The sequence below is a fragment of the Bos mutus genome, unplaced genomic scaffold (assembly GCF_027580195.1).
Source record: "Bos mutus isolate GX-2022 unplaced genomic scaffold, NWIPB_WYAK_1.1 CTG250, whole genome shotgun sequence".
Taxonomy (NCBI): domain Eukaryota; kingdom Metazoa; phylum Chordata; class Mammalia; order Artiodactyla; family Bovidae; genus Bos; species Bos mutus.
Genome location: NW_027219755.1, coordinates 1 through 105,484, shown reverse-complemented (window position 1 = coordinate 105,484; position 105,484 = coordinate 1). Strand labels below are relative to the sequence as shown.

The window sequence follows — 105,484 nt, the reverse complement described above, 5'->3', positions numbered from 1 at the left end:
CTCCTAAGGCAACACATTTCTAAGTCCACTTCTTCATTTGAAACAAATCATATCACTACTGGAGACACAATTTAAAAAAACAAGTGTGTTTATTCTATGGAGGAAGTAGCCCCCTTAGAACCCTCAGTGGGGCTGAAATGAATGCCAAACAACCTGTAGATCCACTAGAGTTCTGATCATTCTGATTAACAAATAAGTTTTATCACTAGAGCAAATTGATAAGTAAAATCATTTTACTAATTCAAAGTCTGGAGATAAACACAGGGTGACAAAGAGGCTGGGAAATCTATTAATACTGTCTGCCCAAGGGTTTCTCATAATATGAGCACAACGAATTTGGATGTTAATATCAGGTTGTAATCCCTATGTTTTAAAAACTCTGCTTGACAAGTATTGAAAATAAGGAGTAGGAAATGGAGAAAGTGTAGCACTATGTAGCCATTAAAAGGAATGAGACAACTATATGCATTGATATAATCTGAGATATAATATTAGCTGAAAAAAAAAAAAGAAAGAACAGCTATCATCTGTGCTTAAAAACAGGAAGACCACATTTTCACAAGTTCTTCCTGATGCACAGAAGAGTCAACAAGACAGTCAAAAGTGGTGCTGGGGCTCCATCTAGGGAGGAGCTGTGTGATGACAGGAGTGGAGGGTGATTTACTTTCTGTTCATAAATCCTTAAAAAGTATTTTTTAAAGATTTTAAATTTTGTAGCAGTATATGTATCATTTGTTTTCAAACTTATTATTAAAAATACCTTTTAATTACTTACACCAGCAGTCCCCAACCTTTTTGGCACCAGGAACCCAGTTGCATGGAAGACAAGCTGTCCACAGACAGGACGGGGTGGGAGGGGAGTTGGGGGAGGTGTAATACGAGTGATTACACTCAGGTGTAATATGAATGATGGGGAGCGGCAGATGAAGCTTTGCTCACTCCCCCACCACTCACTTCCTGTTGTGTGGCCCAGTTCCCAACAGCCCATGGAGCGGTACAAGTCTGTGGTCCAGTGGTTGGGGATCCCTGATTTAGAGTCTCTGAAGCTACTTAGAAGAACTATGGGTATATTTGTTTTATTGTTGGGAGCCAAGGCTTCTGACTACAGCTTTTACAGAGCCTAGAGCCTTCCCCTCTTTTTTTAATTTTAATTTTTTTAAACTGAAGGATAATCGCTTTATAGAACAGTGTTGGTTTCTTCCAAACACCAACATGAACCAGCCTTAGGTATACATATGTTCCCTCCCCATTCCACCTCTCTATAGATTGTTACAGAGCCCAGATTTGAGTTTCCTGAATCATACAGCAAATTCCCATTGGCTGTTTTACATATGGTAACGTAAGTTTCCATGTTACTGTCTCCATACATCCCACCCTCTCCTTCCTCCCCCCATCCCACCAGGACCATAAGTGTTCTCTGTGTCTATGTCTCCATTGCTGCCCTGCAAATAATTTCATCAGTACCATCTTTCTAGACTCCATATATACACGTTAGTATGTGATACTTGTTTTTCTCGTTCTGACTGACTTCACTCTGTATAATAGGCTCGAGGTTTATCCACCTCATTAGAACTGACTCAAATACATTCCTTTTTATGGCTGAGTAATATTCCACTGTGTATATGTGCCACACTTCTTTATCCATTCATCTGTCGATGGACATCTAGGTTGCTTCCATGTTCTAGCTATTGTAAATGGTGCTGCTACAACATTGGAGTACATGTTTGTTTTTCAATTTTGGTTTCCTCAGGGTATATGCCTAGGAGTGAGATTGCTGTGTCATATGGTTGTTTTATTCCTAATTTTTAAAGGAATCTCCATACTGTATTCCACAGTGGCTGTATCAACTTACATTCCCACCAATAGTGAAAGAGGGTTCCCTTTTCTCAACACCCTCTCCAGCGTTTAGTGTTTGTAGACTTTTTGATAATGGCCATTCTGACTGGTGTGAGGTGATATCTCACTGTGGTTTTGATTTGCATTTCTCTAATAATGAGCAATGTTGAGCATCTTTTCATGTGTTTGTTAGCCATCTGTATGTCTTCTTTGGATAAATGTATGCTTATGTCTTTTCCCCACTTTTTGATTGGGTTGTTTGTTTTTCTGGAACTGACTTGCATGGAAGTGTGGTAATGTTAGCATCTCAGTTGTGTCCGACTCTTTGTGACCCAATGGGCTGTAGCTCACCAGGCTCCTCTGTCTATGGGAATCTCCAGGCAAGAATACTGAAGTGGGTTGCCATTTCCTACTCCAGAAGATCTTCCTGAACCAGGGATTGAACCTGGGTCTTGCACATTGCAGGGTTCTCCCTCATTGCAGGCAGATTCTTTACCATCTGAGTCACTAGGGAAGCCTTGCATGGGCAGCTTGTATATTTTGGAAATTAACCCTTTGTCAGTTGTTTAATTTGCTATTATTTTCTCCCATTCTGCAGGTTGGAAAAATGATCCCACTTTTATACTGTAAAACATTCTAAAGTCTCAAAGCATTTAAGCATCTGCTCTCTCATCTGATCCCTGTAATGAGTGTAAAGAAACTGGCCGACCTGTAATCCCTGCTCTACACACAGGTAAGGACCTGAAGCAGAGAGGCCTCAGGGGACACAAGGCCACATGGATGCTAAATGCCTCCTCCATTGATTTAAACTGGTCCAGGCGCCTAGAACTAGGATATTGGGATTTTGTAACTTCTGGGCTGTATTAAGTGATTTCATAAATAGATTAATAACACCTTTGTTACACACCAGGAGCAAAGAAACTTCAAAAAACTTCAAGCAGGTCTGCTTCATCACAGAACAGAATAAATGACAGGCATTTTTTCTTTGAGTTGAATTGTGTCCCCTCCAATTTTACATGTTGAAGTCCTAAACCTGCTAGTACATCAGAATGTGACTGCATTTGGAGACAGGCTCTTTAAAGAGGCAAAAAGTTAAAATGAAGTCAAACAGATGGGTCCTAATCTAATAGACTGGAGTTCTTACAAGAAAAGAAGATCAGGACATAGGTACAGAGGGAAGGCCATGTGATGACACAGAGGGAAGATGGCATCTCCAAGCCAAGGAGGGAGACCTCAGAGGAAACCAACCCTACTGACACCTTGACCTCAGACATCCATTCTCCAGGGCTGTGAGAAAATAAATTTCTGTTGTTTAAGTCATCTACTCTGTGGTACTTTGTATGGCAGTCCTAGCAAACTAATGCCCCTTCCGCTTTGTGTATCTGAAAGGTAATTTCTCTGCTATTTCATAGATCATCTAAAAGGGTCAATCAGACAGTGAATCAGTGATTCACTTGAACTATGTATTTTAAAAAATGTGACTTGGAAGCACCTTTTCTCAGCTGTTGAGTTTTCTTTTCAAATGAATGAATTCTTTTCTATTAGAGTGAAAATTTTGTTGACTTAGGCTAATGCTCCTGGTGTTATAGCTCTGAACAATGCATGGGTATCTGATGCTTGCACGTCCAAAAACCTGATAATCTGACAGCTTACCTAAGAGGATGCAGAGTATGCAGAAATAATGTCAAGAAGATGTTCAACTGGGATGAGGATCAAGAAATGCTTTTTTTTGTTCTGTAGAGGTGACCTGACCCAGTGGCAGGACTCCAACTCAAGAGTGAGGTTCTGCTACTCTGTGAACTTGCATGATGGCCCCATCTTGGCTACCACGTGAAAGAAGCAGTGTTCTCAGAATTGATACAGAACACAGTACCTAGGGTGGCCCTCAGCCTCCCCTAGCAATTGCCCCTCTGCTCCCTGGACCAGCTCTGTGACCTTAGGTGAGCCGTGGACACACCCTCCCCAACCGTGACATGGATAAAAATGGACCATCATGAGATTATGTGAAATCATACATGTGAGAGCAATGTAAAATAAATTGAGAAAAACTACACAAATGTAACTTACCCTGAATATTGTTAGAGTAGGTGCAGGATTACTAGACCAGGAAGCACAAGATTTCTAATTCTATGACCCATGTCTGTTTTTATATGTATGTTATACTTGATTTAAAACATTTACTGAAAGAAAAGATTTCTAATTCTGTATCTGCTGCAAACTAACTTCACACCAATTATATACATAGGGCCACCTTCCTTCTAAGGGGCCTCAGTTTCATCACCTGTAAAATGAGGTTGTTGAAACCTATCTTATGTTATCCGGACCTATCAGAAGTTCTATGATCTACTTCTCATTACTCAATGTCTTGATAATATATAATGATAACACAGTGTTTAAATGAAGACTTTGACACAGATGGACACACCTCTTTCTGATGTGAAATGCCTAAGGTGGAAAGACCAAAAGGGTTTGGGAGATTCCTGGTTGTTTTGTGATTTTGTCACCCAGAAAATGACAAATGCTTATCGAGTCTTCAATGACTGGCAGGCACTCAAATTAATGAAAGTGCTCTGTGAATTTCAGGCACTAAAAAAATATAAAGGGTGATATATATGGCTCAGATGGTAAAGAATTTGTCCTCAATGTGGGAGACTGGAGTTCGATCCCTGGGTTGGGAAGATCCCCTTGAGAAGGGAATGGCAACCCAGCCAGTATTCTTGCTTGCAAAATTCCATGGACAGAGGAGACTGGCAAGCTACAGACAATGGTGTTGCAGAGTCAAACGTGACTTGACGACTAACACACACACTCTATATTTGCATACAATATAAGCACTTTGGAAATGTTCAGAACAGACTTCCTTGTCCCTAAACCTAAGTACAAACTCTAATTCTACCACCTCTTCAACCAGCTCTGCAACCCAGGAAGTCTCCTACACTATGAGCAGTGGAAGGTACTGCTCTGCGTTTCCTCATTTCTAAGGAGGGCTGAGATGAGACAGTGATGAACTAAGGCCACATTTTAGATAAATGCTTTATATAGTAGTACTTAAGATACTGGGACATGTTTTCTTTAAGACATTTAAAATATTACACTAGTAATCTTATTCTGCTTACAAGTGAAAATCTGGGAAATGCACAAAAGTATGAGAATAGAAAATATACCCATAATTTAATACTAAGAGATAAATTTTCTATGGAGAAGCCTCACCACAGGCAGCTAGAAGCCTCATCCCACCCCAAACCCTGCATGTCAAGGGTCAAGAACACCAGACCTTCCTTCCCTCCATCTTCCCATCAACCCTATTCCCACTCCCACCTTCTTCCAGAAAAACTTACAGATGGCTGAATGACAATGGCTAAGTATCCTAACCTAGACCTCAGTTACCATCTCACCTTTGTTTGGAAGATGTCACATGACCTGAATGTTACCCATCAAGCCCGTTCCTCATACCATGCACCGTGCTTAGTGCTTCGCACACCTCATCTCTGAAAAAGTACTTTGTAAACTTTCAAGCATCATTCAGACTACAGTGTGAAGGTATTGTGAGTTCTTGATTTGTCCTGATTACAATTTCATCTTCTAGAAGGTAGAGGAAGAAGTTTTCCTTACAGATTAGAAAACAGAAGAGACCTACACCTTTCCCTGGAAGATCTTCCTAGAATCAAAATATTTCAAAAATTGTCCCCTGAACTCTCAAATTTCCTGGATATTCCTTGACAGAACTTGCATCACAAATACGCTGAGCACCAGTCAGAATGAATGTAAAGGGTCTGCAAACTGAGAGTGTTCTGTGCTCTATGAGAATCTGAACCCAGAGCCCAGAAATGTGGAAGTCCAATCTGAAATCTCTGTCACAAGATCTATATGATACTGGATGCTTGGGGCTGGTGCACTGAGACGACCCAGAGGGATGGTATGGGGAGGGAGGAGGGAGGAGGGTTCCAGATGGGGAACACATGTATGCCTGTGGCGGATTCATTTCGATATATGGCAGAACCAATACAATATTGTAAAGTTTAAAAAAAAATAAAATTAAAAAAAAATGAAATCTCTGTTGCAGGCACAGGTGTGTGCACATAGAAGGGTGCACACATCCTGACCCCACCCCCACCACTGCTGCAGATCTTCAGCAGACCTGCTCTTAACCCACCTTGTGTTGTTAAGACCCACTCATGAAGCTTAGTCTCTGGAGGTTTATAAGGCCACAGAGTGCTTGTTATCAGACCCCTGATAGAGATCTTGTGAAGAGTGAACCTGGAGACAAACTTTAATGACAACTCCCTGTCCTATTTTGCCCTTTCAGTGAGGACAGCTACTTCCTCCTTGCCCAGATGTTGCACCATTTTATAAAACAGACTGTTTCTATTCTGCAGCAAATCATTTGGCTGACCAGTTTCTTTCCGTCTCCCTGAATCCAAAACCTGTAAACAGCAAAAAGAAACCCATTAGTACATAATGTCTCCCAGTAACATATTATAACTCAGACAATATTTCAAAAAGTGGCAGCATAGGGAAACAGAGAAAATCTATTTGGGTGGTAGGGCTGGCTGATGTTTTAATAGTTCAACTAATTTGTTTTACTAGGCAGACAAAGGCCTAAGCTAACCTTTTAATATTATAATGTTATAGGAAAGAAAGAAAATATGACTACTAGTACTCTATAGCATCTTATTTTATGTTCAGGGCATTTGGGGTTGTTATCATTAGCACTTTTAACACTCAGACTCTGAGCTTTGAGGCAATTTGTACAGATTCACAGAGTTGGCAAATATCTTCATTCAAGAAAATCAAATTCCATTTATCTAAAAAGTAGGTTGGTGTCATACGAACCAGAAAGCAGTGCCCTGACAACAAATTAATGGTCGATTTGAGAATCTGAGCAATATTTGGGGAAAAAAGCAAAGGCTTCCAGGATTTCTTAAGGATCCTGGATTATGCCAGCTTCTAAGAGGAACAGAATCCTTGTCCAAGGGATTGAGATGCTTCTTGAAGCTGGATGTGGTTGTAGTTTATTCTTCTGAGAGAGAAAGCCTGGCAAAAGGAGCTGGTACATAAGCAGCTTTTGCAAAACTGCTCTGCACAGAAGAAATCTCTAGAAATCCAGTTTTCTCTTTGGATAAGACTAAAGAAGCAAGTAAGAAATTGAGCTCCAAATTCCAGTGATCATGGGTTACAGAGCACATGGGGCCAGCCCAACCTGAACTGCCTAGGATCTGAATCTGTTTCCATAAATTATCTTTCTTTCCTTGTTTCTCTTTCTTTCTTCAGCTGCTTTCCTTTCACCCCTGTTATTGCTCATTAATAAGTCTGCTAAATGCAAACTGAAAGGGAGAGGAAGGGGTCCTTCACTCTGCCTTTCTACTTATTAGTGACTTTGGTTAATGGTTCTGGATGGGGAAAAAGTGTCTGAAACAATTGGCCCAAGTGATATAATTATAAAACTGTTCTGATGTTCAGTAGTATTTAATTCATTTAGGTCATATTTGAAATAAATGCATATTAAGAGAATATACTGGATGAGCTTCCCTGGTGGCTCAGTGATAAAAGAATCTGCCTACTAATGCAGGAGTCTTGTGTTCCATCCCTGGTTCAGAAAGCTCGCACATGCCACAGAGCAACTAAGCCCATGTGCCATAACTACAGAGCCTGTGGTCTAGAGCCCAGGAGCCTCAGCTATTGAGCCTACATGCCTAGAACCCATGCTCCACAACAAGAGAGCCCATGCAATGAGAAGTCTGCACACGGCAATGAAGAGTAGCCCCTACTTGCTGCAACTAGAGAAAAGTCTGTGTAGCAAGGAAGACCCAGCACAGCCTAAAATAAACAAATAAATAAAAGTTGATGTATGGCAAAACCAATACAATATTGTAAAGTAATTAATCTCCAATTAAAATAAATAAATTTATATTTTTTAAAAAAGTTTTTTTTTTTAATTTTTAAACAGAATGCAGGAACTCTAAACAACATACAGGTTGTTTTTCAACATATAAGTACTACAATAAATTTAATCCTTTCCATTTAATTGGAAACATTTATTAGTCTCATAAATGCCATTTTCCTGTTAATCATTTGTTTACTACTGTGAATCACTGCTAAGGGTAGCCTTCTCAAAAGAGTCTGAGAATAATCGAATCTGTTTCATCCACTTAATGGGCTTCCAAGGTAACTCAGTGGATAAAGAATCTGCCTGCAATGAAGGAGACACAAGAGACACAGGTTCGATCCCTGGGTTGGGAAGATCCCCTGGAGAAGGGCATAGCAACCTATTCCAGTATTCTTGCCTGGAAAATCATATGGACAGGGGAGTCTGGTGGACTACAGTCCATAGGATCATAAAAAGTCAGACATGACTGAGCAACTTTCACTTTCACATCTGCATAATAATTTAAATGTTCAGTGAAAGTTGCTCAGTCATGTCCAATTCTTTATGACCCCATGGGACTGTAGTCCACCAGGCTCCTCTGTCCATGGTAAGAATACTGGAGTGGGTAGCCATCCCCTTCTCCAGGGGATCTTCCTGACCCAGGGATTAAACTCAAGTCTCCTGCATTGCAGGTGGAATCTTTACCCTCTGAGCCACCAGGGAAGCCCTGTAACTTGGCATGTCAATTTAGATGTCTCACATGTGCAATTCTACTTAAGCATAGCATAACAGAACGTAACTACCACTCCTGATGTTGAAGAAGAAAAACTGCAGTTTTAAAACACTGGTCTCCACACATCTACGTCAATTAATCTATGAAACAGTACACAAGAATTGGAGAAAAGACAGTTTCTATGGTAAATAGTACTGGGAAAGCTGAACACCTGAAGATATATGAAATTAGACACTCCCTCACATCATGCACAAAAATAAACTCAAAATGGCTTCAAGATCTAATATAAGGCTGGGAACTACAAAACTAAATGAAAATACAGGCAAAAGACTCTTTGATATAAATCATAGCAATATTTTTTTTTAGATTAGTCTCCCAAAGCAAAAGAAATAAAAGCAAAAACAAATGGAACCTAATCAAACTTAAAAGCCAAGGCTCACGTAGGGGCTACAAGAGCTGAGATGGGACACAGACTGAAAAAAGGCCAGAAATAGAATTTTACCAACTTAGCCTTTACATTTACTGGTTTGGTCAAAAAATCTAGATATTTCAGAACAAATAAACATAAAGCAAATCCAAATTCTCATTATGTACAGAAAAATAGGTATAATTTTGGATTTTTAACATCCCTTATAAGAAAAAGCTCCTACAATCTCCCGTTAGGTCCCCAACTCCTTGTAACCCGAGATAAACTATTGACTAAACCACATATTCAAGTTGGTATGATAACAATCCCCAAATCCTAGGATCTCTCCAGGAACCCCAACCCTGAACTGCTTATCAAGCTCTAGTACGTTAAGTAAAAATACATTATGTTGGATGAGTAAGTTAGTTACATAAGCTCAATGAAGATGTGTTTATGAAGCCTGTTTATGTGCAGATATTCCAGACAGCTGTCCTAGACATAAAAATGAAATGGATGCACTGCAAGATAATTTGATCCATTTTCACTGGCAGGATGTCATCAGAGATAAAGAATGCAGGGAGAGGTGGGTGAGTGCACCAAGAGGTGGTGGTGCCCAGGAGAGGATGGAGGAGAAGCCTGGTAAGAAAGATGCTGGGAAATGATGACAACAATGGAGAGAGATCCCGCTGCACAACAAGCAGAGTTGGGAGGGGGAGATCTGAGTGTCAGATTTGTCTCTGGCTGCCAGGTGATGACACGGGATAGCTGTCCAACCCTGAAAGGTGGGTCCTCATCGGTAAAATGGGTACCTGTGATTTTCTCAGTGACTGGACAATGTGGCGACTATTAACTCAAAATCCTGTCTTGGGTCTTGAAATAGTAAATCATTCTTCTCACTGGGGAGGGATGAAGGCTGGGTCAGGGTGACCTCCACAGCCACGTTCCCAAAGCTGCTGCCTTTGCACACAAGCGCGCCCCCTCCATAAAGTATTTCTTCTCCCCAACTGTACTTCCTACCTCAGTGTTAGTTATCTTTCCTCTGAAAACTTGAGTGAAATCTCTTGCAGTGTTTTTGAAGGAGCTTTTCTCTTCTCAAATGTTCTAATTGCAATATATAGGTTTATGAAAGAAAAGTACCATTAAGGTGAAAAATAGAATTTAAGTAAAACTCTAGTTAGGTTGAGCTGTTTTATGCTTTTCAGGCGGGTGTGTTACAACCATTTCTGATTTTCACTTCTGTGGGAAAAATTCTAAGTAGAGGTTTGAGATGAGGAAGAAACAAAAAATATAAAACCATAAGATGGACTATAAACAGAAGAGGTGGGATCTGAGTTTCTCAGCTCTGCTTTTGGTTCTTCATCATTCATTTCCAGAGAATTCTCTGAGGACAGTGAAAGTGTTGACCACAGATAACACTGTTGGAGCAAGTGCAGATTGTCACATGCTTCCTTTGTTCACACCAACAGGAGAATCTGGGTGATATGAAGGCAGCAGTGTGCAGAGACTGGAGGGAAGAGCTGGGCTGTTGGCTGCAGAGAAAGCAGGTCACGAGCACCCAGATACTCTGAAAAACTACAGGAAGAACCCTCTAGTGTAGAGAGAGTGGTGAGTCTTAGGATAAAGAGCATTTCTAATTTGTCTGTCTTGCTCCACTGTTTTGTGGCAACAGGGAAAGTAAGGAAGATTATATTAGCTGTCATTATGACTCCATCATGTTTAATAAACTTAATACTGAGAGAACTTTGTGAAATCGAATTCTAAGCCTGACACATGAATGGTGCTTAATGAACTAAAGCAGGGAAAACCCCTTTGGAGAGACAACACATAAACAAAGCTATTAATTAGGTTACAATTGTTTCCCAACAAGCCCTTTCTCTGATTTACTTACAGTGAACAAAACCATATCCATCTAATAATTTCAAGATTTTTGATAAAAGTGACAATTTGGAAAATATATAGATGTCTAAGTTTGAGATTAATCATGCTCTATCCCTATGATGAAATTTTACTCAGCTTTAAGAACTGAGCTGTGGAAAATTAATAAAAGACATGGGGAATTTTAAGAATACAAAAAAATTCTGGTAATGAAATATTCTGTCTTGCAGAATAAAATAAATTATTAAAATGGCTCTAATGTTATCCAAATAATTATAGCACTATATAACTGCCACTTTCTGGTGGTGGGTATTTTGTAACCTTCCCTTTATGAGATTTTCTTCTGTTTTCCTATTTTTATCTTGCACATTTATTGCTTTTTTATAACAAAAAAATATTTTTATGGATTAGATTCAATTAAAATAGAATTAAAAAAACATATTCATCTATCTTTCTGCAGAAGTATTCATGTGCAATAAAATGTAATTATTACACCTTATCACTTGCAATGATAGGACTTTATGGTGACAACCCTGTTGGTTATGCCCTTCATCAGCACCTGTCACTTCCCCAGCTACTCCTTAAGGCCGGTCACCTGCCTTCTGGAGCATAGGCTTTGAAACAGATTGACTCATCTTTATGTCCACACTAAAGCTTTCAGAATAGACAGTCACCTGCTTTCCAGAAAGGAAGGAGGTACAGTCATCCCTCTGTGTGGGAATAGTTCCAGAACACTGGAACGAAGTGAATATGGCAGTAAAATGAGTCATATGAATGTTCTGGTTTCCCAGAATGTACAGAAGTTATGTTTGCATGACACTGGCCTATCAAGTGTGCAATAGCATTATGTCTGAGAAAACAATATAGAGACCTTAACCTAAAAACAATGCATTGCTTAAAAAAATACTAACCAACAGATGAGACTTCAGCAAGTCATAGCAGTAACATTGATGTTATAGATCACCAGAGAAACTATAATGATTGTGAAAAAGTTTGACATATAATGAGAATTACCAAAATGTGAGACAGAGAATTGGAATGAGGAAATACTGTTTGAAAAATGGCGCCCATAAACTTGCTCAATGCAGGGTTATGATAAGTTCTCAATTTGCAAAAATGCAGTACCTGGGAAGTACAATAAAAAAGCTATGTCTATTTCTAAAGCAAGAAATACAAATAAGGTTCAAATTGGGAAAGGATGTCAAGGTTGTATATTGTCACTCTTCTTACTTAACATATATGCAGAGTACATCATGCAAAATGTCAGCCTGGATGAAGCTCAAGCTGGAATCAAGATTGCTAGGAGAAATATCAATAACCTCAGATATGTAGATGACACCACCCTTATGGCAGAATCAAAGAGGAACTAAGGAGCCTCTTGATGAAAGTGAAAGAGGAGAGTGAAAAAAGCTGGCTTAAAACTCAGCATTCAAAAGACAAAGATCATGGCATCCAGTGCCATCACTTCATGGCAAATAGATGGGGAAACAATGGAAACAGTGACAGACTACTTTCCTGGGCTCCAAAATCACTGTAGACAGTGACCACAGCCATGAAATTAAAAAGATGCTTCCTCCTTGGAAGAAAAGCTATGACAAACCTAGACAACATATTAAAAAGTTGAGACATTATTTTGCCAACCAAGGTCCGTCTAGTCAAAGCTATATGGTTTTTCCAGTAGTCATGTATGGATGTGAGAGTTTGACCATAAAGAAGGCTGAGCACCAAAGAATTGATGCTTTCAAACTGTGGTAATAAAGAAGACTCTTGAGAGTCCCTTGGACTGAAAGAATATTAAACCGGTAAATCCTAAAGGAAATCAACCCTGAATATCCATTAGAAGGACTGATGCTAAAGCTGAAGCTACAATACTTTAGCTATGTGATGCAAAGAGCTGACTTATTGGAAAATACTCTGATGCTGGGAAAGATTGAAGGCAGGAGGACAAGGGGACAACAGAGGATGAGATGGTTGGACAACATCACAGACTCAACAGACATGAGTTTGAGCAAACTGGGACATAGTGAAGCACAGGGAGGCCTGGTATGCTGAACTCCATGGGGTTATGAACAACCAGACATGACTGAGCGACTGAACAACAACAATTTTCAGGAAAGAGAGGAGAAACTAATAGAAAATTACATTACTGGAGGTTTGTATCAAATTTTACAAGGAAGGATACATTGAAAAATTGAACATAAATGAAAACAACTAAAATGGTAAGAGTCTTACCGATATCTGTTGACAGTCAATGACATTGCTCAACCTGTGTGTGATGGTCAGCACAGTGCAGTGAGCAAATTTCTCACGAATTTTTTTTTGTATTAACTCATCAGTTCTAGAATCAAAGAAATTGATTCAGTTCAGTAAAAACAGGAAAAGCAGACTTTTGACTTAAAAATATCATGATACTTTTAATAATGTTTTTAAAAATCAATGAAATCTCGTTGTATTATGTATAATCTTAATGTATAATCTCGTTCCAAAAAAAACTAAGTATAAAAAGTCTATTTAGAGATTTACTGTTTTTCAAAAATGGAAAATAGTCTTCCCTCAAAATTGCTTGAGATTATAATGAGCTGGATTTAGGAATCTAGTTCTCTCAGGATGCCTCATAACAACATTAACCCTTTATAACATGTCTTGGTTTTTCCTTTGTTTTATGGAATTAATATTATAAAGAAATATCCATGAGGCCAAGAGAACACTTAGAAACATTTCTAAGCATCACTAAATGTTTTCCATTTACCACCTTTATTTTTTTTTAATTTTTTAATTAATTTTATTTTATTTTTAAACTTTACATAATTGTATTAGTTTTGCCAAATATCAAAATGAATCCACCACAGGTATACATGTGTTCCCCATCCTGAACCCTCCTCCCTCGTCCCTCCCCATACCATCCCTCTGGATCATCCCAGTGCACCAGCCCCAAGCATCCAGTATCGTGCATTGAACCTGGACTGGCATCTCGTTTCATACATGATATTTTACATGTTTCAATGCCATTCTCCAAAATCTTCCCACCCTCTCCCTCTCCCACAGAGTCCATAAGACTGTTCTATACATCAGTGTCTCTTTTGCTGTCTCGTATACAGGGTTATCGTTACCATCTTTCTAAATTCCATATATATGCGTTAGTATACTGTATTGGTGTTTTTCCTTCTGGCTTACTTCACTCTGTATAATAGGCTCCAGTTTCATCCACCTCATTAGAACTGATTCAAATGTATTCTTTTTAATGGCTGAGTAATACTCCATTGTGTATATGTACCATAGCTTTCTTATCCATTCATCTGCTGATGGACATCTAGGTTGCTTCCATGTCCTGGCTATTATAAACAGTGCTGCAATGAACATTGGGGTACACGTGTCTCTTTCCCTTCTGGTTACCACCTTTAGAATTCAAGGATTCAGATTCAAGGTTTCTTAGATCTCAGCTCCATACCTTGGATCCACATTTGATGTGGCTTTGTCAATAATCAATATCTGATTTTTCTTGAGAATAGTCCGAGCAAGGCACACCAGTTGTCTCTGTCCAACACTTAAGTTCAATGCAGATTCTGCTAATTCAGTATTCATTTTACCAGAAAGATGTTCAAAGGTGTCTTTAAGTTGCACCTGTAGATACAGAAAGAACAACATTTTCCTAAGTAAACTGTTACTGAAGTAGACAAACCTCTTACACATTAGAATTCTGACGTCCTTATGTATCTTACATGGACTTCTTATGTATCTTACATGTATAGCCAGGTGAAGGGGAGAGCTTTTTCCAAAGAGCATTCACTGAGAAAGATGGTGGAGTCAAGTCAGGACAGAAAGATCTCAATGTCCCCCATCCCTGCCACAGGACAGCCTCCAGAAACTGCACCAAGGGATTAGTTAAGGAAGTTTCTCAAAAAATGAAGCTATTTCTCCCAATGTGGTTTAAACAGAAAAGTTAAAACAATCTTTATGGTTGAGTCAAGCTTCTCAACATTCATTCTGCATAGGAGTTGGTACACTAAAGAAAAACTTCAAAACTTTTACAGTAAGTCTTTTTCTCTGAAGATAAAATCTTACCAGCACATTTGGTTTTAGAAAAGGCAGAGGAACCAGAGATCAAATTGCCAACATCCGCTGGATCATTGAAAAAGCAAGAGAGTTTCAGAAAAACATCTATTTCTGCTTTATTGACTATGCTAAATCCTTTGACTGTGTGGATCACAATAAACTGTGGAAAATTCTGTAGGAGATGGGAATACCAGACCACCTGACCTGCCACTTGAGAAACCTGTATGCAGGCCAGGAAGCAACAGTTAGAACTGGGCATGGAACAACAGACTGGTTCCAAATAGGAAAAGGAGTACGTCAAGGCTGTATATTGTCACCCTGCTTATTTAACTTATATGCAGAGTACATCATGAAAAACGCTGGGCTGGATGAAGCACAAGCTAGAATCAAGATTTCTGGGAGAAAATATCAATAACCTCAAATATGCAGATGACCCCACCCTTATGGCAGAAAGTGAAGAACTAAAGAGCCTCTTGATGAAAGTGAAAGAGGAGAGTGAAAAAGTTGGCTTAAAGCTCAACATTCAGAAAACTAAGATCATGGCATCCAGTCCCATCACTTTATGGAAAATAGGTGGGTAAACAGTGGAAACAGTGACTGACTTTATTTTGGGGGGCTCCAAAATCACTGCAGATGGTGATTGCAGCCAAGAAATTAAAAGATGCTTACTCCTTGGAAGGAAAGTTATGACCAACCTAAACAGCATGTTAAAAAGCAGAGACATTACTTTGCCAACAAAGGTCCGTCTAGTCAAGGCTATGGTTTTTCCAGTAGTCATGTATGGATGTGAGAATTGGACTATAAAGAAAGCTGCGCACTGAAGAATTGATGCTTTTCAACTGTGGTGTTGGAGAAGACTCTTGAGAGTCCCTTGGACTGCAAGGAGATCCAACCAGTTCATCTTAAAGGAGATCAGTCCTGGGTTTTCATTGCAAGGACTGATGTTGAAGCTGAAACTCCAGTACTTGGCCACCTGATGTGAAGAACTGACACATTTGAAAAGACCCTGATGCTGGGAAAGATTGAGGGCAGGAGGAGAAGGGGTTGACAGAGGATGGCATGGTTGGATGGCATCACTGACTCAATGGACATGGGTTTGGGTAGACTCCGGGAGTTGGTGATGGATAGGGAGTCCTGGCGTGCTGTGGTTCATGGGGTGGCAAAGAGTTGGACATGACTGAATGACGGAACTGAACTGAAAATACACAAATTCAAACAATTGCAAACTTCACCTTATACATTAGTAATCCTGGAACCTGCTCTGGTGATGGTTCTTTCCCAAGTTTAATTCTATAAATAGTGGACCAATCAAGTGCATTTTATTCAATATCATAAATGTCTTGCAGTGAATGAAAACTCATGAAAAATAAGACACAACATATTATTTCCCCCAGAAAATGAATATCAGATCAGATCAGTCGCTCAGTCGTGTCCGACTCTTTGCGACCCCATGAACTGCAGCACGCCAGGCCTCCCTGTGCATCACCAACTCCCGGAGTTCACTCAGACTCACGTCCATCGAGTCAGCGATGCCATCCAGCCATCTCATCCTCTGTCGTCCCCTTCTCCTCCTGCCCCCAATCCCTCCCAGCATCAGAGTCTTTTCCAATGAGTCAACTCGTCGCATGAGGTGGCCAAAGTACTGGAGTTTCAGCTTTAGCATCATTTCTTCCAAAGAAATCCCAGGGCTGATCTCCTTCAGAATGGACTGGTTGGATCTCCTTGCAGTCCAAGGGACTCTCAAGAGTCTTCTCCAACACCACAGTTCAAAAGCATCAATACTTCAGCACGCAGCCTTCTTCACAGTCCAACTCTCACATCCATACATGACCACAGGAAAAACCATAGCCTTGACTAGACGAACCTTTGCTGGCAAAGTGATGTCTCTGCTTTTGAATATGCTGTCTAGGTTGGTCATAACTTTCCTTCCAAGGAGTAAGCGTCTTTTAATTTCATGGCTGCAGTCACCATCTGTAGTGATTTTGGAGCCCAGAAAAATAAAGTCTGACACTGTTTCCAAGAATATGGATATAGGTGATGTTTATATTAATCTATCTTCATAAAGTTATACTCCACAAATTATAAAAAACAAACTTTTAACTGCCAAAGATAATCTGAAGCTACATTTGGTGGTAGGGATCAGTTCTGGAGAAGGAAATGGCAACCCACTCCAGTGTTTTTGTCTGGAGAATCCCAGGGGCGGGGGAGCTGGTGGACTGACGTCTATGGGGTCACACAGAGTCGGACACGACTGAAGTGACTTAGCAGCAGCAGCAGGGATCAGTTCAATAAATATTTATTTTGGAAAAGTATTATAGAGAGAGAACCAAACTCAGGCTTTCCTTGAAGTTGAATAACAAAGAAGAAATACACTCCAAATTAAGAGACCAACAGATTGATGAGTGATGGCTGATAAATTATGCAACATTTTACAATGTCAGATAACAGCACACCAAGGATGAGTGAGCAGTGTTTTTAATTTTTCATTTTTCAGGTATCCTAAATGCTGGAGCACATCTATGAATATGAACCTGAATTGTGTTCCAGATGGGAGTCTGATCACATGAAAAGGGAATTCTGAGTTAGGATTAAATATGGTATTTGTAGGTAGTGTTAGCATGAAAAGTACATAAAATCTAAAGAGTAAGCTTTGGATTGTGGTGCAAGTAGTTGGACTTGCTTAAAGCTGACATCCTGACTCACACTTGCTTCTGACTTGGATGACATCTCATCACTAATTTGATTTTATACTTTCCTTCGAGTTTGTCCATATCGGCGCCACAAGGAAAAAGGGTTGTGAGAGGCAATGTTTTTCAGAAAATTAATTTCTGAGATTCTGTCTTCATTTATAAATCAGGGATGGTTATGAGAATATATGAATATGAAGGCCCTCTGTATTGTAATGATAAAATCAAATTATAATTAAGTATTAAAATGGGAAAAAAGGACAATAGAAGCAGAGACAATAATAACTAGAAGCTACAATTAGAGAATCTGAAAACATATCAGATAATAGTATAATATTACTGTTAAATTTATTGATTGACATGACTGTGTTAGGACACATAAGGGAATGTCCTTGTTCTTACAAGGTGTACATTTTTGTATTTAAAGGTGAAATCCAACTTTTAATAAACATTTCTACAACTTACAAACAATTCAGCAAAATATAGATTATATTGATGGAGAAAATATGGGAAGACACTAACAGCTGATGAATCCAGATGAATGTGTATGTGTTCATCACGCTATTCCTTCCATGTTCCTGTGATTTGAACATTTTAAAACAATAAATTGGAGGCTTGGGACTCCCTGAGGGTCCAGTGGTTAAGAATCCACCTGCCAATGCACAGAACATGGGTTTCATCCCTGGTCCAGGATGATCCCATGGCAAGAAGCAAGTGAACCCATGTGCCACAACTACTAAGCCCAACTCTAGAGCCCACAGGCTACAACTCCTGAGCCTGCAGGCCACAGTTCTGAAGCCTGTGTGCTCCAGAGTCCAGGTGTCACAACAGGAGAAGCTATGTCAGTGAGAAGCTGTGCACTGCCATTAAGATTAGCCCCTGTTTGCCACAACTAGAGAAAGCCTAGAAGCAGCAATGAACAACCAGCACAGACAAAGGGGAAAAAAAAAAAAAATGGAGACTTGAAGCCAGACAGCCTGAGCATAAATCCTGCCTGGCTCTGCCAACTGGGCAAGTTTCTAAACTTATTCTACCTTAGCTTCCTAAGCTCTAAGACTATAATATCATAATTGTAAAGATGGGTACCTCCTAACATTGATAGAGTATAAAATGAATCAGTACATGTAGAATTTATGACAGATCAATAGATATTGCCCAATATTAATAATGCTGTCAGCTAGCCTCTCTTCATGTTCTGCTCCATTTTCCTCCTTTGCATGTATTAACACTGAGGCCTTGTTATGTATGCATCGACTTGTTTTCCACCTTCTCCAAGAGAATTTAAGCTCCAAGGGTAGAGATTTTGTCTTTTGATGACTGTGATAGCCCTACAATCTGCTACACTGCATGTCTAACAAGCTCTCAGGAGATATTTGTTGCCTTAATGAAGGCATGAGTGAATCCCATCATGTAACACATCTGTTCCTATAAATTAGAAAATAAATCCACATATATAAATAATTTATACGTAACACTATCTTCTTATTAAGTTTAAGTGTAAAAGGAATATATTATAACAATTAACTGGGTCAAAGATATCACAACCTCACACTTTAAACAGTGGAAAGCACTGAAAAAGTTATGATTTAAGGAAAATGGAGTAAATAATACTATTCAAAACTATACATCTCAGTAGAGAATCCTTCAGACTGTTTTTGAGTTTGGGAAAATAACAGAATATAGCAAAATTGAAAAATAATACACTGAAATTGAAGGCACCCTATTTCTATCACTATAAACATTTCAATGTAACCTACTAATGTACTGAATCTACCAACCAGGCACCAACACCCCGCTCAGGAGATCAACACAGATGTCAGACGGTTTCTATATTAACCTTCTTACTTTTCAAAAAGAAAGGCTGCTGTGGACTGAAGGAGAAAGGGAAATGCAATCTACAGACGGGGAAGAACTTTTACTAGAGCAGGACAGGCAGTAAAGGAAGTAAAGGGAGAGCCCATTCATCTAACACAAGGCCCGGAAGTGAACATGTGATCTGTCTCCACCACAAGGACTGAACCACTGCATCAGTGGTTCCTGATGCAGAGGCTGTTGATGCCCAGGTTTCTGTATCTCGGTTTCCTGTGTAATGAGACACATTTCTGTCCAAACAGAGACACTATCAACATCGAACATTTGACTGCATGATTTCTTCCCCAGTTTTGACAGGACAGACCATATGCTTAACTTCATATCCCAGAATCCCAGCTGTTTTGTTCTCATTTTCTTTTAACAGAAGTGACACATTGGTGATTCATTTTGAGAGTTTTATCTACTGTGCTCTTTTAACCTTTGAGTGATAAGGTGCTTCCTCTTCAGATACATTCATGTTATACTTGCAGCATTATCTTGCTTCTTAGTGCCCCTATCAACACTAATTAACTGATGAATTTTTGTCAGTTTACAGTAAGGTTGCTAGTTTACACTATGTGAAAAATGTAGTCTCAGCATATTTTGAAAAATAACCATGATGAGATGGGCAGCATCCATTGGACTGCCTCCCTTCTGAATGACCATCTCTCCCAAGGAAGGAGGAGGAAACAGAACTAGCGGACTTTAAAAGAGGAAAAATTAGTGGTTCCCTCCTACTCACTCTCAGGCCACCTCTGTGAGTTTGGGTTCACATGTCCAGTTTGGCACCACTTACACACTAATAACGATGGTTTTGAGTTCATATAAAAGTTGACCTCACTGATTTAGTGATCACCTCTTAGAGTGACAAGCTTTCCACGTGGTACAGTGATTATGAATCCTCCTGCCAAATGCAGGAGATGCAAGAGATGTGGGTTCAATTCCTGGTTTGGGAAGATCTTCTGAAGGAGGAAACAGCAACCCACTCCAGTATTTCTTACCTGGAAAACTCCATGGACAGACAAGTCTGGCAGGCTATAGTTCCACAGAGGGTCACAAAAAAGTCAGACATGATCAAGCATGCACATGCACACACACACACACACTTAGAGTGATAAATCACCCCATTATTCTATTTCTTCAGGAATTTTTCTTTATCACATATGTATGCTTTCAATGAAATATTTGGTAGGTTTTCTTTAAAACAGCCATAAAGAAGCAATCCCTAGAGAAAAACAATGATGGGATGATTTCTCTAAGTGATATTAGCAAAGTTAACACAGTAAATTCCATAAGCAATATATGGAAACCACGTACTTCACTTTTGAAATAGACTCACGTCTATTTCTTTCTATAGAAAGCTCCAAATATAGTTTAAATAAAGGTAGATCTTAGTATTATCTACCCCTTCTACCACTTCATTATTTTTAGAATTTAGATAAAAATTGCCTCTCTGTCCATGGAACAATGTGTTCTAAAATTCTAGAGTAATTTTTCTACCTGAGAATCTGTGAAAAAATGTATCAGCTGGGAAACAAATAGAAAAATAATTTACCAGTACTTCCAGTATTTTTCTTAAGATGTCATAATTTCACCATTAAATATGTCCTGTGAATTCAAGATCAATTAGTTCAATTCAGTTCAGTTGCTCAGTCATGTCCTACTCTTTGCGACTCCATGGACTACACAACGCCAGGCTTCCCTGTCCATCACCAACTCCTGGAGCTTACTCAAACTAAAGTCCATCAAGTCAGTGATGACATCCAATCATCTCATCCTCTTCATCCCCTTCTCTTCCTGCCTTCAATCCCTCCCAGCATCAGAGCCTTTTCTAATGAGTCAGTTCTTTGCATCAGGTGGCCAAAGTATTGGAGTTTAAGCTTCAGCATCAGTCCTATCAATGAATATTCAGGACTGATTTCCTTCAGGATGGACTGGTTGGATTTCCTTGCAGTTCAAGGGACTCTCGAGCGTTTTCTCCAACACCACAGTTCAAAAGTATCAATTCTTTGCCACTCAGCTTTCTTTATAGTCCAACTCTCACATGACTACTAGAAAAACCATAGCTTTGACTAGATGGAACTGTGTTGACAAAGTAATGTGATATTTAAAATAATATGCTGTTAAGGTTAGCAAAGTAATATAATATTTAAAGTAATATGCTGTCATAGATTTTTTTCCAAGGAGCTAGTGTCTTTTAATTTCATGACTGCAGTCACCATCTGCAGTGATTTTGGAGCCCCCAAAATAAAGTCTTTCAGTGTTTTCATTGCTTCCCCATCTATTTGCCATGAAGTGATGGGACCAGATGCCATGATCTTCGTTTTTTGAGTGTTGAGTTTTAAGCCAACTTTTTCACTCTCCTGTTTCACTTTCAACTGCAGCTTCTTCAGCATTCTTCAGCAAGATCAGTGAATCATCCTATCTTTTATTATATTTGATAGTTAACTGTTCTCCCCTCTTCTCTTCTAGAATTTCACTCTAGACTCAAAGACTTAAATGAAATCAGAGGTGCACTTCTTTGGGGGCAGGAAAAGGTAAAGCAATTGGCCCGATTTAGGAAAACAAAATCCTAACGTTACTGGAAAGCCAGGTGGGTGTGTAAAGACTCAGTGCTGACATCTTCAGAAACCAGAATTTCTGGCTGGAAATGTATGAGCTCCATCCAAATCAGCCTGCTCACAGTCAAGGCTCATCTACATATTACAGATTTCAGAGCTTGCCTGGAAGGATAACACTAAATGGCAAATACATCAATTCAAAACAACAAGAACAATTACTCAGATTTGTGTAACAACAACAATTTAAAGAACTATGCCACACTTCTCTGAAATGAAGAGAGCAATCGAAAATTTGGTAGTTATTTATGTCAAAGAGTGTTTTTCCTTTGTTTTCTCTAAGAATTTTATTGGGTCTGGTCTTACATTTAGGTCTTTAATCCATTTTGAGTTTATTTTTGTATATGGTATTAGCTGTTGCTGCTGCTACTAAGTTGCTTCAGTTGTGTCCGACTCTGTGCGACCACATAGATGGCATCCCACCAGGCTCCTCTGTCCCTGGAATTCTCCAGGCAAGAATACTGGAACGGGTTGCCATTTCCTTCTCCAATGCATGCATGCATGCTAAGTCGGTTCAGTAGTGTTCGACTCTGTGTGACCCTATGGACAGCAGCCCACCAGACTCCTCTGTCCATGGGATTCCCTAGGCAAGAATACTGGAGTGGGTTACCATTTCCTTCTCCAATGTGGTTTTAGGGAGTATTCTAATTTCATTCTTTTACATGTAGCCATCCAATTTTCCCAGCACCACTTATTGAAGAGATGTCTTTTCTCCATTCTATATTCTTACCTCCTTTGTCATAGATTAGGTGACCATAGGTATGTGAGTTTATCTCTGGGCTTTCTATACTGTTCCATTGATCTATATTGCTGTTCTTTTTTCATGCCAGTACCATACCATCTTGACTACTGTATCTCTGCAGTGAATTTGTCAAAGAGTTCATTTGGGTCTTTCTATAATATCTTATGTAACGAACTTTTTGGCCAACTTAATAATGTAGTCTGAAATTAAGGAACCTAATCCCCAGCTTCATATTTTCTTTCTTAAGATTGCTTTGTGTTTCCATACAAATTGTAAAAATTTTTGCCCTAATTCTATGAAAAATGTCATTGGTAATTTGACAGGGATTGTATTGAATCTGTAGATTCTTTGGGTAGTATAGCCATTTTCACAATATTGATTCTTCAAATCCAAGAATATATCTTCAAACTGTTTATGTCAACTTTGGTTTCCTTTATCAGTAAATTACAGTTTTCTGAGGGCTTATCTTTTGCCTCCTTCAGTTCAGTCCAGTTCAGTCACTCAGTCGTGTCCGACTCTTTGCAACCCTATGAATTGCAGCAGGCCAGGCCTCCCTGTCCATCACTAACTCCCGGAGGTCACTCAAACTCATGTACATCGAGTCAGTGATGCCGTCCAGCCATCTAATCCTCTGTCGTCCCCTTCTCCTCCTGCTCCCAATCCCTCCCAGCATCAGAGTCTTTTCCAATGAGTCAACTCTTCTCATGAGGTGGCCAAAGTACTGGAGTTTCAGCTTCAGCATCAGTCCTTCCAAAGGACACCCAGGACCAATCTCCTTTAGAATGGACTGGTTGGATCTCCTTGCAGTCCAAGGGACTCTCAAGAGTCTTCTTCAACATCACAGTTCAAAACTATCAATTCTTCGGCACTCAGCTTTCTTCACAGTCCAACTCTCACATCCATACATGACCACTGGAAAAACCATAGCCTTGACTAGACGGACCTTTGTTGGCAAAGTAATGTCTCTGCTTTTCAATATGATATCTAGGTTGGTCATAACTTTCCTTCCAAGGAGTAAGTGTCTTTTAATTTCATGGCTGCAGTCACCATCTGCAGTGATTTTGGAGCCCCAAAAAATAAAGTCTGACACTGTTTCCACTGTTTCCCCATCTATTTCCCATGGAGTGATGGGACCGGATGCCATGATCTTCGTTTTCTGAATGTTGAGCTTTAAGCCAACATTTTCACTCTCCTCTTTCACTTTTATCAACAGGCTTTTTAGTTCCTCTTCACTTTCTGCCATAACGGTGGTGTCATCTGCATATCTGAGGTTATTGATAGTTCTGGCAATCTTGATTCCAGCTTGTGCTTCCTCCAGCCCAGCGTTTCTCATGATGTACTCTGCATAGAAGTTAAATAAGCAGGGTGACAATATACAGCCTTGACGTACTCGTTTTCCTATTTGGAACCAGTCTGTTGTTCCATGTCCAGTTCTAACTGTTGCTTCCTGACCTGCATATAGGTTTCTCAAGAGGCAGGTCAGGTGTTCTGGTATTCCCATCTCTTTCAGAATTTTCCACAGTTTATTGTGATCCACACAGTTAAGGCTTTGGCATAGTCTAGAAAGCAGAAGTAGATGTTTTTCTGGAACTCTCTTGCTTTTTACATGATCCAGTGGATGTTGGCAATTTGATCTCTGGTTCCTCTGCCTTTTCTAAAACCAGCTTGAACATCTGGAAGTTCATGGTTCATGTATTGCTGAAGCCTGGCTTGGAGAATTTTGAGCATTACTTTACTAGCATGTGAGATGAGTGCAATTGTGTGGTAGTTTGAGCATTCTTTGGCATTGCCTCCTTAAGTAGGTTTATTTTTATGTATTTTATTCTTTTTGTTGCAATGGTAATGGGGTCGTTTCCTAATTTCTCTTTCTGATATTTCATTGTTAGTGTATAGGAATGTGCATGCTTACTTTTTAGAAACAAAAGACTAAGCTGCTGCTGCTGCTAAGTCGCTTAAGTCGTGTCCAACTCTATGCGACCCCACAGACGGCAGCCCACCAGGCTCCGTCGTCCCTGGGATTCTCCAGGCAAGAACACTGGAGTGGGTTGCCATTTCCTTCTCCAATGCATGAAAGTGAAAAGTGAAAGTGAAGTCGCTCAGTGGTGTCCGACTCTTAGTGACCCCATGGAATGCAGCCTTCCAGGCTCCTCTGTCCATGGGATTTTCCAGGCAAGCGTACCGGAGTGGGGTGCCATTGCCTTCTCCAAAGACTAAGTTAGGTCCTGTGAAAAATTCAAAGACTGTCTATGGTTTACAAGTCTAGAGTTTCTGCCCAAAGTAGAATCAATTTGTAAAACGAGGGCAAATACACAAAATAATTTGCATTAAATATTCAAACCAACAGCAAGATAATAGTCAAAAATGTTTCACACAAGGGTGAGGGAATTCAAAGAAGAGGGGCAAGGGGAAACATGACACAAATGACAGAAAATTCTCCAGAAATGAACCTCTCCGTACAAGAGCTCAGCAAATTCTCCAGGGTTCTGTTACCTGCATTCATGATACGGCATTAAAATGACATAATCACCAATAAGTAATCATTCTCACATTCCAGGGCTTCCCTGGTGCCTCAGACAATAAAGAATCTGCCTGCAATGTGGTAGACTCAGGTTTGATCTCTGGGTTGGGGAGATCTCCTGGAGGACAGAATGGCAACCCACTCCAGTATTCTTGCCTGGAGAAGTCCATGGACAGAGGAACCAGGCAGGCTACAGTCTGTGGGATCACAGAGTCAGACATGACTGTGTGAATCTCTTTTTCTGTCTTCTTCTCATATTTCAACTATAAAATATACTTTTATAGACACTTTGCTATGAAACTTCCTCATTTTATTGGTCTGATCTCATTCACATCTTTCAGTTAATAATGAAAAACTACTATTGTCTCCACTTAGTAGATGTTCCCTAAGATCAAAGGAATAAAATGAACACTGGAGGGTAATTAGGGTAATTACATCACTAGATCACTAGTAGAATTTGATCCCACAGCTTTAATGTTTAATTTAGTGCTCTGCAAAGGACAAGATAATGTGTCTAGTCATTCAAGGTTTTAAGGAAAATGCTAAAATGGAAACATGGCATTATATTGTTTTTCATCATCATCAATTAATAAACATTGTAAGTGTACACATGTTATCAATGTTCTTCTAGGTGGTAAACAAAGTCAGTTAAACTGTTAAGCTCCTCTTAATTACCTGCAATGCTCTAAATGTACATGCATGGATACTGATACTAACAATTAATTATATTTAATATTAATAAATTACCTCTTCTAAGGCATTCCACAGTTCCTCATCTGTATGTTCATTAAAAGGATCCAGATTGTTCCTCATTGTTCCAGTGAATAAAACAGGTTCCTAAATACCCCAAAATACTGAATATTATTAACTTAACCTCTTTTCATTATATCCCAATGGTTACAGATCAGAATTAAAATATAAAATATCAAAATTACTGTAAGTATTAATAATAAAATTGCAAATGTATATTTAGAAAACTATCTATAAAATAATTTTCCATGTACAAAGCATGCTACAAGATATCCTGCAGACTATTGAACATTAACAGAAGAAAAAAGTGTTGAAGAAATTTTTTATATTAAGAAAAAACCTGAAGAATAGAAAAGAGAATTTGATTCTTTAAAATAAAAAAAAAAAAAAGGCTTTCTGGGACCATGGGCTTAAGCACACACACGCAAACTGAGGATATAATTACTGGAGAAACTTTACATCAAGATCTACATAAATTAATTGTCAATCTTAGTGTGACTGGGAAATATCAGTAGCATGATTAGTTGAAGTTTGTGCCTCAAAGCAAAATCATTAAATATTTACACACTGGCACTGAAGAATAAACTAGGCTTTTTTCTCCACTGGTCAGTCTTCTAGGATATGGAATCTCTCCATTTGTGTGAAAGAACATCCTCACACGTGCAAACAGAAGTCACCTCCTGGTGTCTGCAGCAGCTCTGTCCAAGGAGAGATCTCCTTGGATTCTACATCAACCTGATCCCCACATTCTCTCACCTGTGCATCAGGATGACCTGCCTCACAGAGCCTCCTTACTACTAACTGCAAGGTCAGAATGACCTGAAACCCATTATGACTGGGTCATAATAAAATTATTCAAATAACTTTTCCTGTTCAACTTTAGGAGGAGCCACAAGTAAATTACCCTAGAAATGTATGAGTCCTTCCAAGTTTCAGGACTTCCCTGGTGGCTTAGAGGGTAAAGCGTCTGCCTGCAATGCGGGAGACCCAGTTTCGATCCCAGGGTCGGGAAGATCCCCTGGAGAAGGAAATGGAAACCCATTCCAGTATTCTTGCCTGGAGAATCCCATGGACGGATGAGCCTGGTAGGCTACAGTCCACCAGTTCGCAAAGAGTCTGACACGATTGAGCAACTTCACATTCCTTTCCTTTTTACCAAGTTTCAAGAGAGAATCTTGTTCAAAAGCTCCTGCCTGGCCTTGGGGCTAGACTTTCCTCCTCACTTCACAAAAGCCTGAGAAGATGAAGAAGACAGACATTTATTTTTCCTAGTCATGAAGAAGAATGACACTCAGAGAGCCTCCTGTACTTTCTTTCAATATTGTCTCTGTTTTAAGTCTGGTGAGAGACAAATGAATGCAGAAGACTCGGGGTGTGGCCCCCAAAAATGTGTATCCCTAAGCAAAATCCAAAATTAAAAAGAAATTATACAGGAGCTTTATTGCACAAAGTTGATTAAGTGGCCAATATGCCTCCAAAGTGGTGAAATCACTGCTCATACATTTCAAAATGATTACTGAACTGAAAACTCCTGAGACTCAAATTTAAGGTCTCCCTTAAAACTCTTGAATTTATTGCTTGTAGACTTTTGGATCGCAGCCATTCTGACTGGCGGAAATGGTACCTCATAGTGGTTTTGATTTGCATTTCTCTGATAATGAGTCATGTTGAGCATCTTTTCATGTGTTTGTTAGCCATCTGTATGTCTTCTTTGGAGAAATGTCTATTTAGTTCTTTGGCCCATTTTTTGATTGGGTCATTTATTTTTCTGGAATTGAGCTGTAGGTGTTGCTTGTATATTTTTGAGATTAGTTGTTTGTCAGTTGCTTCATTTGCTATTATTTTCTCCCATTCTGAAGGCTGTCTTTTCACCTTGCTTATAGTTTCCTTTGTTGTGCAGAAGCTTTTAAGTTTAATTAGGTCTTATTTGTTTATTTTTGCTTTTATTTCCAATATTCTGGAAGGTGGGTCATAGAGGATCCTGCTGTGATTTATGTTGGAGAGTGTTTTGCCTATGTTCTCCTCTAGGAGTTTTATACTTTCTGGTCTTACGTTTAGATCTTTAATCCATTTTGAGTTTATTTTTGTGTATGGTGTTAGAAAGTGTTCTAGTTTCATTCTTTTGCAAGTGATTGACCAGTTTTCCCAGCACCACTTGTTAAAGAGATTGTCTTTAATCCATTGTATATTTCTTGCCTCCTTTGTCAAATATAAGGTGTCCATAAGTGCATGGATTTATCTCTGGGCTTTCTATTTTGTTCCATTGATCTATATTTCTGTCTTTGTGCCAGTACCATACTGTCTTGATGACTGTGGCTTTGTAGTAGAGCCTGAAGTCAGGCAGGTTGATTCCTCCAGTTCCATTCTTCTTTCTCAAGATGGCTTTGGCTATTCGAGGTTTTTTGTATTTCCATACAAATTGTGAAATTATTTGTTCTAGCTCTGTGAAGAATACCGTTGGTAGCTTGACAAGCAATAAATGCTGGAGAGGGTGTGGAGAAAAGGGAACCCTCTTACACTGTTGGTGGGAATGCAAACTAGTACAGCCACTATGGAGAACAGTGTGGAGATTCCTTAAAAAACTGGAAATAGAACTGCCTTATGATCCAGCAATCCCACTGCTGGGGATACACACTGAGGAAACCAGAAGGGAAAGAGACACATGTACCCCAATGTTCATCACAGCACTGTTCATAATAGCCAGGACATGGAAGCAACCTAGATGTCCATCAGCAGATGAATGGATAAGAAAGCTGTGGTACATATACACAATGGAGTATTACTAAGGCATTAAAAAAATACATTTGAATCAGTTCTAATGAGGTGGATGAAACTGGAGCCTATTATACAGAGTGAAGTAAGCCAGAAGGAAAAACACCAATACAGTATACTAATGCATATATATGGAATTTAGAAAGATGGTAACAATAACCCTGTATACGAGACAGCAAAAGAGACACTGATGTATAGAACAGTCTTTTGACTCTGTGGGAGAGGAAGAGGGTGGGATGATTTGGGAGAATGGCATTGAAATATGTATAATATCATATATGAAATGAGTCGCCAATCCAGGTTCGATGCACAATACTGGATGCTTGGGGCTGGTGCACTGGGATGATCCAGAGGGATGGTATGGGGAGGGAGGAGGGAGGAGGGTTAAGGATGGGGAACTCGTGTATACCTGTGGCGGATTCATTTCGATATATGGCAAAACCAATACAATATTGTAAAGTTAAAAAATAAAATAAAATTAAAAACAAACAAAAAAACAAACAAACTCTTGAATTTAGGACCAAGACCAAACAACCATCTGTGCAATGGTAAGAGTTCCTTGTTAGGGGAACCATCATTCTATTTCAGATTTTCACAAAACCTTTTTTACTCTTTGTAATTATCAACCCTAAGATTGCTACATGCAGGCAATTTTTCATCCTTCAGTTGTTTCCATGAGGTTAAAACAGATGACATGGTCAGGCAAGGGGAGGCTGCTCCCCAATACTCCTCTTTTCTCCATATTCACTTCATTTTCCAGATTCTTTCAGATATGCAGCTGCTTGATGAACATAATCTCAATCAGTGTTCTTTCTGAGAAACATACTTAACTACTTTAGATACTCAGCACTAAGGATGAACATACATCCTTTGTTCATCAACCTACTTTGTACATCAACCTACTTCAGATCCTCAGCACAAAGGATGAACATACATCCTACCTGTTCTGTTCAAGGAAATAATTTAGGAAGAGCTTTCATTTTTGCTCATTCCTGAATTTTGAACACAAATTGAGGAGTACCTTCTTTAAAACACAGTATTCATCTTCAAAAGATCCCCCAGGACTGATGGTCTATGTCCCCACTCCCCTATCTCTGGTTCCTATCCAGGTCCTTGCTGCTATCCCATCTCCCCCAATTCTGATCTGCTCATGCAGGGTCAGCAGGATGGTGGGACGAGCCTGGGAGAGAGGTAGAGAGAGGAAACCAGAAGCTCACTGCTGCTCCAAGGATCACAGAGAGCAGGTAGCTAGGGGAGGTGATGCAAGTTCATTATCTGAGTGGCTCACCTGAAAGGGGCAACTCAAAGAAACAGCACTGGGCTCCCCTTCTGCAGAGTCTGCTCTCAGCTTCCCTAAATTAGGATGTTGAGACACAAACATCACTGCTTCCTATTCATTTCGGGGGAAGAGAGATTTAAGTTTTCTGCACTTAGACAACTTAACTTCATGTAACCAAACCAACAGACTTTCTTCACCTCTGAGCCAGTAAGACATTGTAAAGACAAAGGGCTCTTGACTGGGGAGGGGTAAGAGTTTGAGTATGTTCTTCTGACACTTATTAGCCCAAGACACATAAACAAATAAACCCATTTCAAAACTGATGCTGTCCAAATAAGAGATAGGGCATTAGCAGTAGTAACTTCTGGCTTTGCTCCATACTTACTCACTTTTATTATGGTTTGGGGAATCCTTTTGAGGATTTTTTAACATAAAATGTTATGTTATGTTAAAAAAAAATAGGAAAATATCTGATGAGAACATAATTTAGTTCAATTAACATTTATTGAAAAAAATAAACTTGGAGTCAGACAATTCTCAGTTCTGATTTTACTGCTCATTAGTTATTAGACTCAGGGTAAATTATTGATCTTCCCAAGACTTACTGCAAACTGGGGTTAGCCTTGCAGGGCTGCTCTGAGAATCTGGAATAACAGGGCAGCTCCTGTTGTGATGCTAACGGGGACCAGAAGCCCCCAGCAGGGGGACAGTGAGGGACAGTGTTTGTTAAAATGCAGGTGCAATGAATGGATCAGGAAATCAATTTTGTGCCTCGTGACCATCATTTTGTCATTTATATGAACTAGGATAGAACTGGCATCACAGAAAATATCAGAGCACAGAGCAAGAGTAATATTATTTGTGAAATTTTTGTTCCTCTGTGTGTGTGTATGCACACGGAGGCACATGAATCATGATACAAATCAATTGTACATGGACCACACTCAACAGCCACTTGAAGGCACAAGCAGAGTAATTTGCTGCCCAGGCTCTGGAGTTGGGAATCTCTTTAAATTTAAATCCTGTTAGTATATTTTGGAAATTAATACCTTGTTGGTTGCAACATTTGCAAATATTTTCTTCCTTTCCAGAGGCTGTTTTTCAGTTTTATTTATGGTTTACTTGGTGCTTCAAATCCTTTTAACTAGGTCCCCTTTATTTTTGCTTTTCTTTCCATGACTTTAGGGGACAGATCCAAGAACATATTGCTGTGATTTATGTCAAAGAATATTCTATGTTTTCCTCTAGGATCTTGTCTTACAAATCTTTAGGTCTTTAATTTATTTTGACTTTATTTTTGTCTACATTATTAGAGAGAGTTCTAATTTCATTGTTTTACATATAGTTGCCCAGATTTTCCAGCACTATTTATTGAAGAGACTGTCTTTTATCCATTACATATTCTTACCTCTTTTGTCTTAGATTAACTGACCATAAGTGCATGGGTTTATATCTGGGTTTTTTAACCTGTTCCATTAATCTATGTGCCTGGTTTCTGTGACAGGAATATACTTTTCATTATTGTGTGTCTGTAGTACAGTTAGAAGTCAGAGACTGTGAATCTTCCAGCTGTGTTCTTCTTTCTCAAGATGGTTTTTGCTATTTGAGGTCTTTTCTGTTTCCATATAAATTAAATTTTTTTTCTTTTGTTCTAGTTCTGTGAAAAAATGCCATTGGTAATTTGATAGGGATTGCATTGAATCTGTAAGTTGCCTTGTATAGTTTTGTCATTTTTAACAATATTGATCCTTTCAATCTAAGAACACAGTATATCTTTCCATCTGTTTGTGTTGTCTTCAATTTCTTTCATCAGCATCTTATAGATTAAGGGTCTTTTGCCTTCTTAAGTAGGTTTATTCCTAGTTATTCCTAGCATTGTTTTTATTTTTCCCTTTGACATGATGGCCAACGAGGTTGATTCCCTAATTTCTCTTTCTGAAAGAGAAATCTTTCAGAAAGTAAGGGAAATCTTTCAAAGTAACAGAAATCTCTTACTTTGATTTTAGTCTATATAAATGCAAGACATTTCTGTATATACAACAGCTTATACAGCTCAATACCAAAGACACAAAAAACCCAATCAAAAAATGGACCAAAGATCTAAATAGACATTTCTCCAAAGAAAAATACAGATGGCCGAAAGGCATATGAAAAGATACTCAACATCACTAATTATTAGAGAAATGCAGATCAAAACTACAATGAGGTATGACTTCACACTGGTCAGAATGGCTATCATGAAAAAGTCTGCAAATAATAAATGCTGGCAAGGGTGTGGAGAAAGGGTACTCTCCTACACTGTTGGTGGGAATGTAAACTGGTGCAGCTATTATGGAAAACAATGTGGAGGTTCCTTAAAAGCAGAAAAAGAATTACCATGTGATCCAACAACTCTAATCCTCAGCATATATCTGGAAAAGATAAAAATGCTTATTCAAAATAATACATGCACCTGAGTGTTCACAACAGAACTACCTAACAACAGCCAAGATATGCTCATGGACAGATAAATGGATGAAGAAGATGTGGAGTATACACACACATGCACAAACAATGGAATATTATCAGCCATATAAACGAACCAAACAATGCCACTTGCAGCAACAAGGAAGAACCCAGAGATTGTCAGGCTAAGTGAAATAAGTCAGACAGAGAAAGACAAACATCATATGAGATTACTTATATATGGAGTCTTAAAAAAATGATAGAAATTAACTTATTTACAACCCAGAAATAGACTCACAGACATAGAAAACAAATAATGGGTACCAAAGGAAAAGAGATAGGGAAGGATAAATTAGAAATCTGGTAATAATAGATACACACTACTATATACAAAATAGATAAAAAAGGATCTATTGATAGAACAGGGAACTATTTGTAACATCTTGCAATAACCTATGATAAAAGGATCTGTGTGTGTGTATATACATGCATATATATAATGTATATATAAATATATATATTTATATAAAATTATATATATAAATATATATAACTGAACCTCTTGGCTGTACTACTGAAACACTGTGAATCAACTATTCTTCAATTTAAAAAAATAAACAGACACACACAAAATAAATCCTGGCTCTGTCCCTTACTTGATCAGTGGGATAAGCTCCCAGTGCCTCAATTTTTAAATCTGTCAGGTAAGGATAACAAAAGAATTGCGAGGATTAAGCAGGAAGTGATAGGATAAGTGGCTAAGGCATGTTAATGATTCCACAAACATTAGGAATTATCAATACTCATGTAACTTGCCAGGGATTGTAACAAGCACTAGAAGAACAGACATGAGAAATATAGGCTCTGTCCTCAAGGAAAGGAAGAAAAGAGTTGAGAATGTGAGGCAGACTGAGAAGGTCAGAGGTCTTGGTGTATAAGTAAGTAAATAAGAAAGTACCAGTGTGTACAAGGTGGTGATCAGGAGAGAAGCAGGTGGGAGGACAGCCAGAAATAAAAGTACAAAAAAATGCTAGTCTGTCCTCTTGCTCTTGGTGGAAAACATCAGATACATTTCTGTGTTACACTTTTCCCCAAAATTCCTACTGTATTTTTTGTTTCTTTGCTTTACTATTTATATTTATAAAAATAATTTAGTTTATATTGTAACAATAAATATAAAGAAAATAACCAAGGACTATAAACACATAAGCAGAAATTAAAGAGTAGAGTCACTCCAGAAGGTGCTACTCTTTTTACTTAAGCAGAAATAATACCCAAAGGTCTGTGCCCTGATCCTTAAGAATAACAATAGTTCTTATTGACTGAACTCTCCTAAGAACTAGACACAGGCACAAACATTTTCACACCCAGTTACATCTTCACAGCAAATCTGTGTGACAATGATTCCCAGACCTGGAATAAGGACGCAGCCAGGTGACATCGACAAGGTCCTACAGTCATATGAGACAGAGCAAGAATAAAACTATGGGTCACGTTGACACTCGGTCTACACTTTTAAACTTTCTACCCCTGTCTGCCTTCTGAATTGTTTCCTCGGATCCTTTGCAAGTTCTCTCTAGATTCTCTCAATTTGAACAACCACATAACATGGAATTTACATGGACACAAGTTCAGTTCAGTCACTCAGTCATGTCCAGCTCTTCATGACCCCATGAACCGCAGCACGCCAGACCTCACTGCCCATCACCAACTCCTAGAGTTTACCCAAACACATCTCCATTGAGTCAGTGATGCTATCCAACAATCTCATTCTCTGTTGTCCCCTTCTTCTCCTGCCCTCAATCTTTCCCAGCATCAGGGTCTTTTGAAATGAGTCACCTCTTCACATCAGGTGGCCAAAGTATTGGAGTTTCAGATTCAGCATCAGTCCTTCCAATGAATATCCAGGACTGATCTCCTTTAGGATGGACTGGTTGGATCCCCTTGCAGTCCAAGGGACTCTCAAGAGTCTTCTCCAACACCACAGTTCAAAAGCATCAGTTCTTCAGGACTCAGCTTTCTTTATAGTCCAACTCTCACATCCATATGTGACTGTTGGAAAAACCATAGCTTTGACTAGACAGATTTTTGTCAGCAAAGTAATGTCTCTGCTTTTGAATATGCTGTCTAGGTTGGTCATAACTTTCTTACCAAGGAGTCAGATCAGATCAGATCAGATAAGTCGCTCAGTCGTGTCCGACTATTTGCGACCCCATGAATCGCAGCACGCCAGTCCTCCCTGTCCATCACCAACTCCTGGAGTTGACTCAGACTCACATCCATTGAGTCAGCAATGCTATCCAGCCATCTCATCCTCTGTCGTCCCCTTCTCCTCCTGCCCCCAATCCCTCCCAGCATCAGAGTCTTTTCCAATGAGTCAACTCTTCGCATGAAGTGGCCAAAGTATTGGAATTTCAGCTTCAGCATCATTCCTTCCAAAGAAATCCCAGGGCTGATCTCCTTCAGAATGGACTGGTTGGATCTCTTTGCAGTCCAAGGGACTCTCAAGAGTCTTCTCCAACACCACAGTTCAAAAGCATCAATTCTTCGGCGCTCAGCCTTCTTCACAGTCCAACTCTCATATGCATACATGACCACAGGAAAAACCATAGCCTTGTCTAGACAGTCCTTTATTGGCAAAGTAATGTCTCTGCTTTTTAACATGCTATCTAGGTTGGTCATAATTTTCCTTCCAAGGAGTAAGCGTCTTTTAATTTCATTGCTGCAGTCACCATCTGTAGTGATTTTGGAGCCCAGAAAAATAAAGTCTGTCACTGTTTCCAGTGCTTCCCCATCTATTTGCCATGAAGTGGTGGGACCGGATGCCATGATCTTCGTTTTCTGAATGTTGAGCTTTAAGCCAACTTTTTCACTCTCCACTTTCACTTTCATCAAGAGGCTTTTGAGTTCTTCTTCACTTTCTGCCATAAGGGTGGTATCATCTGCATATCTGAGGTTATTGATATTTCTCCCTGCAATCTTGATTCCAGCTTGTGTTTCTTCCAGTCCAGTGTTTCTCATGATGTACTCTGCATATAAGTTAAATAAACAGGGTGACAATATACTGCCTTGACGAACTCCTTTTCCTATTTGGAACCAGTCTGTTGTTCCATGTCCAGTTCTAACTGTTGCTTCCCTGACCTGCATACAAATTTCTCAAGAGGCAGATCAGGTGGTCTGGTATTCCCATCTCTTTCAGAATTTTCCACAGTTTATTGTGATCCACACAGTCAAAGGCTTTGGCATAGTCAGTACAGCAGAAATAGATGTTTTTCAGGAACTCTCTTGCTTTTTCCATGATCCAGCGGATGTTGGCAATTTGATCTCTGGTTCCTCTGCCTTTTCTAAAACCAGCTTGAACATCAGGAAGTTCATGGTTCACATACTGCTGAAGCCTGGCTTGGAGAATTTTGAGCATTACTTTACTAGCGTGTGAGATGAGTGCAATTGTGTGGTAGTTTGAGCATTCTTTGGCATTGCCTTTCTTTGGGATTGGAATGAAAATTGACCTTTTCCAGTCCTGTGGCCACTGCTGAGTTTTCCAAGTTTGCTGGCATATTGAGTGCAGCACTTTATCAGCATCATCTTTCAGGATTTGGAATAGCTCAACTGGAATTCCATCACCTCCACTAGCTTTGTTCGTAGTGATGGTTTCTAAGGCCCACTTGACTTCACATTCCAGGATGTCTGGCTCTAGGTCAGTGATCACACCATCGTGATTATCTGGGTCGTGAAGATCTTTTTTGTACAGTTCTTCTGTGTATTCTTGCCACCTCTTCTTAATATCTTCTGCTTCTGTTAGGTCCATACCAGTTCTGTCCTTTATCGATCTCATCTGTGCATGAAATGTTCCTTTGACATCTCTGATTTTCTTGAAGAGATCCCTAGTCTTTCCCATTCTGTTGTTTTCCTCTATTTCTTTGCACTGATCACTGAGGAAGGCTTTCTTATCTCTTCTTGCTATTCTCTGGAACTCTGAATTCAGATGCTTATATCTTTCCTTTTCCCCTTTGCTTTTTGCTTCTCTTCTTTACACAGCTATTTGTAAGGCCTCCCCAGACAGCCGTTTTGCTTTTTTGCATTTCTTTTCCATGGGGATGGTCTTGATCCCTGTCTCCTGTACAATGTCACGAACCTCATTCCATAGTTCATCAGGCACTCTATCTACCAGATCTAGACCCTTAAATCTATTTCTCACTTCCACTGTATAATCATAAGGGATTTGATTTAGGTCATACCTGAATGGTCTAGTGGTTTTCCCTACTTTCTTCAATTTAAGTCTGAATTTGGCAATAAGGAGTTCATAGTCTGAGCCACAGTCAGCTCCTGGTCTTGTTTTTGCTGACTGTGTAGAGCTTCTCCATCTTTGGCTGCAAAGAATATAATCAATCTGATTTCAGTGTTGACCATCTGGTGATGTCCATGTATAGAATCTTCTCTTGTGTTGTTGGAAGTGAGTGTTTGTTATGACCAGTACATTTTCTTGGCAAAACTCTATTAGTCTTTGCCCTGCTTCATTGCATATTCCAAGGCCAAATTTGCCTGTTACTCCAGGTGTTTCTTAACTTCGTACTTTTGCATTCCAGTCCCCTATAATGAAAAGGACATCTTTTTTGGGTGTTAGTTCTGAACAGTCTTGTAGGTCTTCATAGAACCGTTCAACTTCAGCTTCTTCAGCATTACTGGTTGGGGCATAGACTTGGATTACTGTGATATTGAATGGTTTGCCTTGGAAACAAACAGAGATCATTCTGTCGTTTTTGAGATTGCACCCAAGTACTGCATTTTGGACTCTCTTGTTGACCATGATGGCCACTCCATTTCTTCTGAGGGATTCCTGCCCGCAGTAATAGATATAATGGTCATCTGAGTTAAATTCACCCATTCCAGTCCATTTCAGTTCGCTGATTCCTAGAATGTCGACATTCACTCTTGCCATTTCTTGTTTGACCACTTCCAATTTGCCTTGATTCATGGACCTGACATTCCAGGTTCCTGTGCAATATTGCTCTTTACAGCATCGGACCTTTCTTCTATCACCAGTCACATCCACAGCTGGGTATTGTTTTTGCTTTGGCTCCATCCCTTCATTCTTTCTGGAATTATTTCTCCACTGATCTCCAGTAGCATATTGGGCACCTACTGACCTGGGGAGTTCCTCTTTCAGTATCCTATCATTTTGCCTTTTCATACTGTTCTCAAGGCAAGAATACTGAAGTGGTTTGCCATTCCCTTCTCCAGTGAACCACATTCTGTCAAATCTGTCCACCATGACCTGCCCGTCTTGGGTTGCCCCAAGGGTATGGCTTAGTTTCATTGAGTTAGATAAGGCTGTGGTCCTAGTGTGATTAGATTGACTAGTTTTCTGTGATTATGGTTTCAGTGTATCTGCCCTCTGATGCCCTCTGGCAACACCTACCGTCTTACTTGGGTTTCTCTTACCTTGGGCATGGGGTATCTCTTCACAGCTGCTCCAGCAAAGCGCAACCATTGCTCCTTAACTTGGACGAGGGGTATCTCCTCACTGCTGCCCTTCCTGACCTTCAATGTGGGATAGCTCCTCTAGGCCCTCCTGCTCCCGTGCAGCCACGGCTCCTTGGACGTGGGGTTGGTCCTCCTGGCCACCGCCCCCGGCCTCGGCCCTGCAGTTGCTCCTCCCTGCCGCCGCCCTTGGCCTTGGGCTTAGGGGCGTGGGGTAAGTGTCTTTTAACTTCATAGCTGAAATCACCATCTGCAGTGATTTTGGAGCCCAGAAAAATAAAGTCTGTCACTGTTTCCACTGTTTCCCCATCTATTTGCCATGAAGTGATGGGACCGGATGCCATGATTTTAGTTTTCTGAATGTTGAGCTTTAAGCCAACTTTTTCACTCTCCACTTTCACTGTCATCAAGAGGCTCTTTAGTTCTTTTCACTTTCTGCCATATGGGTGGTGTCATCTGAATATTTGAGGTTATTGATATTTCTCCCGGCAATCTTGATTCCAGCTTGTGCTTCATCCAGCCCAGGTTTTCTAATGATGTACTCTGCATAGAAGTTAAATAAGCAGGGTGACAATATACAGCCTTGACGTACTCCTTTTCCTATTTGGAACCAGTCTGTTGTTCCACATCCAGTTCTAACTATTGCTTCCTGACCTGCATACAGGTTTCTCAAGAGGCAGATCAGGTGGTCTGGTATTCTCATCTCTTTCAGAATTTTCCACAGTTTATTGTGATCCACACAGTCAAAGGTTTTGGCATAGCCAATAAAGCAGAAATAGATGTTTTTTGGAAGTCTCTTGCTTTTTTGATGATCCAGCGGATGTTGGCAACTTGACCTCTGGTTTCTCTGCCTTTTCTAAATCCAGCTTGACCAACTTGAAGTTCATGGTTCATATACTTTTGAAGCCTGGCTTGGAGAATTTTGAGTATTACTTTACTAGCGTGTGACATGGGTGCAATTGTGCAGTAGTCTGAACATTCTTTGGCATTGCCTTTCTTTGGGAATGGAATGAAAACTGAATGTTTCCAATCCTGTGGCCACTGCTGAGTTTTCCAAATTTGCTGGCATATTGAGTGCAGCACTTTATCAGCATCATCTTTTAGAATTTGAAATAGCTCAACTGGAATTCCATCACCTCCACTAGCTTTGTTCGTAGTGATGCTTCCTAAGGCCCGCTTGACTTCACATTCCAGGATGCCTGGCTCTAGGCGAGTGATCACACCATCATGATTATCTGGGTCGTAAGGATCTTTTTTGTACAGTTCTTCTGTGTATTCTTGCCACCTCTTCTTAATATCTTCTGCTTCTGTTAGGTCCATACCATTTCTGTCCTTTATTGATCCCATCTTTGCATGAAATGTTCCCTTGGTATCTCTAATTTTCTTGAAGAGATCTCTAGTCTTTCCCATTCTGTTGTTTTCCTCTATTTCTTTGCACTGATCACTGAGGGAGGCTTTCTTATCTCTCCTTGCTATTCTTTGGAACTCTGCATTCAAATGGGTATATCTTTCCTTTTCTCCTTTGCTTTTCGCTTCTCTTCTTTTCACAGCTATTTGTAAGACCTCCTCAGACAGCCATTTTGCTTTTTTTCATTTCTTTTCCATGGGGATGTTCTTGATCCCTGTCTCCTGTACAAAGTCATGAACCTCCATCCATAGTTCATCAGGCACTGTGTCTATCAAATCTAGACCCTTAAATCTATTTCTCACTTCCACTGTATAATCGTAAGGGATTTGATTTACATCATATCTAAATGATGTAGTGATTTATCCTACTGTATTCAATTTAAGTCTGAATTTGTCAATAAGCAGTTCATGATCTGAGCCATAGTCAGCTCCTGGTCTTGTTTTTGCTGACTGTATAGAGCTTCTCCAACTTTCGCTGCAAAGAATATAATCAATCTGATTTTGGTGTTGACCATCCGGTGATGTCCATATGTAGAGTCTTCTCTTGTATTGTTGGAAGAAGGTGTTTGCTGTGATCAGTGTGTTCTCTTGGCAGAACTCTATTGTCCTTTGCCCTGCTTCATCCCGTATTCCAAGGCCAAATTTGCCTGTTACTCCAGGTGTTTCTTGACTTCCTACTTTGCATTCCAATCCCCAGTAACATCTTTTTTGGATGTTAGTTCTAAAAGGTCTTGTAGGTCTTGTTAGAACCGTTAAACTTCAGCTTCTTCAGCATTATTGGTTGGGGGATACACTTGGATTACCATGATATTGAATGGCCTGCCTTGGAAACAAACAGAGATCATTCTGTCGTTTTTGAGATTGCATCCAAGTACTGCATTTTGGACTCTTTTGTTGACTACAATGGCTACTCCATTTCTATTAAGAGATTCTTGCCCACAGTAGTAGACATACTGGTCGTCTGAGTCAAATTCACCCATTCCAGTCCATCTTAGTTCACTGATTCCTAGAATGTTGATGTTCACTCTTGTCGTCTCTTGTTTGACCACTTCCAATTTGCCTTGATTCATAGACCTAACATTCCAGGTTTCTATGGAATACTGCTCTTTACAGCATCAGATCTTGATTCTATCACCAGTCACATCCACAACTGGGTGCTGTTTTTGCTTTGGCTCCATCCCTTCATTCTTTCTGGAGTTAGTTCTCCACTGATCTCCAGTAGCATACTGGGCACCTACCGACCTGGGGACTTCATCTTTCAGTGTCCTATCTTTTTACCTTTACATACCATTGATAGGGTTCCCAAGGCAAGAATCATGGATACAAAGCTTAGGACTATTTTGTAAGCATGCTGTCTGGAGTGTGCATATAGAGCATACTCAAAGGAAGGGTGGAAACCAACAGGACAGAACCAAAACATGGTGATGCAAAGGTTTGTTTGGTCTTTGCTCAGATGTGCTTCCAAACATTATTAGCAGAGCCAAGAATAATCTAATGATATTTACTTATAGCGTTATTTTATGTACACAAGCATACAACTTTTTTCCTATTGAGAAGCATTAAAAATAATGTAGGGCATGTGTTTAAGTCCTTGTATCCAAGGACTTTATACACATGCCCTTTATTTCTGTTAACTGATCATCTCACTTGGCCTTTTCAGAGAGGAATACCATCAAAACATAAAACTTGGGAATCTAAGCTCATTTATTTTCTATGTAACCACAAGTCATAAATCTAATAGCCAAAGGAAATTTTTTTTTAATTTTTTTCAAAATCGATTTTATTGCAGCCAAAACAGTGGAAATTTTTAAATATGGGTACTGAATGTACTAAAAATTTCTTCCCATTTTTCCTGAATGGAATACCTTCGAATAAAAATTGTTTTAATTGTAGTAAAATACACATAAAGTTTACTAGTTTCACCACCTTTAAGTGCACAGTTCACTGGTATTAAATACATTCACACTGTTGTACAATCATCACCACCTTCCAGCCACAGATCTCCTTTCATCTGGCAGAACTGAAAATCTGTACCCATTAAACAACAATTCCTCTTTCCCAAAAGCTTCTGGCACCCACTATTCTATATCTTGTATCCATGAATTTAGTACTCTAGGAACCTCCTATTAGTAGAATCATACAGTATTTGTCCTTTGTGACTGGCTTATTCCACTTAGTTTAATTTCCTCAAGGTTCATCTGTGTTATAGCATGTTTCAGAATTTTCTTCTTTTGTAAGGCCAAATAATATTCCACTCTATGTATATATGCTACACTTTATTGATTCATCTGTCAATGGACTCTTGGATGCCTCCACCTTTTTGTTGTTGAGAATAATGCTGTTATAACATGCATGTAGAGGTATCTCTTTAAGACCCTTCTTCCAATTCTTTTGTGTTTATACTCTAAAGTAGGATTGCTAGGTCATATGACAATTCTATCTTTAACTTTTCTGAGCAAACATCAACTTGATTTCCATAGTGGCTGTACTAGTTTACATTCCTACAAGCAATGAATAAGGTTTCTAATTTCTCTACCTCTTTGCCAACACTTGTCATTCTCTTTCTCTCTCTCTTTTTTTTAAATTTTATTTTATTTTTAAACTTTGAACAATATTGTATTAGTTTTGCCAAATATCGAAATGAATCCGCCACAGGTATACCTGTGTTCCCCATCCTGAACCCTCCTCCCTCCTCCCTCCCCATACCCTCCTTCTGGGTCGTCCCAGTGCACCAGCCCCAAGCATCCAGTATCGTGCATCGAACCTGGACTGGCGATTCGTTTCATACATGATATTATACATGTTTCAATACCATTCTCCCAAATCTCCCCACCCTCTCCCTCTCCCACAGAGTCCATAAGACTGATCTATACATCAGTGTCTCTTTTGTTGTCTCGTACACAGGGTTATTGTTACCATCTTTCTAAATTCCATATATATGCATTAGTATGCTGTATTGGTGTTTTTCTTTCTGGCTTACTTCACTCTGTTTAATAGCAGACATCTTAAAGGTTGTGAGGTGGCATTTCACTATAGTCTGAAAAGAATATCTTGGTTTCAAAAGTACTTAGAGTAATTCCAGGTATTTTAGAGGTCACGGGTAGGTAGCAACAGCAGTACCCAAGTCCACATTCTCCTTCCCTTTGGGTGCCATGTTCTATATGCTTCCTAATAAACAGGCATTTCAGGGCACATTACACCCACATTCCAGGAAGCACAACTGCCTGGCTCATTTTGTCTCATCTCCTTTCTGTTTTACATTTCAAGTGGGTATTTTTTTCTGAGCTTCCTTTGATGGGTGTATAATTATCAAGTATATTAAAAAATTCAAATTACTATTATTATTTTTTTAAGTCAGTAAGTCTGTCAAAGCAGAGTACAGGATGGAAGATAAGGACACAGGATCTAGGCTTCCCTTGGCTATATACCTGGAGGATAGTATTTTCTCAGTAAATATTCACCAAATTATGGTGAGTGAACTAACCACAAGGAATGACAGGAGTGTCTACTGTGCATATAATCCAGAGTTCCAAACACTCCCTGAAAGTTATACTTCTTTAAGATGCAGAAGAAAAGAAAACAGAATCAGAGTTCAGGAAAAGACTAGCCAATGGCCAATTCCATGCTCCACCATCACAGCAGTTGCATCAGGGTCTATGTGAAGCACTTCACACTTAGTGACCTATTTTGTCCTCACAACAGCTCAAGGGGTTGGTACTGTTAGTTACCTTGTAAGACAGATAAAACTGAGGTACATAGAAACAGAATTCTCAGTTACCTACTCTACCTCAGTTCTATATTCTATACTGCCTCCCTGGTGAAAACTATTTATTAATGGATAAATTGTCAAAGTCTCCCCAGCATCTACATACCCTGTAATTCTCAAAGCTCAACAGTTTCACATAAAGTCCTCCAAGGAGATAATCACCTTTGAAAAGATGTCCTCATTTCCCACAGCAAAATTCCATCTGTAAAACACTTAAAAGTCATGTTTCCCTATAGGAACCTCTCCAGCACTAGACAAACCATTTAGCCTTTTATTCTCAGAATTATGTGGTTATCAGTGGATAAAATTGTGGCAACTGAGGAAGACTGAGTCCAGAAATCTATCTCAGTAAGTTATTAAATCACATGCACACAAAGCTAATAAACGAACAAAGAAACAAAACATGGTATCCGATGAAAATGTCTGTTGAAAATACCTAATGCTAAAAAATGTGCTCTATTGGGAAAAAAAGGATCAACGCTTTTGAGAGAGTCATTTCCTAGGCAGGTTGATAGGGAGTCTAGGGGTCCCCAAGGAGAGAGGGGTCTGGAATTCTCAAGGAGGAAGAAAGGACAAACTTTTTTCTTTCTCCACATTCCTTAGGATTATATAACAATAATGTATCCTGCCTAAGGACAGTCTTTGGATTAAACCTTCTGTTATCTTAAAATGTAAATTATGGGAATAGGTCTGCTGAGGTCTTTACAACCTCCAGACATTCTTTGGATTCATTGGAGAGTATATAATTTCATTGCTAACACTAGCAAGCGGGTACTCTTTCTGCCCCCTTCTGATGCCTATGTCAGAAGCTTTCTCTGTCTCCTTTATACTTTAATAAAACTTTCTTACACAAAAGCTCTGAGCGATCAAGCCTCATCTCTGGCCCCAGATTGAATCCTTCTCCTCCGGGGGCCAAGAATCCCGGTGTCTTCTTGTGATTCAACAACAACCTTTCACTTTCATGTAACTTGAAAATAAAAATCAAACTAAAAGCAATGAAACTTATATACTTTATTAAAAGAACATGTGAGAATGCTCTGATGTGCATACCTGAGGTGCAACTGACATTTTCTTCCTTAAATCATGAAGTCCAATGTTGGTTGTCCAGATCCCATCAATCCAAATGTCAGGTTCTTCAGGTTCTGACAATCTAAAAAGAGCAGTGATGAGGGAACTTTTTCCAGCTCCTGTTCTTCCCACAATGCCACGCTGTAAAGAGACCCAGAGCAATTAAACCCTGATTGTTGAAAACGAATTTTCAAAGTTCTATTATATGTAAAGTGTAGTCTATAGTTTCTCAAGCATGGTCCTGGAGACATTTGGGTCCAGATAATTCATTGTTGGGGGGTCTGGGGACTGTCTTGCATATTGTAAGATGTTTGACAGCAGCAATGAACTCTACCCACTAGATACCAGATGCAACCCCCAAATTGTGGCAACCAAAAATGGCAGATATTTACAAGTGCCCCTCCTTGAGACCACCATCAACCCAAGCATATGTAATATAAACGTGAGTGATTTTATGCCTTTTTACAGTTTTATTTATTTATGCAGTTTTATTCAGATTTCCCAAAAGTGAAAGTGAAGTTGCTCAGTCGTTTCCAACTCTTTGTGACCCCATGGACTATAACCTACTAGGCTCCTCCATGGGATTTTCCAGGCAAGACTACTGGAGTGGGTTGCCATTTCCTTCTCCAGAGGATCTTCCCAACCCAGGGATCGAACTCAGGTCTCCTGCATTGTAGGCAGACGCTTTACCATCTGAACCACCAGGGAAGTCAGATTTCCCTGAAGGAATGCTTAATATGCTAAAAATTGTTTGTTTTCTGTGATTATCACATAGTATCCATTATGTGGTAGGCTAAAAGGGGGAGACATATTTTGTGTGTGGTGTATGTGTATACATGTATATGTATGTGTGTAATTAACATTCATAAATAAAGCAAGAAGATAACTTAAAAAAAATCTGCTGGCAGTGAAAAAACAGCAGTCTCCTAAGTGGTGCATAGGAAGTCAGTTTTTAAATTAGGTTTATTCCTACTGCCTGGGTAATCTGACTTTGAGAATTACACGGGTAATTGTACAGAGATGTCAGCAAGTCATAAGTGTTATACACAAACAATTACTCACTTTCTCAGGGATCTTTTAAGAGGAGTTATTCTTTGGTATAAAAATGAAATCACTTCCTGATATTAAATATCTTAATTACATTCTATCTTGAAACAACTTAAAATATAAAATAGACAAAATGCACATAATGAGATTAAAAACAACACAAAGAAAATTTTATATTTACATGGGACCTTTCATCAGAGCAGCACAAAAGGCAGTTTATTAAAAACTTAATACTTACAATTGAATTTTGGAAAAATAAAAAATACATGTCGTGTCAGTCTATTTATTAATACTAAAGCAGAGAGAAATTAAATGACTAACAATAAAGTGAAAGAATCTATACAGTGCAGGTTAAATGCTGGTAAGGAATAAAACTGCATTCAAATATGTATGTAGAAACTGGCCTTTTTTACTAATGAGTTTGAAAGTAAAAGAAAGTATTAGCCACTCAGTCTTGTCCAGCTCTTTGCAACACCATGGAATGTAGCCTGCCAGGCTCCTCTGTCCATGGAATTCTCAAAGCAAGAATAGTACAGTGGGTTGCCATTTCCTACTCCAGGGGATTTTCCTGACCCAGGGATGGAACTCGGGTCTCCTGCCTTGCAGGCAGATTCTTTATCATCTGAGCCACCAGGGAAGCCCAACTGCAAATTCCCTGAAGGAAGCTTCCCAAGAGATGATTTCATCTCTATTTAGAATCTGGAACTGATGACAGTGTAAGACATGCTTTTGATCATTTGTAAAACAGTAAAATTTTAAAACTCAGCTTTAAATGGAACAACTAAATCTTTCTGAGCAATATAATCAGAATTCTTGGAAATTTTCATATTTTCTGAATTGAATCATATTTTCTGATTTGAATCTCTAAAGTGTCACATCTTAGTCTGTCAAATCAATCATGGCATTTCAAAGCAGAATTTACCTTTAAAGAGATTAAACATAAGAAAAAGCGGGTTTAGCTAATTTTATTATCTTACGAAGATAATACAATGTCTATAAGATAATTTGTTGTTGTTGTTTAGTTGCTCAGTCATGTCCAACTCTTTGCAACCCCATGGACTGCAGCACACCAGGCCTCCCTGTTCTTCATCATCTCCCTGAGCTTGCTCAAACTCATGTCCATTGAGTCGGTGATGCCACCCAACCATCTTAATCCTCTGTCATCCCCTTCTCCTCCTGCCTTCAATCTTTCCCAACAGGGTCTTTCCCAATAAATTGGCTCTTCTCATCAGATAGCCAAAGTACTGGAGCTTCAGCTTCAGCATGTTTTTCCAATGAATATTCAGGATTGATTTCCTTTAGGATTTACTGGTTTGATCTCCTTGCTGTTCAAGGGACTCCGAAGAGTCTTCTTCAACACCACATTTCAAAAGCATCAGTTATTTGGTGCTCAGCCTTCCTTACATTCCAACACTCACATCCATACATGACTACTGCAAAAACCATAGCTTTGATTATATGGACTTTTGTTGGCGAAGTAATGTCTCTGCTTTTTAATACACTGTCTAGGTTTCTCATAGACTTTTCTTCCAAGGAGCAAGCGTCTTAATTTTATGGCTGCAGTCACCGACCACAGGGATTCTGGAGACCAAGAAAATAAAGTCTGTCAATGTTTCCATTGTTTCCCCATCTATTTGTCACAAAGTGATGGGATTGGATGCCATGATTGTTGTTTATTGAATGTTGAGTTTTAAGCCAGCTTTTTCACTCTCCTCTTTCACTTTTAGTCTTTAGTTCTTTTTCACTTTCTGCCATAAGGTTGGTGTCATCTGCATAACTGAGTTTATTGATATTTTTCACAGCAGTCTTGATTCCAGCTTGAGCTTCATCCAGCCCAGCATTTCACACGATGAACTTTGCATATAAGTTGAATAAGCAGGATAACAATATACAGCCTTGACGTACTTTTTCCAATTTTTAACCAGTCTTTTGTTCCATGTCCAGTTCTAACTCTTGTTTCTTGACCTGAATACAGGTTTCTCAGGACATTTTTTTACCTTATTTTAAACCCTAATCTGTATAATACAGATGGGCCATTCTCTGCACACAAACAGGTTGTAGTGTGTACATATGTGGCTCATATGTGTGTACAGGCAGAACTTGAAGATATTTTGGATTTGGTTTCAGACAACCTCAATCATGTGAAAATCACAAAATAAAGTTATATGAATTTTTTGTTTCTCTGTTCAAATAAATTGATGTTTATACTATATTGTAGTCTACTGTGTACAGTAGCATTATATATTAAAATGATGTACAACCTTAATTTTCAATAGTTTATTGCTAAAAGAATGCTAACCATCACCTGAGCCTTTAACATTAAAATACACTGATCTCAGATCAGAATAACAAATATAATAATAATGAAACAGTTTACAATATTGCGAGAATTACAAAAATGTGACACAGATACATGAAGTTAGCAAATGCTGTAGGAAAAATGGTGCCAATATACTTGCTTGATACAGTGTTGCCATAAATGTACAATCTGTTTAAAAAATGCATTATCTGTGAGGCACAATAAAACAGATGTGCCTATATTTCTGGGTGTTCTCATACACAAATCAACACATATCAGGACACAAGTGAGAACTGTATCTGTGAGAATGTGTGTTTGTTCCCATGTTATCAGCTCCACTGAAACTGATCCATCTGTACAAACAGGAACATTTGTAGACTTTGGGTAAATGGACTGAGATATGTAGGAGCACTGAGGACTGCTCATAACCACAGGTCTGTGAACTCCATACTCCAGTGAGGAGAATAAAAGAAAAACAAACACAAAAAAAGGGGGGGACTTCCGTGGCAGTCCAGTGGTTAAGATTCTGTACTTCCTCTGTAGGAGGTGTGAATTCAATCCCTCATCAGAGAACTAAGATCCCACATGCTGCGTGGCCACAGGCCCCCCCAAAAAGAAAAAGACAACTCAAAGAAAATCTGGCTCTGGCTATCCTGCCATTCAGTCATCAAAACTATAGTCTGAATGTCTTTTCTGGGTAACCAAAGGGTTTTACCAATTGCCCGTGGAGAGGGTCACTAGTATCAGTAAGCTCACATTATTCAATCTAAAGACACTTGGAGGGCTTCCCTGGTGGCTCAGTGGTAAAGAATCCACCTGCCAGTACAGGAGACATGTGTGCAATCCCTCATCCAGGAGAATCCCACATGCCACAGAGCAACTAAGCCCGTGTGCCACAACTATTGAGCCTGTGCTCTACAACACAGGAACCAAAACTACTGAGCCACAACTACTGAAGCCCTCACACGCTACAGACTGTGCTTTGTAACAGGAGAGGCCACCACAATGAGAAGCTCAGGCACACAACTAGAGGAGTCCCCGTTCACCACAACTAGAGAAAAGCCCAAGCAGAAACAAAGACTCAGCTCAGACAAAAATAAATAAATAAAAGTATAAAGACATTGGAGAAAATCTTTTTTTATTTGCTTTGAAATGGCCACTTTCTGTTTTTCCAACCAGGTTTGTCTCTGATGATATCAACTTGTTACACATTTGCACCTGGATTTCTCTGCACACACCAAACTCAACATAATCAACACCCAATGCCCTACACAAAGCAACCCATTCCTCCTCTTTCCCATGTTACTCTCATGACTTCATTCCCAGCCTCAGGGGCTGAACTGTCCACCTCACTTCCCTGAGTCCAGCATGGTGCCAAGCCCTGAAGACGCTACCTTTGCAGTGTGTTATGACTCAGTTCCTCATTTTAAGAGCCACAGTCAGCACTGGAGTGCCAGGCTGCATTACCTTTTAAAAAACAAATTAAAACAAACTTTATGATTTATAAAAAATATGTTTTATGATTATGATCCTTAATCATAATCAGTATAAATTTGAAAAATAAATAATAGCTATACTCAGCACTCTGAAAAAAACATTTTCAAGATGATGTTTTTACTTTCTAGACTTCTGTATGTGTTCTTAAAGACACATGTTCCCATATATAAACAAAATGGGATTAATATGAACATATTGTTATGTGTTTTCATTTAGTATTTCATAAGAATATTTATTTTAATGGCTACAAAATATTACAGTATATGTGATCAATTAACAAACCCCCTACTTCTGGATATTTAGGCAGTTTTCAATAATTTGTTATTATAAATAACTCTGCTAAATATCCTTGAAGCTAAATCTTCTTTTTTGCAAATACTCTCAAGGATTTCCTTCAGATAAATTCTCAAATGTGGAACTACTGAGAATCAAGTGTGAACATTTTCAGAGGAAGCTGTTAAGCTGTTAACCTACTCTCCAGAAATACGATACCATTTTCTACTCCCACTCAATTCCTTGCACATTCACAAACCCAAGTGTTATATCTTTGTTTTAATCGACATCAGTTTGATTCCAAAAAGGGGAATCACTTTTCCAGGACATTTTCCTGGAGGCACAACAGCTCCAGGCTCCCCACCTCCTGCATCTGCCCACTCTGGTCCTCAGGCTCTCACTTCTCAGATTAAACTCCCAAAGGCCACAGGCTCTGTGCCCATCACTCCGCCCTAGGATGTTTCTTCTACAAAACTGTTCCCACTGACCTCTCCATCCTTCATGTGCACAAGTTGGCTTCCTTGGGGTGACTCGGGAGTTGTCAGGGTTGAACATGTAATTTTCTGCTGCACACCTGGTAGCTGATTTTCCTGAATTCTCTGCAGGTGCCTCGTTCTTCATTCACTGGATCAAGGCATCATGCTTTTGCTTATGTTGAGTCCACCTCCTAAAGAACTTTTCACATGCATTTCTGCTGAATGCATCTCCACCAGCTGAAACCCTAACCACACATCACTAAGTCTGTCTCACATGCCTAAATCCTTGGAAATACTCTCCCTGTCCCATCATGTGGGCTTGTCCCAACCCTAACAGATGTTATGTCATTTTTGTAAAAAAAAAAAAAAAAAAAAACTGTTATGTTATTTTTGTGAAAACCTCTAAAAAATTATGACCTCTTTCTAGCTTACAAAGCTAATATAGTCATTTTCTTGTTTCTTCAGATGAACTGTACATGTTGACAGCAGAATCTGTATTGGATTTGACTCATTTGTATTACCTATGGTGTCCTGAGAAAAAGAAGCTTCCATTGGGAACTGAGATTTTTAAATCAGGCCAGACAAATTTATGGAAAATCTATTACTATATTATTTAGGTATATGATAAACCAGACAGAGAAACACAACAGATGGATCCTACAGCTATAGATACTTCAAATGGCCAACACCTCTTTTCTCATGGGATAGACAACTTGGGTATAAGTGGTTATGGTCATTTAATACCCAATGAATTGATGGCCATCTTTATCCAAGCAATTACTCTGATCCCTATGCTGGGTGTTTTACATGTCTTATCTTGTTTAAGTTGTACAACAACCCTACAGGTTACATCCTATTGCTTCCATTTTGGAAAAGAAAAGATTGAGGTTTAGTTAGATTAATTAGTCTGCCTGAAATGTCAGAACCCATAAGTCACAGGATGGGACTCAAATCCACATCCTCGGGCTCTTCTCCATCTGCTGATGGCCTGGCACCTTATCATGTCCCTCTGTGTAGCCAGAACAGAGAAACTGGGGAGAAGTCAGTGTAGCTGCAGTTAAAGGCACAGGCCTAACATAGAGATCCTATAGCCAGAGAGTTAAAGCATGATGTGGACACAGGCATGTTCATGGTGAGTGGGAGCAAGAGTGTGCCTGAGGTCAGGTAGGCCAGCTGTCAGCAGGAAGAACCGGCACCCACAGCCGGGCTGAGAGAAATCTGCAGCTGAGTGGGGCACATGGTGCCTGGGGAACAGACCAGACAGACCTCGTGCCTTGCTTAAGGAGCAAGATTCATATTTCATCCCATCAGGTGGTGAAAGAGCCATGCATACGCTCAGCAATCTCTGACTACCTTGCTCAGCAGTCTCTGACTCCAGTTCCAGGCAGGGCTGAGCCTGTGGGAAATTCCTCCTGTCCCCACAGAAGGCTGCTGTGGAGAAGGACAGACAGCAGGATGAAAATGGCCCGCGATGAAGACAGACTCCATGGAAAGATGCAAATAAATGCAGTAAAATCACAGAATTAGATTATACTGTAAAGACCCGATTTATAGAATATAAACGTAAGTAAATCTGTAGGGTAAGTGGTACAGAGCTTTCTAGTGTCTACTGCTCTGTCACAATAGGGGTTTGGGTGATTCATGAGCTCAGTTTCAAACTGTCAAAGCACATTTCTTGGAAATCACATGCTATCAGTTATCGAACCCTGCCCATGGGAGAGAAAGGACTTTACTAGGAGGTCCTGCAATGCTGAGAAAGTGATCTGAATGGGTCTGAGACCCTGCATTTCTAAGAAGCTCCAGGAGATGCAGGTGCTGCTGCTCTGGCACCACAGTCTGAGTCACAAGGAATGAGGAAGCCAGCAGGGGAAGAAGGACAAGCTGAGAGTGAAGGGAGGGGTTTACAAGAAAACATTACATAAAAAAGAGAAAATATAGAAAACTAATATTTTTGCACATTATAGAAAGGTCTAGTAAGCATCTGTAAAAATGTATTACCCAAGTAAGAGCCGTGAGCAAAAACAAACAAATCAATCTACCTCAAGAGATGGAAAATGCTTTAATATGGCCCAGGACTCTCTAAAACGATCAAATAAACCACAAAATCATCTAAATGAAAAATGCAGCCCATGTTCAGAATCTAACCAGGAAGCCTAGCATGCTATTTACCTCAAGCTGATTTTTTTTTTTTTTTTTTTTTTTGGCTGTGCTGGGTCATGGTTGCTTTGGGCAGGCTGTCTCCAGTTGTGATGAGTGGAAGCTACTCCTTGTTGCAGTGAACTGACTTCTCACTGAGGTGGCTGCTTTTGTTGCTGAGCACAAGCTTTAGTAGTTGTGGCATGTAGGCTCAGTAGTTGTGGCACGTGGACTCAGCAGTTGTGGCGCACAGGCTCAGTTGCTCTGCGGCATGTGAAATCTTCTCGGTTCAGATCAAGGATTGAACCAGTGTCCCCTGCATTGAAAGGTCGATTCTTCTCCACTGCACCACCAGGGAAGTCCTGGTTCTTTATTTTCACTTGTCATTTCTTCTATGGATTAAAGTCCCACATAGTACCTACTACACTTTCCTATTGATGGTAACTTCCAGGAATCGTGACAGCAGAGGAAACGAGGGAAAGAGAATAAAGCCCCCCTTCTGCTGAGCTGGTTCACTCCCATGTCTCCTCCCCACCCACGGCTGCTGCTGCTGCTGCTAAGTCGCTTCAGTCGTGTCTGACTCTGTGCGACCCCATAGATGGCAGCCCACCAGGCTCCCCCGTCCCTGGGATTCTCCAGGCCAGAACACTGGAGTGGGTTGCCATTTCCTTCTCCCACAGCAGCTTCTCTCAATCAAATCCAACACCAAAGGGGGTGTCCTGGAGTGACAGGGGTGGGGACCTGTGAGCAGGAGAGGAAACCTGGGATGTACACAGGTGGAGTGAAATGGCTTCATGAACATGCTGCCTGGGTTTCATCTCCCCACACAGAAATGAAACTAATGGCGATACTGTGTCAAGTTGCTGCAGTTATTAATTCAGTCTCCAAATTTAATTTGCCCTCAAACATTTTAGAATCTCAATAATCCTATGATTTCCAGGGTTTAAGAAAGAAGAATAAGAATCTCTTATGTCCCTAAGTTGTACTACAGAGTTTCTTATGTAAGTTAACAGAATTACATTTACAATGGAAAATCGGACAGACTCATTGCCTGAGAGTAAACAAACATCGCCCTCAGAGCTCTAAGGGACAAAATTGTATCAAAAGCTGTGGTGAATGTTTTCCTGATAAGGCAGTTCACCTTCTTCCTGACCTACAGTGGAATTGGAAATAATTAGGACCAGCTTTTGCCCTGTGACTGACTGAAGCTGCTCCCTGGGCAGCATTTGGGGATTAAGTTGAATATTTATTTTTTCATTTTCATGTTACAAAGCTACCATTCATTAAATTACAGCTCCATTCCACTAGATGGGTCTGGGGTGGTAAGAGTTTTAAAGAGCAGTTCTTTTGGTTATTTACAGAGTTGTCTTCTCTGTGTGTGTTGGTTCCTGGTTGCTCACACCTGTGTATTACTCACCCTCTCATCCAGCAATCACTCAGTACTCTCTCTGTGCTCTGAAGAATGCCACTTGCTAGGGAACATAGATGAAAATAAGATGCTTCCTGATTTTAAAAAGTTTCAAGGTACTGTGACATACAGACTCAAATTACAAAGCATGTCACAGGTGCTATCTTTTAATTTAATTATGATAAAATTCACATAACATAAGATTTAACTACTTAACCATTTTATTGGACAGTTTGGTTTTCAGTACATTCACATTATTGTGCAACCAAGCTCGAGAATTTATTTTTTTGCCTCATAAAACTGATATACTATACCCTTTAGACAAACAACTCCCCATCTCCCGTCCCACAGTCCCTGGAGACCACCATCCTACTTCCTGTCTTTTTGAATTTGACTGCTCTAGGAAACTCACATGAGTGGAATCAGAGTTTTCATTTCTTTTGTGTCTGGTTTATTTCATTTAGCAAGATGTCCTCAAGTTTTATCCATAGGCCAGAATTTTCTTCATTTTTAAGGCTGAATAATATTTCATTGTAAGGATTTAGTTCCTTCCAACTTTTGCCTGCTATGACCACAGGTGTACTGTAAATGCTATGTTAAAAGAAAATATAAGACACTGAGGAAGAATTGAGAGTCTCTAAGACGCATTAGAGATGCCTCAGAAAATGAGGCAGAGAAGGCAATGTCACCCCACTCCAGTACTCTTGCCTGGAAAATCCCATGGGCGGAGGAGCCTGGTAGGCTGCAGTCCATGGGGTCGCTAAGAGTCGGACACGACTGAGCGACTTCACTTTCACTTTTCACTTTCATGTGTTGGAGAAGGAAATGGCAACCCACTCCAGTGTTCTTTCCTGGAGAATCCCAGGGACGGGGGAGCCTGGTGAGATGCCATCTATGGGGTCGCACAGGGTTGGACACGACTGAAGCAACTTAGCAGCAGCAGAAAATGAGGAGACTTTCACCATCCAGATGATGGAGGGGACGGGTCTCTCAGGTTGAGGGACATAGTGTACACTGGAAGCTGGGAGGACATAGCTTTGGGAGAACCTACACACAACCCGAGTGCAGGGGTGTGTGTAAATCATGAGACATCCTGGCTGTAGAGGTAGATGGGGCAAGGGCTTCCTACCACCTTGTCTGTTCTGGTTTAGTCTCTTCTTCAAGAGTCTGCCCTGGCCCCAGGTGAGGTTCCCAATCTGAGCGTGAAAGGAACATCACCAGTGGACATGGACGCCGGCAGGTGCAGGTTACTAGCCTCTCTGCCATTTCCAATGTGAATCTTCCCTGCTCCCTTCAATTTGCTTTTGACTCTGAGCAAGTCTCTGGGCCCTATCTCCGTCTGGGGCTCTGGTGCCTCACCCGTGACTGAGTCATGATTCTGGCTTTTCTCTAGTGGCTACGAGCTCACCCCACAGCCTCTACTGGAATGGGCTTGGGGCTGTGCTGTGGTTCTACCAGCAGTTCACCCAGGCCAGCAAAAGTCAGATCTGTGCTTCAGAAAGAAGCAGTCTGCGGGGTGGGGCAGGGCAATGGCAGTTCAGTGTCGGTGAATGGAGGACAAGTCTACGGGAAGGGCTAATGGAGAGAGGAGGAGGCGGCCACCAGAGGGCACCATGGGAGCAGGAGGAGATATCAGAAATACAAAGAAGAAAAAACGGAAAGGAGGAAAGGCAGGGGATATTGGACAGTTAGTGGCAGGGAGCCACGGCTGACTTCCCAGACTTAGTATGAATAATCAGGTGTCCTGTAGAGTGTCCTGGGTCAGGTTAAGATTGAGCCCTGGAGCCAAGGACCCATCTACCACCATGAGGGGGCTCACTCCACAGGGAAAAAATCACTGGTATCCCAATTTCATAGTCAGTTTCCAAGAAAGATTCACCTATGATGTCACTGATCTAATCTGCATCCATTAGGAACAGAGTCCCCCTGACACACTGACAAGGAAGCCAAGAGCAGATGTGGTGCTAAATCTTTAGCTGGATTTTAAAAAGGCAAATGAGTCATCCCAGTGCACCAGCTCCAAGCTTCTCATGGTAGATGCATGTTGATGTATGGCAAAACCAATACAATATTGTAAAGTAAAAAAAAAAAAAAAAGATGTTCTAAATTAAAAAGTTCTGGAGATGGATAGTGGTGATGGTTGTAGAACAATGTGAATATACTTAATGCCACTGAAGTACATTTAAAAATAGTTAGAATGGTAAATTTTATGTATATTTTACCTCAATAAACAAGATAAAATGTTAACACTTAAAAAAATAAATAAAGAGGAAAATGGCTTAAACTAACCTTTTCTCTTGGGTCAATGAGTGTGTCCAGGTTCTTCAATACCAGAGGCCCATCCAGGCTGTACTTGAAATTAACATAAGTAATGTAAATCCTTCCTTCATGAGGCCAGGATGGTGGTGGACGATACTCAAGTTCCCAGGGTGCTTCTTTTTCAAGGTCTGTATATTCAATCCCCCTTTCTACTGAAATCATCTGAAATGCATATGACATCACACGAGTTAAGTGTCAGACAGTCTTGCTTATGAATTTTAGAAACTGCAAGTGAAACCTTCTACTTTTATATCTTCACATTTGCCTTTATATGGTATAGAATATCTCAGGTCTCAGCATCCACAAAGGACAGAAGTAGGAGTCTTATGGGGCCTTGGGTGATTTGCAAATTTATTCATCTTCAACCCTTTTACTTACAACTACTTCCTTCAACTTTATATTAAAGCTAAAAGAATTAGAGAAATGATTGTTTAAGATTTTATCACTCTACCTTTCACATCTGCTTAATGTTAAATAAAATATATACATCTTTTTCTCAGTTTTGTGTGCTCCATGTCAATAGGTTTGATAGTTTGTGACTATACATTTTTTTAAAAAATTTTAAAAAAGAGAATTTCTCAAAGAAAAGAACACTTATGGACACCAACTAGTAAACTGTGGTTACAGAAGGGCCATGTGTTACAGATGAGCAGGACTGGATGGTCATCAACCAACATTTTAATAATTAGTCAGGTTCTACTCTGTTAGAAGACCAAAATTAAAAGACTTCATTTTTATTGTTTTTCTCCCTTTAGGAGAAGGTGCAAATATTTAGAGAAAGTGTATAATTTACATATTGATTAAGGCCTCTTAAACAACTATAACTCCACACCTTGGAGAGCACATTTTGAGAAACAGCTTATCCTACCAGAAAGAAGGGCTTCCAGCAATTTTAGGTGCTCAACACATACAAGGATAAATGACAAAATGGGTTGGGGGAAAGGCAGAGGAAGCTATTAATTAAATAAACAAACCTCAGAGTGCTGAATACTTTTTTTTTTTAACTAAAAATGAGGAATTACCCCTTAAGAAACAAAGATAAACAAGCTGCTAAGAAATTAGCTCATATTCTCTGCAGGATTACCTGAACTCCCTCCTGCAGAGACATTTATTATACTTGAGGACAGTTTGTGACTATAAAACCTGTTGACATGAAGCACACAAAACTAAGAAAAAGATGTATATATTTTATGTAACATTAAGCAGATGGAGAAGAATAAAAAGAAATCCCTCTGTTAACAATGATGTAAAAAAAAATAGTTTTATTACTTTACATTAGAATTGCTTTTATTCCATTTAACAGCAAGGAGACTTGAAAAGACTAAGAATGGAAAGATAAACATCACCATATTCTCAACTTCAGTACTTTGCCTGATACACCACTGGAACATCCCCGTAAATGTGATGATTAGAGACAGGACCAGGCCAACCTCCCCAGGATTCAAAGCTAAATGAGGAAGAAGAGGAACAGTCAGTCTCCTTCTCCACCCCCTCACCTAGTTCTGTCACTTTATGAAGAAGACTCTTTTATTTTTATAATTTTTATTGGAGCATATTTGATTTACAAAGTTGTGTTAGTTTCAGGTGTACAGTAAAGTGAATTAGCCACACATATACATAAAATCTATTCATTCTAAAATTATTTTCCCGTATAGGCCATTACAGAGTATTGAGTAGAGTTCCCTGTGCTATATAGTAGGTCCTTAATAGTTATCTATTTTATATTAATATATAGTAGTGAGAAGACTTCTTTATGACATTTTAATCATTTGCATGTAATATTACTCATAATATTACTGTCTATTGATTGGGACCATAATACAGTGAAAAAAACACTATGGATTTAGAAAGAATTAGAAAGGTGATTTTATTAATCCCAACTGGTGATTTTATTAATCCTAATTGGATTGACATACAGTTGACAGTATTATATGGGTGAGGATCATGTCATTATTCAGACTTTCATCATTATGGCTTCAATTATCATTATGTAATCTCACTTTCTATGTCCACTGTAGCTGCAGTTGAAATCACAAAAACAAGGCAATTCTAGGAGCCAATGCTTTTAAATCTAAAGTATTACTCTCATGTTTCATTATTAAAGACTATGATTCAGAGTTACTACTATGAATAGTTAGGGATGGTGAGTTCATGCCACAGATACCCACACCTGCTCATCTTGTATGCATACAGCAGTGAGGATATTGATCTTTGCTACAGAGAATCCTTCTCACCCCAATGTACCATTACCTATAACTAAGAGATCCGAGTAGACCTAAAGCTAAAACCTAAACTCTTATTTGTGGAAAAAGTTTAATAGAAAACTTGATTCTCCCCTCCCAATTACAGGACACTACCTGGAATGTTCAGAATGTCATGCTGCTACAGCTGTGTAGACCTCAATCCCTTCAAAGAAAGATGAAAAGATAAAAGGTCTCAACAAGGACCTACAGCAAATAAATATACAAAGAAACTATCCAAAGCAATCTATAGATTCAATGTAATCCCTATCAAATAACCAATGACATTTTTTACAGAATAAGAACAAAAAATTTTACAATTTGTATGGCAACACGAAAGACGATGAATAGCCAAGGCAATCTTGAGAAAGGAAAACAAAGCTGAGGTAATCAGGCTCCCAGTCTTAAAACTATACTACAAAGCTTCAGTAATCAAAAGAGTATGCTACTGGCACAAGAAACAGAAATATAGATCAATGGAATAGGATTGAAAGTACAGAAATAAGCCCATGCTCCTATGTCACCTAATCTATGACAAAGGAGGCAAGAATATACAATGGAGAAAAGACAGTCTCTTCGATACGTGATGCTGGCAAAACTGGACAACTACTTGTAAAAGAGCAAAATTAAAACACTCCCTAACACCATACACAAAAATAAACTCAAAATGGATTACAGACATAAATGTAAGACTAGACACTATAAAATTCTCAGATGAAAATAGATAGAACACTCTGTGACATAAACTGAAGTCATAACTTTTTGATCCACCTCTGAAAGTAGTGAAAATAAAATAAAAAATTAACAAATATGACATAATTAAACTTAAATGCTTTTATACAGCAAAGGAAACCATAAATAAAATGAAAAGACAACCCATAATATGGAGGAAAATATTTGCAGATAAAATGACTAACTAGGAATTATTCTCCAATACATACACAGACCATGGTTCAATATCAAAACAAATAACCCAATCAAAAAATGGGCAGAAGATCAAAAATGACATTCTTCAAAGAAGACATAAAAAATGACCAAAAAAGCACATTAAAAGACACTCAACATCTCTAATTATTACAGAAATGCAAATCAAAACTACAATGAGGTATCACCTCACACCAGTCAAAATGACCATCATCAAAAAGCCTACAAACAATAAGTGTTGGAGAGGATGTGGAGAAAAGGGAAACCTCCTACATTGTTAGTGGGAATGTTAACTGGTATAGCCCATATTGAGAACAATACAGAGGTTCCTTTAAAAACTAAAATAGAACTACCATATGACCCAGCAATCTCACTTCTGGGTAAATATCCAGAGAAAACCATAATTCCCCCCAATGTTCATTGCAGCACTATTTACAATAGCCAGAACATAGAAGTTGGACATAAATGTCCACCAAGAGAGGAATGGATAAAGAAGAGATGGTATATATACACAATGGACTATTACTCAGACATAAAAAGAAAGAAATAATGCCGTCTGCAGCAACATGGATGAACCTAGAGACTGTCATAAGTCAGATTCAGAGAAAGACAAATAGCATATGATATTGCCTATATGTAGAATCCAACAAAAGGCTAGAAATGAACTAATCTACTTACAGATGCAGAAAATCCAAAGGGTAAGGGAAGGAAGGGATAATTTGGAAGACTGACACATACACACTACTATATATAAAAGAGATAACTAATAAAGACCTACTATAAAGTACAGCGAACTCTGTAATGACTTACAGGGAAAAGAATCTAAAAAACAGTAGGTATATGTAGAGCAGATTCACTTTGCTGTACACATGAAGTGCTGTACACTAAGATAACAGTAAAAATCAACTATACCCCTATAAAATATTTTAAAAATAAAAATAAAAGAATGGCTCAAGTGAGTCAAAGCAGGCACCCAAGGCACCACAGGTCAGCTGGAACAGGCAGGTTCATACCTGGTCTTTGTTCCTGAAGATTCCTAAAGCCAAAAAGAAAAGTTCTTTCCAATAGGGCAATTTATTTGAAGTATTCTTTAAAATGAAAATTACTAAAAATATGCATGCAGCCCAATGTTTATGAGGCAGAAAAAAAGAATCCAAAAAAGGGGGATATAAATATAACAGATTTGGGTTTCCATGTGGCTCAGTGGTAAAGAATCTGCCTGCTAATGCAGAAGACACAGGCTTGATCTCTGGGTCCGGAAGATCCCCTGAAGGAAATGGCAACCCACTCCAGCATTCTTGTCTAGAAAATCCCATGGACAGAGGAGCCTAGCAGGCTATGTCCATGGAGTTTCAAAGAGCTGATATGGCTTAGAGACTGAGCACACAGTAACAGATTCACTTGGCTGTACATTAGAAACTAATACAACATTGTAAAGCAAATAAACACCAATAAATCTCTTTTTTAAGGTCTCAACAAGGATCTACTGTAAATAAATAAATGGAAAAAAAGATAAAAGTTATCAAGATGTAAATAACTTCACATGGACCACAATGTGGAGTCACATGCTACAAACACTTTAATACAATTCATTAGAATCTGAAGCTATAAACTGTAAGCATTCCATAAATATTCAGATTTTTACTTACTTTCTGCCAGAATCAGGGCCGCAAAGGCAACAATAGTGACAAAGATGGCACAGATGACATCCAGATACACAGCGAGCTGTTGGGACATCGTCAAAAGCAGGAAACAAGCCTCTGGATTTGTGAACCATAATATAATGAATAAACATAAAAACCATGTTAGCTGCTCCTAATGAAGGAGAGCATTTTTCTTAGTTAAGCATTTACACAAGGTAGGACAGCAAAGTTACACATTCAAGGAAACTGAAGATTCCAGAAAGCTAGGTTCTGACAAAGACAACATATAGCACATATAGAATCAGTCCAGTGGCTTTGTGAAGTTGAAAACTTCAACTCACTGGTTATCAACAGAAGTACAATCACAAGGAAAAAGAGGGAAAAAAGTCTAATCTGCACATTTCCGGCAGTGCTGGACCTCAACATGAAGGTCATCCTCTCACATGTCAACTGTTCCCAGCTCTCTGATAGCAGACAGCACAGCTCACACTGTTTCCAGCACCTTCTGCACTCATTACATGACCCTACATGTGTCCACTTTTAGGAGCTAATATCTAAAGGACCATCAGCTAACAAGATCTGCATGTGGTTTTTAAAATGCAGTCATTACCTTCAAACAGAATAAAGATTTTAGAGATAGCTCAAAATTTTGCAGACTTAGTGGAAATTCTGAAATTTCTTCCTATAAAATAATTCATTGATACAAAGTATGATCAAGTGGGTGGCAAATCAGAAAATTATATTCCTCAGTCACATTTGCCACCCTGTATACTCTGAAAGGAGAGTCAATAAACTAAAGCCTGTGGGCCAAGAACAGCCACCACCTGGTTCTGTAAAGTTTTATTGGAACACAGCCCTAGCTGTTTGCTGACATATTATCTTTGTCTGTCTTTGTGCTACAACACCAAAGGTAAGTATCTGCAATAGAGACAGTATAGTACAAAAAGCCTACAATATATTCTATCTGGATGTTTATTAAAAAAAAGAAAAAGGTTTCTTAACTCCTGCCCTAAAGAGAGAGAAAACCACAGAGCACAGTGATGGAAGGACGAAGGACAACGCAAACAAGGCGGGGGAGAAAAGCAGGGGGTGATGGGGAAGAGGGGCACACAGAGGGATGCTGAGAGGAAGGGGTGGAGGAGGCAGGTGTGCAGAGGGGGATGAGGGGTGGCACAGAATAGCCAGGCCACCTGAGAAGAAGATCAGGCCTCAGAAGGCAGCAGACCTCATACTTTGAAATCATCTCCAGAAACTGACAGACCTGAGTGCGAATCCTGGTATGTGTCAAACAGTTTCTGAAACTTGTGTTCAGCTTTGTACGCCCGGATGGTCCCAAGTCCCCGGAGAGAAGATGCTAAGTGAGAAAACACTGGACTCTGTGCTGGGGAAGCAGAGACAGACACACGACAGAGAAAGTCAGGGAGGCTGGACATGAGGAAACCCACTGCCTCCCGGGCTCTGTGGTCACACGTCCCGACAAAGGGCACACCCAGGGCTTCCTGGAGGGCCGCCTGGGGAAGGAAGCTGCCCCTTTTGGAAAGGATCCTCCATGTGACCCTCAAACTCCTGTTCACGCCAACCTTCACTCTAACAACCTGGAAATTAAAGATTCTCTTTGAACTCACCTTTGACCAAATTCAAATTGAAGCTAGATTTAGGTAAAAGAACTCTTAACTCATCAAGGTCCTCTCAAACATGCCTCCCTCCAAATTCTTCTGGCATCTCTCCATGTGGAAATTGTTCACAATGTTTTTTAAAACATATTGAAGGACAGTTGATTTACAATAATATGTTAGTTTCAGGTATACAGTACAGTGAGTCACTTATTTTTTCTTATTATATTCCATTATAGGTTATTACAAGATACTGAATAAAATTCCTTGGGCTTTACAGCCAATCCTTGTTCCTTACCTATTTTTACATGGTACTGTTTATCTGTTAATCCCATATTCCTAATTTATTCCTCCCTTCCAGTCCCCTTTGGTAACCATAAGTTGTTTTCTGTATCTCTGAGTCTATTTCTGTTTTGTATATAGTCTTTTACTTTTTAGATTCCACGTATAAGTGATGACGTATCATATTTGTTTTTCTCTGAATTACTTTACTAAGAATAATATTCTTTGCATCCATGTTGCTGAAAATTGTAGTATTTCATCCTTTTTCATCACTGAGTAATTATTCACTAATTTATGAGTCAGTGGCATTCCAAAATTTAATTCATTAGAGTCCTCACCACACTGAATTTTGATGAGCTACCTGTGTGCCATCTCCACCTTAGATGAGTAGCCTAAAGGCTGGGATAGAGTCAGTACATCCCCCACCCTAGACCAGACCCAGACCCAGGACAGGGTGAGACGAGTAAGGAGAGTGGAGTCTGATGCCTCCCCTGACCTGAGCCTCTCCCTGCACCTGCTCCAGGAGCCTCTGTGCGGGTCATGGAGCACCCAGTGCTGCACCACCCTTGTGCCCACAGGACCCAGCAGATGAGGAGCCTTTGAATAGTATCGACTTCTGCTCTGGGAACCTGATGGATGTTTTTATAACTTCCCTGCTGGATACCTGTCCTGGTGTTTGGAGGTCACTGTGACATATGACATTCACATCACCTTTTTAGAATCTGACAGTGGCCTTAGTGTCCACTCTCTTTTGAGTGATTTCATGTGAGTTTTGGGTCTGGTGTCACATGACTGGTCATTGTTTCCTGCCATCTTCTCTAAGAGCACACTGACCACGAGCACCAGGGTCAGGCTCCTGCCCATTAGGGAACAGGTGAGCTGTAGGCTGCAGGGCAGGGAGGACCCCTTACGGTTCTCATTCTCTACCATGAAAAAGGCTGTAACTTGCTGTGTCAGTGGCAGACTGTGACACTGTGGCCTCTGTCCGGGACGAGTGATAACTTGTGTTGTATCAGCAGAAAATACCAACATCACCTTGTTACCTGTGCATCTCCTGAGAAGAGCTATTAGTAAAACTTGGGTGTTTAGAAGAAGTTAAGATCACTTATCTTGCAGGCAGCTATGGAGATTTTATAAAATGAAAGGGAAAAAAGTCAAGGGGGAGAACTCCAAATTATTTTCAGGGCCTGACTCCTTAGCCTACCATCCAAACATCTGTCTGGTGACAGTGTAATCAGTAGCAATGTGCACATGGGCGTTGTGGGGTGGGGGTGCGCTGGGATACAAGGGGGCAAAGACACAGAACCTCCTCTTATGCTTAGTGTCCTCCGTTCTACCAGCAAGGAAGGAGCAGCCTTCCTCCTGTGAGACACTGGAGCTCAGAGAGGGTAGGAACCCCTGGCTGGGGGTGGACAGCTTGGGCTGGGGGCCAGCTGACCATCCACTGGACCCTGGGGCTCTTTCCACCTGGGGGTGTCTGACCAGGAACCATAACTATTAGTGCCCCACCTGTGACACTGACTTAAAGGAAAAACCTTCTGTGAAACTGAACATGATCATACATTTCCCCTTTGTACGTTGTTCAGGCAAAGAGCTGAAAGTGATTCAATGGTGCTTTGCCTTTGGTCATCCAGTTGTGTGCCTGTGTTCTCATTTCAGCATCCACACGGCTCTCTGTCTTCACTAAGTTGAATAACATTTTATTTTAGCTTCCTATAACTTTGCCCTTTTAAGAGCAACACAAACACAGACCGAGCTCATGCTTCAAATAAGAGAATCTGGGAGCTCTGTTCAGTCCTTTTCTGCACCCCGGCAGGTGTCCCAATCCAACCCCAGAACTCAGTCTGGAACCAGGGTTTTCAGAGGGGTGATACAGGTGAATTCCGGGGCCATCACCCTGTCAGAAGGATGCCAAGGCTGCAGCTCCAGAGAGCACAGAAAACTCACAAGAACCAGGCTCCCATTTTCACAGCAAATGTGGTGATATCAACACTACTCATCACAGACAAGACTTCTGAGCAGGAAGCAGATGTGACTGTTCACCCAGGGAGAGTCCTGGAATGAACTCTTCAGTGTGGCCTCCCTCACCTGCTTCCCTGTTGGGAGATCAAAGCTGCAGCTGATTCTCTCCAGCAGGGATGGTGGCCAGGGTCGACTTTAGAAACCAGGTGTCATCTCAGCCTTGAACACCAGGGAACCAAACATCCCACCACCTACCTCACCTCATGCCCAAGAGTTTCAGCGGGCCAGAGGGAACGCACACCTGTGAAAAGCCATCCTGTTTCTTTCAAACCCCACTTAGGGCTGAGCAGGATGCCAGGATGAGTGTCTGCAAAGACAATTAATTTGTACAGGGGAAGAGGGGATGTCAAGGCTCTGGTATTATGTTGCCCAATGTAACATTCTTTTTCCCACAAACAATGAGTTCACTATCCTGAAGCAGATATGTAACAGACATGGAATCACTCAGCAGTCACAGACATGTGTAACTCTACATTTCATGTGACCGACAGCTACATTTTTCACAACCCTGAGGACACTTGGGAACAAACCCCACAAGGCCAGGACAACTTCCCTGGCAGGGGGAGGGAAGGAATTGCATGCAAGGACCCTGGGCTGACAGCCTTCCTGCAGGTTATCATTCATGCTCCGTGAGACCTGCTAGTCATTGTTGTTCAGTCCCTAAGTCGTGTCTGACTCTTTGCGACCAAATGAACTACAGCACGCCAGGCTTCCCTGTCCTGCACTATCTCCCAGAGTTTGCTCAAATTCATGTCCATTGAGTCAGTAATACTATCTAAATATTTTATCCTCTGTCGTTCCCTTCTCCTCCTGCCCTCAACCTTTCCCAGCATCAGGGTCTTATCCAATGAGTTGGCTTTTCAGATCAGGTAGCCAAAGTATTGGAATTTCAGTTTCAGCATCAGTCCTTCCAATGAATATTCAGGACTGATTTCCTTTACGATTGACTGGTTTGATCTCCTTGCTGTCCAAGGGACTCTCAAGAGTCTTCTCCAGCACCAAAGTTCAAAAGCATCAATTCTTTTGCGCTCAACCTTCTTTATGGTCCAACTTTTACATCCATACATGACTACTGGACAAACCATACCTTTGACTATACAGACCACTGTCAGCAAAGTGATATCTCTGCTTTGTAATATGCTGTCTAGGTTTTTCAGTTTTTCTCCCAAGGGCAAGTATCTTTTAATTTCATGACTGTGGTCAACATCCACAGTGATTTTAGAGCCCAAGAAAATAAAGTGTGTAACCGTTTCCGCTTTTCCCCCATATATTTGCCACCATGGGATGGGATTGGATGCCATGATCTAGTTTTTTGAATGCTGAACTTTAAAACCAGTTTTTTTCACCCTCCTCTTTCACCTTCATCAAGAGATTCTTTAGTTCTTTGCTTTGTGCCATTCAAGTGGTATCACCTGTATATCTGAGGTTGTTGATATTTCTCCCAGCAATTTTGATTCCAGCTTGTGATTCATCCAGCCTGGCATTTCACATTATGTACTCTGCATATAAGTTAAATAAGCAGGGTGACAATGTACAGACTTGAAGTACTCTTTTTCCTTTTTGGAACCAGTCTGTTGTTCCATGTCCAGTTCTTACTGTTGTTTCTTGTCTTGCATGCTGGTTTCTCAGGAGGTAGGTATGGTGGTCTGGTGTTCCCATCTCTTCAAGAATTTTCCAGTTGTGATACACATAGCCAAAGTCTTCCATGTAGTCAATGAAGCAGAAATAGATTCTTTTCTGGAATTCCTTTGCTTATCTATGATCCAACGGATGTTGGCAATTTGAGCTCTGGCTCCTCTGCCTTTTCTAAATCGAGCTTGCACATCTGGGTAGTTCTTGGTTCATGTTCTGTTGAAGCCTACCTTAAGGGTTTTGAACATTACCTTACTAGCATAGAAATGAGTGCAATTGTGCAGTAGTTTGAACATTCTCTGGTATTGCCTTTCTTTGAGATTGGAATGAAAACTGACTTTTCCAGTCCCTTGGCAACTGCTGAGTTTTCCAAATTTGCTGGCATATTGAGTTTGCAGCAAACTAACAGCATCTTTTAGGATTTGAAATAGCTCAGCTGGAATTTGATCACCTGTACTAGCTTTGTTTGTAGTGATGTTTCCTAAGATCCATTTGACTTCACACTCCAGGATGTCTGGTTCTAGGTGAGTGATCACATCACTGTTAATATTTTCTTATTTCTTCTTGTTCAAGGTCTGGTGTCTTTGGCAGTGGCCTGCAAGTACTTTATAAGTGTCAAACTCAAGAAATTCTCAATAGGAACCCCAGAAACTGAGGGGTTAAGAACACTCACTTAAGTAAGATTAAGTAAATTAACCTACCTAAGTGGTAGAGCAGATGTCAGACCCAACTCTGTTTTATTCCCAAGTCTGTACCTGTGTATTAAGTCATTATAGTCATGTCTGACTCTTTGCAACCCTATGGACTGCTGCCCACAAGTCTCCTCTATCCATGGGATTCTCCAGGCAAGAATACTGGAGTGGGTTGCCATTTCCTTCTCCAGGGGATCCTCCCACCCGAGGGATTGAACCTGTATCTCTTATGTCTCCTGCACTGGAAGGCAGGTGCATAACCACCAGCACCACCTAGTTCAGTTCAGTTCAGTCTCTCAGCCATGTCCGACTCTTTGGAAGCCCCTTATTCCCAAGGCTGGGCTTTTATTCACAGCTGCAGTGTCTCTTTTAGCGCAGGCGGCTGTGACCAGCGCACTTAGCACAGCTGAGAGGAGCTACCCCACGTCCGAGGTCAGGGGCAGAATCTGGGAGGACCCCACGCCCGAGGGGAGGTGGCCAAGAGGAGTTACCCCACATCCAACGTCAGGGGCGGCAGCCAAGAGTGCCAGGCTGAGACGGCACAGGAATGACCGAGAGGAGCTATCCTACGTCCGAGGTCAGGGGCAGCGGCCGAGAGGAGCTACCCAGTGTCCGAGGTTAGGGCGGTGGCTGGGAGGACCTACCCCACGTCCGAGGCCAGCGGTGGCAGCCGGGAGGACCTACCCCATGCTGAGGCCAGGGGCTGCGGCCAGGAGGAGCAATCCCACCTCCAAGGAGTGGTGGCTGCACAGGGTGCAGGAGGTCCTAGAGGAGCTAGTCCATGTTCAAGGTCAGAAGGGGCAGTGGTGAGGAGATACCCCTTGTTCAAGGTAAGCAGCAGTGGCTGCGCTTTGCTGGAGCAGCCGTGAAGAGATACCCCACGTCCAAGGTAAGAGAAACCCAAGTAAGATGGTAGGTGTTGCTACAGGGCATCAGAGGGCAGACACACTGAAACCATAATCACAGAATACTAGTCAATCTAATCACACTAGGACCACAGCCTTGTCTAACTCAATGAAACTAAGCCAAGCCTGTTGGGCCACCCAAGATGGGCAGGTCATGGTGGAGACATGAATGTGGTCTGACAGAATGTGGTCCACTGGAGAAGGGAATGGCAAACCACTTCAGTATTCTTACCTTGAGAACCCCATGAACAGTATAAAAAAGCAAAGTGATAGGATACTGAAAGAGGAACTTCCCAGGTCAGTAGGTGCCCAATATGCTACTGGAGATCAGTGGAGAAATAACTCCAGAAAGAATGAAGGGATAGAGCCAAAGCAAAAAAAAATACCCAGTTGTAGATGTGACTGGTGATCGAAGCAAGGTCTGATGCTGTAAGAGCAATACTGCATAGGAACCTGGAATGTCAGGTCCATGAATCAAGGCAAATTAGAAGTGGTCAAACAAGAGATGGCAAGAGTGAACATCGACATTCTAGGAATCAGAGAACTAAAATAGACTGGAATGGGTGAATTTAACTCAGATGACCATTATATCTACTACTGAGGGCAGGAATCCCTCAGAAGAAATAGAGTAACCATCATGGTCAACAAAAAGGTTCGAAATGCAGTACTTGGATGCAATCTCAAAAACGACAGAATGATCTCTGTTTGTTTCCAAGGCAAACCATTCAATATCACAGTAATCCAAGTCTATGCCCCAACCAGTAACGCTGAAGAAGCTGAAGTTGAACGGTTCTATGAAGACCTACAAGTCCTTTTAGAACGAACACCCCAAAAAGATGTCCTTTTCATTATAGGGGACTGGAATGCAAAAGTAGGAAGTTAAGAAACACCTGGAGTAACAGGCAAATATGGCCTTGGAATACAGAATGAAGCAGGGCAAAGACTAATAGAGTTTTGCCAAGAAAATGCACTGGTCATAGCAAAACCCTCTTCCAACAACACAAGAGAAGACTCTACATATGGATATCAATAGATGGTCAACACCAAAATCAGACTGATTATATTCTTTGCAGCCAAAGATGGAGAAGCTCTACACAGTCAGCAAAAACAAGACCAGGAGCTGACTGTGGCTCAGATCATGAACTCCTTATTGCCAAATTCAGACTGAAATTGAAGAAAGTAGGGAAAACCACTAGACCATTCAGGTATGACCTAAATCAAATCCCTTATGATTATACAGTGGAAGTAAGAAACAGATTTAAGGGACTAGATCTGATAGATAGAGTACCTGATGAACTATGGACTGAGGTTTGTGAAATTGTACAGGAGACAGGGATCAAGACCATCCCCATGGAAAATAAATACAAAAAAGCAAAATGGCTGTATGGGGAGGTCTTACATATAGCTGTGAAAAGAAGAGAAGTGAAAAGCAAAGAAGAAAAGGAAAGATATAAGCATCTGAATTTGGAGTTCCAAAGAATAGCAAGAAGAGATAAGAAAGCCTTCCTCAGCAATCAATGCAAAGAAATAGAGGAAAACAACAGAATGGGAAAGACTAGAGATCTCTTCAAGAAAATCAGAGATACCAAGGGAACATTTCATTGAAAGATGGGCTCAATAAAGGACAGAAATGGTATGGACTTAACAGAAGCAGAAGATATTAAGAACAGGTGGCAAGAATACACAGAAGAACTATACAAAAATCTTCATGACCCAGATAATCACAATGGTGTGATCACTGACCTAGAGCCAGACATCCTGGAATGGGAAGTCAAGTGGGCCTTAGAAAGCATCACTACGAACAAAGCTAGTGGAGGTGATGGAATTCCAGTTGAGCTATTTCAAATTCTAAAAGATGATGCTGTAAATGTGCTGCATTCAATATGCCAGCAAATTTGGAAAACTCAGCAGTGACCACAGGCCTGGAAAAGGTCAGTTTTCATTCCAATCCCAAAGAAAGGCAATGCCAAAGAATGCTCAAACTACTGCACAATTGCACTAATCTCACACACTAGTAAAGTAATGCTCAAAATTCTCCAAGCCAGGCTTCAGCAATACGTGAACCATGAACTTCCGGATGTTCAAACTGGTTTTAGAAAAGGCAGAGGAACCAGAAATCAAATTGCCAACATCCGCTGGATCATGGAAAAAGCAAGAGAGTTCCAGAAAAACATCTATTTCTGCTTTATTGAGTATGCCAAAGGCTTTGACTGTGTGGATCACAATAAACTGTGGAAAATTCTGAAAGAGATGGGAATACCAGACCACCTGACCTGCCTCTTGAGAAATCTGTATGCAGGTCAGGAAGCAACAGTTAGAACTGGACATGGAACAACAGACTGGTTTCAAATAGGAAAAGGAGTACGTCAAGGCTGTATATTGTCACCCTGCTTATTTAACTTATATGCAGAGTACATCATGAGAAACGCTGGGCTGGAAGAAGCACAAGCTGGAATCAAGATTGCCAGGAGAAATATCAATAGCCTCAGATATGCAGATGACACCGCCCTTATGGCAGAAAGGGAAGAGGAACTAAAAAGCCTCTTGATGAAGTGAAAGAGGAGAGTGAAAAAGTTGGCTTAAAGCTCAGCATTCAGAAAACGAAGATCATGGCATCCAGTCCCATCACTTCATGGGAAATAGATGGGGAAACAGTGGAAACAGTGTCAGACTTTATTTTTTGGGGCTCCAAAATCACTTTAGATGGTGACTGCAGCCATGAAATTAAAAGACACTTACTACTTGGAAGAAAAGTTATGACCAACCTAGATAGCATATTGAAAAGCAGTGACATTACTTTGCCAACAGAGGTCCGTCTGGTCAAGGCTATGGTTTTTCCAGTGGTCATGTATGGATATGAGAGTTGGACTGTGAAGAAAGCTGAGTGCTGAAGAATTGATGCTTTTGAACTGTGGTGTTGGAGAAGACTCTTGAGAGTCCCTTGGACTGTAAGGAGATCCAACCAGTCCATTCTGAAGGAGATCAGCCCTGGGATTTCTTTGGAAGGAATGATGCTAGAGCTGAAACTCTAGTACTTTGGCCACCTCATTCGAAGAATTGACTCATTGGAAAAGACTCTGATGCTGGGAGGGATTGGGGGCAGAAGGAGAAGGGGACGACAGAGAATAAGATGGATGGATGGCATCACTGACTTGATGGACGTGAGTCTGAGTGAACTCTGGGAGTTGGTGAGGGACAGGGAGGCCTGGCGTGCTGCCATTCATGGGGTCACAAAGAGTCGGACAAGACTGAACTGAACTGAACTGAACTGCAGTGTCTCTGAGGGAGAATAATCAGGGTTAAGGATGCCCATGTGTGAATACATGCATTTTTCCTCCAGACTTCGTTATTTATATTCAGAATACTCCCAGATCTAACTCAGCTAGTAACTAACAGCTTTTGCCATTACCATACATCTTATTAAGCACCAGAGGTTGAACAAAGTTCCTGGGAATCTTGTATGAAAACACCTTAAAACAGCAGATTTAAGGGATGGTCTGAATACACCTGAACAACTTGCTAACCCACTGCTACCAAAGCCTGTGGCAGATATTGCTAGTTGATCACAGCAGCCTTTCAAATAGAATTTGCATGTGACTTCATCATTCAGGCACTGCTAAATTCAGAGTGGACCAGAACATTAAAAAGAATGAACTAATGCCATTTGCAGCAACATGGATGGACCTAGAGAGTGTCACATGAATTAAATCAAACAAAAAGGGAGAAATATCGTACGAAATCCTTTATATGTGGAATCTAATAGGAAATTATACAAGTGAACTTACAAAACAGAAACAGACTCGCGTACTTAGAGAACAAACTTATGGTTGCCGGGGGAAGAATGAGAAAAGATAGGGAGCTTTGGATGGACGTCTACACAGTGCTGTATTTAAAATGGATAACCAACAAATATCTACTGAGTAGCACATGGAATGTTAAGTGCAGCCTGGTTGGGAGAGGGTTTTGGAGTAGAATGGATACATGTATATGTATTACTGAGTTCCTTCATTGTTCACCTGAAGCCATCACAATGTTGTTTGTTAATTGGCTATACCCCAATATAAAATAAAAAGTTTAAAAACAAACAATAAAGAATTGGTGAGAGAAAGGCATGGAAAAGGCAATGGCAACCCACTCCAGTACTCTTGCCTGGAAAATCCCATGGACAGAGGAGCCTGGTAGGCTGCAGTCCATGGGGTCGCTAAGAGTCGGACATGACTGAGCAACTTCACTTTCACTTTTCACTTTCATGCATTGGAGAAGGAAATGGCAACCCGCTCCAGTATTCTTGCCTGGAGAATCCCAGGGACAGAGGACCCTGGCGGCCTGCTGTCTATGGGGTCACATAGGGTCGGACATGACTAAAGCGACTTAGCAGCAGCAGCAGCAGAGAAAGGCAATCAAATGCCATCCAGGTTTTATGTACTGCTCTGTGACTATTGCTATGCTCAGTTTTGCAAAAATGTGCTCAATAAACCCATTATAATCAGCTGCATATTCATCATTAAGATGAAAGTGTCAGCCTAAGCTTCTAGAGGCAACTAGGCAGCAGGATCTGAAACAAAACCTCAGGACTTCAGTAGTTCTTCAGAGCACAAAGAAGAAGCAGGTTTATGCCTTCTGGCCATAGCTGTCAGACAAGTGAACTTACAGAACAGATGTCCTTACAAAATAGATGTCAGGTGTCCTTCTTGCTGGTGGTTCCAGCAGTGACCTTAAGATATACTATAAGTTACTATTTAGAGAAAACAGAAGTGTTATTATTTATGGCACAGACCCACCACCTAGACAGAGAACATAGACAATTCTAATCAACTAGCTACCACATGTGGTTATCTGGGGTGTGTAGGAGGGGGTATCTGGATTGAATTTACAGTCTAACATTCCTGCAGCCTACTAGAGTACCAAAAATTCCAATATTCCACAGAGATGGGGCCAAAGTTTTCAGACTCTTCAGATGAAACATTGAGAAAATCCTGTACTGCTTCTTCATTAAAAAAGCCTCAGGAGGTGCCCTTCTCTCCACTTCTGTGTGGATGGGAAGTAGCCCTTCCCTAGGTATAAATCTTTTTTTTTTTAATTTTACTTTATTTTTATTTTTTATTTTTTAAATTTTACTTTATTTTTAAATTTTACATAATTGTATTAGTTTTGCCAAATATCAAAATGAATCCGCCACAGGTATACATGTGTTCCCCATCCTGAACCCTCCTCCCTCCTCCCTCCCCATACCATCCCTCTGGGTTGTCCCAGTGCACTAGCCCCAAGTATCCAGTATCGTGCATCGAACCTGGACTGGCAACTCGTTTCTTACATGATATTTTACATGTTTCAATGTCCTTCTCCCAAATCTTCCCACCCTCTCCCTCTCCCACAGAGTCCTTAAGACTGTTCTATACATCAGTGTCTCTTTTGCTGTCTCGTACACCAGGTTATTGTTACCATCTTTCTAAATTCCATATATATGCATTAGTATACTGTATTGGTGTTTTTCCTTCTGGCTTACTTCACTCTGTATAATAAGCTCCAGTTTCATCCACCTCATTAGAACTGATTCAAATGAATTCTTTTTAATGGCTGAGTAATACTCCATTGTGTATATGTACCACAGCTTGCTTATCCATTCATCTGCTGATGGACATCTAGGTTGCTTCCATGTCCTGGCTATTATAAACAGTGCTGCGATGAACATTGGGGTACACGTGTCTCTTCTCTTCTGGTTTCCTCAGTGTGTATAAATCTTAATCACTTGTTCCTTCTGGAACAACACCTCTTTGAATGTACCAGAGACCTGCTTTTTCCAACAAAACTACTGAATGACTCCAGCTCATGTGCACCCTCAAATCATAAAACGTCTGAAGCCTTGTCTACACAGAAGACTGGATGGAGCTCATCACTTCCTTTTCTGCCTCCCCAGGTCCTACTGTGCTACCAAGTCACATCAGCAGAACGCCACACACCTGGACTCTACTGCTCCCCATCCATCCAAACACCTCACAAGACCACACCTCACAGGAGTTCAGCTAGTTCTCTTGATGAGTGAAAACTTCTAAAGCTTTTATAAAACAGATGATCACTATCCTTTTTGCAAATAATTAGAATAAGTATCTCTTAAGCATTTTTATTATTAAAAACAAAGCACACAAATGCCACAATAAAGGGGAAAAACTCCTTTGAATGAACTTAGATTTTTTTTCCACTTGGTAGATACAAAGAATCATAGGACTCAATATGCTTCTCTTCTTGGCTTGGTTTCTAGAAGGTTAAGTTGGTATTAATTTGTTATAATTATTCATGATTCGGGTCTCTGATATAAATATTTTCCTTCCTTATTTTTTGGCTATAGTTCTTACAACTTTTTAAAAAACATATAACAATTCTGCTTTATTTTTTTGTTTTAATATTGATGAAATATGTACATTAATAATCAGATAAATTCAATTATTTCATCATCTGTGATTACCCATAGTATAGAAGGATTCATCATAAAATGCGTTCTCCATTATTATTATTATTTTTTTTTTTGGCTGTGCTGTGTGGGATCTTAGTTCCCCAACCAGGGATTGAAGTTGTGCCCCCTGCAGTGGAAGCACAGAATCTTATCCACAGGACCACCAGAGAAGTCCCTGTTCCTCATTATTCTACAAGTAGGAAACTGATTGGGGTAATAGACCAAATGCCTACCAAACAGATTCCCCGTCCTGGGTCCTCCCAGGGGAATATTTTTCATATAGCATCTCATATAGTTTTCCCATATAGCATCATTTATACGAGAAGTTTTGAGAAAGGAGGGACCACAAACAGTGTGGGACCATCACAAACTGGTGATGATAAAGAATGAAGCTGAAAATAATAGGACTTATCTTTCCAATACATTTAACAGCTGCAACTTACTCGGACATGTAAATGAATGTATTTTTCAAATATATCACTTCTGACACACATTTCCTTAATATCTTCTTTCCTTTTCTTAATCTCTTACTATCCTTGTCATATCTAGTAGGAGAAGAAAAAAATGTCATCTTTAGCAGAAGAAAAACTCCTATTTTCTTTCTACAGTAGTTCAAACATGATGAAATGTTTTATTTTTAAGAAAAGTATCTATAGAGTGGATAATCTGTTAGGCAGTATGTCATAAACAAGACAGAACGGTCCCTGTCCTCACCGTGCTCACATTCATCTTCTTTGTGCTAAAATGCAAAACTGCAGCTGACCTGTTAAAGGCCACACTGACTCACAGTGGCCATCACATTCAATTACATAATGTCAACTTAGTGAGAAATTCCAGAAGATAAGACTCTCTGGAATTTCAAGAGTATAGTTAATTATAGCATAAATGGAAGCCAGCCTGCATTGCCATCCCAACCTGAGAGTACCAGTACTCACCTGCAGATTCCAGGCGTTTCACATCTCGTGATGACCTTAAGAAATACCACTGGATAGCAAAGAAAATGATGCCAAAGGGAATCACAAGTACAGTAACCCAAGGAATCACAGCCACCATCACGCCCATCACACCAATCACAAGTAAAAACGTCTGAAATGGCAAAAATAGATACAGAGGGCTCCTTAGGAAGGACACTTCTCAAACTTTAATGGGCTGTTTTGTTAGGATTAAACTCCTTTGCTCGAAAGACTTGTTGAAACAGTAAGGAATGCTTTTGCATCTTAAGAAATAAAACTATAGGAGGTCCTCATAATGTTTATTATATGAACCAAACACTATGATAAGAACTTTCTCAGTATTCTTGTTCACTTGCTAACTTAAGCCTGACTCTTTGTGACCCCATGGACTGCAAAACACTAGGCTTCCCTGTCCTTCACCATCTCCCAGAGTTTGCTCCAACTCATGTCCATTGAGTCAATGATAACATTCAACCATCTCACCCTCTGTCATCCCCTTCTCCTCCTGCCTTCAATCTTTCCCAGCATCAGGGTCTTTTCCAATGAGTTGGCTCTTTACATCAGGTAGCCAAAGTATTGGAGCTTCAGCTTCAGCATCAGTCCTTCAATGAAGAGTCAGGGTTGATTTCCTTTAGGATTGACTGGTTTAATCTCCTTGCTGTCCAAGGGATTCTCAAGAGTCTTCTCCACCACAGTTCAAAAGCATCAATTCTTCAGCTCTCAGCTTTCTTTATAGTCCAACCCTCACATCTATACATCACTACTGGAAAAACCATAGCTTTGACTAGATAGACCTTTGTTGGCAAAGAATGTCTCTGCTTTTAATACACTGTCTAGGTTTGTCATTGCTTCTCTTCCAAGGAGGAAACATCTTTTAATTACATGGCTGTAGTCACCGTCTGCAGTGATTTTGGAGCCCAAGAAAATAAATTCTGTCACTGTTTCCATTGTTTCCCCATCTATTTGCCATGAAGTGATGGGACTAGATGCCATAATCTTTATTTTTTGACAGAGCTCCCACAATTAGGAGTCCAGAAGCATCAAGGGGTGAGTTTCTAGATGTCTTCATCCCCTGGGGGACTGGAGGAGACCCATGAGGGGAAGACTTCATGCCTGACTCACATCTGTACCTCAGGACCTCAAATCTATTTCATTTGTTGAAGGGAAGGAGGGAGAGAGGGAAATACCCTCACCACCTCACACACACCTGACTCACAAACTTAAAATCCAAACAACCAGCAATATATCCTCAGACCCTACATTCCAGATGGACCTCTCTCCTGCTTCAGTCAAACTCCTTCCAAAAATAGCCTGTCTTCACCTCAACTCCCTCCACGCCTCCTGCATTTGCAACCCTTTGCAGTCTGGCCTCCTCCCACCTGAAGCCTGTTCCTTGAGTCACCAGAAGCCTCCTGATTTGAAATCAACTGACAATTTTCCACAGACTCACCCTCTCATTTGAGTTGAACAGACTCGTCCTTCCTTGGCTCCCCAGCCTACTTCCTCTTTTCTCACTTGCTATTTATTGTGTGTCTCCTCTCCCCTTTCTCTCTGCTTTCTCTCTGAGTATCGAACCTTCTTATCTTGACCCCTAAAACTGCTTCACTCTCCCTGGGTTGCCATCTTCACAGATTCAACTAATACCTGCTCAGTGAAAACTACACAGGCTCCATGCTCATCCCAGGTCTCTCCCTCGAACACCAGACTCTTACTTCCAATGACCTGCAGGTCATCTCCACCTTCAACTTCAAGATAATTGAACTACAGGGCAGAGCTGAGATTGAAAATCAGTGAGACTAGAATTTTATCTCCTCATTACTGAGACTGGATCCTACAGAAATCAGGTAGCATCTATCTCTGTCCTTCCCTATGTCATGCAAAAATATGTGACGATTCTGATAATGACTACTAACTAACCAAATACTAAGCACACGGAGGAAACCCAGCCTTGGCCTAGCTTGTCATTAACAAAGATACAGAGCCTTTCACAAAATCTTTTCAAAGCTATTCACAATCATTGTTAAAATATAGCACTGTTTTTAGGGAAGAAGTGTTTCTGGGGATAAATTATGTAGTTAAACTCAGCAGGATGTACTTATAAAATCAGTTTGTGAAAGAGGAAAAAAAAAAAGACCAGACATCTCTGCAGTAAAAGCACTCTGCCTCCTAATCTCAGCTTAATTCACATTGATAACAGTGAAAGCCATGCTCACAGGCTACACTGTCTGCAGTCAGATATTGACTGCTGCATTTCTGCGCTCAGCTTTTGATAATGCATTTCACTTCTGAAATTAACAATTGGAAAGAAAATGAAAATTTTCCACAGATTTAATCACTAAAAATTTGACAGTATTAAATAACAGAAAAAAAAAAAACAAAAAAAACACTCCACATGAGCAACTGTACTGAGCGAAGAAATGAGAGCTGAGATGACCCAACATCATTCTTTAGAACCTCAAATTCACAGACAAAACAGAGGCTGGATGACAGTATTCCTGTAGGTCTCTCTCTCTCATTTTTTTAAGACCCTTTAAGACAGCAATCAACTTGTTAAAAGAAAAACTTCCTACAAAACAAAAGACATTTTATGAGATGGCTTTCATCGTGGAATTGAATTACTGGCTTAAAGGCTTTATATCTTCAATAACTGCTCTGTATTGTACTTGTTGAATTCCCTGGTGGGTCACTGGTAAAGAATCCACCTGCCAATGCAGAGACGCAGGTTTGATTCCTGGGTCAGGAAGATCTCCTGGGCAAGGAAATGGCAACCCACTCGAGTATTATTGCCTGAAAAATCCCATGGATGGAGGAGCCTGGCGGGCTACAGTCCATGGGATCACAAAATAGTTGGACACAACTTAGTAACTAAACAACATTGTCCTTGCTAAAGTATGAATTTCACCTTATTTTTACCACTCTTCTCTTGGTAAGTAACCACACCTGGCTTTATCCAAATAAAACAGTGCAGTAAGTATTTGTCCTCTGTGGGAATACAATGTATCAGCTCATGCTCAGTCCTGTCCAACTCCTTGTGACCCCATGGACTGTAGCCCACCAGCTTCCTCTGTCTATGGAATTCTCCATGCAAGAATAGTGGAGTGGGTTGCTCTTTCCTCCTCCAGGGAATCTTCCTGTCCCAGGGATCAAACTCACATCTCTTGCATCTCCTGCACTGGCAAGCAAATTCTTCACCACTGAACCACCTGGGAAGCCTAATACAATGCATAGTTTAGTTAATCTAGGCTCTCTTTCCAGGAGAGGTGATTATTTCTATATTGTGAAAGTCTCACAGTAAAGGGAATCCAGTGAGACACCTGGAAGGCAGAGGGAGAACCAATTGCCCAGCATGTCAACTGCTTCAGAACAACCTTGATGTCACTGTGTAGCCACTCTTGCCCCAGGTGTTTCTCATGTTAACTCAGCCTCCCAATCACAGCTGCACCTCTCTCTCATAAGCATGACCTTACAGAAGATAACAGGACACATTGCCAGGCTGAAAGGCCCACCCTCAGTCCCTCTGAAATGGCCTTGAGAAACAGGCACTCTACTATTCCCTGTGAGAACTCTGAGAGGATTGGTACGTTACCTGGATGAAATCTTGAAATATCTGGGGCAGTAAGTCATCCATATGCCCAATGTCTTTGGAGAAACGATTTAAAATTCTTCCTGCAAGAACAGGATATGAGAAATTACTCATTTCCTCAGATAGGAAACAAACAATTCACAAACAAATCAAAACACTGTTTGTAAAGTATATGTATTTAGAGACTTTCCTGGTGGTACAGTGTCCCCAGTGCAAAGGACATAGGTTCAATCCCTGGTCCAGGAAGATCCCACATGCCACAGAGCAACTAAGCCTTCACAACTACTGAAGCCCCTGTGCTTAGAGCCTGAGCTCCACAGCAAGAGAAGCCACTGCAATGAGAAGCAGGAGCACCACAATGAAGAGCAGCCCTGCTTGCTGTAAGTAGAGAAAGCCCGTGTGCAGCAACAAAGACCCAATCCAACTATAAATAAATATATCTTAAAAGCAATCTTGCAAGATTCTTCTTTCAAGATTGCAAAGCAATCTTGAGAAAGAAGAATGGAACTGGAGGAATCAACCTGCCTGACTTCAGGCTCTACTACAAAGCCACAGTTATCAAGACAGTCATCATACTGGCACAAAGACAGAAATATGGATCAATGGAACAAAATAGAAAGCCCAGAGATAAATCCATGCACCTATGGACACCTTATCTTTGACAAAGGAGGCAAGAATATACAATGGAGAAAAGACAATCTCTTTAACAAGTGGTGCTGGGAAAACTGGTCAACCACTTGTAAAGGAATGAAACTGGAACACTTTCTAACACCATACACAAAAATAAACTCAAAATGGATTAAAGATCTAAACGTAAGACCAGAAACTATAAAACTCCTAGAGGAGAACATAGGCAAAACACTCTCCAACATAAATCACAGCAGGATCCTCTATGACCCACCTTCCAGAATACTGGAAATAAAAGCAAAAATAAACAAATGGGACCTAATTAAAATTTAAAGCTTCTGCACAACAAAGGAAACTATAAGCAAGGTGAAAAGACAGCTGTCAAAATGGGAGAAAATAATAGCAAATGAAGCAACTGACAAACAACTAATCTCAAAAATATACAAGCAACTCCTGCAGCTCAATTCCAGAAAAATAAACGACCCAATAAAAAAATGGGCCAAAGAACTAAATAGACATTTCTCCAAAGAAGACATACAGATGGCTAACAAACACATGAAAAGATGCTCAACATCACTCATTATCAGAGAAATGCAAATCAAAACCACTATGAAGTACCATTTCACTTCAGTCAGAATGGCTGCGATCCAAAAGTCTACAAGCAATAAATGCTGAGAGAGGGTGTGGAGAAAAGGGAACCCTCTTACACTGTTGGTGGGAATGCAAACTGGTACAGCCACTATGGAGAACAGTGTAAAGATTCCTTAAAAAACTGGAAATAGAACTGCCTTATGATCCAGCAATCCCACTGCTGGGCATACACACCGAGGAAACCAGAAGGGAAAGAGACACGTGTACCCCAATGTTCATTGCAGCACTGTTTATAATAGCCAGGACATGAAAGCAACCTAGATGTCCATCAGCAGATGAATAAATAAGAAAGCTGTGGTACATATATACAATGGAGTATTATTCAGCCATTAAAAAGAATACATTAGAATCAGTTCTAATGAGATGGATGAAAACTGGAGCCTCATTATACAGAGTGAAGTAAGCCAGAAGGAAAAACACCAATACAGTATACTAACGCATATACATGGAATTTAGAAAGATGGTAACAATAATCCTGTATGCAAGTGAGCAAAAGAGACACAGATGTATGAAACAGTCTTTTGGACTCTGTGGGAGAGGGAGAGGGTGGGATGATTTGGGAGAATGGCATTGAAACATGTATAATATCACATAAGAAATGAATTGTCAGTCCAGGTTCAATGCAGGATACAGGATGCTTGGGGCTGGTGCACTGGGATGACCCAGAGGGATGGTATGGGGAGGGAGGTGGGAGGGGAGTTCAGGAAGGGGAACACATGTACACCTGTGGCGGATTCATATTGATGTATGGCAAAACCAATACAATATTGTAAAGTAAAAAGTAATAATAATAATAAAGAAATGATAAATGGTTAAAAATAAATAAATAAAATAAAATTATAGGTCAAATTCCCTCTAAAAAAAAAGAAAGAGAAAACAGGATGATACCTAAAAAGAAACAAAACTACCACTAAATGTCAGTGGGTGGGGAGTTGAAACTGAGCCCTGATTTTTAAAAGAATGGAGGAATCTTGTGGCAGTATCAAAAAGGGTTGATGGATTTCAGTATGTTCCCTCCCTTTAGATCCATCCCATCTAAGACTCATTCCAAGTGCTAAGTTGGTAAATAAACAGTTGCAAAATACCCAAATTAATCCTATGTTACACTAACTTTGCTTTAGTTGTCAAGATTAATTTTCCCAAGTGATACTCTTTAAATCAACATAATTATAATCTCTCTGTAATTTTTTCCCTCCAGATCATTCACAGCACCTCACATTTGGGGGAAACTGTGAGTTTTGACCATTTCCAAGTTGTGAGTTTACTACTGGGGTAATAAAGTCATTATTTTCAGAGGTGTACCAGGTGTGACAAGCACAGACTTATGAATAAGCATCTAAGAAGATCAGAGGGATGTAGGCAGGAAAACAAATATATTACTAAATCACTAAGGATCACTTATCATTGATTTTATTTCCCTTTTCAGAATCCACAACAATAGTATATCCACAATGATATATATAAAGGCTGCAGGATTAGAATATGAGAACTAGTTTCTATTAAATATCTAGTGCAAACTTAAAACGCCACTTGCCACATCAAACAAAGGATTCTGCAACCATGAGGACTCTGCAGCCACCCTACAAGGGTGGTGCACCCTGAGGAGATGCAGGATGAGAAAGCAGAGGGTACTGGCCCCAGACAGGAGAGGTGCACATCAAAGGAACTGCAACAAGGAGGAGCCAATACTGACTCCAAGCTGGATCTGTTTCTTTGACCATTGCTGTTCACTGCTTTTGTTAGGGAACCCTGACCCTCTGCCTCAAAGTTAAACTAAAGTGGCTTTTTTCAGCTCACAGGGGGACAATCTGACCCTCACCACCTATGAATGGCTGTAGAAAAGAAAAAATTAACGAATCCCCTCCAATTTTGCAAGGCAAATGGCTTTACTTCCTCACCTCCTCTCCTCTGTATTCTATAAAAGAACCTGGCATCCAGACCCCAATAAGATGGTTATTTTGAGACATTAGTCTGCCAGGCTTCCAAATAAAGTTGCTATTTATTTCTTGCTTTAACACATCAGCTGTAAGACTTACTGGCATTGTGAGGCGAGCAGAGTGAGCTTGAACTTGGTAACAAGTAACCCCACTCCATGTGGTTCTCTCTTCATGCCATCACACATCAGAAACAAAGACACCATAAACAGTCTATTACAAATTCTAGTTTTGAAAATAAACACAGGGAAAAGTTCAACTTAGTGTACCTACAAAAGAGTAAATAAGTGATACTCTGAAACCTTTGGGTGTATCTTTGCAGCATTTAATTAGGCTTCTATTTCTTGAAGGAATGAAGTTCTGATAATAGACACAGGATGAAGAAACAATATATATACTAGTGTGCCTGCTGCTCTAGGATTAGTGAGCTTGAAGATTTAAACTTGGTTCCAAATCCTTGAATAATAAATACATCAGCATCTGGAGAAGCCTACAGGTCATCATCAGCCTGTTCAGCTGTGGTCAGGAGCACTCAGAGGCTGTGATAACAGAAATTCAGTCCCACTTGATGCTCCCAAATTTATAACCATAGCTTTCACATTAACAGGCAAAGTAAAGTAGAGCAGCTTCACAGCCAAAATAGCATGGACTCCTCCAATCACTTCCTCTCTATGACTTCATAATATGATGAGATCTATGTGAGCCTCTGCACCTTACCATCCTGTGCTCCACACAGTGCCTGGACTAAATGACATGTGTTGAATAAATCTGCACAAGATGCTGCCCTAAACAGTCTTATTTAATCCTCACAACAGCCTTGTCAAACAGGAAGGGCAACTGTTATTCCCATTTCACAGGAGAGGAAGTTCCCAGAAACTATGTCATTATCCTTACTAAGGTTCATTAGCTACTGCCAGTGTGCTAAATGCTATGAATATATTAACCTGTTTAATGCCCACAAAATCAAGATATTGGTAAGTGTGTGAATAATATCCTCATTTTATAGGTAAGAAAATCGAGGCACAGAGAAATTAAATAATTTGCACATAAGTATTAACATAAATATAACTGGCTATTACTACTAGTAACTAGCACCAGGACTGAACCCAGGAAGTTGGCTCCAGAGTCCATACTTATAACCATGACAATATCCTGCCTGGAGATTTGCCTGCCCAGTAGTATCTACCTACTTTGACCTTGATCACACAGCTAGTTGATGACCAGGCAACTCCTGTCCTCTCTCCAGTCACATCCCTGCCTTAACAGGTCCTGTCAATCATGACCTGCAAAAACAAACCTGCCCTGGGCCTCAACACAAGTCTAACCAACTGAACAGAGTGGGCATATATGCTGATGAACTACCTGTTTGTAGAAACTCACGTCAGGAGACTACCTTGCAAAGCAAGACAGGTCAAAGGCCTCAGAATGGAGGAAACAACCACTGGGAAACCTTCAGGGACACCCTTACTTAGTAATGAAAATCCACCTGCTATGTACCACAAGACCTCTTAAATGTAACCAGAATTCCATTGTAAAACTAGAGGGTTGATTTTACTGAAGAGGAGGTATACCTTTCACTGATCTTGCATTTAAATTAATTTTCCATTGCAATTCAGATAAACCTCAAAATATGAGCACATGCCAGAGCTCTGTGGTCCCAGAAATGGATGGACAATGAAAGAAAGAAACACACAGCCTGTCTCCTGTAGAGATGTTTCTGGAAGAAGGTCATTCCTAGTTAGCTTAACACCATGTAACACGCCCAATGTTCCAACAACTAGTCGAAGACATTTCAACACATTTGCATTGTATATTGGGTATATATAACAAATGAATTTCTAAATCATCCTGCAAAGTAAATGTTATTTTTTTTACAGACATGCATAAATTGGAATAAAAGCTTATATGCTCCTATATTCAGATTTTTTTCCTACCAAGAAAAATTATTAATGAAGCTTTTTGTACAAAATGAAAAACCACGGACAGTGATTTTCTTCCAAGCATATCTTCCATTTTCAAATATGAAAATGTAATCAGGCACTAAATGTGTTAATAAGACATATTCATTGAGAAGTTTCATGTCTGACTTACCTATTGGATTTCTGTTGAAAAACAATACCGGAGCTCTCAAAATGCTCTCCAACATTTTGTTGTGCAAAGTTTGTGAAGAATTAGCAAGGACATAGAATAACAGCAGAGACCTTGTGATGCCAAAAAGGAAGGTAGATACAATTAACCCTGAAATAAAGAAACATCAATCAGCACAAGATCTCTGTCTAATCCTCAATGATGCTGAAGCATGGTAGGCAGTTTATAAAGATACAATGCATTTAATTCTATAGGTAAAATTTACACAAAAATTTACATACACATAGAATAAATAAAATTTTATATGTAAATATATATATATAGTAAATTCTGTAAGAGTTTAATGCTTTCACAAAAATACATTTATAAAGAAGAATATAAAAATCAATGTTTTCCTCTCACTAAATAGAAACAACACAGGGGTAAAAATATCTGTTACCTACAGTTTCATTCTAGGCTTTCCTAATTCAATTACAAGTTCTAATAAAAACTCACAAGATTGATAATTGCAAAAAGTAGTTGATCTTCTCTCCACATTTCAAATTTCACTATTTACAAACATGTCCCACAATCTAAAAGTGATGTATGCTTTGGTACCAGCATGTGAATTAACAGGAAATAGGAGAAATGATTTACCATTTCCCTGTAATTTACAAGGAAATTTACTTCCATGTAAAGTAGCTTCTTAAGAACCTACTGTATAGCACAGGTAACTCTATTCAGTGCTCTGTGGTGACCTAAATGGGAAGGAAATCCAAAGAGAGGATATTGTATCATTGGTTCACTTTTCTGTACCACAGAAACTAACACAACATTGGAGAGTGAGTATACTGAAATAAAAATTAATAAAAATTTAAAATATTAAAAATAAAGTAGCTACTCTAGGCCCAAGTAACTTTAAAGAGTATAAAAAGACCACGTTAAGTTGCAAGTGGACAATCTCTTAAATAACTGAATTGTAAGAAACTACAAATTATATTCTGGCATGAGATAATTAATCTAAACAAGCAATTCATCTCTCACTAAGTGTTTGATAGAACCCCAAAGCATTTGTAAACAAATATAATCATGCAAATTTATGTTTTATCAATAACATAAATGAACTCTACTATGCATATAAAGGGCTTCCCTGATAGTTCAGAGGTTAAAGCGTCTGCCTGCAGTGTGGGAGACCTGGGTTCAATCCCTGGGTTGGGAAGATCCCCTGGAGAAGGAAATGGCAACCCACTCCAGTATTCTTGCCTGGAGAATCCCATGGACGGAGGAGCCTGGCGGGCTACAGTCCATGGGGTGGCAAAGAGTCAGACATGGCTGAGCGACTGAACTGAACTGAACTGATGCATATAAAAATTAAAAGAACCCTCTAAACATCTCTTCAACCCACAATGGTAAATAGAGTTGGAGTAGCTTCTGTAATAAATATTCCATCAAACACTTTTTTCCATTCAGCTGACCAGTATTATTTAAATTCTGAAAGCTGCTCAAATTCCTGAATTCCATTAACAGCCATTTGCCTTAAGCCCACCATCCGATATGGATGTGTAACAGAATACCTCCCTTCTTCTCTAAGCTCTCATTGTCCACCAATTCAGAAGGTAAACTGCTGGTGGATTCAAGTTTCTTGACAAGCAATCAACAAAATAAATGCCAAATTTCAGTGAGTGGATTTTTACATAACACACTCTTTGTTAATCTTTGTACAAGCATTTGTACAAGCAAACTTTGAAAAGCATTTTCTGTGAGGATATTTAAATTTTTATTTAGTTTTTGTTTTAATTTTATTAGGGTATAGTTGCTTTACACTGTTGTGTTAGTTTCTGCTATACAATGAAGTTAACCAGCTGTATGTATACATATATCCCCTCCCTCTTAGACCTCCCTTGCCCCCATCCCTCCCGTCTAGGTCACCATAGAGCACTGAGCTGAGCTCCCTGTGCTACACAGCAGCTTCCGACTAGCTATCTGTTTTACACATGGTAGTGTATGTATGCCAATCCTAATCTCCCAGTTCATCTTCCCCACCTCCCTACCCCTCACTGTGTCCACACATCTGTTCTCTACATCTATGACTCTGTTCCTGCCCTGTAGTTTTATATGTACTGTTTTTCTAGATTCCATATATATGCATTAATATAAGCATTTTGTTTGTTTTTCTCTTTTGACTTACTTTACTCTGCATGATAGACTCTAGGTCCATCCACATCTCTACAAATGACCCAATTTCCTTACTTTCTATGGATGAGTAATATTCCAGTGTATATATGTACCATAAATGAAATGAAAAGACAGTCCTGAGAATGGGAGAAAATAACTGCAGACTAAGCAACTGACAGGGATTAGTCCCACAATATACAAGCAGCTCATGCAGCTCAATATCAGGGGAAAAAAATTAAAAATGGGCAGAAGACCTAAATAGACCTTTCTTCAAAGAAGACATACAGATGCCCAAGAGGCACGTGAAAAGATGGTCAGCATCACTATTAGAGAGATGTTGATCAAAACTACAATAAGATATTACCTCACACCAGTCGGAATGGCCATGATCAAAAAATACACAAACAATAAATGCTAGAGAGTGTGGAGAAAAAACAACCCCCTTGCACTGTTGGTAGGAATGTAAATTGATACAGCCACTATGGGGAGCTGTATGGAGGTACCTTAGAAAACTAGAAATACAACTACTATATGACCCAGCAATCTCACAACTGGGCCTATACCCTGAGAAAACCATAATTCAAAAAGACACATGTACCCCAATATTCATAGCAGCAATATTTACAAAACCCACAGCATGGAAGCAACCTAAATGTCCATCAACAAATGGACATTTTAGATGAAGATACCCTTTAAGTAGTACATAATGCGATATATAGTCTAAACATTCTTGTGAATAGAGACAGTCCTGCTAATATTAGTCTGGCACACCAAATGTTAAATTAATCACACAGTTGGGGAGGAGATAACACTGTGATCTCAAGATAAGAAAGAGAAGGAATCTGATCCCAGGCCCTGGATTTCCCCTGTTTAGCTTCTCTAGTAATTAGTGAAGCCCAAGAGATGACCAGTGTGGTAAAGGGGAGCTTTGCATACCTGGTAGGGAATAATGCTTTTAACTGGGACCCATGCTGCCAGAGGATTTCACCCAAGATCAATAAAAGCCAGGGGTTATTTAGACTGAATTGGAACATCCTGAACCACAGGGTGGGGATTCATTTCTAATCCCCTTGCCCATCCATATAGTGGATAAAAGATTTAGCTAAAGCAATCTATTTAATAGACAATAGCCATGTATTTTCCAGGGGCTGATTTTCTGAATGTGCAATACTGGTTTAACTACCAAAATCCAGTACAGAGCAAATTAAGAGTCTTCATTCAACCTCTTTTCTTCTAGTAGATCTTTAAAATAATTATTCTAATTAATTCACAGAGTAAATGAGACTAAGACAATCAGTTAATACATTACTGAATTACTCTAGAAGCCCTAGTTTATCACACAGACTCTTTATAAACACCTTGCTGCTGCTGCTGAGTCACTTCAGTCGTGTCCGACTCTGTGCAACCCCATAGACGGCAGCCCACCAGGATGCCCCATCCCTGGGATTCTCCAGGCAAGAACACCGGAGTGGGTTGCCATTTCCTTCTCCAATGCATGAAAGTGAAAAGTGAAAGTGAAGTCTCTCAGTCATGTCCAACCCTCAGTGACCCCATGGACTGCAGCCTTCCAGGCTCCTCCATCCATGGGATTTTCCAGGCAAGAGTACTGGAGTGGGCTGCCACTGCCTTCTCCATAAACACTTTAGACTCTGCTATAATGGAGCAGATGACGCAACTTTACCTGAATAAACTCCTAAGAACCAGTTCAGAACAAACATTACATCTGTGGCTTCTTCTACATATGTCCCAAAATACAGGCCACTTTGTACATTCGCCCTATGAAACAGGGAAGAAGAAATATTACACTATAGATTATATATAGAATTTACACAAATATCAAAAATTTTACCTCAATTCAAGAAATGTATTTTATGCTGTAAAGTGTTTCCCAGCTCACAAGACCCTGTGTGTATCTCCCCTTTAAAAATCTGAATCAGTTTTCAAAACTGTCTGTGAAGACAGACTTAGAAAAGGAACTTACAGTTGCTGAGGGGAAGGATAATTAGAGAGTTTGGATGGTCATGCACACATTGCTAGATTTAACAGAGGTAACCAACAAGGATTTATTGTACAGCACATGGAACTCTGCCCAGTGTTATGTGGCAGCCTGGATGTGAGCAGGGTTTGGGGGAGAATGGATACATGCATATGTATGACTGAGTCCCTTAGAAGTTCACCTGATAGTTCACCTGAGAGTTCACCTGATAGTTCACCAACTATCACAACATTGTTGATCGGCTATACTCCAATACAATATTAAAAGTTCAAAAAAAGTAAAAAAAAAAAACTTCTGTGAAGAAGCTGCTAGAGGGAGGGACATGGGAGAGATCACAGGGGGATCACACACCACCCACAGGAACTTTCATTTTTCTTCAGGGAAACTACGTGAGGGTCAGTCCCCCTGACTTTGTGGGAAAGTGAGGCTTTGTATAGACTTTCAGCACTTTCAGTCAAACCAGGAATCACTCACCAGTTTAAAAGCCACCAATCCTGCAGGACGTAGGCAACCTGGAGCAGGAAACAGCAGTCATTCACACACTGACATCACTGAGCCTCACACCCCGCTCACTAGGAAGGGGGACGGAAAGGCTCCAGAACGTGGAGATGGTCCTTCCAGCTCAGGTCTGCACCAAGCCCCATGCCCAGATGACCACAGGTCAGGGGAGAGCATGTTACAGTTTAACATGTTTAAAAGAAACCCCTTTTCCCTAGAAGACTTTGCTCCCCAAATATAATGTATTTCAATGCAAATCCAAGTAGACTGTGAAAGGCAGTAATAACAGTACAAATGTTAGGATTTTTCAAAGCAAAAAGCTTGACAGGTACAGTGATGGTCAGTTCCAGTGTCAGCTTGGCTGGGCCAGTCTCCAGTGATTCAACCAAACACTGGTCTAGATGTTGCCGTGAAACTACATCCACTAGTTTGTGGATGTAGTTCACATCCTTCATCAGAAGTTAAGTAGAGGAGATCACCCTCAACACTGTGGTTGCCTCATCCAGTCAGTCAAAGGCCCTTAGAGCAAAACCTGAGGCTTCCTGGAGGAGGAAGAAATTCTGCCTCAAGACATCAGGGTCAGCTCCTGCCTGAGGTTCCAGCCTACAGGCCTGCCTTTCTGATTTCACATTCACCCAGCTAGATCCCACAACCTCATGAGCCAATTATTTGAGACAAATCTCTTAATACACAAAAAAATCATAAAATGCAGTATAAATAGTATGTAAATATCAACCTGGGTACACAAATCAAAATAAACGCCCTTACGTACCTGAGCTGCGATGTTTACTAGAATAAGGAAGATGATGACAGACCAGTGAGCACCAGCTGTGAAGTAACTTGCATAGGTCTTAAAATCCACTTTTCTTTCCAACTGGTCTTCTAAAGGTAGTGTAACCTGTATGTTCTCAGTCTAGAAGGGAAACATGGCAGTGAGAGATGAAATTTTATATAATGAACCCCAAATTTCAAGAGTTCAACACTGCCCTCCACTGCAAAACTGTGGGGAAACAGACACATCGCATACACTGGCAGGAGTGCAGGATGGCCCATCTCCTATGGAGAAGGGTGTGGGAATATCTAGCCAAATCACATATGCATTTACCCCTGGACACAGCCATCCTACTTCTAGAAATCTATTAGAAATAAAAGAATATCCTCACAAGGTTATTCACTGTTGGGTAGCTTTGCTTAAAATAGATCATGACTTTCAGCACACACACAACAAAATCAATTAATGTAGAAATGCAGAAGTTTGCTCTAAAATAACACACAAAATGATATGGAGCTAATATATCCCTCTAGATGACTTGTGTCACTCAATGATAGAAACAGAAAACACAGGCTCAAAATACTAGCCAAATACAGTAAACTGAGATCACAGAGAGGGCTGGAATAATCAGTTTGGATAGCACATTGCAAATGTATGATCTGAATCTATTTGATTCTGAAATTTCAGAGTGATTCTTGAGTTTAGAAAGTTAACAGCTAATCCCAGTAATTATCAGAATCAGCCAGGCTCCTGGGTTTGGATATCAAAGAACATCTGTGTATTTTAAGGGAGCTCTAGTATATTTCTGCATTTCTGTCTGGAGCACTTAGAATGCATTATGGAGTCACGGGAGCCTAAAATGTTCTACTCTACCCTGGCCACTGGATCCAAGGTTGATAAGATGTGGTTGTCGGTCTTCAAGGGGAAGAAAGGAGAACGGGAACTAACACCAAAGTGTCTATCATGTGTCAGGTCCTTTGCACGTTACCTCTGACCTATCACAAACCATCTGACACCAAGGCAAAATACTACCATTAGTCATATGCAGTGCTAGAACATTCCAACATACAGGAAAAATAGATGATTTACTATGGCAACAGCAGGACTCAGTCTAAGGTAGTCTTCATATTAAGCTTCTGGATGCATAAGGGAAGTTGGGAGCCATGAGAGCAAGTAGGACACAACCATGGTAAACTGAAGAGTTCTCAATCAGTGTGAGCCACATGTACCCAGAAATGCACAGCAGTGCACCCACTACTGACCTCCATAAGGTTTTCCAACTACACCCAAAGGAGAACCACAAACAGGCTTGCTCCCTTCATGCTTTCCCATGAATTCCATGGAATAAGACTTTGGGAACTTAAGGGTCTACTTTGGGAAAAATGAAGATATCATTAGAGAAGCAGACTGAAGGTCCATGAAGCCACCAAGAGCAGAAAGACCAGGGCACACTGATGGATAGAAACTCACATCTTGGTCTTCTGGAGCTACATCCTTCCATGAGGGTCTAGGAGACTGTAGAGACCAACTCAAAGACTTGGAAATCAGAGTGGGAGTTCCTGGAACTGGAGATGGTTCAGATTGCTTATTCCCGTTGTCAAAAAGGGAAAGAATATCTACCCTAGATTTCAGGAACTCAGAGTAAGTCCCCCTTTTCACTGTTTTGCCCTAAAATAAAAAAAAAAAAATTGAGAGGAATTAATTTACATTTGATAATATTAAAACAAGCTAAATACTAGTCAAGAAAAGTTATGTGGCCTTAAATTGTGGTTTTTGTAAAAAAAAAAAAAAAAAAAAATCCCTGAGTCTAGAAGTCTTGTTGAAAAATCTAGTTCAGTCAACTCAGTATAGAACTGAGCATTGTGTTCTCTGCCAAACCCTGTGTTAGGTGCTAGGGGATATGAAAGAAACATGTGCTTGTGTGTTTAAAATGCAGGTCATTGACCTAAGTACCCTGGGCACTTGGGGAAGCAAAAAGCACAGAGTTTGGTGTAAGGATCAGCACAGTCTCTACAGACAACATGGGAATTGAGAGAAGCCTCCCTGGTGGCTCAGACAGTAGAGAATATGCCTGCAATGTGGGAGACCTGGGTTCGACCCCTGGGTTGGGAAGATCCCCTAGAAGAGGGCATGGCAATCCACTCCAGTGTTCTTGCCTGGGAAATCCCATGGACAGAGGGTCCATGGGGTCACAAAGAGTCTGACATGACTTGAATGACTAAGCACATACAGCACATTAGGTGAGAAGCAGAATTTTTAAAAACAGTCAACTGGGGAGGATATTCCAGGAAAGAAATTTAAACTTAACCCAGAGGTGGGGACCAGCACATCTGCATATGGGTAAGAGTCTCTCATTAAATCTTCACTGACCACTGTCACTGTCACACTATCATGTGCCCGGCTGGGATAACAGGAACCAGTCCCGGACAGAAAATCCAAGAGAGGCCTCTCCTTGGTCTACAACTGTCCCCAGACACTCAGCAAGTTTCCAACTTAAAATTCAATATTCCACCTTTTAAAGTAATTAAACAAGGAGGCCATGGGGCTGGGGTGGCTCTAAAGCCTTGGCAGTCTGTGTCCACAAACCAAAACCTAAGCCAGAATCAGTGCACTCAGATCCGAGAGAAAAACTTAAGACCAACCAACCACAAGCAGCCAACCAGCCTTCCCCAAAGCAGGCAACTGCTTAAGCTATAGCCAATCTCATCATGTTCTTCGAACACGAGTGACAGATCCTTGCACAGTTTCCCTCCCTTAGAAAGTCATATAAAAAAATATGTTTCACTATTTTCTGACCCCTAAGCAAGACACACCTGAATCACTCAGTGGCAAACAAAACATATAGGAGAAAAATCCCAGGATGCAAAACTCATCAAATGCAAGCAGCTCTGGTCAACAGTGGTAAGATGGAAGACGACTCCGGACCCTGGTTGGGACTCCTCTCACCCTTTCCCTGAGGTGAGCCAATGGGAGAAACCCAGTGAAGCATCTGGGTACCATCTGATACTTCAGAACTAGAAACGTATGTAGGATATGGTGTGTCTTGTTCCACTTGGGAGGCAAAATTCATACACCTCTTCAAGGAAATTAGTGCTCACCACTTGATATCTGTAATATACACAATGAAATGACTGGTAGTACAAAGACAGCAATTTCACTCAGCAGCCAAGCACTGACAATTCCAAGGGGACAAGGGGGCAGCCATCCCCCCCTCTGCTGTGAGAGACGGACCAAACAAACACTAAGGATGGACCCCACTCATGCAGGAGTATTCACCAGTGGACAAATAGTTGTTTTGTTAGTAGTAAAATTGGGGGTAGTGTCCTCAAAGGAAGTAATAAGGGGACCCTAAAACATCTAGGGATGGAATAAATAGGTTATTCTCTTGCCCACTGATCCTGTGCTCATAACACTGTCAACACTGGGATTTGCACACTAGAATTGCACTCTCTGCACATGAAATCAACTGCTCTCAAGCTCAGAAAACCTTAACCACCACCCCCTTCCCATTCCTAGAGGAGCAGGTAGGAGTCAACACATGGAACTGCTTCCAGAGAGACAGAGGTTCTGCATTCTAATAATCTTTCTTAGAGCAGAGATTCATTTCTTAAGTCGAGAATTTGACCAAGAGCCTGTGGAACAGTCAGGGATTAATGACAAAGGTGCTAAGACACAGAGGCAAACAAGCCAAGGAGTGAAGCGTCAAACGACCTCTAAGTCTGAATACTTCTCACTACTCTCCACCCCACCCCCAACCATGCTAGGAGTTGTGGGTTGGATGGTGCCCCCTCCTCAAAAAGATAAGTTCACACATGACACCTGTGAACATGACCTTATTTGGAAGCAGGATCTTTGCAGATATAATCAAGTTAAGATAAGGTCACCCTGGAGTAGGGTGACCCTATATCCAATATGACTGATGTTCTTATGAGACTCAGACAAACATGGGGACAATGACCATGTGACATCAGAGGCAGAGACCACAGTGCTGTAGCTGGAAGCCAAGGAACACCAAGGAAGGCCAGTGAACACCAGAGGCTGGAGGGAAGGAATCTCCCCTGCAGCCTTCAGGAGAGCATAGCCATGCCAGCACCTAGATTTGGGACTTGTAGCCTCCAGAACAAGGAGACAATAAACTTCTGTTGTTTTAAGTCACCCAGTTTGCGGTGCTTGGTTACAGCAGCTCTAGAAACTGATACTCTAGCCTGAGCCCACACTTCTGTCTCCTCAGCTTTACTAAGATTCCTAATTACTTCTTCTGTCACCCCTCCAGTGACCATCAGAGGAATCTTTCAAATCCACATCAGATCACATCCCTCCTCTGTTCTGGACCATCCGATGGCTTCCATCCCACAACCGCCCATTGTCCACTGCTCAGAGACCAGCTCCCTTCTGTCCCCTGCTCACTCTCCTCAGACACTCTGGTCTTCCTGCCATTCCTCCAACCTGCCCAGTCAGCTCCTTCCTTAGGGAGTCTGCCTTCCTTAGGACCCCCTGCCTCAGACCCCCCTCCCCCAGGTGACAATGTGGCCCCCACCTTCATGTCACTCAGACCCCGTAAGGCACCATCTCTTCAGGGAGGCAGCCAGGATGTTAGCCCACCTCTCTCTCTGTCACATCTTCCCCATAAGAACAGGAGCCCAGTGAAAGCAGGGCCTTGTCCTCCTGTTGCATAGGCTCCCACACGTATTGGGCACATAGAGACCTGGGCAGGGGGACCAGCAACTGGCAACACCAGCAGAGTGGGCATCTCTGACCTGAGTGCTTGGATACCCAACCTGGCTTCTGGTGTTAATGGAAGATGCTCTTTAGGCAAACTATGTATAACAATCACTTAGATACAATCAGATGTTAGTATCTCTAATTTCTAAGTGATACATTTTGACTTAAGTTGTGAAAGGAAAATGAAAACTTCTAAACAAAATTGAATCATTATCCTTAACAGATTTCATCAGAACAGTGACGATTTAGTAATACTGTTGCACTTTTATATACTTTAGGGTTTATGTGACTTAGAGTGTAGTAGTGACATTTCCTGCATTGGGGAAGGAAATGGCAATCCACTCCACTGTTCTTGCCTGGAGTATCCCAGGGATTGGGGAGCCTGGTGGGCTGACATCTATGGGGTCACACAGTCAAACATGACTGAAGCGACTTGGCAGCAGCAGCAGCAGTGACATTTCTGGACTTACCAGGTGGTGCCAGTGGTAAAGAACCCGACTGCCAATGAGACAGGATTCAATAGCAAGAGACTCGGGTTTGATCCCTGAGTCAGGAAGATTCCCTGGAGGAGGCCATGGCCACCCCCTCCAGTAATGTTGCCTGGAGATTCCCATGGACAGGAGCCTTGGGGGTTACAGGTCTTTGGGTTCATCCTCCAAGGCATGAACACCACCTACTCTGAGAAGGGGGTGTTTACCATGAATCCAAGGAGAATGACCTGTGGGGAGGTCTGTTCTTCAACACACCTGAGAGAAAAGCAATTCCCCAGACTTCTAGAAACCACTTACATCTTTCAGTATCAGAATCTGACTTGCATCTTCTAGGTACTGCAACTGATGAGTTACTAAGATTGTGATTTTCTCCTTCAAGGCCTGACGAATACACCTACAAATGCAAAAGGCACAGTATGCAAATGCACATTAATGGGGTGCTTCAAACCGGAAACTTATATTTTGAAAAAAATAAGACAGACTACACAGTAGTCAAAAATCTGCAGTTTAAAACCAAATCAATAATAAAAATTAAACATAAATCAATTAATCTTACTAGGTTCTTACATTTATCCCCAGTAAATTTGAACCTAACTCATCCCCAGTAAATTTGAACCTAACTCTGACTATGCCAAAGCCTTTGACTGTGTGGATCACAATAAACTGTGGAAAATTCTTTAAGCGATGGGAATATCAGGCCACCTGACCTCCCTCTTGAGAAAACTGTATGCAGGTCAGTAAGCAACAGTTAGAACTGGACATGGAACAACAGACTGGTTCCAAATAGGAAAAGGAGTACGTCAAGGCTGTATATTGTCACCCTGCTTGTTTAACTTATATGCAGAGTACATCATGAGAAATGCCAGGTTGGATGACGGACAAGCTGCAATCAAGATTGCTAGGAGAGAAATATCAATAACCTCAGATATGCAGATAACACCACCCTTACGGCAGAAAATGAAGAATAACTAAAGAGCCTCTTGATGAAAGTGAAAGAGGAGAGTGAAAAAGTTGGCTTAAAGCTCAACATTCAGAAAACTAAGATCATGGCATCCAGTACCATTACTTCATGGCAAATAGATGGGGAAACAGTGGCTATTTTGGGGGGCTCCAAAATCACTGCAGATGGTGATTGCAGCCATGAAATTAAAAGATGCTTACTCCTTGGAAGAAAAGTTATGACCAACCTAGACAGCATATTAAAAAGCAGAGATATAACTTTGTCAACAAAGGTCCATCTAGTCAAGGCTATGGTTTTTCCAGTGGTCATGTATGGATGTGAGAGTTGGACTATAAAGAAAGTTGAGAGCCAAAGAATTGATGGCTATTGAACTGTGGTGTTGGAGAAGACTCTTGAGAGTCCCTTGGACTGCAAGGAGATCCAACCAGTCCATCCCAAAGGAGATCAGTCCTGTGTTTTCACTGGAAGCACTGATGTTGAAGCTGAAACTCCAATACTTTGGCCACCTGATGAGAAGAGCTGACTCATTTGAAAAGACCCTGATACTAGGAAAGATTGAGGGCAGGAGGAGAAGGGGACTACAGAGGATGAGATGGTTGGATGGCATCACCAACTCGATGGACATGAGTTTCAGTGAACTCCGGGAGGTGGTGATAGACAGGGAGGCCTGGCATGCTGCAGTTCATGGGGTCGAAAAGGGTCGGACATGACCGTGCGACTGAACTGAAAAACTTCTAAAAAGTAATCCAATGAAGGAGGGGCACCAATAGCTAAGTTTTGTTTTTTTTTTTCCCTAAAACTCAGCTTAACAATTATTTACATGTTTCATAAAGAAAAGCAACTAATACTGAGATTCCTAAATTTGACTGAACTAAAATACTATTTCATCGCTATGTGGGAATGAGAGAAGAGGGATCTATGTCATATAAAAATGTGTACATTCTAGGGCAACTTTCTACATGATTATAATCAATTATGTAAATATTAGCAATGAAAAAACTAATAGATTCTCTGTAATCTTTGCCACAGTGCATTTGCTAAACACTTGCTCCCAAAGAACTTTAGACAGAAACTAAATCCTAGTGTGGCCTCCATCAGTCTCTGCAAAATTCCCAGTCCCAAACAGGAAGCAAGACTTCTTTCATTAGGACTGAACACCTTCCAAACATGAAAATAAAAGAACAGAACCCAAATGGCCCCAATCAAAATGGAAATCATCCAACAGCTCAGAGCACCCACCAGTTCTCTATAGTCAAAACCCCCCTCACTATTCAACCTTAAATTTTTTTCACAGAAAAAAAAATTACAACTGCTCCTACCTTTTAAAAGCAGACCCCTAGGAACTCAGCCCCAGTCTCATCCCACAGGGTCCACAACCCCTCTAGGGAAGCGAGCGTCCAGGTCTGGCACCCCGCTGACCATGGGCAGGGCTCCAGGCAGGTACTCTGGGAACCTAAGCCCCTTGCAGAGCAAATCTCAGGAGCATGGGCCACACCTCAGCCTGTGAGCGAGTCAGATGGAGAATCTGGAGGCAGCAGGCTGCAGCTCAGTCCCTCTCAGGAGTCTGACGATGTCAGACAAGCAACTAAACTTCATTTTCTTCATCTCAGAATGTCAGTGACAACTTCATCCACATGTTCTGAGAAGTCAAACCACCAACACGTTCAGTAAACGTCAGCCCCCTTCTCTGCTCCTCCCTAACCACAAGTGGCCCTGTGCTTTGGACTCAGGACAGAGTCCTAAGGGGACACTCTGGACACTGGGTCTGTGATCAGAATCAGGACCCCAGGACTCAACACACAAACCATCGCTTCATTAAGTCCAAAAGGATTCATGTTTACCCTTTAACATGTGTTAGTTAAGTGTTCATACTAAGTTTCTTGACTAACACTTTTTTCAGATTTAATACTAAAGCTTTTAAATAGAATTTTTTTCTCCTTAATTCATAATTACCTGCCAGTAGTCTAGGAAGGCATATGTTAATTAAATCTAATGGGCTGTAAAGTCCAAAATAGACCAACACAAAAGTTTTAAATTGTTTTCTTCTTAACATTCCATCACAGATGAGGTAACATAAATAATTATAACAAAGTGATCAGTTGATGGCTTTGAATTTTTCCTAGATAATGCTTTTATCCAAATCATTAGGAAAATACACTATTTTCCAAGTTTTTATTTTTTTTTTTTTTTAATTTTATTTTATTTTTAAACTTTACAATATTGTATTAGTTTTGCCAAACATCAAAATGAATCCGAGTTTTTAGAGTAAAGATTTCCAAGTCATGCCATAGAAATTACTGAGCAGCAACCAGTTGTTTAACTGCTATTCCTATATAAAGGCTGTGTTAATCCTATAATCCCACATATAATCCTATATAAGGGCTGGTCCCTGACAGCTCAGCTGGTAAAGAATCTGCCTGCAATGCAGGAGACCCTAGTTCATTTCCTGGGAAGATATGCTGGATAAGGGATAGACTACCCACTCCAGTATTGCTGGATTCCCCTGTGGCTCAGCTGCTAACCTGGATTTGATCCCTGGGTTGGGAAGATCCCCTGGAGAAGGGAAAGGCCAGCCACTTTAGTATTCTGGCCTGGAGAATTCCATTGACTGTACAGTCCGTGAAGTCGGACTATACAAAGAGTCCGACATGACTGAGTGACTTTCACTTTTCTGGGGAGACACGGGAGCCCTGAGACTCTCTGGGAGAACATCCTGGAAAAAGACACAGCAAGTGCAGGGGTCATGGGACAGAACACGCTGGGCTGAGGCACCTTCCTGCATTCATAGCTTGGGGGCAGGTGAGGGCACTCATAAATGGTCAAGGGCATCCACTGAGGGCTGTGGGAAGACAGAGGGCAGGGGCGTCCCCTGGAGGAGTGGGAGGGAATGGCAGGGCCACCTTCCTTCTGTGTCCTGTGCACTGCTCCCTGGCTCTGGGACAGAGGGACCAATGTGCACAGACAGAGGGGGTGAGAAAGGACCCCACAGAGCCCGCACAGCCACACACCGAGTGGGGGTAGAGCTGGAAAGGCTGCGGGGGCAGACGGCAAGGAAGCCTGTTCTCTGTCTGAGGACCTGGAGCTGCTTCCCGAATGTGAAGAGGGGTCTGAGAAAGGCTGGAGCAGGAGGGTGAGCTGTGTAGACAGCAGCATGTGAGTCTGATCAGGACAGAACTGAAGACTTGATAATGCAGGAGGTGGGGGTCTGGAATGTGGGGCTGAACCAGAACAGGATCCACAGCTGGACACAGGTGAGAGAGTATCAGTTCACCCAAAGCCACTCATCTTCTGTGGGTGACAGAATCCATTTAGTGTTCACAGCATAATGTAAAACTCACGAACCTTAATGACCTTCCTTCATAACTGAAGGAATCTGTTCATTGTAAGTAGAAGTGTGATTCATTCACTTTTGATACAAAATCCTTCACGTGACTAAGCTTCCACATGACCACCATCTCTCACAGCATATTGTTCGTCCAGTTCCCTAGCTTGAGAACACTCTCCAACTGCTGCTGAGTGATTTCCTAAATTGCTTTTATATTCTCTGCTTTTGCTTTAAATCACCATAGAGAATGTGGTTCTGATTAACACAACTGTCTTAAGCCTGCTTCTCTCAAGAATATATCCAAAGTGGTACACCCAAAATATTTGAGAGGATTTTATAAATAGCTCCTGTGTTCAAAAAAGAACTCAAGAGAACTTCTGTGATCAGCACACTGTACTTCACACTAATTGCCTTCCCCTGTGACATGGATGCAACAGCCAGTAGCATCTGTTCCCACCTTGATGGGGAAATTGTGCAGATGTTCACAAGATGGGGTGACACACATTTGTGAGTTCAAGGTCGGGTCCTAGGAATAAAGAGGCTGAGATACTCACAATGCCAGGAGGGTGGGGGTAGGGAATCACTGTCATAGCACTAGCTCCTGTCACTGAACTCATGATAAGACACAGGCACTTCTCTAATGAAAAATTCATCAAGTCATGAACAGGAGAAGGTGGGAGGTCAGATCAGAGAACTGGAGGCCACGCCATGTGTCATCTGCCCTGTTCTCTCATGTTCTCAAAGATTCAGTGCTACTATGCATGTTTGTATAAGTGTTACAATGTATATAACATGAAATTTACCATTTTAACAATTTTAAGCATACAGCCCAGTGGCACTAAGTACATTCACATAGTTGTGCAGGCATCACCACCATCCATCTCCACGACTCTTTCATCACCCCAACACTGAGCACATTTTACACCTGGGCAGGTTCCACCAAAGACTAACGACCTCTGCTTAGAGGACATGGAATCCCAGCTCCTCATATCCAGGGCTCTGAAGTCTCTTCACTTGGCTATCTCTGAGATTCACTTGACACTTTAACCATCAGTTTCTTAGAATTTGGTGACAGGGACTTTAAAGAGTTAATCATTACCCTCAATTATACTGGACCTAATCTAATCTGACTGGTGTGCTTAGATGAAGTGGAGACTAAGACACAAGGACAGAGACACAGGACTGCAAATCAATGAAGTTGGAACACACCCTCCCTCCATGCACAAAAATAAACTCAAAATGGCTTAACGACTTAATCATAAGATGTGATACCATAAAACTTTAGAAGATATTAGAGGCAAACATTCTCTGACATAAATTATACCAACATTTTCTCCTAAGGCAGTAGAAATATAAGCAAAAATATACAAAAAGGGCTTTCTTGGTGGCTCACTGGTAAAGAACCCGTGTGCCAATGCAGGAGACATGGTTTCGATCCCTGGTCCAGGAGGGTCCCACATGCCATGGTGCAACTAAGTCCATGCACCACAACTACTGAGCCTGTGCTCTGGGGCCCAGAAGCCTCACCTACTGAGCCCACACAGTCTAAAGCCAGTGCTCTGCTCAGGAGGAGCCACTGAAATGAGAAGCCCACACACTGCAACTAGAGAGAAGCCCCTGCTCATCACAACTAGAGGGAAACCTCCACCAACAAAGAGCCAGCACAGCCATAAACAGATAATTATTTTTAATTAAAAAAAAAGTAAGCAAACAGGACCTAATCAAATTTACAAGCTTTTGCACAGTAAAGGAAACCATAAATACAATAAAGAGACAACCTATAGAATGGGAAAAAATACTACAAATAATGTGACCAACAAGGGCTTAATTTCCAAAATATACAAACAGCTCATATAACGCAACAACAACAAAAAATCCAATCAAAAACTAAACTGCCTTTTTTTTAGGCAGAAAAACTAAATAGACATTTTTTCCAAAGGACAGACACAGATGGCCAAAAGAAGCTCACCATTGTGAATTATTGAGAAATGCAAATCAAGACTACAATCTGGTATCACCTCACACCAGTGAGAATGGCCAGCATTAAAATAACAGTGGCTGAGGGGGAATGGAGTAAAGAGAACCCTCTTACACTGCTGGTGGGATTATTAGTTGTTGCAGGCATTATGGAAAACATTATGGAGATTCCTCAGAAAACTAAAAACAGAATTATCTTATAATCCAGTAATCCCATTTCTGGGCATATATCTGGGGAAAACTATATATCAAAAAGACACATGCAACCCTATGTTCATAGCAAAACTATTCACAATAGCCAAAACATGGAAATAACCTAAATGTCCATAGACAAATGAATGGGTAAAGAAGATGTGATACATATAGACGATGCAATACTACTCAGCCATAAAACAAAAAGAAAGAAAGAATACCATTTGCAGAAGTGTGGATGGACCTAGACTTTATCATACTAAGTGAAGTAAGTCAGAAAGAGAAAGATATCACATATCACTTATATGTGGAATCTAAAATAAGGCAAAAATGAACCTATCTATAAAACAGAAACAGACTCACAGACAGTGAACAGACGTGGGGTTGCATGGGTGGAGGGGGTGTGGGGGAGGGATGGACTGGGAATTTGGGGTTAGCAGATGCAAACTGCTGCTGCTGCTGCTAAGTCGCTTCAGTCGTGCCCGACTCTGTGTGACCCCATAATGGACAGACAACATGGTTCTATGGTACAGTGCAGAGAACTATATTCAGGATATTCAATATCCTGAGATAAACCATAATGGAAAAGAGTATTAAAAAGAATGTATAGCTGTGTATAACTGAGCCATTTTGCTGTACAAAGAAAGTAACACAATATTGTAAATTAACCATATTTCAATAAAAATTTTTTTTAAAAAAAGGACAGAGACACAGGGGTGCTCGAGGACAGAGGGGAGACCACGTGAGGACACCGTGCGGTGGCCGCCACAGAGTCCAAAGCTGCCCATGTGCTGAACTCCCAGCCTCAAGAACCCTGAGAGAATCAATTTCTGTTCTCTAAGCACCTCCATCTGTGACAACTTGGTAGAGTGAATGTTTTTGTCCTCAAAATGCATGCATTAAAACCTAATCTTCACTTTCTTGGTATTAGGAGGTGGGGCCATCAGGAGGTGATCAGGTCATGAGGGTGGAGCCTCCATGAAACGGATTAGTGTCCTGATAAAAGGAACCACAGGGCTCCCTCACCCTTCCAGCATGAGAGGACACCGGAATCAGACCCTCACCAGACGCTGAATCTGCCAGCACCCTGACTTGGACTTTCTCAGCCTCCAGAACCGAGAGAGATAAACTTCCATTATTTCTAAGCCACCCAGCTCTGGTTCCTGTGAGAGCAGCCTGGATGGACACAATCCTAGAAACTAACATAGGACCTGACAATGAGAATTCCCAAACAGCTTCTCTCTGCTGAACACCCCGCCTCCTCCAGGTGAGGACATGCCTGCTGTCCTCCTCACAGCCCTGCTTCCTCCTCCCACCACACCTGAGCTTCTCCTTTTCCTTCAGCAAAGGACTGGGTCCTCTTCTCAGCCTCCACACACACCCACCCAGCCTGAAGGCCCCCAGGGCACTGCCCGCCCAGCTCCGGGCACAGGGAGCTTTCCAACTTCAGTGAAAGCCTCCAGCTGCCACTTCCATTTCCACTTAGTACTTCCTACCCTGTATGGAAACTTTCTAAACCGTGATTCTGCTGAGCTTTCCCAGGCATCTGTGTTAACAAGCTCCACATAGAGACAGGTTCCTCAGAGGCAGGAATGAGAGCTGGGTGTCCTAGTCTCCCTTATTCGGCCCAGTGTGGTCCTTACCCTCTCTTGGCTCACCATCCTCCTTGTAAACTGAGAGGTTTTGTGTAGGAACATCTGTAAGGGCATCGATCTCAGTGTATACAGCAGGACATTAATAAGTGCAGCTGGAAGGCTCTTTGGCTTTACAAGGTGAACGACAGCAAGGGAACTAACTGTGGGGTAGATGTGGAGGCTGTTTCAGAAAAAGAAAATTCATGAGGCTTTCAAACAGGCCAGTCTAGACTCCACCAGAGGCCTCAGTCAGCGTGTGTTAGGACAGAAAAGCATCAGAGCTCTTCTCCTTCAGGAGTTCTGTGGCCAAGAAAGAGCCACTGACAACAAATTCCAGAACCAAGTGACAGTCAGGACTTTAACCAAGATATCAAGTTTCAAATTCAAGGTTACCCTACATGAGGGTCTAAGTATTAATTCTAGTAAGAATCCATTGCTGCTGCTAAGTCGCTTCAGTCATGTCCGACTCTGTGCGACCCATAGATGGCAGCCCACCAGGCTCCCCCATCCCTGGGATTCTCCAGGCAAGAACACTGGAGTAGGTTCCCATTTCCTTCTCCAATGCATGAAAGTGAAAAGTGAAAGTGAAGTCACTCAGTCGTGTCTGACTCTAGCGAACCCATGGACTGCAGCACACCAGGCTCCTCAGTCCATGGGATTTTCTAGGCGAAAGTACTGGAGTGGGGTGCCATTGCCTTCTCCGAAGAATCCATTAAGCAATGTTAAATAATTGAATCATATTCAGATGTGAAATAAATCATTTGCAAATTCTAGTCTTTATTAAGTATTTCCAAACCAACAGATTAATTCATAAGCATAAACCAAAAGTCTTTTCAAAGAAGTCCTATGTCAGTACTGAAAACTTCACTTCTAAGGTGCCTTGAACACACGATGGAGGAAAAGGGCTGGTTACCAGGTTACCAAGTCCTACTCTCTGATTTAAAAATTTTACATTGCCCTTCTTATCCCTGGGGTCTGGATCCATCAACTACAAGTCATGGAGGAATCTTCGATCTATCCCTCACTCCCTAAAGCATGGACCCCACTGTCCTCCACACACTGGAAGCACCTGCTGTATTTTCCTGTCCTGACCTCATCATGATGTAAGGTTTCTCTAGGATGGATCTTCTATGGAGGGAAGGGAGTAGAGAGAGGAACACCAGGGCAGAGGGAGCTGAGTCTCCTGGAGCACAAAGACCTTCCTGAGCTCCCTTCCCTGATCCCTACAGGTTCCTGGAAAGAAGAAATGATGTAAAACGGGTGCAAACTCACTGTTCAAACAAGTGCCTGCTGATTCCTGCATCCACTGCGCTGAGCGGATCATCCAGGAGGTAGATGTCTGCGTCCTGATACACAGCTCTAGAAAATGTAGAGAGACATCAAGAGAAGACACTTCACACTCCCTGGGTCTCATCTCTGAATCATGATGGCGTCCAACAACTTCATGTTCCTTCCTGGAGCCCAGGGAAAGGGCCAAGACCCTGCTTCACACAGGCCTACCCGGTGAGCGGGGTCTACCTGCTCACGTCCACTAGGAGCTGCAGAGGAAGAGGGGTAGGATGGCAACTGAAACCCCATTTACCTGGCAAGGCTGACCCGGGCTTTCTGGCCTTCACTCAGCGGGGTTCCTCCATCTCCTGTCACAGTTAGATCTCTTTCCTTCAAATTCTGAAAATCCTGTATGGGGATAGAAAAGGGGAAAAAGAAAAACATTTAAAATGTGTTCTCCTGCCATCCTAACCTTTTAGCATAAGTTCTTCATACAAGTGTTTAATCAACAGCAATGGGCTTATTTCATAGTGACTATACTGTAACCAGGAAAATTAAACTCTCAGGGCTTTTCACTTGTTTTCATTCTGTATTTTTTCAAAGCATTTATGCATTTTACCACTTTAACATGTATTTACTGAGGATTGAATATACACCAGGCACCGTTCTGGGCACAATGAATTCATCCATGAGAAAACAGAGCCCTTAGAATTTCTTTCCATGGTAGGAGGTGGATGATATGGAAAATTAACCTGAGCATAAGTATCCAGGACAAGAAGGAAAAGGAAGCCAGCTCAGGGGGATGGAGAGTGAAGGAGGGAAGTGAGTCCACACTGGATTGGGAGGGCTCTGCTCAGAGTGGGTGTGAGCAGATCTGGGGGTGGGGGCTGGGGCTCAGGCAGACCTGGAGAGGCTGCTCCTCACAGATGAAGGGGTGGGTGCAGGGACCACAGGGAGGTGCCCAAGGTGTTCAGGACAAGGAGGCAGGAGAGCAGAGCAGAGTAAGAATGAGGGGAGTGAGGGCAGAGACAGAGCAGGAGGAGCCTGGGGGCACTCTAGTAAGAGGAGGAGGGGGAGGGGAGGACTGACACGGTCTGAGGTTTACAATGAAACTCCTGTGCTTTGCAGAAACCAGGCAGTAATTGGGAAAGGGTGAGGGCAGATACAAGTGAGGACATTACTGGAATAAGCTAGAGAACAGTGGGAATGGAGAGACGGGGTCACACTCCAGACACATTTGGAAGGCAGAGTTGTGAGACCTGCTGACAGGATGGGTGTGGGCTATCAGAGGAGACTGTGGTGTCTGGGGTGAGGAGGGGGACGGACAGGGTCTCCATTTAATGAGCTGGGGAAGATGGTGGAGGCAGGTTTAGGAGACATCACTTGTGGACAAGCTGAGACGAGCTCTCGGTGATGTCATGGTGAAGCTGGACATGCAGGTGCAAAGGTCTGTGCTAGAGACACAGGTGTGAGAGCTGGAGGCCCAGGAGGTGAAGGCACAGGACTTGTTTTATCTCAAGTTACCAGTTGTCCTGATCTTGGTCTCTGCTTCTCACTTTCAGAGAAGGGATAACACCTCGCCAATGTCGTCACAGTGATACTTAAGGCAAGTCATACAATGACAGACAAGGTCTGTATAAGAAAT

General features: G+C 40.8%; 1 protein-coding gene across 1 annotated transcript; it reads right to left on the bottom strand.

Annotated features, from left to right (window-relative positions):
* Positions 1-6,125: 6,125 nt before the first annotated feature.
* On the bottom strand, positions 6,126-104,247 carry LOC102286098 (ATP-binding cassette sub-family C member 4; the record flags this gene model as incomplete). Its single annotated transcript, XM_070366901.1, has 19 exons — positions 6,126-6,260; positions 12,949-13,054; positions 14,165-14,337; positions 25,933-26,022; positions 44,136-44,294; positions 55,579-55,770; positions 56,955-57,055; positions 60,422-60,532; positions 61,677-61,796; positions 74,948-75,098; positions 78,552-78,631; positions 83,852-83,998; positions 87,684-87,778; positions 88,473-88,510; positions 89,269-89,409; positions 90,739-90,936; positions 94,779-94,875; positions 103,843-103,929; positions 104,153-104,247. Coding segments are annotated over 19 exons (2,316 nt in total), but the record flags the coding sequence as incomplete, so codon positions are not given.
* Positions 104,248-105,484: the final 1,237 nt, after the last annotated feature.